Source organism: Perca fluviatilis, chromosome 9, assembly GCF_010015445.1.
Source record: "Perca fluviatilis chromosome 9, GENO_Pfluv_1.0, whole genome shotgun sequence".
In the NCBI taxonomy this organism is placed as follows: domain Eukaryota; kingdom Metazoa; phylum Chordata; class Actinopteri; order Perciformes; family Percidae; genus Perca; species Perca fluviatilis.
Window position 1 is genome coordinate 10,590,730 of NC_053120.1, and position 103,359 is coordinate 10,694,088.

The 103,359-nt window shown below is 39.4% G+C and overlaps 7 protein-coding genes and 1 long non-coding RNA gene across 11 annotated transcripts; 4 read left to right on the forward strand and 4 right to left on the reverse strand.

Moving 5' to 3' along the window:
* Positions 1 to 2,107: 2,107 nt before the first annotated feature.
* On the forward strand, positions 2,108 to 18,497 carry LOC120565623 (fibronectin). The gene is made up of 21 exons (XM_039811527.1): positions 2,108 to 2,309; positions 3,247 to 3,504; positions 3,585 to 3,845; positions 4,468 to 4,517; positions 4,688 to 4,898; positions 5,534 to 5,794; positions 6,134 to 6,394; positions 6,484 to 6,744; positions 7,329 to 7,589; positions 7,779 to 8,039; positions 8,130 to 8,384; positions 9,010 to 9,273; positions 9,536 to 9,796; positions 10,735 to 10,995; positions 11,629 to 11,889; positions 14,306 to 14,563; positions 15,070 to 15,330; positions 15,754 to 16,041; positions 16,466 to 16,702; positions 17,415 to 17,480; positions 17,606 to 18,497. The coding sequence occupies exons 1-21, from the start codon at positions 2,108 to 2,110 to the stop codon at positions 17,890 to 17,892; spliced, it is 4,986 nt and encodes a 1,661-aa protein (XP_039667461.1). The 3' UTR covers positions 17,893 to 18,497.
* A 3,416-nt stretch (positions 18,498 to 21,913) lies between these two features.
* On the reverse strand, positions 21,914 to 28,048 carry LOC120565328. The gene is made up of 3 exons (XR_005640222.1): positions 27,090 to 28,048; positions 26,602 to 26,771; positions 21,914 to 22,829 (listed from the first exon to the last, which is right to left on the reverse strand). It is a non-coding gene; the product is annotated as an uncharacterized LOC120565328 (long non-coding RNA).
* Positions 26,646 to 36,310, forward strand: henmt1 (HEN methyltransferase 1). 3 transcript variants are annotated; one of them, XM_039811026.1, is made up of 9 exons: positions 26,646 to 26,831; positions 28,059 to 28,171; positions 29,261 to 29,395; positions 34,034 to 34,216; positions 34,406 to 34,592; positions 34,978 to 35,197; positions 35,494 to 35,593; positions 35,688 to 35,845; positions 36,023 to 36,310. In XM_039811026.1, exons 1-9 carry the CDS (start codon positions 26,748 to 26,750, stop codon positions 36,124 to 36,126), a joined length of 1,284 nt encoding a protein of 427 aa, XP_039666960.1. In that variant the 5' UTR covers positions 26,646 to 26,747; the 3' UTR covers positions 36,127 to 36,310. The 3 variants fall into 3 exon arrangements, with proteins under 3 accessions (XP_039666960.1, XP_039666961.1, XP_039666962.1); XM_039811027.1 differs by having other exon boundaries at positions 35,497 to 35,593; XM_039811028.1 differs by lacking the exon at positions 26,646 to 26,831 and adding an exon at positions 26,852 to 26,976.
* Positions 36,311 to 36,362: 52 nt separating this feature from the next.
* Positions 36,363 to 60,933, reverse strand: fam102bb (family with sequence similarity 102 member Bb). The gene is made up of 11 exons (XM_039811029.1): positions 60,657 to 60,933; positions 55,194 to 55,314; positions 54,189 to 54,218; positions 53,634 to 53,750; positions 51,670 to 51,716; positions 49,908 to 50,002; positions 46,111 to 46,209; positions 44,555 to 44,789; positions 42,930 to 43,066; positions 42,004 to 42,073; positions 36,363 to 39,457 (listed from the first exon to the last, which is right to left on the reverse strand). Exons 1-11 carry the CDS (start codon positions 60,800 to 60,802, stop codon positions 39,415 to 39,417), a joined length of 1,140 nt encoding a protein of 379 aa, XP_039666963.1. The 5' UTR covers positions 60,803 to 60,933; the 3' UTR covers positions 36,363 to 39,414.
* Positions 60,934 to 62,909: 1,976 nt separating this feature from the next.
* Positions 62,910 to 78,157, forward strand: slc25a24 (solute carrier family 25 member 24). Its single transcript, XM_039811765.1, has 10 exons — positions 62,910 to 63,434; positions 65,433 to 65,559; positions 65,671 to 65,758; positions 70,725 to 70,836; positions 73,252 to 73,410; positions 73,845 to 73,997; positions 74,685 to 74,792; positions 75,230 to 75,397; positions 75,549 to 75,699; positions 77,011 to 78,157. Exons 1-10 carry the CDS (start codon positions 63,255 to 63,257, stop codon positions 77,190 to 77,192), a joined length of 1,428 nt encoding a protein of 475 aa, XP_039667699.1. The 5' UTR covers positions 62,910 to 63,254; the 3' UTR covers positions 77,193 to 78,157.
* Positions 78,158 to 78,700: 543 nt separating this feature from the next.
* LOC120565758 (transmembrane protein 69-like) lies at positions 78,701 to 81,655 on the reverse strand. 2 transcript variants are annotated; one of them, XM_039811767.1, is made up of 3 exons: positions 81,487 to 81,655; positions 79,933 to 79,974; positions 78,701 to 79,823 (listed from the first exon to the last, which is right to left on the reverse strand). In XM_039811767.1, the coding sequence occupies exons 2-3, from the start codon at positions 79,972 to 79,974 to the stop codon at positions 79,080 to 79,082; spliced, it is 786 nt and encodes a 261-aa protein (XP_039667701.1). In that variant the 5' UTR covers positions 81,487 to 81,655; the 3' UTR covers positions 78,701 to 79,079. The 2 variants fall into 2 exon arrangements, with proteins under 2 accessions (XP_039667701.1, XP_039667700.1); XM_039811766.1 differs by having other exon boundaries at positions 81,460 to 81,652.
* A 1,762-nt stretch (positions 81,656 to 83,417) lies between these two features.
* tm4sf4 (transmembrane 4 L six family member 4) lies at positions 83,418 to 89,063 on the reverse strand. The gene is made up of 5 exons (XM_039810264.1): positions 88,459 to 89,063; positions 87,582 to 87,671; positions 85,494 to 85,642; positions 84,520 to 84,700; positions 83,418 to 83,995 (listed from the first exon to the last, which is right to left on the reverse strand). Exons 1-5 carry the CDS (start codon positions 88,627 to 88,629, stop codon positions 83,981 to 83,983), a joined length of 606 nt encoding a protein of 201 aa, XP_039666198.1. The 5' UTR covers positions 88,630 to 89,063; the 3' UTR covers positions 83,418 to 83,980.
* Positions 89,064 to 90,809: 1,746 nt separating this feature from the next.
* LOC120565966 (glutathione hydrolase-like YwrD proenzyme) lies at positions 90,810 to 100,357 on the forward strand. Its single transcript, XM_039812123.1, has 12 exons — positions 90,810 to 91,151; positions 91,404 to 91,557; positions 91,636 to 91,789; positions 92,725 to 92,931; positions 94,383 to 94,535; positions 94,611 to 94,698; positions 95,516 to 95,687; positions 97,007 to 97,163; positions 97,256 to 97,438; positions 98,255 to 98,339; positions 98,483 to 98,578; positions 99,519 to 100,357. Exons 1-12 carry the CDS (start codon positions 91,052 to 91,054, stop codon positions 99,662 to 99,664), a joined length of 1,695 nt encoding a protein of 564 aa, XP_039668057.1. The 5' UTR covers positions 90,810 to 91,051; the 3' UTR covers positions 99,665 to 100,357.
* The last annotated feature ends 3,002 nt before the right edge of the window (positions 100,358 to 103,359 follow it).

Genomic DNA, 103,359 nt, shown 5'->3' on the forward strand with positions numbered 1-103,359 from the left:
ACCACTGAGTACAGCATGACGATCGGCCAGGTGCTGTGGGACGTGGCTGCTGGTGCGGATTCCTACACAGTTGAAGGGCTAACAGAGCAGGGCCTGATGGTCTCCTGCACCACCCAAGGCACCAACTGTGCCCTGTACAACATGGTCTGTGGCCAGATGTACGTCATCAACGTGACAGCAAACAATGACGTGTGCCAGGGCGTGTCCACCTCGAACGAATCAGTCACAATTACGACAGGTGAGAAAACGCGTTGATAGAACATGAAAACAACAACAAATCTGCAACTATTCTTGTTTGAGTCAATTATCAAGCAAAACATAGTCAATATCTATCTCTATCGTTTTGGAGCATTTGAGAGCATCATCTTCAGTTTAAGAAATTGAAATGGACATTTATCACTGAAACGATCAATCAATTTGTCTTAGAAATAATCAGCACATTAACCGAAAAGGAAAAATAAGTTAGTTGCAGCCATAGGTCAGAAAACATGTATGTAATTTAGGCTTAATGTGTCATTTTTGGCATTTGAAGTATCTATTGATGTAAATATTATGTTTCAAAGTATTAAAAATATGGAGATTCATAGATAATGAAGTGTATTTGTTTTGTTTTTTTATCATGCAATATAGATGAAAGATACTATCAGCATCCTTCAACCTGTTCTGCCTCTTTTTCCACCCTAAGAGCCTTGCCCTCCCAGCATGGTGCGGACCAGTGTGCAGTGTCAGAGCAACGTGGGAATCGTGTCGTGGGAGGCCAGCTTTGGTGCGGTGGGCTACGAGGCTCGTCTTGCCGGGCGCGATGGCCACTCTCTGTCCTGCAACACCAATGGCACTTTCTGTAATGTAAAAGGCCTTCACTGTGGAGTCGTCTACTACACCAAAGTCATGGCCATCGGAGAGACACTCAACAGTAGCTTCTCCACTACTGCCCTGCTGGTCTCAGGTATATGGTACTCAAACACTGTCTTTATTTTAGTAAAATATTATGCTGAATACTCTTCGCCACACCTCGTACCTGTAGTTTTCCACTACAATGAATCTATTTGATAGGTATTTCAAGTGAAAATATTAGATATGAGAATACATATAGGTGAAACATTCCAACCTGTCTCCTACATTTCTCCTGTGTACTAAAGCTATAACTTTATGTGGTTTAGAAACACTTTTTTTGGTTTTAAATAACACCCCTCTATTTAGCTTCAATTACCAACCGGGCCTCAGTATAGAAGAGAGCCCCATCCTCATTAACTGAGCACAATACAGGTATCAAATAATAACAAATCGGCTTTGCAAATATTTCGAGAGAGGAAATGCACTTAACACAACAGTTTGGCCTTAACACTTTTTGGTGAGAAATAGTAAATGTAAACATAATTGTTTAGAGGAAAACCTCCACATGGTACTTTTTTTAAATTTCGATATTGGGTATGGACAGATGGATGTAGGAACTACCCCATAAGAGCAAAACACAATTTGTTAAACAGCAGTGAGCATGCTCTGTCCAAAGAAAGCTGAAGCCAGAATACATAGGGTTAGTGCATTATGTGCAGTCTACTGACATCATCTGACATGCAGTGTTGCCAACATAGCTTTCTTACAAGATTTGGAAATTTTAAAACCTAAGATCAGTGCAGCTTTAAAATGTGATCAATAATAATTGCATCAATTTCCTATATGTCCTTCCGTCCCTTCTATCTCTAGCTCCATGTGCAGCTGGGAATGTGACAGCTAATTTGGATTGCTACAACAACACAGCCAACGTCTCCTGGAGCTCAGCTAACGGAGGAAACTCCTACAAGGTGACTGCCGTAGGAGCGTCTGGCCACCAGGCTTCATGCGAGACCACCGAGCTGCAGTGTGATTTGACTGTGTTGCAGTGTGGTCAGACGTATAACGTCAGCCTCACAACCATCAGCGAACAATGCCAGACCGAGACACTCACGAATGTCACGCTCAGCACACGTGAGTTAAGCAACATCTCATTCCAGAGTAGTTGAGAGTGGAGAGAAGGAGATCACTGATACTTAACAAAACATGTCATCCAGGGCCCTGTAAACCTATGCGTGTTGGAGTGGACCTGCAGTGTGGGATGAATACGGCCACCATGTACTGGGAGGAAAGTGGGGGAGTGGAGCTCTACATGGCCACTGCCAACAGCAGCATGGGGATGACGCTGAAGTGCAACTCCACCAACTCCACCTGCCAGTTCCCAAACTTGTACTGCGGGAAAACCTACACATTCTCTGTAACTGCATACAGTAAGATGTGCTACAGTGAAATCAGCAGAACGGTGGAGATTCAGACAGGTAGGGCTCATCGTCAACTAATTAACTATTTGGGTAATCGATTGATTGATTAACTGATTGAGAGATTGGGTTTTTTTGTTACATAAAGATAGAGATGGAATTATCCTTCTGATCGTGCAAGTACACCCTCATTACAGTTTAACTAAATATTGTCAGTGCTAGTCTACATCTGTATTACTTTTTTAATTTTATTAATATAATGTCTATCTTTGTGGTTCCTTTAATTAGCTTTTTAATGTTTCTCTCCACTAGATTCATTTTCTTTTATTTTGCATGCAACAGAGCAAGAAGGAGCAACAGGTTTAAATGTTTTACAAAGGTTTCCACAGTACTCAAGATCAACTTTATTTCATTAAAACTGTGGAACCAAAATATCCAAAATGTTATACTAGTCTAGTTTTTTATTGATATTTATTTATCATTTAAAAATATTTCTCATTTTGTCTATTAAGTTGCTGTCTGTCACCCAACTATGCAGTTACTGTATTATGCATTTATCTGGCATTATTATTATTTTTTTTTTTAAACAATCTGTTTTTGAGTGAATAATCACTGCACACGATTAATCGATTCATTAATAGGTCGATTGCCAGACAATTCATCTGCAACAATTTTAATAATTGTTTCTAATAGGTTTTGAGAGAAAAGTACAACAATTCATTTGTTCCAGAAATTTAAATATGAATACTTTTTGTGGTTTTACTCTTCTATGATAGTAAACTGAAATTTTTTTTTGAAGTTAACAAGCAGTTTGAATATGACTTAATATGACTTCTTTCATGACATTTTATAGAACACAATATAGAACGGAATGATTATTTGATAACAGAAAATAATTGTTAGTTTGAGCCCAACATTGCAGCAACATTAACAAGCATGTCAGATACAAAGGTCACATCAGAACTAAAATAAAAGTGTCCAACTCCTCCTCCTCCAGACCCCTGCCGGCCGACTGGCCTGACAGTCACTGGGTCCTGTAACAACGAGACGGTGGTGTTGGATTGGTTGGCGGCTCAAGGGGCATTAGCCTACGTGGTGACAGTCACAGGAGACCTGGGGTACGCCACAGCTTTCCAAACCAATATGACAACAGTAAGGGCTCAGCTGCCCTGTGGACAACTATTCATCTTCACTGTAACAGCTCAAGATGATCGATGTGACAGCGCTGTGAGCCTGCCTAAAAAATTCAAGACAGGTATGAGGATATAATTTCTGTCTAATGTGGTGTACAGTATAGTAAGTTTATGATGATGCAACAATACGCCTTCTCCTCAGGTCCCTGCGTGCCTGAGCATGTAAAGAGCTTTACACAGTGTGAGAACAGTCTGGGCTCGGTCAGCTGGGGCAAAAGCGATGGAGCCGAGTCCTACATGGCCATCGCAATAGGACGTGACCTCCAAACCCACATGTGCACCACAAACACCACCAACTGCACCTGGGACGACCTGCGCTGTGGAGAGCAGTACACAGTTCACGTCATTGCCAACGACTACCTGTGCAGCAGCATGCCGAGCAACAGCACTTCAATACGAATGGGTAAACTTTTTTTTACTGTTCACCATGAGACATCAGACTATTTTTTTTAGGCCACACCTACACCATTGTAAAAGAATAAACAAACTACAGACTGGAAAAGGAAATTTTGCATAATCATAGCAAATTAAAGGTTAAAGAGAAGTCCGACAAGAATTGGGCAAATCAATCAGGCTTGAGTGCTCTTTAATAATACAATGTGAGAAGCACCAATATCATAAATAGAGCTAAAACGAATAGCTGATTAAGTGATTAGTTGACAGAAAATAAATCTGTGACAATTTTAATAATCCATTATTGTTTAAGTAATTATTTAAGTAAAAATGCCAAACATTCCCCTGTTCTAGCTTCTACAAAATAATGATTTGCTATTGCTTTTATTCTGTTTCACATCATTGTAAATGGGTTATCTGTAGGGTTCAAACTGTTGGTAAGACAAAACAAGACTTCTGAAGTCATCACCTTGGGCTCTGGGAAATTGTGACGGGCATTTTAAACTTTAACATTTTCTGACATGATTAATAAACTGAATGAGGAAATAATCAGCAGATTAATCGAGAATAAAAAATAATCATAATTTACCGCCCAAATCACAACTAAACTTTTTTTTGTCTTCCGTTTTTAGCACCATGTATTCCTCAGAACTTGACATCATCTCTGAACTGCACAATGAAGGTAAATATTTTACTTTTACAAAATGTTTCTCTCAAAGCTCCTTCTCAGGAAATAAACTATTCCATCTACATTTCTGCCATGTGAAGCACTTTTGTTTTGAAAGAGGCTAAATAAATGAATTAATTATTACATAAACTGCAAATAAAAATATATTGTCACCTGTTTCGTAGGTGGGATCGCTGACCTGGAATGCCAGTCAAACTGCTGAGTTTTACGTTGTGACGGCAACGACCAACAATGGCCACCAAGTGCAGCTTAGCACCAACGACACCTGGACCTTCATTTCTGAGTTCATGTGCGGCCAGGAGTACTTCCTGTCTGTTCAGGCAGTAGACTCTGTGTGCACAAGCCTCCCCAGTCAGCCATCAAAGCTCGAGTCAGGTAGATTCCTATTCCATTAAGCCAAAACACTGGTTTTCAAAGTATTTAACAAGTCAACTGTATTTCCGAAAGCTCGACTCTGATGACCCAAAGTTAAAGTAAAAGGGCAACACATATTACTATGTGCATATTCTGTTATTTTCAAAGTGCATATACAGGTTTACAATTCTTAATTTTAAAGTTACTCTATATTTTGTAACTGTAGGATTATTTAATTCAAAATTTGAATGACTACTAAGTTCTTATTCCTTAAATTCAATTATCGATTTTAATTATTTATTTAACTTCTTCTTTTAGAGTTTCAAACCACACACATTTGAAAGATATTTTACTGAGAAACTGCAGTTGACAACAATTGGTTAACATTTTTGTATTGGTGTTCAATTTAGCATCTGTCGTGACCCATTATCAAGTTTACTCATATAGACGACCCCAAATCACAAATTGGTCTCAGAAGGATTTAAGATCTGTACAATCTACAACACCCTCTGTCCTATAGGGAGAAACAGACACAAACTGGTGGATTGCTCACCAACTAAATACACTGATATTAACCTTAGATCCGCAAACAAGGGCACTTCTGCTTATTCCAAAGTCAGCCTGCACTAACAGTCTATTCTCCTTCCTTACCTCAGAGCCCTGTCCTCCTACCGGCGTCTCCAGCTTCATGAACTGCCTCTCTAACATCGCTGTGGTCTCGTGGTACAGCTCGGCTGGGGCGGACTTCTACACCGCCACGGTGACACAGGGAGACGGCCAATCACAGAGCTGCTGGTCTGACAGCGAGAAGTGTGGCATGCCCAACGTCAACTGTGGACAGAACTACACAGTGACGGTCGTCGCCTCGAATGAGAATTGCAACTCTGACACGAGCCAGGCTGACACACTGCAGTCAGGTGAGACATTCAGGACAATTTTAAACTGTAAACTTCTTTGATCCATATTCTCTATACTTCTTTCATGCCTTTTTAATTCTGCAAACTGTAAATACTGTTTGAGTTTAGGTGGCTTTGAGGTAAGAAAATGTATATATATATATATAATTGTCTGCAAAATGGTCCTAGTGTTGTCTTATTATTGCCTGAACTGTGATTTAGATCTTTGTTTTCTATGTTCAGTTCATTCGATATCAGACATCTTTGAAATGAAGGCTTGTTTAGACGATCTCAAACTTCTTGCCACTCCACAATTAGATATTTAAACTTACTACAATCTCCTCCACCTGCTTTCTCCAGTGCCCTGTGTTCCTACTGGCGTGGATGTGAAGATGGACTGCTCTACTAATAAGGCTCTCGTGTCCTGGATTTCCAGCAAGGGCGCCCTATCCTACAAAGTGACGGCTCAGAGCACACAGGGAGCCATGTCCTTCTGCCATAGTACAAACCTAATGTGCACCTTGGCCAACCTGACCTGTGGGCAGGACTACTCTGTCCAGGTGGTGGCGCAGGATGATATTTGCTCAAGTTTACCGAGCCCAGCTACAAAGTTCGCATCAGGTAAAACAACTGGATGGACGTAAATCACCTTTGGATGTTTAAATGAATTGAGTTACTACAGTCCTCCGTTTCTTCCCTCCCTCTCTTAGTTCCCTGCACACCTAGCATCGGCTCAGTGGTTCTGGACTGCTTCACCAACTCGGCCCTCTTGGACTGGGCCCACGCCGAGGGTGCCCTGAACTACACCGCTACAGCCCAGACCTCTAGCGGCCATGTTTCCACCTGCACCTCCAACATCACCAACTGCGAGCTGATGGACCTGCAGTGTGGTCAGACCTATAATGTTTTCACTGTGGCCTCAAATGAAAATTGCAGCAGCCCTCCAAGCACCATGTTGCAGGTGGAGTCAGGTGAGCTCTCAAAAAAAGCAGCTTTACTCAGTTTAATCAAATTAGAGTTGAGGGGCAAGGATTTTAAATACACCAACTGAAATGTTGTTTTCCTGACCTGTAGTGGCTGAAATTCTCATCTTGCTGCAATAGCTGCATATGGGTGTGTTCAGTATATACTGGACATCAGGTGCAAAGCAGCTACGGGGTCATTATTTTCACTTTGTATTTCCCCCAAAGAAATCTTTGAATTTGTGAGGTGTTTATTTTCGAATTTTGACAAATGTGAAAACACAGTTAAAAAAGAATCAATAAACAAAACTGTTGGTGGAAATTGGATTGTAATAAAATACAATTTAAATGCACACATTATTTTAATCATCTATTTTAAAATGTTTTTTTTGCAACAGGAAAAAATAATGGATGTGTGGTGTGTGATTTTAGCCAGAAGAGGTCAGCTAAATGCATTTTTTAGCTTGGTGTTACTATATAAAGTTAGGCAAATCTATGTTCAATAAAAGACATCTTATAAATGGCCCATAAGTCATCCTCAACCTGGCAAATTACAAAACTAGGAATCGATCCCTCTCACTTTCCTCCTCCAGTGCCTTGTCTCCCTGGAGATGTTGTGACCGTACTGAACTGCTCTACCAACACAGCCCTTGTGAAGTGGCAGGCCAGCATAGGGGCCGATTACTATATTGTCCAAGCCTTCGGTGTGGAAGAACATGAATCTGGCTGCGAGACAGACACGCAGTCCTGCGTCCTCCCAGACCTTATGTGTGGCTTCACCTACAACATCAGTGTGATTGCTGTCAATAGCGTGTGCAATGTATCGCAGAGTGACATGACACAGCTGCAAGCAGGTGAGGACCATCGAAGAATAGCAGCATGGTAGACGTCTCTGTTACAGATTGGGCTAATTTAATTGTGCTAACCGTGTTGTGTTGTCTTTAGTAGCGCTGATATAACTAATAATAGATAATTATTGGACCTACAGTATATTGATCCTGAATCATTATGCAATGATCACATTTCTCTCTGTGCCCGTGCAGTGCCCTGTGTACCACAGCAGGTGAAGGCCCAGGTGGTTTGTAATTCTGGCGCTGTGGCGGTCTCCTGGGAGCCCAGCAATGGGGCATCATTATACACCACAGTTGCCCAGGGCAATGGCGGCTACGCGTCAACGTGCAAGAGCAACGGGACAGCATGCCTCTTCAATGATTTGCTGTGCGGCCTAAACTACTCCATCACTGTTAGTGCTTCAGATGAGAAGTGTAGCAGCGCTAGAAGCTCTGCTGTGCAGCTCAACACAGGTAGAATCAGGTGTCAGGCATGTTGCACGTCATATTAAAGCTCTATTTATACCTGTCGTCATTCATACCCGTCTGTCTTTCTGTCTGTAGTGGCGTGCGTACCAAGGAATGTAACAGCAAAGATGGTGTGCAGTAATAACACAGGCGTTGTGTCATGGGAAGGAGAGGGTGTGTCCTCCTACATGGTGAAAGCTTTTGGGCTCGATGGCCACAAGATACAGTGTAACACCACCACAACCAGTTGCCAGCTACCCAACATGCATTGTGGCCAGCTCTACAACCTGACAGTAACAGCTCAGGATGGACTGTGTGACAACAGCCGTGCCTACCTCAACCTGCAGTCAGGTACGTTTTTTCAGTAGGACAAGTTTCCTTTTCCATTATGTCATGTTATGGTTTAAGTTGTATTGGTTGTCAGACATAAAATCAATTAAAAGAGGTTTATTTCTATTTCTATCATTAACCATTAACAGGGGGGTCCTATCGCCAGGTCTATTTTGGATGTGGTTACAAGTTGGTAGAATTTATTTCATCGTCTAACTTAACAGCAAAACATAAAAAAGGGCTAAACCACAATGTGTGGTCACCCTTGTTAGCTCAGAAATAGAGGTTTTGCTAGTATACATATTACCAAATAAAAAAGAGAGATGAAATAAAACTCAGAATTTAAGAAATCTAAATGAATTAATAAAGCATTTAAGAAGTTTGTTGGACTTGTTGGGTTTGTTAAACCCACTTTGGAGAATCAGGAAGGTACTCCAAAGTCATCAAGTAGGATTATAATCGTCTTTGTCTGTAGTTTTCTTTTCAGGCTCCCCTCAGAAAGAACAATTAAGTGTTTAATATTTGCTTGAGTTGAACTGTTAACGCTGCACTTCGTCACATGCGAATTGTCTCATCTCTCATATGGATATTAAGCAAAAGGAACTCTATCGTCTCACTGCTCGTCTGTCCTCTTTTTCTGTCCCAGTGCCTTGCAGGCCAACCTACGTCAAGGCTTCCCTATTGTGCTACTCAAACTCTGCTGCAGTGACATGGGAGCAAGCCAGTGGAGCGCTCTCCTATCTTGCCGTGGGTGTTACAGCAAACGGAAGCCACCAGACTGAATGTAACAACACCATGACCTACTGTACTCTGAGAAACCTGCAGTGTGGACAGACCTACAATGTGAGCGTGTTCAGCCAGGATGAGTCCTGCTCCAGTGTGGCGAGCGACAAGGCTTACATGCGGACAGGTATTGTAAACATGGGGGGGGGGCAAATACGAATTGCAAAGGCTTGTTGTGACTTTCTATATATAGTGATGACAGTGTTATTTGTTGTTATAGGTAAGAGTTGGTGGTTTCAAAAGGGCTTTTCTCCTGTGTAAATTTCTCTTGATCCCTTTAACCTCAATGTTTCTCAATATAGCAACATAGAAATTGCCTAGTTTGACAATGCTACATTAACCTGCCTCTTTGCTTTTCTCTGCCTCTCCCCTCTCTTTCTTCCTCTCAGCCCCCTGCGCACCCCAGGATGTGGCTATTAATACACAGTGTGATGATGGTGCCATGAACGTGTCATGGTCCCCCAACCCCGACGCCCAGTACTTCCATGTAGCAGCAGTGAGCAACAACTGGGCAATACTCTACTGTAACTCCAGTAACACTTATTGCAACATAAGGGGTTTACCATGTGGACAGAAATACAACGCGACTGTGCTGTCCGTGAGAGATGACTGTGAGAGTAAGCCCAGCGCTGTGGTAAAGACTTCCTCAGGTAAACTTCAATTTGTTCAATTGCAAAATTGCATGCTTAGCAGGCTCCAGATTCTCCACAAGGGGACGCTGAGCAGTTATTCTCAGACCAGTTCTAAACATGCCAACCTGCGCCACCTATAGGAAAGAAAAGAAGTAGGTGGTTTTGAGAAGATTGATATCGCGCTCATGTATGGAGCTGGTGGCAGGAGGCAATTATCCTACTGTAGGTGACTACCAACACCTTTAAAGCTCACTACTTAACATGCTGTCCATCTCATTTGTTTAATCCTTACACAAAATAAATACATTGGGGGGAGTTACATGCTGTAACTATTTCTTCCTATTCTCAAAAAGATGGTGAATAAGTGTTTTTCTTACCACCTGATTAAAAACTCAAATAATTTATATAAATGTTGTAGATGGCGCACCTTGGCATGTATTAATAAACTGCTGCTGCTGCGTTTCCATATGACACAGGTTATCTGCTGCTGACACAAAAAAGTTCCATGTGTGATGACATAATATAGTTCCTACCAACCCTATGCTTCTGGAGAATGTCTTTAACCCTCTGAGGACAAAAGACGCACCGGCGAGTCCAAGCGTTGTTTGACAACACTCTTTTATTCATACATTATGCTACTTTTGTGAACCCAAGACTTTTGTAAACTCATGTAAGGCACCAAAACAATTGAGTGTAGGTATGTTTTATACAAGAGCTTTGAGAAATATTTCCACTTTAGGGCCAAATTATCTCTTTATACATTGCTCTGGAACAATTTTGGGTGTCACTTTACAGAAAGCTGAGTTTGTTCTGAACATTTTGATATGAAACACATAGGGATCAGGTTATATGGAAATAGCATTAAAAGGTGAATTCAAGAAGATCTCAGAGGGTTACACAGAAAAGGAAATAATAAGTAAAGGGTGGAGGTATAAAATTCAGAATTCTCCCCACAGCTCCGTGTGTGCCCAAGAACGTGGAGGGCCATCTGGACTGCGTAACAAACTCTGTTTGGGTGACGTGGGACGCCTCAGAAGGAGCTCTCAGCTACTTTGTGCGGGCCAAAGGGGTCGGAGGTCACAACTCCAGCTGCACTACCACCTCCTCTCCCTGTAATGTCCCAGATCTGAAATGTGGAACGCGTTACACCTTCCACGTCACTGCTGTCAACAAATACTGCAACAGCAATCACAGCACCCCCTTTGAGCTTGAGACAGGTATTCAAAAATAATCTTTACTCGCAAAATACCAATTTTAAAGTGAAGTGCTGAAGTGTTGTCTTTGAAAGGTTACTAGGAAAATGATCTAGTAAGCATCATACCATATTAATGCATTACCAAACACTAAATAAAACGCTAAATCTCTTCTGGCACAAAAATACTGTAACAATGTCAGTCAGTGGTTTCCAACCTTTTTGGCTTGTGACCCCTTAAAATGAACGTATTCACCAAACACTGACTTTTCTTTTGATTTGACTCACTGTTACCGGTAAAACTATTCAGTGTTTCCCAAAAAAGCAATGACTTTCAATTTGTGTTGCAAAATAATGTTTTTACTTCTTTTCCATCCAAATAATCTTATTGGGACCCATTGAAGGGGTCCTGACCCAAAAAGTTGGGAACTTGAGTTACAACTAATCATCTGCAATATAGGATTTACTCAATAAAGCACCTATGAAGGCTTTTGACAAGACGGCCACTCTGATAGACTACGATAAGCAAGAAATGACAAGGATACAATGCTTAAGTTTTTCTTAAATTTACTGCCACAGAGAGCAATTTCATTTCATACTGCTAGTGTTTTCTGATGCTAATCTTTTTTTATTCCCGTCCTATTTTCCTGTCCCATAGGTCCCTGTGCTCTAACATCCGTTAGTGTAGTGACAGAATGCGACAACGACACAATCCTGGTTAACTGGGAGATGACGAAGGACGCACCGCTCTACCTTGTGACCGCTGAGGGCAATGACCAAAGCCTCATATCCTGTAACAGCTCCTCCAACTCATGTGTACTCCCAGATATCCGCTGTGACATGCATTATAGCATCATAGTATCAGCTTCTTCTGATAAGTGCAGCAGCCTCAGAAGCCCACCAAAGAAGATCATAACAGGTATTTTTCAACTTACCAGTACAGTCTGATTCAGCTTATCGCTCACTGCCAAAACAACTCTTGATCTCTACATAAATGAAGCGCTAATTAATCATGTAGAAGAAGCAAAGCTACTTAGAATCATCTTATACAACAAATTATCATGGGAAAAAACATAGATAACATGGTATTGCTGTAATCAAGACATTTTTGACACAAGATACAGCGAAGCGAGTTATTCAGACCTTGGTTTTATCCCATCTTGATTATTGCTGCAGCAATAATTATCAAGTACTTCTGCAGGTTATATGAGAAAACAACAAATTGTACAACATAGAGGATCTTTTATGGATCTGTCACGGTTGGGGACAGAACTCAGGCGCAGAGACTGGAACTGGTACAAAAATTATTTGTTTATTGAATAATGAAAGTCATTGGTTAGTGTGAGGCTCTGGGTCTGAAGCAGGCTGGGGCTGGCAGTAGTGGTGGTGGGTCCGGTGAAGGTAGAGCCAGATAGTGGAGGTACTGGAGAAAGCTGGGTAGGCAGCGGAGGTGCTGGGTCCAAGCGAAGGCTGAACTGGCAGAAGATTCAGATGGTGAGTATTTCTAGGAACACGAAACAAAAACAGGACGTAGGCTAACAATCCGGCAGGGAGAGGAAAGTCAGACTGGTCTTTGTAGGTGGATGATGAGCAGATGAGTTGCAGGTGCGCTGATGAGTAACCGGTGTCAGGTGCGGCGAGAGAACAGCAGGAGGGGCGTGTCCACACACTGTGGAGACTGATGCTACGTTTACACGTGGTCGGCTATTTTCATAAATGGACATTTCAACCTCTCCGTTTTCAAAAATAACATGGTGCACAGCTGTCAGTTTTCAGAAAAGTGTTTGTTTACACGTACCCGTGTATATATGCTGTCAATGCCGTCAAGAGCACGCCAAACCTGTAGGTGGCAGTGTAACGAGAAGCTCAAGCCCACGTTAGCCAATCAGAATCCCAAAAATAGCAACAACAGCAACGAATCACTTCCTCTTTCTCTCTCTCGGCTGCCTAAACCTCCGTTTGTATCAGTTTCCATGCAAACGTGCAAACGAAGATTTCAAAAATCTCCACTCTGGCCGGAGTTTTTAGAAAGACTCGTTTTCAGAGGCAAATTCTCTGTTTGCGTGTAAACGAAGGGTACAAACGAAGGGAAAGGTCTCCGTTTGTAAAAATAACCATGTACGTGTAAACAGGGTCTGAGGATGAACAGACAGAAACCAAAAACACACCAACCACCCTGCAAGCATACAAACTGAAGAAATAAAACAAAACAATAACACACACACACACACACACACACACACACACACACACACACACACACACACACACACACACACACACACACACACACACACACACACACACACACACACACACACACACACACACACACACACACACACACACACACACACACACACACACCAGACTGTCACTGGGCGTGACAGGATCTTCACTGTGGATTACAATCTAATGTTGTTGCCATGCATGTAAATCTTTCCTGGCTGAACGTTAAAAGCAGATTACTGTATTTTTATTTAGTATATATATATATATATATATATATATATATAAAAATAAAATAAACACTCCATACATTTAGTATACAAATTGAACTCAGTATTGATATGCATAACTATTATACAAGACAGGCATTTTATATTATACAAACTAGAAAGAACACACTCAAGGATACAGTCATATGTCAAGCAATGGATGAATTATATTGTATGTTTTATGTGAGGTTATACAGTGAGTCGTGTTTTTCTGCTTAGGAGTGATTGTGAGGTCACTGTGAAAGGTATTCTTATGCCGACCCCAAAACAATTATGGGAATCTTAAAGTGCTCATATTATGCTCATTTACAGGTTCATAATTGTATTTAGAGGTTATATCAGAATACGTTTACATGGATTAATTTTCAAAAATCACCATATTGTTGTTGTACTGCACATTGCTGCAGATCCTCTCTTCACCCTGTGTGTTGAGCTCTCAGTTTTAGCTACAGAGTGAGGCATTGTTGGGAGTCGCACATGCGCGGTGCCTATGTCAGCACTGCTAGCCAGTCAGAAGCAGAGTATGAGGGCGTGCCACGCTAGCAGCTAGGCGAGCATTATAACGTGTGTTACAAAGTGACCCATGTTTGTCTCTGAAGTAAAGGCTGGACTACAATAGAGCTGTTTGGAGCAGTTTGTGAACAGTGTTTTCTGTTGGAGATGGTAAGTCCCTTTGGGGTGGACTTTGGGCTTTTTCACTTTGGAAGCCTATTACATGCACAAACAAATATATAGAACACAATAAAGGAAAGGGAAAACGCCAAAAAGCATAATATGAGCACTTTGATAAACACAACAAACTAATATTTAAGGCTTATATTTGGTCTGTCTCTTTAGCGCCCTGTGTCCCACACAACGTGACAGTGTTAGCATCATGTGAGAAGAATGGTGCCACAGTGACGTGGGGACAATCCCCTGTGGCTACATCCTACCTTCTGACAGCCACAGGAAGGGATGGACATGTTGCAAGCTGCAACACCTCAGTAAACAACTGCAATCTGACTGATCTGCACTGCGGACAGACGTACAGCTTAAACATCACTGCCAGTGGAGACAACTGCACCAGCAAGCCCCGCACTTCATCCTTCAGAACAGGTAGAGATAGACATTTTAGTTTATTCCATCAGGGTAATCCACTCAGCATTAATACTGCTTTCAATGGGCACATATATCAAACAATATGACAATAAGAGTCCTCAGGGAAATCATGCCGACATCTTATATTTGGATACTGCAGTTTTTTTCTTTTCATGCCATAATGAAATAGTAATCAGTTCCTGGTGTTTGAAAAGTAACTTTTATTGTTGTTCTGTTATTGTACTAATCAATAATAATCAAATGATGCACCATCTAGCTGCTACACTGGTTTCTACATTACCACCAAGTTAAACTGACTGAAGGAACAGTACAGCGTACTGGGTTTTACTCTTACTAGTTACCAGTCTTGATTAGATTAATGCATCAAGCTCATTTCCTTCCTTAGAATTTTTTTAACTCATAACCAACAAGGATGGTGTAACATTATACCTAAAATGTCGAAACTGCAGGCCAGCTTTCTGTTTGATTTTCTAATAGGAGTTGTTTTCTCTCTGTGGTCGCAGTGCCCTGTAATTCCTCTGGCCTCGCTGTGGATATTAATTGTGAGACCCACTCTGCCATGCTGTCTTGGGGTGCCAGTGAGGGCGCTGTGGAGTATTTTGGCTTTGCCCAAGCTTTGGATGGAAAGATGCTCTACTGCCACAGCACTGTCCCCTTCTGCACCATGGAAGACCTGGAATGTGGTCACGTTTACAATTTCTCTGTTAAAGCCTCAAATGGTGTCTGCAACAGCTCGCTCAGTGCACCTCTGCAGGCGGGAGCAGGTAAATATTAGAGATCAAAAATATAACTATAGTTCAACATAATTAATGTTCCACTTAGTAAATTGAGCACAAATTCATTTTCACATAAACAAAATATGTGGATAAACAAGTGTACGTCGATATTACAGTGTTAAGTCTTGCTCAGGTATAATACAAAAATAACTACACAATAAATTGGTTGTTAATTCCCTGTCATTTGGTTTAATACCAACAATACAGCTAGTCTAGTGGTAAACATATTGTAAAAATCAGTATATCCTACCAAGAAGTCCCGAGAGGAAGTTATTCTTTAAAATGGGTTTTCAAAGGACTACATTTAACAAGTGGTATGCTGGTAGACTACACATGAAGAACAAGAGCTAAAAGTATTTTACTGGTCTAATTCCAATGTTAAAATACTGACTTAACCTCTCACCTCTTCAGCTCCATGCGCTCCGACTGCTCTGAAAGTCCAAATGCAGAAGATAGGCCAAGCTCACTGGGCCATGACGTCATGGGACAGCGTCAATTGTTCTGACGTAGAGTACCTTGCGGAGATAACCGGTCGAATCCAGAACAACCCACAAGCCCTGATGGAGGTCTTTTCCTACTGGCTGCCCAGGAGATACTTTGAGTTCCCAATGCCTTGCAGCACAGCATATAACCTGACTGTACGCGCCAGAAACTCAGGCGGGGTCAGCAAGCCATCCACTGCCTTTACTGGAGTCACAGGTGACTTTACACTGCACTCATCCTTAACTTGATACAGATAGTGGAGAATGTTTTAGTGACCTTTACATAGATAACAGGTGTTTATTAAAGCATTTGTCAATAATGTATTTTTCAACAATTGTACCTTAAGTGGAAGCTGGTGTATAAATAGACAATATAGTAAAATACAGTTGTAATAATATAAAATCTTCATAGAAGTTATAATTGTTGACAAATACTGTACATTTATAAACACTTAAGTGTCTTAATATCTGCTAACAACTGCATTATAGTGTTATAAACCATTTATTAAATGCTTGTGTACTGCTTATAAATGCTAAATGGGGAGGGAACTAAAGTAAAGCGTTACCTAAAAATGATGATGCATGTTTTAAATACAACATCCCGCAGTCCCTGTTAACAGCATTTTCACTCTCTTTCCCAGTCCCCTGTTCTCCACAGAATGTGAGATACAGTGGGAACAGAGACTCTGCTGTGCTTTCCTGGGATGCATCAGTGTTTGCCACAAGGTACACTGTCTACAGTGTGTCGGGGTCAGGCCGTGTCCAGCTTTGCAACACCACTGGGCTCTACTGCCAGCTGACCAACTTCTATCCTAACGCCACTGAAGTGACAGCAAGCAACGCAGCGGGAGAGAGCATCCCTAACCAAAATATTACAGGTCAGACGCAGGGTGACCTGTAATATTTCACCCACTATTCAAGGAATAATCTTTCCATGATTTCATACAATTTTAGCGGTTTCTACAAGCCTCCATTACTGAATGCTTTTGCCTTTATCTAATTATTTCTCATTCTAAATTTGTAGTTTTGCCAAGCATAATTCTTCGATGTTCAATGCTGTACGAGTACATGAGGGTGCTTTCACACCTAATCTGTTTGTCTGTCCGGGATCTCCCCTGACACAGCAACAGCTCCTCAAACAATGTCACAAAGCTAATGGAATATAGCAACAACACAGCAACAATGTCCTCGTAATTTTGCGCCTCTTATTTTGTCCCATTTCTGTTCATCAATCAATAGGATATACGAGGGCTTGGTTATTATATTAATGCATGAAGAGTTATTTCTTTAGTTCATCTTACGTGTCTGACATAAGAGAGTATAAACACACAAGGCTCAGTAAGGTCCTGCATAACTTGCGGTCAGTCACCTGAATTTTAAACAAATGGGAGATGAAATGGATCACAGAAATCCATCATCTAAGTATTTGTCTGTCCCTCACAGAAAACAATGCTGTTAACTAGTAAACAGCTGCAATTATCACTGCTGCCAAAACCAACCAATGTTCAATGTCATTTAATTACACCCCTCCACCCCTTCTATATTTAAAATATATAAATGTTCTGACGATTATGTTCTCACCTTTCTAAGGTCCAGTACAAGCTCGCAGAAGAAGAGATTTGCGGACCAGTGAAATCTTTGCCCATTTTGACAAAGGTAATTGTAGTTTTATAACATAACTTAGAGATAGTGTGAAGCATATTCATGAATCATGAATCTGAAGTCATAGGCCTTTACTGTGACACAAGTGTTTATTTCTCACACACATCTCTCTCTCTCAGATCTTGAAACCCCAGCAGTGACTGTGACAGTAAGTGGAGTTTCCTTGTATGTGAATTGGACGACCGTGAAGGATGCGACAGAGTACACGGTTGTGATTGAGGAGGAACAGAAAGACCAGGAGGCCATTCAGCCACCTATAGTGAGAACCACGGAAGGTAATTTTTACAAAGTGACTGACCTCAAGCCTTGGACCACCTACTGCATCAGGCTGGCCGCCAAAAACACCATCAAGCAAAGCAACTACTCCATTAGGCCAATATGCAGAAGCACTGGTGCCTCCAAATGAACCACAGATCCACTTAATAAACAGACACTGGACTCGGCAGAAATAAGGGTTATAGGTTTGTTTTCTTCACTCTGTAGCATCCATAACATAACTGTCAACAGTTCAATCTCTAAAAACTTTAGAAGGAAAATTGTAAAAAGAAAGTAATTACAACTACAAAGCTACGGCATCATTCTTCTGTTTGGGGTATATCTTACATACCACGAATAAATTGTGATCAAACCTGAGGAGAACCTTTAGATTTGAATGCTTATGAATCTTTGTTAGCAATAGCATATATACATTTTCATTATTTTGGCTGGTATCATAGCATAACAATGTATTGCTGAAATTCTATTTATCAAAAAATGGTTTTATTTTCGAGATAGGTTATTAAGATTCTCTGGATGATTGTTAAACTAAAAAAGTAGTGTAAACAAATAAACTCATAATTTATCAAGCAATATTTTTTGAAACCATGCAGTATATTTCCTTTTTGATGTACTGTACTATGTGACTTCTCATTTTGTGAACACGTTGACAGATCTTTTTTTTTTAACAGATGAAGGAATAAAAAAAAAAAAAACATCTGTGAAACAATAAAACTCCCCTCTGTTTAAACATTAGTGTTCAATGTTGCTTCTTTTTTTTTTAATCAACTGTGTGTGTTTCTGTCTAAAGCTTTGACTAATTATTGCAACCCTAGATAGACACACAAATACCTGTGGAACACATCAGTAACGTACATTGTTAACATAGACCTCAATGACTAATATCGGCATCCATTATTGGAGACTGTTTAGTTTTAAAGTACACTTATATTAAACACTGACAGATCTTTAGGAAATAATGTAATAGCTTTTCTGAACCCAAGGTGTGTGAATTCAATTATCTCCACTGGCAAAGGCCGTTTCAAAAGTATAGAGGTTTACATCCTGAATGTGTTTCTTTTTGCTGTCCTACCAAAGAAATTACATTTATATGTCACAGCATTGAACTTTCACTGTGTGTTCAAATGTACTTCACCATCAATTAGACTGGCTTCAACTTCATGATATAAGTCGGTTTATATAACCGTATATTGCGCATCGCTACATGATCTTGGCCTCACAGGAACCTGACCGCAGTATCTGAAGGGTGACAATGACTTGAACTGCTTTTCTAAACCAGGGGTAGAAAAAGGCATGGATCAGAGGATTAAAAGTGCAGTTACAAAGGAACAGCCAAAGTTGAGGTAATGAATTTACACCAGATGAGGTGTCCTGTCCTGCTAGAGAAGGAATGTAGTATGGACAGAGACAAAGTATAAACACAAGAAGGGTTATACCACCAGAGTTCTAGCAGCCCTGAGCTCAGATTTCTTAACAGTTGCAGTTGATTTGACAGCTGAAATTTGAAACTGCATGGAACGTGGGCTAGTAACAGCCACCCATAGACTGTATAATATTAATGGCAAATAAATCTGGTTCGGCGAAGTGCCTTAAACATGAATTCTATCTGAATTCCAGCAGGGGGCGACACGTGCGGTTTCAAAAGGAAGTCTGATTCTGTAGAAGTCTATGAGAAAGTGACCCACTTCTCACTTGATTTATTACCTCAGTAAATATTTTCATAATGGGTTTATGGTCTCAATCGCTAGTTTTAAGTCTTCTGCAACACAGAATGATTTTTTATCATTTTTAGAATTATGTTCTTGTTGACTTTAAAATCGGCGATAAAGCAGGGGGTGGCTATGATGTGATTGCCAGTGAAAGTGTGTGATGTAGAGTGTAAAGGCTCCTCCCTCACGTCTAAAATCGTCACATCCGCAACCAGGATAGCTGCGCCCGTAATGGCAAACTTGGCGACTCATAGCAGATCTCCACAAACCAATGGGTGACATCACACATGCTCTGTCCATTAATATTATACAGTCTATGCAGCCACCACAAAAAACTCTCATACTCTCGCCAAAAAAGGTCAGAAGCAAGTCTACTGCACCTGAAATATAATTCATGACAACTAAACATTCTTGATAGCAGGAACCAGACAAATCTATTTGTGACAAGTGATCTTTCAGTAATATAAAGCTGTAAATAACAAAGCAGAACCACTTTTAGGCCGAATCGCTGATATAAATGGGCTTTTTTCTTTTTTTTTTGGCTGCGCCGGCCCATAAAGGACTCACAGCGGCCCATTGGTTAATTTTCTTTATTGGCACTGGCCTGATCCAATCAAATCCAGGAACCCCTTTCCTCACTCCGGGCCGCAAATTTACGAATCCCACTATGGCCATGCCTCCCGGCCTTGAGACACGAGCTGTAATAGTTATGCTGGAAGTTTAGCATCCACGTTAAAATGGAGGAGCAGAGAAATGACAGGAGAAAAAAAAAAAAATAGAACTCCTCAAAATGTGCCTAAATTTCTGACATGTTTGGGGCTGTAGTAGCTGCTTCAACACCAGCATTACCTGAAGTAGAGGAGGAGGAGGAGGAGGAGAGGTGGCTGGCTATACAGAGAAGCAGAAACAACATGATCATGACAGCGAAGAAGCCGAGGAGGAGGAGGAGAGTGACCATGACAGGGCCATGGGAGCGAGTGAGGAAAAGATGGAAGAGAGAGTAGTTGACAACGTGGTAAGGAGTAGGCAAATTAACTGTCAGGGAGGGAGGGAGGCTGTGTGTGTGTGTGTGTGTGTGTGTGTGTGTGTGTGTGTGTGTGTGTGTGTGTGTGTGTGTGTGTGTGTACGCGCGCGCACGCTTATGCGCACCTCAAGTTATAATGACAACAAGCTGTTTGGCTGTAACATTAAAGTTAGTGGCTGTCAGGTAACCAAAAAGCTTATGCTTACATTGAAAATGCTAGCGGTTGGCCTGTTGGGTAGCTGAAAGGTCTGTGTGATCTATAACATCAGTGTTGATACAAGCATCAGTGTTCCTTGAATGGCTTAATTAGCTTCTCTTTTATTGTTGCTCTTTTCCAGGGCATATACTACTCTCATCTTTATTGTAGCTTTTGGGAAGGGTTATAGTTATGGTTATTGTATTTAGCAGACACTTTTGTCCAAAGCGACGAAATATGAATCTTACAATAGTTAAAATTAACAGTAAACAGTTTTTAAAGTTGCCAAGCCAATATTAAGCAAAACAGTAATAATAACAATAATGGCAATACAATAGGGATGCACCGAATATTCGGCCACCGAAAATTTTCGGCCGAAAATGGCCCAAAAGGGCATTTTCGGTTTTCGGCCGAAATACTTTTATCACCGAAACAATACGGCCGAAATGTTGTGATGATGTAAACAGAAAACGCGACCTGCACGTGTGTCAGTATCCGATCCGTTCCACCTGCAAAGCGTCTCCTAAGCAAAGAGGTTGAGACGGACCACGGAGTGAAAACAATGAAAAGTACGCTCTTAGAGTCTGTCAGCACACGTTTCAGTGAGATCTGTTCGGATCCTCTGCACTTCATCGCGACTGTACTTGATCCGCGTTATTATGACCATTACTTGGATGCGGAAATAAAGCAGGGCGCACGAGAAATGATCCAGGCCGCGATGGATGCGGAGAACCCGCGTGGAGACGGAGACGAACCCGCGCTAGCGCGAGATCGGAGCGCAGAAAAAAGACTTGTCTCGCTGCACCAGATGAGGGGCATGCACCCTCGTTGTCTGATATGTTCAGTGAAATCCTGCAAGAAAGTGCCTCAATTAATAATAATAATAATAATAATAATAATAATAATAATAATAACAATAGGTAAGCTATTCTGTTCTTAGGCTACTGTATACTGTGACTATCAGATTGTAGCCATATTTCTGCTAGATATTTTTTTAATTAAACTTTAATATTAATTTATACAATTGCAATGCCTTGATTTTAGTAGTTAGTACACAGTCATAGCCATAAATGCAATGGTACTAATAATTGGCTTAATTTCTTTCGGTGTTTCGGTTTCGGTTTTCGGTCTTGGTTTCCTCTTTTTCGGTTTTCGGTTTCGGCCAAGAATTTTCATTTCGGTGCATCACTACAATACAATATCAAATATCAATAATAAAAAAACCAAATCATAACTCTAAGAATGAATTAATTATTTATGTGTAAGCTCAACAGATAATTCTTGAAGGATCTAAAACTAGGCAACTCATATCATAGAATGCACGCATATTTTAAGAGGACTATCTGCAGGGAATGGGTTTGACCAATCACGGTGGGTGTGGGCCGCCTGGGCCAAAAATGCCAGGGCCGATTTTTTGTCCCAGTCCAGTCCAGCCCTGAACAGAACCAACACAGAGACATGGATACAACCCATCCACTTTCAGCGGAGTTCAAGCCGCTCCCTTCAGGTCGTAGATATAGATATCCCAATGTCAAAACCAACCGAGCAAAAAACTCATTCATTCTTATGGCAATAACCCAATTAAATAAGGTGTAGGGAGGGGTATAACTGAAGGAATAGATGTGATGTAGGATAATGTGCAGTAGTTTTTATTTTATTTATTTATGATATTGTGCAATATACTCCTTTTACTGTATTCTATTTATTGATGTGTTGGATAGGTAGCGCTGTGGATATCTGGTTCAATGTTTGTGTTGTGGATTATGTGTCAATGTGCCTGTACTGTACAACAAATTGCCTCTCGGGGACATTTTTCAAGGGACAAGTTTTCTAACTCTAAGTCTAAGTCTAAGGCATACAGCTTTGAACTCTGCTTGGTGTTACTGTGGAATAATAGCGAAGAGGATTACAAATAGCCACATACGTAGCTGTCGACTGATGTGAGCGCCATGCTCCCAACAGAGGAAGAGGTGAGGGTGAAGCTCAACAGGTAGAGAAGAGCACAAGGGATTTTACCCAGAAATATGCAGGACTGCAGCATGGTGATTGCAGCTGGCATCACTGAAAAGGCCCACGAGCAAGTCGGACACAGCAATCTCATGCTCCTCTGCATGAGATTGGTGGAGGTGTGAAGCTGCCTGGAGGGGGAGATTGTGATTAGAGCCTCATATTCAGTGCAAAAGAGTTTAGAGCGCAGCAATTATTTAGAATAGAGACAATATATGGAAATTTTACTTTGAGAGACCCAGTATTACGAAAAACAAACTACATAGCCTACATGCCAAAAAAAAGCTCTAGAATATCAATCAGATTCACATTATTGGAAATAATTACTACAGCACTTGGTATTGAGTAGCCTACAAGTTTATCATGATTTACTATTATAGTGACACATTTATACATAAAAAGATACTAAAAATGACATTAACATTGACAAGTGAATGTTCTGAAATCTCGGCCTGTCTTAGCTTTTTAAAAACAGTCCAACAACTTGTATAGAGGGTGGACTAACAGCTAAAGTCTGACTTTTTTGCATAGAACAAACAAAGCTTCCAGCCACTAATTAAACGGATACACACTATTAGCTGTCACATTTCAAGAAAAGTGTCTGTGCCTGAAGTGGGAGATGGAGACAATGACCAACAAGTTGAGCGTTACAGTGAGCAGAGCGATGCAGCACAGCAGTGTTTTGATAAACACGGCCTGGGGAGTAACAGACGGTGTTCAGGGGAGGGACACAGTGGTCAGCTGCTTCCAATGTCTCCACCATCAAGATATCTGAACAAAGAGCTGAAGAGGTCTAGCAGCCGCTTGATTAACTTTTTCCTTTTTGAGATTAGATATTTATCTCTCTAAATTTTCATCATCTTTGCTGTTGCCCTCCCTCTATATCTCTCCTCCTCTTGTGGACACTTCCTCCCATCAGCTTGTATTCCCCATAATTCCTGATCATCAACTCTTCCATTACATCATTCACTCCCCCACATTTCCCTCCCTCTTTTAAACTACCACTGTCCACTTTGCATTGGTACACTTTGCATGTGACAAATAGTATCTGCTATAAATATATGGCTGAATACACTTAAATTAAAGCTGCTCTAATTGATATTTTTATATAAAGAATGGCTCAAATGTGTAATTTGAAAGGAGGAGTTGCTCTGGGTGTCTTTTAATGCATTGTTTTCATTTTTTCAACCATAACTTTACAGTTCTGGTTCACTCTCATCGGCGTTGTTTTTAAATCACAGCAGGCAGCTTTTTTAAGCAAAAAAGCTTTGATAAACCCACTTCACACTACCTACTGAGCACCAAACAGTTGATTGAAAAAGTGCTAGTGCACATAATGGAGGATTAAGGAGCTTAGGAGCTTCCCTTAGGAGTTGGTGGACACCTAGGAAGGAGAGGGAAAGGAAATATTGGACCTGTATTCACCAGGGGCATGTCGCACCAAACCAAGATAAGGGATTAAGCCGGGATATTCAGGTTATCCTGGATGAATTTAGCTTTGATTTGGTTGCACAAAAGCAGGATGAATTAAACCCAGCCAAGTAACCATGGTGATTTATTCTTTGCAGCTAGCCTGGTCCAGAGCAGCCTAACAGGCAGGCTAAGATTAATCCTGGAGTCTGATGTGTTAAATCAGCTGCCGCTCTGATCCGAAATAAACGTGTTTAACAGTTATTGCGCTGTCTTCAGAATGTATTCTGCTTCATTTTATTAACATGAATTACTTGTCACTATTGCTGTCACAGGTTTGATTTAAATCCTACTATTGCAGTTGTTTAGATGGTAAGAAATGGTTGCACTGGCACCGGAGATAAAGGAAATGGGCTTTTCCTCCGCTGCTGTCCCCGTGAAATGTGCCCCGTGCAACGTGGGGAGGCGGGGGGAGGAAGGGGGATCCTCCCACACCGCGCAGCGGACTCTAAAAGGGGACTTTTAGCGTCAATAATGACGACAATTGCACCTGATCAAACGTCCTTTTTTACCAAATGGGAGTGAGAATGTGTTGGAATGCCACAAAGCTTCTTAATCATTTTATTTTGGTGCTGTCACTTGTCATCTTCGAGCTTGGGAGTGAGAAAAAAAACATGAATAATAACAGGCTACATTGTTTTACAGATATGCTTACAGTGTGAATTAAAGTCACTTCTTTTCTAGTTTTTGCCCAGTCATGCTTGTTCTGTATGAACATTAATTGTAGAAAGATATTTAGAATTAGATAGCTTATGGAGATTTATATGGTTGTAAAACATATTCTCGCATTATGAATAAGGGTTTGAAATTAAGCCTAGTCCTTAAGAATTCCCTCTGATCACTTTTAAGGCAAAGTAGGCTAAATAATAATACATTTAATTTATATAGTGCTTTACAGGCTACTCAAAGACACTTTACACTAAAACCAGCACATTTAGCAAATAAAAAACAGATACAGCAATAAAACCAACACATAAAACAAGCATATTAAAGCAATTACTAACGTGGAGTGACTAAGTAGATTTTTTTAAATCCATACGTATTCAGTCGGTCCGCTATTGTCTGTCGGGCTTTTTTCCGTTTGATAACAGCCGTATTTCCCTTTTTAAATATTATATGTTTCACCTCCTCGTAAATTTCCATTAGAAGCCATAATGCTGCACGCGTCTTTTCCATTTCTGCATCGGTAAATCTGTGATCGATACCGTGGTCTATTTAAGAAAGCCGTGAACGTGCACTTATCCCAGCTATCTACACCTGAATTGACATAGCTTCACCTACTTATCCTGGCCCGGCAAACGTGCCACCGATTAAGCCGCGATGAGCGGATCACACTAAGTCAAGCTGCGCTTTTTCAGTTATCCTGGATTTCTTTATTCTACTTTTGTGCAACAGGCCCCAGATGTGACACGTCTGCTTGATGTGTAAATAAGCCACTGTCTGCTAACACATTTGCCATATCTGTTTTATATGGTGATCAGGGCCCAAAATTAGCACCCTGCCACTCGCCAAATGCAAGTTGTAATCTACTGTACATTGATAAATAAAATAGATGAGGTCAGCTAACATTGGTGGGTTGCTGAAATGGGCCTACTTCACTAAAAATTCTTATCAATACAACACAAAAGTTGATTGGCCACATTTTCACAGATAATGGAGTAAGGAGAGTACAGTATATAATATGAAAATATGGATTTTTTTAATTTGGGTGAACAAATTCCTAAACCCTACAACTATGAGCACAACAAAAATACATTATTCTATTTTCTTGTATTTTGTAATGTGCCCATTAGGTATTTGGATGCTCTTTGTACTTGAAGTAAACATGTGCATTGTTTTAACTGTCTTCACCATTTAGTATTTGAAGGTATTTTGACATGATTTAATTACATATTAGAACAGCAGTGTTTCATAATATAAAAGGCATTTTTGTATTTAATGACTAAAGATTTACCCTTGGAACCTATCAGTAACTTCTATTTTTAACACAGGCCTCAATTACTTAAATTTTGACAATCATTTTGATTGATCACTCAACAGATGTATGAGACTGTTCAGCTTTGAATTACACTAATAATAAACATACTGACAAGATACCTTTAGAAAATAAATTAAACGTTTACATTTTTTGTAGGCCAAACAAATAATCGATTGATTGAAATAAATAATACATTTTGACATCCTGCTGGCCATAGAGGAAAAGACTGTAGGATTCATCCTCTGTAGAACATGCATGTCTGTACATTCAATTCATTCAGTCTGTAAATTCCATTGTAAACCTCTAGCTAGCATCAACAGATGTTGAGATATTTTCAGTCTGTATTAAAGTTTATACAGTCTTTCTGCGGGACAGCTCAGAGAGTAACGTTACAGACAGACTACCATCCCTAAGAACTAAAATACTTTAAAAGTAGTAAGGAAATTCGCCTTTACCTGGACAAATCTATCTTGAGTTTGCATTAAATGGTTTGCAGGCATCTTCGTTGTCCAAAAAAACGAATAAAATAAAAATACTGCGTCAACACTAAATAATAACAGCGCCCTCTGGGGTCCGACGAGGACGGTAGCTGGACGCGAAAATGGATCCAATCTTCAGTCCTCCACTTCACAGACAGAGACATCAGTTTGTCATAGATTTTGTCAAGAGGAACAAACCCAAAAAGGTGGCTACCGTCTTAATGAGAAACACACTTTAGCTTCCAAACCAATGTTTGTTTGAGCATGTATGCTAACGATAATTCACAAGCTAACGGAATCGTCGCAGCTAAAGGTTTTACCGAACCAATAAGGTCGTAGAGCTAACGTTAGGTATATTCACACAACCTAGCTAGCAAGTTGAGAATTACATGTTTTTCATAACGTTAATGGTTTGGTCATTTGCCGTGATAACTTTAATATTGTAAAGAATAACAAACCCGAACCTTTGGGAAACTTGTATTTCTTCAACTTCAAAACCAACGTTTGTTTGCTAACATGTTAGCTAGCTAGCTAACCTTTTCACCATGCTTTTCACCGATCCAATTAACGACGGTGCTGCGGTCAAGCTAGCCGTCACTCCGCGGTACTATTTTTTTATTTTATTTTTTATTACAGTGTATGGATTGCGCAAGGATACGCCCGGTTTTACATATATGGAAATAAATATTAATTGGATTAACCGGAAGTATAAAAATACTGTGTCCATTTTATCAAAAAAATAACTGCTAAATTGTGATTAAAAAATTACTCTATTTTTTATATTTTAAGGACAACTAGTTATAGTCTCACAATCAAGCATATGATATAATGTTAGATATGGATGGATAACATTAGAATTCCCGCATGTACTTTGAAATGCCTGCCTTTCTGAAACTTGAGTTGCTGTAAAAACAAACCGCTCCATAATTTCTGACAGTGAATGATACATTTGAGTTCAGGACATCTCTGGCTACATTTCATTCAAAATCACTCAACTAAAATATATAAGTCAGTCAAATCAGATATATGATTTGGCAATGTGTTTACAACATCTCAAGTGTCAGAAAGGAAGTCATTTCAAGTTACAAATGTGGTACTTTTACTTTGAAAAATCTCTAAATTGATACTATAAAATGCTTGATTTTGAGTCTGTATAGTCCGAGATGTCCTGGATACACATTTATCAGTCATTGTCAGAAATTATAATTTTTTCCTCACAATTTGGTGGAGTTTTAGAGCTAACGGTAGCTATATACACTGACCTAGATTTAAATATACTTCTTTGTGTTAATTGTTCTTCATAATGGTTTGTGTTTTTTTACAATGATAACCCATTCAATATTTATCTCCCTCTAGCCAAGAGTTTACTGAAGTTACTTTAGCTTACCCAGTTTTCCCAGTTAGCCTACGTCATCTTATTTCTTTCTCCTCAGGTGGTGGACTTGGGCTGCAGTGAGTGCAGCCTTCTTCAAAAACTGAAGTTTCACCGTGAAATTGAACTACTGGTTGGAGTGGACATCGATGGTGCCAATATAAAAAAAAAGATGTATGTATGTTTAAAAAAAGCCATCATCCAGGACTGAGCTCTTTCTCTGATAACAATACATGATACGATATGGCAGATACAGGGTGCAAAATTAACATTTTTGTCCACCAACCAAATGGCTAGTGAATGTTCAAATGTTACCATCCACACAATAGATTACTGTTGTTGTTTTTTTTAGCTGGTGAGTAAAGGAAATCTGCCAGCCACTTGCATGTGTCACTAGCATTTGGCTGCATTCGGCTAATTTTATACCCTGGGCACAACTGAAACAATCTGTTGATTAATCAATTGAGTTTTCAACAGAAAAATAATCAGCAACAATGTTTATAATGAGTTTATTTCACTTGTTAAATCAGAAAAAAATGGTGAATATATTTGCTGGTTTAACTTTTCAGATGTGAATATTTCAAAACCATCTTGGGCTTTTGGACTGCCAACCAATAGAACATGTGATTGGCAACTGTCATTGTCCTCTTGATATTGCAAATACTAAGTGATTAATGGCTTAATCAGAAAAAAGATTAATGAATAATAAAAGTATTGCAGTCCTAGATGTATGCAAAGTCACCTAAAATAGTCAAATAGATGGCCATTGCAATTAACTTTTCCACCAACATGCATTTCACCATTTCCATACCAGACAACCCTATATGATAACTAAATACCATTTTGTTTATTAAATGCTGTTTGTTTGCTGGCAATCATTCATTTGGACAATATCATTTTATAAAACAATAACACAGTATGATTATATCACTGTTGATACATTATTTTACTGAATCATCACCCAGCCCTTTAAGCATTAATCAGTTAACTGACCAGACTGAGAGCCTAGGTTAGTCTTGCCTAGTGCACCACATGTGAAACCTCCTTTAAAAAAAACAACTCTTGATCAAGAGTTGGTTTCGTAAACGTTTTGGGTCTCCGGTCCAAATTAAATATTAGTAGTTTCTCAAGCAGGGCCCTCCCCCTGCTTGTTGGATAAGAGCTTGATCTTTGACTCCTCGATCACCTCGTGCTTTTTGTTGTTGCAATAAGTAATACTGTGTGGATTGATAATGTGTACACTGTGCTTATGTGTTCCTTCAGGCATGGATTAGCGCCTATGTCGACTGACTATCTGCAGCCAAGTTATGATCAGCTGCGCATTGAGCTGTACCAGGGCTCAGTCACACAAGAAGACGCCCGTCTCAGAGGATTTGATCTGGTGACCAGTATAGAGCTGTATTTATTTATTTATTTATTTGAAAGAAAAGGGGGACAATACATATTAATGAACATTTTCACAAATGTAAATATGCCAGATTATAGCCTTAGGCTAATTTCCATCTGCAGACCCCCTGGCAGGTTGGTGTTACACACAAATTAATGAATACATACAAAGACACTATATGCAGACTATATACAAAGGGACAATGACAAGAACAGTGATCACATCATCCTAAAACAAACAACAACAACAACAAGAGTGGACAACAAGGGACATATAGAAAACAAGAAAGCATCGACTATAGTGAACAGCCCACAAACTGTCCTGATATTACACTGATCCATATTAGACCATTCTATGTTGCACTGACCCACATTACACTGACCCATGTTATACTGACATTTATTGCACTACCCATATTACACTAATAATTGCGTCCCTTTTTATAACACTAACTCTGTGTTAAGTCTGATATATAATGATTAACTAAACATGATCACAAGTCTGTATGTCCCTCAACCACACTTTTAAATGACTCCTAAAGATAGAAAGACTTGTGCTTTCCCTCACTGACAGTGGAATGCTATTCCAGAAACGCACTCCCTGATATGACAGGACGTTCTGTGAAAAGGCGGTCCGCCTAAATGCCAATTCACAATCACCTCTCATAGTGGCCCTAGTCACTCGAGACCCAACAACACTGCTAGACTTTTGTTTTATAAAATCGCTCAATGGTGGAGGCGCCAGACCATGTATAACCTTATAGATTAGGCAGGCTGATTTAAATAATTTGAAATTAACAAAATTTTAAAACTTATATTTATCTAAAATTTGACAATGGTGATATGACGAAGGTTTCTTGTCTAATATTTTCAATGCTCTTTTATAGCATATTTCAATTGGCCCAATAGCTGCATGACTCGTATAAGACCAACTTGTGATACAGTACTCAATATGAGCTAGTATCATAGAATGCAGGAATGTAATCGCTGCTATATCCGTTAATGATTTACGAATATGTCTAAAATTCCGTATATTAACATTTACCGTTTTCACTACTTTTTTAACATGTTTTTTAAAGGATAGTTTTGAGTCTATTAACACTCCCAAATATTTAAATTCCTCAACATTAACCAATTCATGTCCACCCAAGCGACCTTTTACCGCGGCCACGGGTGTTTTAGGTTTACTAAAAAACATTGATACGGTCTTTTTAACATTAAGGCACAGGCATGAATCATTCAGCCATGTTTGTAAGTCATTTAAGGCTAATGAAAGTTGATGGGCTGCATCACCAGCACTTTTTGCCTGAGTAAAAATGACCGTATCATCTGCATACATAATCATGTCCACATTTTTGCACACATTGGGCAAGTTATTCACATAGAGTGAGAACAGCAATGGACCCAAAATTGATCCCTGAGGGACACCTTGTGTATAGTGAAGATAGGGTGACCTACTATTCTTTATTTGCACGCATTGTTTTCTATCTGATAGATAAGACTGTATCCATTTAACAGTTTGATTACTAAAGTTAAATGTTAATAGTCTAGACAAGAGCTTAAGGTGATTCACAGTATCAAGCACGCTTAAAGTCAACAAAACAGCCGCAACATAACTGCTTTTGTCTAAATAAGACTTCACCTTCTCAACAAAAACACAGACAGCCGTTTCAGTTGAGTGAAGACAACGAAATCCGGAATTGCATTGGGTGCAAACCCTGAATGGAATCATTAAGATGGGCAATAATAGAGTTAGCGACCCACTTTTCTACTATCTTTGAGAAGATAGGGAGTATGCTAATAGGTCGATAATTAGCAGGATCTAATTTTTCACCCGATTTATATATTGGTATGACATTTGCCACCTTCCAGCTCAAAGGGACGACTGCCTGCGTGATTGATAAATTAATAAGATGGGTCACAGGCACCAAGATACAAGATTTATATTGCTTCAGAAAATTGGTATCAAATCCAAACACATCCCTTGCTTTAGAACTTTTCAATTTTGAGATTATGTTTTCTACATCATTTTCTGTAATTATTTGAATGTTAAACTTTGAATTTTGAGTTAAGGCATCCATATGGGGGTCTATGTTGCCACTATTTTGGTGGGAATCACACGAATTAGAAAACAGTTGTGCAATTTCATCAATGGTACTTTGAAAATACTCACTCAATTTAGTTGCTAGGCTGAGAGGCTCTGATACCAATTCATTGGCAAATTTGAGTTCAAGGTCTTTATCAGCATTGTGCTTACTTTTACCAAGAAGTTTGTTTATATTTTCCCAAATTAGCTTACAATTTCCTTTGGCACCATTAATTACAGTCATGAAAAGTTAGCTTTTGCCATTCTCAAATTTTGTGTGACTTTATTCCTTGGCGGGATACAAAATTTAACCGTCAGTAATTAATCCAGATTGTAATGATTTTTTAAGTAATTTGTCTCTAAGTGTCATAAGCTGTTTACACTCACTATTGATCCAAGGCAAGGAATAAACTGGTTTCTTTAAATGACCCACTTTCTGAAACTGAGACAGAACCCCTTTAATAGAGGAGTATAGTAGATCACAACATTTATTAGTGTCATCACAAGATAGTATGCTAGACCAATCAAGACCATTTAGAACCTCCGTTAAACATTGTTCTTGGCTCTTTGGAATAAATGTTTGTTTTATATTAGTGCTTTTACTAACACTTCTCAATCGTTTTTTAGTCAGCTTTCTATAAAAGAATATGGCATTGTGGTCAGACAAGCCAGTCAAAAAATTGTATGTTTTTATCATTCTATCTACTTTGTTAGAGAATACCAGGTCTATTAAAGTTTTAGAGCGATTGGTTATTCTAGTGGGATCACTGATCATTTGTGTTAATCCAGAATTATCTGTAATTTCTTTCAGTTTCTTTCTGTCACTTTTGTTGTCCCAATTTACATTTAAGTCTCCCATTAGAATAACCTCATTATTAAAGTCACAACAACCCAGAAGTGTCTTAAATTGATCATAAAAATCTACTTTTGCTGAAGGCGGTCGATAAAGACATAAAACAGTAAATGACATTTCTGCTGAGAGTGACACTTTAACTCCAACACATTCAATTGTGATTTCATTAGGCCAAATTATTTGTGTACATTTTAGAGAGTCCTTCATATACAGTAACACCCCTCCCCCCTTTCCTTGATGCCTATCTTTTCTAAAGACATTGTAGCCTTGTAATGATACCACTGCTTGTGGGGAAGTGGGTTTAAGCCAAGTTTCTGAAAGTCCCATGAAATCTACATTTGAGTTAATGAGAAGATGCTCCAATTGTTCCCTCTTAGGGGCCATACTGCGTATATTCAGATGGCCACCTAGGAGCCCTTTGTTTTTACACTGTGGATCCCATATAGTCCTGGCTTGATTAAGAGTCTGAAATAACTTACATGATCGATGTTTTTTAAATACAGGGTTCCTTTGTGTACACATGGGTGTGATTGGTTGTGGTGATATACTGGGCTTAGTTGTAAGAGGGTCCTTTAATGGTGCTGTTAGCCCAGGGAGCTGCTGTAGCCCAGGGAGCTGCTGTAGCCCAGGTAGCAGACGTGGAATTATCTCAGGAAGTTGCTGTAACCCAGATAGAGGAGATGGTATTAGCCCAGGGAGCTGCTGTAGCCCAGGTAGCAGAGGTGGTATTAGCCCAGAGAGATGCTGTAGCCCAGGTAGCAGAGGTGGTATTAGCCCAGGGAACTGCTGTAGCCCAGGTAGCAGTGGTGGAATTAGCCCAGGAAGCTGCTGTAGCCCAGATAGCAGAGATGGTAGTAGCCCAGGGAGCTGTTGTATCCCAGGTAGCTGTGATGGTATTAGCCCAGGGAGCTGCTGTAATCCAGGTAGCAGTGGTGGTATTAGCCCAGAGAGATGCTGTAGCCCAGGTAGCAGAGGTAGAGTTAGCCCAAGAGGCTGCTGTAGCCTAGGTAGCAGTGGTGGTATTAGCCCAGGGAGCTGCTGTAGCCCAGGTAGCAAAGGTGGTGTTAGCCCAGAGAACAGCTGTAGCTGTAGCACAGGACTTAAAACAGGTCCAGGGTTTTGCTCCACATCACCAGCCAGAAGTAGTATCATCAAAAGATTCACAACCCCAAGGAATGATCTAGATGCTGTTTGATCAAGTTTACCTGGTGGCGGCCTAGCATATCCACAATCCAGGATTCTTGCATACAAAAGATGTTGGCTCCTCTTTGCTGGATAGAGAGTTGAGTTATCCATTTTCCTTGGACACGTTAAAATCAAGAGGAGGTAGAAAGACAGGAAAAGACCAGACAAGCATGGCAAAATCCAAGGGTTTTTGATAAACTTTTGTGGCAAACACACAGGACCTGCCAAACACTGTGGCTGCACCCTGGCGGCCATCTTATGTTTTCAGATGGCCGTTCAGAACCTGTAAGGGGCTGTTTGGCTGTTGAGGTTCAATGTCTTCAAGTGTTGATGCTTTGGCAGCTATCGGTAGAAATATTTGTCTTTTTGTTTCACATTTTGTCACTTGTCTTGTTCTCTTGTTTTAACACCTTTTCCCCATGTTTATGTGGTCTTTCTCTCTATCAGTGTGGTTTCCATCTTTCGGTTTCTCTGTGTCCCTCTTGGCCATTATTTATCACCGTGTTTCCTCCCTGGCTGTCTGCAGCATAGAGCACCTCACTCTGGCTGACGTGGAGCGCTTCTCTGAGGTGGTGTTTGGTTACATGACCCCAGTGGCTGTTATCGTCAGTACTCCAAACTCTGAGTTCAACCCCCTTTTCCCTCGACCGGCAGGTTTCAGGCACAGTGATCACAAGTTTGAGTGGACCAGAGCAGAGTTCAAGTCCTGGTATGCTGTTTTGTTTTTTGTTTTTTCGAGTGTAGTGGAAAGCACAAAGTTGATGGTGTTGATGAACATGGTAGAGACAGGGAATGCTAATGGATAAATGCACCATAAAACACATCAGCACTGTTATATAGTCCTCAATAAAAAATAGAGATTTAAACTGAATTGTGTTAACATTACATCCTTCCTCAGGGCTCTGAAGGTGTGTTTGGAGTACGGTTATGAGGTGGAGTTCACTGGTGTTGGACAGGCGCCACGCGGCCAGCAGGAGAGAGTCGGCTTCTGCTCTCAGATTGGTGTGTTCCGCTGGCTCGGGGGGAGACAGCACTGCAACATGTTGTTTGGTGATGATGCTGAGGATGTGTTTTCATACACACTGGTGAGTAAACTTCTTTATAAATTAGATCAGTCATTTCGGAGTCATGTTGGCCCAGTCTTAAAAGACACAACCTGTCGCTATGTGACTGATTCATGGGGATTTTTGTTCCCCTCTCTCCCTCTCCATATTTTCTAGTTTCACTACCAAATAAAGGCAACACTAGTATACAAATATGTCATATATTGTTGCTGAAACAACTTTTAAATTGGTTGTTAGAATAATGTATTAAATTCCAAACGTTTTTTGGGTCAGCTTCTATATTTACTCTTAGAAGATACAAAAATATGAGGGGGCACTCAGGATGCTCTCACAATCGGTAAAGGTTTCTATGATAATCTGATATTGTGATCTATGTCTCTCTTTTTTTAACCTGTTTCTATATCAGCTCTATAGTATAAACTACCCCAGCCTGCATGACAATAACATCTTGCAGAGGGTCCTGGTGAGTGAGGTGTTGTACTGGGCAGAAAAGCTGAAGAGAAACTGGATAGAGGAGAAGACTGGTGAGAGGGATGACACTTCCACATTGTGTCCGGCTGAGGGTGAAGGGGAGGAATGCCTCAGAACGTCGGAGCGACACATGGAGATGGAAGACAGACAGACAGGTGAACGTCCCGGCAGTTGTTCAGTTTCCCAGAAATTGTGTGTATATCTTTGGTTTGATAATATGGAAACAAATATTGGAAGCAATAGGGCCAGCAAAAAGCGTCCAGGAAATTATTTTGAACGGTCTGAATCTCAGTTCCATTGGTGCGTTTTCTCGAAATCAAAGGTTTCTCCAGAATATCATTGTGTTTTGTACTGCCAGGTTGTTTGTGATAAAATGTTCTTGGCAAGTTTAACCCATAAGAAGATTAAATGATGTTTCTTTACAAAACAAACAACGTATTATACCTCACAGCAGAATGTGGAGCAGAGACGAAAAATCCGGGGGAGCGTCAGGAATCAGAGCTGTTTTGGACAAATGGCAAAGGACAACAGGAGTCCTGCAAATTGCGCAGGTGTGTTTCCTCAAAGAAGTTGAGGAGGAACAGTATGGTACTCATCACAGGCATCACAGCTAGCATAAATGTCACCTTTTGTGCGTGCTGGCAGGTGTGTGTCTGTACCTCTGGCTGTGCTTTGGTCCTGCTGCCCAAAACTCAGTGTCCTGAGTGGAAGTCTCAGTAATCTCAGACATGTCCTGATGGATAACCCCGAAGTTAAACTGAGCCAGGACGGCTCTGCTGTGCTCCTAAATGACCAGGAACGAGGTACTGTTAACATGTACACAGTATTGGTTTTTCAAAGCAGAGGCATCACTGCAAGATGTATTGACAGTCACCGCAATTTTGACTGTACCCGATGCTTCTTCCTCCAGTGTGTATTCTATGAACTGAGAAGTTTTTGTGGTTGTGACACTAGTTCATTTGTGTTTTGTTTTTTTTAAGACCTTGAAGAGGAAGAAGAGGATCGTGATGATTTGGAGGACAGCGGGTATGCAGTATGCTCCCACAGTGCTGAGCCAGAGGAAGACTGGGAGAGAAATGTTTGATCTGGAAGGTGCAGCTTTGTTGTTGAGCGAGCAAACGGTTTTCCTTGGTTACTACTGGGCAGTGCAGTTGTAGCAACAGTTCCCAACTGCACTGTAGAAACTGGCTTTTGGATTTATTAGATGGTTTATTTTGACTGCATCTTTGTGTTGTAGGCGACAATAAAGCTCTAAATGTGAGAAAAGGTTCACATTGTGTTGTGCAATATACCCAAATTGAAGCGCAATCTAAAACATGCTCAAGGTTTTTAACTGTTTATTTAACAGTGCAAGGTACACATTTGAAGCATCCAGGACACTTGTTAAGGAAGCAAATGTTGGTCGAAAGGACAAGTGTGGACAGTGTCAGAACAGCGCAGAACATCACTTTACAGGAGAATACATTTTACAGTTTTAGACAGACAACAGCTTCACAGAAGAGAAGAAGAAACCATGTTTGTAACAACATGATAGGTACCATGAAAATTATACCTGTGTCACACAGGTAAAACAAAAAAATCTCCCAAGTTATTTGGTAGCCATAAATCATGCACTTAACACGGTCTTAACTATGTAGTGATAACCCTTTTTTTCTTCACAATAAAAATATTTAGCAAAAATATGGCACAATATCAGCAATGAAAGATTTAAAAACAAAGACGATATCTTCATAGATGTGATTTTTCAACATTGGACATTTAAACTTTGCCAAAAATAGAAACACAAAATGAGAACACTGATTTACAGTTACATCATACACTGCACAGATATCGGTTTTTAACATGAAGTAATGAGAACAAAATGTTTTCCTACATGCACAATAGGCAAGTGAAATTGTTCCTTCAGTGTGGTAATATTCAGATTAAAAGATGGCACAATTAAAATTAGAAAAAAAAAAACATGGTTTAAGTTCTGCAAGCTAATAAAAGGACATCTTAATCATGCAGGACATACATAAAAACAGAACACTGACGTATAGTTAAAACACCATACACTGATAATGCATGTGCAGATATTGATTTAACATGTATATAGTTTATCTTGGAGGAGTTATCCTACCTCTAATATGGCTTATGATAGGAGACAGAACATTACAGACACTGTACAGTCCGTTTTCACTAGTTCTAATGCGTCTAGTATTCTCATTATGCATAGGCCTAACAGGCTTCCAGGTAATAACAGTGTGTTGTGTACTTTGGCTAATTTGCTAATAAAATGAATAAATTGTGCACTTAATCATCTTATAGGCTGGAAATGCAAATAGTGAACGCTCATGACGACATCAGGAGCTCAAACCTCAGCAGATATATATTGTTGTTAGATTAGATTTTTGTCTGTAGCACTAATGGTTCATATATTGATTGCATTACTCTGGTTTACCAGATGTCTGACATCAATGTCAGTCTTTGTTCCTCCCCTTGCTCCGATTGTGATTGGTGTTAAGAACCCCCCCCCCATTCCAGAAAATTAAGCAGTGTAGCCTGACCATACTCCAGCACTAACACAGCGCTGTGGAGCTAGGTCTGACAATGTGAGACTATGATTGCATTGGTTAATTATACTATGTTAATAATGTTTATTAATTATATAGGTTTTAAGACTGTTCTCAAATCTTACAGTTAAGATGTTAGGAGGTATAGATACACGCACAAAACTAGTACTCTAGGCCTTTTTAAAAACAGGTGCTGTTGAGTATTTTCCTTATGGCAGTGGATTACTTAACTAGTCCTCTGTACAATCCTTAAGTGAAACAAATGACAGTATGCTTCAGTTACACATTAAAAATTGTTAGTACGTCACAGGATCTTCCATTTGTTCACTGATGTAAGCTTCCTGGTCAACAGGCCAGCTCAGAAATATGTAGTTAAGTTGCAAAGCATAGGTATACAATAGATACATAGCTGAAATGCTTGGCATTAGATATATGCCCTTCTACAGTAATATCCATCACAGAAGCCCCTTTTTTTATTTTCGGTATCAACTGCCCTACAAAGGCAGACAGCAGTAACTTAGGGGGAAAACACAGTATGTACCAACAGAGTGTGTTTTTTCAGCTTTCCTGTCCTTTTCAACTATTTTTATTTACGAAAATAAACTTTTCTCATTATTCAGGTCTTTAAATTATGATAATTAAATGTATCCGTTTTGCTGTATACCACAGACTGAAGGTATCTTAATCACACCAAAGCACATGAATGTCACTAGAGTCAAAAGCAAAGATGGAGTTTACTAAAATCTGCTAAAATATGAATTCAAGAAACTGGATTACCAATATCAGTATAGTCAGAAAGTTGGATTAAAAAACTCTTTGAACAAAAAGTGTTGAACATATATGTTGCTGTGTTTTACCTTTGTAGGGCAGATTACTAGTGCAGGATTTTCTAAAACATTGCTCCGCGAACAAATGAGAACAAGGACCTGTTATGATTACTAGAAAGCAAATTGTCATGTTCTCCCATTTTCTTTTTGCAAGTACCAATATAGCATTCCTTACAAGAGATCATGTCACATCCCTTCACTCATCCAAGATAACAGGATAACGGTTACTACTGATAAAAGTGGTCTTGTCACATAGCGGACACGTACACATTCACACAGTCCACGTTCACTCATCAAATAGCTCAAGTCTGATGCCTTGTCTTTGTAGTAAAATACTCTCAACGGTTGTCAGAGTGCCAACAACTACAACTTTTTAGCAGCTTATAGGCTAATATTAAATACAACCTCCTATTTGAAAAGGAAGTCCAAAACAAACACTGAGAGACTAAAGGAATGTATTGAAAGCGCATGGCATACTCCTCTTCAGTGTAGATTTCAGTTTGTTCTGATGATGCACACACATAGCCTGTCCCGGTGTCCTCCATTAGAGAGAAAGATTAATCGTTTTCTTCCAGTTTCTAACAGTTAAAATTGGGTTGGGTTACGATGCTGGGTGATAAAGTTGACCTCAAAAGATGAGGCTAATCTACACCCAGAAAATAAGGAGTACACCGTTTCAGTTATATACATGTTAATGTTTTGAAAATACTGGCCAATGTTTCATTTCACTTCATTCATATCTGTATGTTTACACTGAGATAATAACGGTTTACCTCTCACTCTTAAAAATCGATCAGGGAGCTACAGTGTCACACAGGAGATATGGACACAGGAGGGCACTGTTGTAATGTCACAGAATGATCAGGTCAGAGACGGTGCTGCTGATCAGGTAACGGTTGTGCTGTAGGAATGCAGAGTGAAATTGACACAGCCTTGCCTCCAGTTTTTGTTTTTATGGAAGCAGTGTCAGTCCACCTCTGAGAGGCTGCAGGTCTAACGCTTTATGACCACCTGCTCGTACGCTCCAGCACCAACCCTGGGATGACAAAAAATAAAAAATAAAAAGGACAAAATTAGCAACCCAACAGAATATCTGGCTCACACATCACAAAGAATGGGCTGACAACTTACAATGCATCATCACTGAATCAATCATTCCCGCTTTTTAGAGTGTTCAAATTATTCTGCACCAAACCCGGTCATTATTTAAATACAGAAAAGTTATCAATACTTAGTAAATGTGCTAAAAGTTGAGTAAGCATTCCTATGGAAGTCCACTATTTATGTTAAGTTTCAACTTATCACTAGGCACTGTAGTAGGTATCAGGCTGTGCCGTTTAATATACCGGGCGAAATGATAGGCGACACCATTTTCTAACCGTGACCTAGTCTATATCCACGACGATCCACTTCTGGGATTGTTATTGTTCTGCCGGAAATTCTGCCGGATGTCACTCTTGTCCGTTTTCGGATGTCCATTACCTTATGCCTTCTTTGTGTTGTAATTTTAAACTCCGGTGGATTTCTGACTGTGGTTAACTGCTCCTCAGATCTCTGCAGGGTAAATCCAGACAGCTAGCTAGACTATCTGTCCAATCTGAGTTTTCTGTTGCACGACTAAAACAACCTTTGAACGTACACGTTCCACCAAAACAAGTTCCTTCCCAAAGCTGTTTTGCAGCGGCACTTTGGCTCCGCTCGGCGCTTAGCACCGGCGAAGACGATTGTGATTGGTTTAAAGAAATGCCAATAAACCAGAGCACGTTTTTCTGCTATCTGGAAATGCTGTGTGGACGAGCCAGACCCTCCTCCGCAGAACTGTGGAGGAAGGTCTGGCAATGCGAGACTAACCCTGATCTAATTTACTTTTAAGCTGCCTTTAAGTCCCACTCCCATCCAAAAAAAAGAGCAGATACTTGACCCGGCCCTATATCTACATTGTGTCTGCTTAGTGCTGCTAAACTGCTGTGGCTGGCCACGCTGGCTTGATAGGCAGTATCATCTTAATGCCAATGCCTGCGTCTAGCCGTTATCTCTACTTATCTAGCTCCACTTGTCTTACAAATAGTTACTAGTTATATCATACAATTCTCTGACCTAGTGCCCTTTTAAAGCGTCCTTGAATCCTATCCTCACCCAAGCAAACACTAGATACTCTGCAGCATGACCCGGCCTTATATCTACATTAATCTGATTATGTAATGTTATTAGTTTTGCAGGTATCTAGTCCATATGAACCAAAGTACTGGACAAATTGAAACTTTGAGCCGATGTTGGCACTAGATGAGAAGTTAAGGGATCACTGAAATGATTCACCCATGAATGTCCCCACCAAACTCTCAGGACAATCTATCCAATAGCTGCTAAGATGTTTCACTCACACCAAAGATGTCAACCTCATCGTGGCGCTAGAGCAAAGGTTTATAATAAAAATAGCATGGCAATCCATCTACTAGTCATTGACGTGTCAGTCTGAACCAAAGTGGTGGACCAACTGTCAGATTGATGTTGCCATCCCTAGAGCCATGTGGCAATAAAAGCTGAAACAGTAAAATAACACAATCTCCTAGACAACAGTTATTGTATCCAGAGAAAGTTGGAAGCGCCAATAATGGTTGAACCTTTGACAAAAGACTTAGTCGACTACCTGCACCCTCTCCATCTACATCTATGAATGGTATAAAAAATTTAATGTGAGCAGTTACGGTTATAGCCATTGGCAACCATTTTAAGAAATTGGCAACTGATCCTTGTCAACCACTTTATAACATGAAAATGGGGACAGCAAACATGCACCCTAATATATATATAATTTTTTTTTTTTTAAATATCTGTTGCATTAGTGATATTTAAATATTGCCGTTACAGTCACCAGAACCAGACATCACCGCACGTGCGTTTTAGAGACAATGGCGAAGCAAATTAAGATATTTGACTGTAGGACGAAAGGTTCGACTAACCTGTCAACATCACAAAAGAATGTGCAAATTGAAATGGTGAAAAGTGTCTAACTCCACAATTCAGTACTACACAGTTTATAGTCTAGTTTTCAAGTATTCAAAATATAAGATGACTAAAAATGGTAAACATATTTTCAGTTCCGGCAACCAAAAGCTAACACCTTATTGCCAGCCTGGCAACAACTTTTAAAAGTTAGTGTTGAGCCCTAATGAGTTAAAGCTATAGTGTGTAGTTTCCGTCGGCCCCATGAGGAATTTTAAGTAATGACAACAATTCTGTCGGTGCATCCACATGACACAAACCTTCCGTGATCGCGTTTCACCCCCACCCCTCCTCCACACAGTTGCTAGTAGCCAAGGAGGACACGGAGGATTAAAAAAAACATGATGGACTAGATGTAATTATCTTTACTTGAGTTTCTGCACGCGAAGGTCGCCGGACGAGACCAATTTCTAAACACAGCCATGCTGAGAAATACAGAGAGGGTTTTGTGGAGCCGATAGTCTTAATTAGCTTTGTACCAACTCATTTGGCCTTGGCTTGAATGTAACGGACGTTCATTATTTAAAAACAGTTACGCACTAGAGCTTTAAGTTCATTCAGTGAATATCCCATGCTCACCTGGTGGGAAGGTGATGGCTTCCGAGGGCTGTGCTTCCCCCAGGGCCAACAAACAGACGCAAGCCTTCCTCTGAAACAGAGAGTTGTGGTCAGTAGTCATACGGTCAGTACAGAGAGCACCCACATCCTCCTGTAGAATTCTTGTCATGAGGAGCAGCCAGTTGCTAGGCAATCTAAAAATAATCATGTATTGACAGCAGCTTTCTTTTCCTAGCTTTGAGCTGGATGAGACCTTGAAAAGAAAAACAATGCCATTCTCCTCAAAGTACACAGACTGACTCATGGGGTAGCACAGTACTGTCAGTTAATTATTGTGTTAGGCAAAGTAGCTGTGCATTTACTGTAACACACACAGTCAGACATTCTCCAGACTAGGGCGGCAACAAATGATTGATTGATACAAATTGAATGATATTTGTGGTTTGAGATTTTTTGATGGTCAGAAATATTTCTCGGCAACTATTTTGATGATTGATTTAGCTTTTGAGTCAATTTTCAAGCCCAAAATTTGCCGATACCAGCTTCTTAATTAGAAATATGTTCAGCTTCTTTTTATTTTCCATCACTGTAACTGTTAGTCTGACATACAAGAACATTTTAATGACAAAATAATGAATAGATTAATGAAGACAATTGGTAGATAAAAACATAATGAAAATGATTGTTAGATGCAGCCCTAGTTTAATTAACGATAATATTATATGAATCATTATCTGATTAATTTCCTGTCAATCGAGTAATTGATTAACATTTCTGCTACAGAGTTTGAGAATAAGGTTGTGTTTGGTAACTTTAACCTTTCCTTGATACAAGATGGGGGAAATCTGCCTGGGAACATACACAACATTGACACCCCAAACAAAGAAATGCAGAAATGGCGATTCCTATATGAGACACCTTACTGTTTCTCTGGATGAGTAGCCTACCTTCAGCACTGGAGTCCAGTAGGCTGGGTGTAAAGTCTTGACTCTGGAGGATCTTTTCTACAACATCGTCAGCATCCACCCGCGTGTCGTCCATTCTTTTTAGCTGAGACTCCATGGAGTCCTGCTTCACAGGGTGTCTGAGGAGAGGATAAACTTTCATGTCACTTTCATTTGACCACTAATGGCTTTCACCACAAACAGAAAATGGTGTTTGTTTCTCATAGTGAATCTACATTTCACTAAGTGCTAAGCAAGGGTGTGGCCAATCTGTGAGCCAAGGGATTCCATCTAAGCAGCTGGAAATGATTTTGTCGACTCATTGTCACCAAACTAGTGGTAGCTTCACACTGACATGTACAGATATGAGAGTGGTACAGATTTTTTCATCTAACTCTCGGCAAGAAAACAAAAAAGCAAATTTACCAAAACTAACTATTCCTTCAAAAAACTGGAACCCTGAACATTAATAACTGGATGAAGTAAAACACGCTAGTGTCTGAGGTAATAATGACATGAGAACTACATGACTAAATGCTGGTCTTCAAAGACTGAATATAAAGTGTAGCTTAAGCTATAAAAAGTACTTAAAGTGGCCATATTATGCTCATTTTCAGGTTCATAATTGTATTTTAAGGTTGTACCAGAATAGGTTTAAATCAAAAAACACCATATTTTTGTTGTACTGCACAGCTCTCTCTCTCTCACTGCTGCAGCTCCTCTTTTCACCTTGTGTTCATGTCTCTGTTTTAGCTACAGAGTGAGACATCTTTTCTTCTGTACTATCTTTGATTGCACTCGCACATGCGCAGTAGCTCAGATCGCAGATCATGTCAGCTAGCTAACTCTAGAGACAGTAAAAGAAAGGCTGTTTCTCCAACTTCAGTCAGTTACCAGGCAGGATTAGCTGGGAGACTTCTTCTTAACGTAAACATGTAAGTAGTTATTTTGTAGATTATGGTGAACTTGTGTGTGTTGTAGCAGTGCTTTGCCATTGAGAACGAGGTAGCATGCTAGCGCTAACGGTTGCGGTTAGCCAGCTCGTTTCGGCTAGTGACGTAGAAAGCCGTGCAGATTTTGAACTTATCACCCGGAGACTGAAGGCAGGACACATTCAGAAACCCACATCTCACTCAAAACAGCATGGATGGATTTTTTTCAAAGTTTGTATGTGTGTGGAAGCACCAAAGACACAAAATAACACCTCAAATCCCAGAAAAAGTGATGTTTTCATAATATGGGCACTCTAAAACCATACTTCCCAGTCTTGAGTTTGTGAAGTTACTCTGCTTGCTTCATGGTTGGACACTTCACAAACACAAAGACTAAGATTTTCATCATTACCAAGATCCGCTATTGACACCACATAATGAAACCACACACTCTTCCGCTGCTCTGCCTCGCTGCTTTTTACTGCATGACAGCTGCTTCCTGAAATGTGACACAGACTCAGGTGTGATTATGCCTAAAGTTTTGTTAACTTCCTTAAAACAATCGCTACTCTGTAATTACCTACGATAAAAGCGATCAACATGACCTGCTGACTGCTTTCTGTATGACAATGATTATTATCTGGATACTTTTAGTAAATTACCTTTCTTTATTTGACAAATCACCTAAAGATTCACCTGTTGAGTCGTTCACAGGACGAGGCGCTCCGTACTGGTGTGCCCGCTGGGTTGTTAGTGGTGGTGGTGGGGACCGGGTGTTCAGGCAGAGCAGGACAGGGTCTGGACTCTCTGTCTCGGTCCTCGCTGGGCTCTGGGAGGCTGCCGATGCCCGTTGAGGCGCTGCCCACTGAATGGTTTCTCCGGTGGCTGAACTCTGACATGCTGGAGGAGCGCGAGTGACCTGTGCTGTATCCTGAGAAAGATTTTATAATATAATAATACAGTAGCAGGTCGAAATTCTGCTATTGCTGAATGTAAGTCCTATAGTCACTCTCTTTAGCTCGGTTTTCTGCAAAAACAGAGATTGGCTGCTATATTCTTCACTAGGTTTCACCATCACTATGATCAGTAATGTTAAGTTGCTGTACGCCCTGAGAAATCATGCAAAGGTGCATTGGAGCATTCAAGAGATTGCAACCACCAGCTACTGAGATACATCCATAATATTATATGCATGCAGTAATACTGTAGCACCAGTGGTCTAATCTGCATTTAAACATTAATGAAAGTGGATCAATTTGATGTATGCACATAAAAGTCCAATAATTGCTGTACAAATGAACGACAAGTGCAGAAGAAGATACAGATGTACTGCCTAATATCTGAATGAAAACATGAATTCTTAAATCAATGATCTGCTATTCATATAAGGCATTATACAGTTTTAGTTTTCTTTCTTTCTGGCAAAACCCATTTTGCTGTGCTGTCAAGCGGATTTGCAACTTGCAGTGTGTTAAAAGATTTAGCAGTGCAGTAAAGTTACACGTACACGCTGTTCATGTCTGCAGGAAGCCATTTCGGGCAAGAGACATCGGAGGCTTTCAGAATCAGTGACATCCTTAAAATCACTTCTCAAAACATTTAACAAAAAATGCATTATATTACTGCTAGCACACTGTTTTGGTATGATTATTGTTTGTATCTTATGTTATTGTTTGGTATTTTATTTTTGTAATCTTTTATTTTGTCTGTTTTTTTTATTTTTTTATTTATGATTATCTCAGGGTGTCAGATCACTACAGCAAGGGAAGAGCAACTTCCCACACACGTTATTATGAGGCAGGAAATACATTGTCAAATTTAAAATTAGAGAGGCATCCGAGCCGTTCTTAGCGCATCTCTCCACTTCCTCTGATCTTTTATTACAGTCATCTGATCTGCCTGTAATGGAAACTCGGGCCTCAGGTTTGAACTGCTCTGGTGTAGGGTCACTGGAAAACAGTTTTATCACTTCCCTCCTCTTTAGTCAAAAGCTTTTCTCAGTTTGACCTTGATCAGTTTGACAAAATCATTTCTCCAGAAAAAAAAGAAGGATTTATGTGTTGTGTAGTTTATGCTGGTAACAACTAGTTTTAATTCTGTCACTCACAAAGCCAGCTTGGACAGCTACATATACATTATATACCATCTGCAAACATGGTCTGTATGATTGCTTGCCATCCATGTCAGGTCGACAACAGTAAATCAGGAAAAACACTTTTTTTTTTTTTTTTTTAAATGTGGGGTGCCCTTACCTGAAAGTTTGGACTGTTGGCTGGCGTAGCTGGACGTTCGGGAGTGGCCGCAGCCCCCGAGCTCATCAGAAACAACAGGACACTTCCCTTCTCGACTCTCTGGGAGATTAGAAAGAACAGAAGAAAAGACAAACGGAATGATGAAGGTAGAGATGTTCCAATACCGATAACCGTATCGGTATCGGCTCCGATACTTCCTAAAACGCTGGTATCGGGAAGTACTGGAGTTTATGCACTGATCCGATACCACGTAATAAAGCCCTAAAGAAAATCTATGTTAAAGTAGTTTATTTTTGGTCTTTTTCCGTTATAACTGACTGGCAGACTGCATAATAAAAGAAAGTTCTACGGCATTCATTGTTTGTATTTGTTCACAAAGAGTTTAACCTGAGCCAGACTGAAAACAAAGATAGAAATAATATCACATCCATACAGGGATAGTAGTATACAGTTGTTAAAACATAATAAAATATATGACACACTGGTATCGGATCGGTACTCTGTATCGGCCGATACGCAAGTTCAGGTATCGGAATCGGTATTGGGAAGCAAAAAATGGTATCGGGCCATTTCTAGACGAAGGCCTAAAAGTTTAGAAAGAGTCTGTTCTATTGCAACAAACTGCCATAATTAAGTAAAAAAGCTACATGTTCAGCTTTTCTCATGCCTCCACATATAGTTAGAGAGGCACGGGACAAACAAGAACAAAGCATGCAAGGCTCATTCTGTGTACTTATTTAATACCATGGCTCATTCTCAGCTCAATACACCAGATTGGTGTATGGCATAGATAGTTTTTGTGAATGAAAGCAGGAATAGCCGAACAAAGTAATACCACGGGTTTCTGACGTGAACATTTGTGGTCGATTGTACTAATTGAAGGAGAAGGACCGCACACGGACTTGTTCGTTTCACCAACCTCTATTTCAGCAACATAGTGCGGAATCAAAAGCCCAACATTTTCGACAGAGATCAGGGGCCGAACAAGAATGCTGGGTTGCAAACCACTTTTTATACATTTCCAAAGACATTTTAAACATAACATTGGTTGACTGTACTGAACCAAAATTAAAGCAGCAACACAGTAAAAATCTGAGCTGCAGCAAGTTTCTTTTGTAAATGATCAAGTATACAACATACCGTTATTTGCAGAAATGCCCAACCCCAGAAACTGTATAAAGCGCCTGAGATTGTCGACTAGACAAGTTTCCATTAAGACCACAGAGATAAACCCAGTTTGTTACTAGCATTTTTTTTTTTTTTTTACTTTATTTTCGACAACAACAGAGAAACCTCTCCTCTGCCTCCCACACACTGTCCCTTACTTCAGCATCCCTGAATGAATGAGCGACTGATCACAGTTGGCCAGGATCTGAACACAGCAGTAGCTCTGCTTGGGGTTTGGCAAAAAACAAACACATTTAGAGGAATAGTTGTTTAATTCTATTACAATATTATATCCACGATAACAACCGTGCCACAGCTCAAGTGGTTCTGCAATGTAAAGGAAATCATCTGCAATCCACAATATCTGTGAGGCTGAAGAGATGGAACTGTATGTACAATAGTGTCTGGAGTTTGAGCCTTTTTAAAAACACGTGCAGCAACATGAACATGTGTCAAGGCAAACGGGCAAAAAGCTGAGCTGTGACAAAGCAGAAGAGTTCAGAGTTCAACTGCCCGCCGGAAAGGAAGGAAAGGTCTCTGCCTCAGCCACACAACAGAAAATAGACACGATTTCAAAAGAGATTAAGCATAGGTGTGTCAAACATGACCTGGCTACTGTTTTCCCCCCAATATAATGCACATTTTTCCTAACCTTTTCAAAAACACGGTAACTGTCTTTTTTAAATAGTTAAAAAAAAATCTAGTGTAGAATTTAAATAATTAATTTTGTTCAAAATTGAAGATAGCATATATTTGTTATGAAGAATTGTGATTCTAATACTGATACAGGTCATCTTTGACTCACTTATGGAACCTTGTAGGTTCCAGTGACCCGGTGCATCCAAGGGTTAACAGAAAATCTCAAATCAGAGAAATATAATTTTATTTCTATGATCTCAATCAATTATTTGTAACACTAACATTCAGGAAGATATTATGACAGAAATCCATCTAAGAAATAAAAGGGTACACCATATTTCCTCCTAATTTACCAAACCTCCCATTTGAATTGATACTGCTCACACACATGAAACACACCTGCAGCGCACATACGCTGCAAACTTGCATGGCCAAGACATGATGATGCTGACAGGAAAGTGTTTTGTCTTTAGCAGACAAATACACATGTTGTGTGCACATACAAACACACAAACCCCCCTAGACAAACTTGCACACACTCCTATTTTTAACCATGCAAGAGCCTACAGGGTTCGAGCAGATTGTAGCTAATCTAAAAGAGAACTAGTTTGAATTATACATGAAAGAGCTGCGCTACACTTAAGCTTCCATGAGAAACAACACTGCAATATGTTCACACATGGAGAAACACACAAAAAACAAGACAGAGGGGGGGTGAAACAGAAATTTAGCAGGAAGGGGCAGCTGGAAGAGAAATATTTGAATTTGAATATTTGAATTGGAGATAAATAGCCATTATATGAAGTATGCACACACACACACACACACACACACACACACACACACACACACACACACACACACACACACACACACACACACACACACACACACACACACACACACACACACACACACACACACACACACACACACACACACACACAGGCTTGCAGCTTAATTAACCTGTCAATAGTAATGCATAAAAGTAAGAAACTAGAGGTTAACTTCCATAAAATTTGAATAACTGCGCTTTTCCATGCGGTGAAATTGATGCTTGTCTTGATGTGTTTGAGGTTTGACTTCAACAACCAACCTGCAATAAGAGCATGTCACCTGCAGCAGTTCTAACTAATGCTGTATGCCAACAAAAAGGTGCGGACAATGTGCAAAACAAAATTGGCCTGCACTTTACTGTAGATATATGGAAGTCGCTAAACTCTGTGACAAATAACCTGTGTGAAACGTTTAATAATGTGGAGGAGCAGCAGGCAATGGTTGGTTTGCATTAGCCGCAGGGGCTAAGCGCGGTTTCAAATTTGGAATTGAATATGTCGAGGAGGCAGGTAAATCAAAAGGTTATGCTATAGTTGAATTTGAATTTCTAACTTTACATTTTTACTCCCAAAGGTGTTATAAAGCAATACATTATTTAATATAACAGAGCACTCTATCAGAAGGTACTACTTTCAATTGATTATGGCTTCCTCTAATCTGAATTTGGCCAGTAAACTTGGATTCTAATCACTCTAAGATTATAAATGTAACCTAATTACTTACTCTGAATCTTTTTATATCAACGGTTAAATCTGCTAGCCACATATACTAGAAATTGATGCTACAACAACGACAAGCGATGAGGTGCGCAGTAAGCTTACACAGCTATCCAGATGGGGATCTAACCAAACTGAAAATGTGTTTCAGCCTTGGGATTACAAGTCAAAATGTTGGGAGGAAAATTTTAGCTTTCCTGAAAGTTATCAGGGATGTGTCCATGTCATTCCAATGTAAATCTACACCAATTATTAGCAAAGGCTTAACATTGCAAATAAAGGCAGACCAGAAAACAGTGAGGTTGTTACTCTAAACCTAAGACTCCGCACGCAATAGGATGGCTAACAAGTGTGCTCTATTAGGTGCCTGTGAATGTTTGGAAAACATGGGATGACTAAGCAGGGCAGATGAGTGTAATGTGGCGTGATTTGTCTCACCAGAACAGCCTTTCTGTGAGTCCCCTCCCTTCCTCTCCTCCAGCAGGCTCTCTCCATCACCCTGGATCCCGATCACTGTGGCTGTGGAGGGAGGCCTGGTGACACAGGAAAGACAATAAGGCTTTTTCTCCTGTCTTGTATTTCAATGTGTCAATTGTCTAATATTACAAAGCAAGGTGAGAAAGACTAAAAAAACGGGTGAAATGGAGGTCGTGAGCATTAAATCATTAAGATTAATCAAGGGAAAGAGCATAAAATATTAGCATTCAGAATAGCATTCAGCTAAAGCCAAAAGTGAACATACTGTAGATGCTTAGTATTTGAATACATGCTGGAGCTTTTGGCATTAACATACAGGCTACTGAATAATTTTTAGGTCAAATTTTGCCCTTGGGTGAAACAGCATTTCTCTGACACATACTTTCACTGAAAGTCACATTTCTACTAGAATAACTAGTGCGACAACTTGCAGGATACTTGCAGGATGAAATCAAGCAATGCTTTTGGATTGTGAAATTCTGATTAGCCAACAGTTCTTTCGGCTTGCTTAAAGCAACACCAAAGCACTTTTCCTCTTCGGTCCCCCTACAGGTTGGAAGCGGAATTGTCCATTACCGTTCTCATTCGAACTACAGATCCACTACCCGATCTGGCAAACTTGCATAGTGCGGTTTTAGCCGCAGATAGAGGGCCGCAAAGCGAATGCAGAAGTGCCGTTCACCCTGTTACGAGTTGATGAACAACTAAAACAATTTTGGAAACATTATTTTAAGGTAGAAAAGAATCTTTGGTGTTTGCTTTAATTCTGTATGGTTTGATTCTCATGAAACTTTCTCAAGTCAGACGTGCAGCGCTGAGAGCTGTCAGTACCACACCTACAGCAGCAGTCTTGGATCCACTCCCAAACAAGTGCAATGAGCAGCAGATTATAGCAGCAGACTGAATGTCAGAATTTTGGCACATAATACAGAATCATTTTTTTTCTGTTTAGGGTTTTTACCTTTATGTGACAGTGGCAGTAGAGATACAGACATGAAATGTATGGAGAGAGAGAGAGAGAGAGAGAGAGAGAGAGAGAGAGAGAGAGAGAGAGAGAGAGAGAGAGAGAGAGAGAGAGAGAGGACACTGCTTTAAATTACAGTCCAGTCCAGGTCAGGTCATTGGGTTGGTTTTGGTTTCTCAGGGAGACGGTAAATATCTAAATCTGGGCAAGCTCATAGTCGAACACAGGCAGAAGAATAGTTTAATTCATTTATGCAATAAATGGTTTTACAATGGAAGTACAGGTTAAATGACTATGGCTGGGCAATATATCAATATTATATCGACACGATATGAGGCCAGATATCATTTTAAATTTTGGATATTGTAATATTGTGATATGACACAAGTGTTGTCTTTTCCTGGTTTTAAAAGCTGCATTACAGTAAAGTGATGTCATTTTCTGAACTTACCAGACTGTTCTAGCTGTTCTATTATTTGCCTTTACCCACTTAGTCATTGTATCCACATTATTGGTGATTATTTATCAAAACTCATTGTGTAAATATTTAGTGAAAGCACCAATTGTCAATCCAACAATATCGCCCTTGGTGTATTTGGTCAAAAATATTATGATATTTGATTGGGCTCCACATCGCCCAGCCCTAGACTGAACTACAAGTGAGCTGCCACTAACCCTGACTGACTTAATACAACATGAACTGCAGACCAAAGCAGATTTGGCGCCATACAAAAGGTGAAAAATATCAGTTTGACTTACGTTTTAAAACAGGGATCCCCTGACATGAGCTGTGTACTGATGATGACCTATGAAAAGAAAGAAAAAAAAAAGACTTTTGATTCAAGCATAGTTGTAGCCTGACAAGCCAGACCCACATCAAGATGTTGGGTCTGGGAACTCACCATTGGCAGGGCTCAATCCGAGGGGCGGGAGAAACGGTTTTCTTTCAAATTCCCTCTGCACGCAATAAGAAGGTAGCGAAGCTAGTTGATAGATTAAACTTTTGCCGTATCCAGTCAGCAAAACTCCGAACAAATCTTCCTTTTTTAAGAATGATTTCAGTGCCGTTCTTTGTTCTTTTCTCAAAGAAAAGCTTAACTCCAAGTCTTCCAGAAGACCGCTGTTCCCAGCAGCAGCAGCAGCCATAAGCCCCGCGCCCACCGACTCTATACACGATGTGATTGGCCTGACCAGAGTTTGGTTTTTCCAGCTCGCAAGCCAACGGAGAGTGCCTAGACCCCCCTGGCTGCAAAATAAATCTGCTGCCACTAGGGTGAGTCTAGATTTCTAGGCTAGCATAGTTGTACTTTATTCCAACTTGATGAGAATCGAGAAAGAAAACGAAAAAAAGTAACTGGAGATTAACCAACTGATCTTAAAGAGCCATGGGGAATCAGCATACTAGGGCTGGGCGATAAATCGATTTTATCGATTAACTCGAATTTGTAGTTAACGCAGATTTGTTTAAATGAAAAATCGATTTTCTCCTTAACATTCACCGACGCTCCCCTCTGGGCTCCCGTAGCTCCTAACGGTCTCATCCCTCCCCCACACGTTTGCCGTAGAGATACACAAACAACATGGCAGCGACAGGGACTAACATTAATTATTTTCTTAACCAGTCGTTTTATTACTTACTTATCTGTAATCTCCGTCGAAATGACCGGCCGCTCGCGGAGCTCTGTCCCCGGCTGAGAGTCACCTATTCTGGGCTAACTGAACCACCAGCTACCGCTAACCTGAAGGAGCACCATGCGGGGCACCAGAGGCGGTGTTGAGGAATTCTTTTGCGGCTCAACACATCTACTAAATGCTGCTGATACAACCGAGCTGTGACGGAGGTCTGTAGCGGCTTAAACAACTTGCAATCGCCGCTCTGTAGCACGGAGCTCCGCTTCGACGTTTGTTTTATCGCTACGAAGGAGCTTGCTACAGGTATGCTACATTCAAGAGACCACGGGATGTTAACGTACGTTACTCAGCAACAGGTGAAAATAGGGGCAAGGTTGCGCAATAACGTTAAATTGATTTGAACTTTTAGCGAGGAACGAGAAGTGAATTACCACCTGTATGTGTGAAAACAGCTTTATCTCACGCATCCGTTTTGTTGTTGTTGAATATATAGCCCCCCCCCCAAAAAAACCTGAAACCAATTTATATTTCCACAAAATTGGCATGAATAATCATAATGGTATACATGTCCCATGTGTGTGCGTGTGTGTATGAGTCAAAACAAAATAAAACTTGTTTTGAACATTTTCTTTGTCATCTGCAGATTGATTTTAAGTAGAGGGAGAAAAAAATCGATTTAAATCTTAAATCGGATTTATTTTTATTTTTTTAAATCGGGGATTTTATTTTTAGGCCATATTGCCCAGCCCTACAGCATACCCTGACTAATTCCAAATGTTAGGTGATAATTTCTTTTCTTTTTGTTCATTAGACTTAGTCACAAATTAGGAATGAAAGTTGTACATAAAATAAAGCAGATAATGGCCTAATTTGCCTCTTATCTTCCACAGGTGACACCTCTTTTACAATTTAACGGACTACCTGGTAACCTAGCAATTGTTGTTCAATCCTAGATGTTTATGCGAAAACCTTTTTCCGCTCCTGCTTCCTAGTTGTGAAAAACACCAGGGTTGTATTCAAAACACCAAGGTTTCCTCCTGAAGACGTCAAATTAGACTGGTGTGGATGCGTTACCGTAGCTTCAACGTTACCTTGAGAATGGAGTTATCCTGGCGAGTATTTTTGGTATCGTAGCCTTCCAGCAGACATCTGCGGGTTGTATTCCCTGAGCCGGCAAACTCTGCTAAATTCAGATCTGCAAAACCAAGCTGAAGGAGAAAGAATGACACTGGGTGAACTTCGTTTTCTTTTAGGAGATTGATGTTTGGCACAGTCAGCACTCTCACAATCTCTGGATGTAAAATGCCAGCAGTCACGAATGGGAGAAACTACAGGGAAAAACAATATTAATTCTTCAATGACAAGCTGGTAATTTTCTCCAATTTTAATATTTACAGGGAAAAAATCTTTCATCTAGTCTAGAAAGTCCACAAGAGCTTTTAGCCTGCTCAGTAAATAATTAATTGCAAACAGTAAAAGCGATAACATATGACATAATGAGCCAACCCGCAGGCAGCGATGGCCATCTGTTTGCTACGGGCTCACATGGCGTTCTACATAAATATGGTTGATTACTGCTAATCTAGGCGACCTGGAGGTTGGGTTAGGGGATGGGGGTTGGATGACATAACTATGTGAGGAAATACCTTTGCATATGCCTTCCCACCTTTCAGCTCCTGGAAAAGAGAAGATACATATCTAAATTAAACTGAACTCTAAACTTATGCTCCATTTAAAAATGATTCAATTAAAAAAACAACAACATTGCATTAGTGATCACCATCTGCCCGTCAAATGTGTTTGAAACTGATTTGAGTTTCAAAATTCTAAAACAGGAAAAGAAAGTTTAATTAAATGTTTTGGCTCCATATAAATCAAAGTGGAGAGATTGAGTCATGCTCTCCAGTCCTGGTACTGTTAATGGTAACTTAACAACTTCATTCTGGTCTGGTAAATTAATATTATTACAAATATGCTACTTGCCACGAGCAGAGAAATACACAGTACATCAAAACTACTCTTTTGCTGTTGGGTCCAAATGGTAGCAGGGGCAACTGTTTGACATTTTAAAGTTCAAAACCTAAAAGAACAAAAGTACAGTTCAGTCCTTGACATGCTCCGTGTCCTAAAACAAAGAGGGCAGGGCACACCAGAAATAGCTTGCAGCTACAATGTGGAAACACAAGATGCATTTCACCGGGAAGGCTTATTCAGGCTTATCCATTTCCTTGATTTTACTGCCGTTTTTGGCAGTTATAGCCTATAAACTATGATTAAACTACCACAGCACAGAGCACGCTCGTGTTTAAGGTTAAATGTTAAAGGACAGACAAAGGATGGTCGGCCAAAGATTTCACTGTGTGATGAGTCTGTTTTCTTAAGAATGCTGTGCTTGCTAAATGTGTTTTACAGTTCATATTTCACTCTCAAGTTTCAATTTGGCACATAAATGTGAACGTACAGTAACTAATACCAGAATTTAAGCCAGGTAAAGCAATTTTACACTGACAAGAACAACAGCCTTTATTTTTGGCCTGATGCATCTTTAACCTGAACCCTGTACATTCACATGCAAAGCATCAGATTATGAATCAACACTATGTAGGTATTACTATATGTGACATCTGGAGCTCGGTAACCACATACTGTACCTTTCTGACAGACACACGGCACATGCAAGGGTCCAGTACACCTGTCCCTGCATTGGCACTCATCTTGCAGGGGAAAGAGAACCGTTTCCTCCATCGAACACAGTTAGCCTGCACCGGCTCCCTGCAAAGGGAAATCACAAACACTTAGACCATCTTTCAGCACTCTGTAAGGTCAGAAATGCATTTGTTATGCATGGGCTGCATTTTGTAGTCACTAAAGCCAATTTACAACTGGATGTTAGCCAGCTTCAGAATGATACTCCTATAGTAAAGGTGATTGGTGCAAACACTGGCAGGGATTTGGGATTTCAGTCCTTATGTAGCTTTGAACACATCTCTGTACAACTGAAAAGCTGGTTCATTTCCTTTTGCGGTTTGGAAAACTCACATTATAACCTCTGATTGTAGTTGGCTCCTTACCAGAATCATAATGCATCATATCTATACATGGGAAAGAAGGTTTCTTACAAATATGCACAAAAATTAGGGATCGACCAATAATGTTTTTTCAAGGCCGATACGATTATTAGTAGTTAGTAAAACCGATAACCGATATTTGGAACCGATGCGCATTTACAGTGAGTAAGTCAAGATTACGATTTTGGAATGTTACAAACTCCAACACAAAACTTTGTTTAAAGGCTTTAAGCAATTATTTAATAAATTAGAAATAAACATAATACACAGTAAAAGATAGGGACATTAAGTCAGACTCAGTGAAACCGAAGCAGAGGGACAGACACAGAGCTGTAGCCAAGCCAAAGAAGCGCACTTGGTTTTTGTTTGTTTTTTAAGATAATTTTTTTGTGCATTTTTAAGCATTTATTTGGATAGGACAGCTTAGACATGAAGGGGAGAGAGAGGGGGAATTACATGCAGCAAAGGGCCGCGGGTCGGAGTCGAACCTGTGGCCGCTGCGTCGAGGAATAAGCCTCTATATATGGGCGCCCACTCGCCCAGGTGAACAAACCAGGGGCCCCACAAAGTAGCGCACTTTTTAATTAATTAACTTTATCTGTTTTCAGGCAAATAAAACGCAGATTCAGATAAAATGCAAATGGCCAAAAAACGACCCTATCCCTAACAAAAATGAGAAAAAAACTGCCATTGAATATCGCAACTGTTCTGTAGTCTTGTTTACTTGTTTTTTTTTTTTGATAAAAAAAAGTTACAGATTTAAAATTTTAAACAATTGCCAATTTTTGACTGTATTGCATTTAGAAGAGGTTTTTGTAACGCTGCTTCAGCCGCGTATTTAACATTTGAGAATGTTGGCTTCTTTTGTAAAATGCAAAACAGTTATGGAAATAAATGTTTATATTCTTAAAAGCAAATGATTGAAAAATGATGTTTTGCATCAGTAACAAAAAGGTATTGCATTGGCAATAGTATCAGGAAATTTCAAGCATCACCCCAACCCTACTCACCCAGCATTATTCACAACCATTCACACAGTATTGAGAAAAAAGATTAGTATTGACTTCCTGCCTTGTCACTTGTTTTTCTTTTTTTTTGCAAGAGCAAAACTTAATTTCATTAAGTTTTAATATCATTATTACATAACAATGAAAGTCACTAAGGCTGAATGACTACTGGTTTAACAACCCTCGCATCTCTTCCCCCTGCTTAAGGCTACTGATTCAAGTTGCCAATACAAGCTTATGTGCTTAGCCTCAATTGGTTCAGGCCACTTATTAAACAAGCTAATTATTAAGAATGCTGTTTTAACCAATTGATCTAAAGGTTACGGCAGCAGGTGTAGCTCGCTTTGGCATGAGAGTGAAAGAAACACATGTGCACACATCCCCGGTCAATAACTAGAGAGTAAATGAGAGTGAGGTAGGGGTGCATGACATATCAACTGGATATCGTTATCGCGATATCACGTTGCGCAATATTATATTGAAAGTGTCGCAATATGTATGACATTTTTTTTATATTTACTTTTATTGTTTCCAATATGTCCTGTTCTGTAGACATGCTCTTTATTTATTGTTTTTATGCTGTACAACCAGTAAAACATGTCCTGTTCTGTAGACATGGTTGTTATTTATTCATTCATGTTTTACCAGTCCAATATGACTGTCAGTTGAAATAAACCTTGTGTTGTAAGAAAACTTGTTTTATTTGTTATGAATCTATTTTGATGCATTTTCCCATAACTTTTGCAATTTTACATATGTTAAAGAAATATCGAAATTAATATTGATATCACAATATTCATCATGAATATCGTAATATCCCATTTTGTCAATATTGTGCAACCCTAGAATGAGGTGTAGTCTACTGAGTGACAGAATGAGATGAAGTGAAAGAGAAAAGAGCATGTATGCGTGGGCAGCATTACGATACCCCAGATGGCCTCCCTTTCACTGGCATCCTCTCTTCTCCCACTCACCTAACCAACTCCCTTCTGTCAAGATAGTCCACATGCCATTCATTTGGACCAATTTTGCTGGATTTAAATACAAGCAGAGCCGGTGCTTTTCCCTCTCAAATACAGTACAAATAACAATGATGCAGTTTACCTCCGAAATATTGACAAAAAGAGACAAAGACGAGGGATACAAACAGAACGTGTTGCAATGCAAGACATTTACGATATAAGACTTAAATGATCACCACGGCGTGCAGATCCCTGTTAAGACTGAACTGGACTGAATATACAGGCCCGAGTCGTGCACTGCATCCCTGCCTCGCTAGAAGAAGAACAAATTGCGTGACTAATGTTTTACAAACGATGACTTCATCCTGGGGTTGATACATTTCCGAGAGTGAACTTCCAGAGTCAGAGAGGGAACTCCCAGCCAGCTGGACACTGCGTGCTTTACTGCATGTACTGTAACTCACAGCACTTCTCAGTGCAGCAAAAATCCTATTATACGTATGTGAGAGTGAGTAAGCCTGGTTTTAAGCACATGCTGAGGTTGTCTCTTTCATCTAAATACATGGGTCAGATGTCTTGTTAAACTACAGCTGCTCTCCTTTTAACAAAGCAGCTGCCGTCAGGCTTCAGGCATTAAACTCTCTCATTAACGCATTGTTACATAGAAAACTAAAAATGTTGACATGAATTTGGTGCAGGGTTTTCTAACGTCCAGGCCTAACTGTAATTCTGAATTTGTCCATAAAATGTTACACTTTCAAAAACGTAAACTTATATAACAAGGAAAACTTTTTTTTTTTTGGGCAGTAACAATGGTGCAGTCCTCCTGATGACAAGCCACACCAAAGGAAAAGAAAGGCTCAGAAAACAACAATCCTAACTTCCCTTACACTCACAGTTGGGATGACTCAAAATAGTGTCAGGGGAAACAGTGACGTTTGAGGGTCTAACAAATCAAACTGCTGCAAAAATTTTATTTAATGACGCTCGAGACTCGTGACTATGAATTATGTTACCTTAAACATTTCAGAGCCAGAACAGGATGTTTTAATTAGAATCTGGACCGTATGAGCTTCACAGTCTGGGTAATGGGATTAAAAGCCTTTTAGTGTTTCTTCGCTTTGATTCAGCTGCAGTGGCTGCTCATATATAACAAAATGTACAAAGAAAATTGTAGCTATATTAAAATGACCTTAATGTCATGAACTTAGAAGCATCCTGATTCGCAAAGTCTGACACGCTGGGCCTTTCTAGCAAGCCGTTTTATAAGAGCTACTTACTGTAGAGCAAACAGAGGGCTTGTTATATAATCCGGGTGAAGCCATCTAATCCCTACAGCCTCACTCTAAAACAATGCTATTCTCTTAGTCCAGTGTTGGAAGACAGTCTAATTTATGAGCAAAAACCCCAAAACAGGTTAAAGAGGAGATGACTGTCCGTGCTTGTCTCAACTTGACAGCAGTGTATTGGTAGTGTGTAGTCTGTATAATTGGCATAGGATCATGTAATTTCTTTTCTTGAATATGTTATTGGATGTCTTATCGTCTAGTTCCTTTTCACAACCATTTCAGTGCAATTATCATATCATACCCATTCAGCTACATAGGACAATATTTCTAATTATAGCTGAAACAATTAGGCATTTAATCAATCCATCTATTGACAGAAAGTAATCGCTACATAAATTCATTCTTTTTTTTTCAAGCAAAAACACAAAATAATCATAATAATGCATTGGCTACAGCTTCTAAATGTGAATATTTACGGGGTTTCTTCTTTTTCTTTCTTCTATGATAATATTTGGAATATCTTTGGGTTTTGGATGAAAACTGCAACGATGTAGATGGTTAATGGATTGAAAGAAAATAACTCTGCAACTATATTTGATGAATTGTTTAAGTTATTTTTCAAGCAAAAGGAACATTACCTTGTTCCAGTTTCTCAGTTGCAAAAATATGCTGCTTTTCTTCGTCTTTATGTGACAGTAAATTAAGACATTTATTTGGGTTTAGACTGTTGTTTGGACAAAAAAAGCTACATGCTTTCCCCTTTGTAGTCTATATGGGGCAGAATGATAAAAAGCCACTTTAACTGTTACTTATAAATACGTAAAGGCCCAAAACTGAGTGAGTCAAGTAGGGCTGGGCAATACATGGATATTATATGGATATGATAAGAGACTAGATATCGTCTTACATTATGGATATCGTAATATCGTTAGAAGTGTTGTCTTTTCCTGGTTTTAAAGGCTGCATTACAGTACAGCGATGTAACTTTCTAAACAGGCTAATAGAACAGATGGAAACAGAGTTCTAGCTCTTCTATTATTTTCCTTTACCCACTTATGTCCACATTACTGATTATTATTTATCTAAAATCTCACTGTGAAACATTAAGTTAAAGTCAACCCTACAATATCGTCGCAATATCGACATCGATGTATTTGGTCAATAATATTGTGATATTTGACTTTCTTCATATCGCCCAGCCCTAGAGTCAAGAGATCTGGGCACTTGTAAGATGGAGGGAAGTTTAACATAGTTCCTTTACACATATTACCAACATTATTATAATATAAAGTTGGTTGCATATTGGCAAAGTAACGTTATCCCTTTAAGCATCAATAGACAGAGGAGTCATATTTAGCTGTGTGGCAGTTAGCTATGTGACAAGTCAGCTGGCTACTCATAGCACAGTTAATCAATACCACGACCAGCGAGGAAGTCAGCCTGTGAAATGTAAATGCCAACTAATTTCAGAGCAGTAGCTAATTGTCACACATGCTAAAGTTTGTTTTCTCCACTCGATGCTAACATGGCGTTTACAATTCTGCCTCGGTTAAAATAGCTTTGACTGGAAGGTAACGTTAACGTTACATTTGAACAACCACAATCAAACACCGTTACAGTGGCAGACAACTGACTGACGTTAGCTAGTTTCTAACGTTAGTCATGTAGCATGTTAGCTGGTGAGCTGGTAGCTAATGTATCATAGTAGGCTAAAGCTCCTCAGCTATTTTAACCTGCAAGCTTAAAAAAAAAAAGCCAGTCAGTGTTTGAATGAGTGCACATCCTCACCGAGAAGACTCCTCGGAGAACCCGCCGTCCAGCAGCCTGACTTTACAAAAAATGACACCGTTGACGAAGGGGACCGACGAGAGATCGTCCAGCTCGAAGTCCACCTTGAACTTAAATTTCTTTTTTTTCATCATCATTAAATCCATACACAGAATCAGTACTCTTGAGAAGATGCTCCAATATCGCCTCTCGCTGACATTACAGCCCCATTGTGTTTAGTGCCGACACTGTTGTGGTGTGGGAGGATGGTAGAGCTGCTGTTGACACACAACAGTTACAGTCAGTAAAGCTAACGATGAAGAAGAGCTACTTTCTGTTGTGAATTTTCAAAATAAATTAATATGCTTTGAACCCATTAACAATCATTGATACCAGTGGTGGAAGAAGTATTCAGATAACCTCTTTGGTTAGGGTAGCAATACTGCAGTGTAAGAATAAATGCTTTAAGTAAAAAAGGGCTCATTTTAATTACTTTGGATATTGATAGATAGATAGATAGATAGATAGATAGATAGATACTTTATTCATCCCGAGGGAAATTTTAGGCATCCAGTAGCTTAGACAACCATAACACAACTAACACACATACACACATACATCTCACATACATAGAAATCACTCACAGAAATTTAAAGATTTAACAATTTGTGAAGTGATTACAAAGGTCTGGTATGGACTGACCATGTGATGCAATGACCATGATAAGGTGCTATGGTAGAGTGTGTGCAATGGTGGTAGTGCTAAAGTGAACAGTGCATGGATTGAACAGTGCAATAGCTAATTATTAAATATTAACTATGACTATGAAAAGACAAAAATGTAAACATAATAGAACAGCTTGACAAACAAGACAATAAATAACATACTTTAAGAACAAACAATTGCTTCTCCCCAGGGATCAACAAAGTCTTATTGTAACCGATAATCACACATTACTTTGGATTATATTTTGTATAATTTAGTATAAAGTTGCATACAATTGATAATACGGAGGTAAAGTACTTCTCTGCTTTTATTTTGTAATAAATAAGGACTAAACGGATGTACAGTAATAACAGATATTAGCTTGAACGGAGTTCCTTAAAGCCCGCCTCACCACTCCGTCGCCCCCTGGCGGTCAGTCGGAGCAACAGCAGCACCGATTGGTCAGATTACAGCAACAAAGTTAAACCAGCTGCGGTTATGTAACATTTGTCGCCACCTCATGGTACATTAAAGGCATTGCCTTGAAATTCATATTAAACTTCACTTTCCAAGCCATTTTCTTTTAATCTTTTAATAATATTTGATTTGTTACAACTTTTTTGAAAATTGAACCCATAATTCTTACTGACTTCTGAGTGAAATATTATGTTACGCTGGTTTTTTCTTACATTACCATACCCAATATAATAAAAGTTTTCAATTTGCACTTTAACATAATATTACTCATATGGCACAGGTATTGCACACACATTCTACCCCCCCCCCCCCATCTTGTTCTATTTCATTGACTACTTTATTATTTTATTATAACTTGAATATGTGGATATTTGTTTATACATTGTTGTGTGTGTATCGAGGAGGGGGCTACAATATCTATAATTTGATGACGTTTTCCTAAACCTTGACATATTTTGGAAGTTCTTTGGTGCACAACATGATTTTGTAAAAATGGAAAAACAGAATTTAAGAGATTAATCCGATTTCCAATTTCCCTGCCTCCCCGTCTCCATATTCATATCTGCCTTTGTCGCCTTCAAAGCAATGGCGCCTCAATGAAAGGGTTCTGGGGATATGTTTTGCCTTGGCCAGCTGCCAGATTCCTGTCGGTATGACTCACTGAACTGAATCAGACTGTATATATCGACTGGAGCACACTATATGGGGACTAGGACCATATGAATATGCATATTTGTGTGTGTGTGTGTGTGTGTGTGTGTGTGTGTGTGTGTGTGTGTGTGTGTGTGTGTGTGTGTGTGTGTGTGTGTGTGTGTGTGTGTGGAACACCGCAAAACCACAACAAAAGACAAACTAACTTTCAAAAAGCAGAAACTAAAAGCTTGGGAAAATAAATAAGAAAGGGAACTATATGAAGGAAAAGCACGATCACAGCAGCTATGTCTAGGCTATATCACCTGTGTAATCAGGCTCTTATGGCAACACTTATGGCACTCATGGCAACACTTATGGCACTCATGGCAACACGCCATAAATGTGTCAGTTGTGTTACTGCTGAGGGTGTGTCTGTCTCTGAATGTGCGGGCAGAAAAGAGGAGGTCTTCTAAGGCAAACTAAACCGAGTAGTATCCCCACCCTTCTGCTCAGCGCTGTCAACCTACCTCATCCATAAACTGCCTTTAGTAGACTAAATCTACACTACGTAGTCCTAGTCCTACATACCGGATTATTTACCACACCGATGTAAAAGGATTTTTTTCTACAACTTGAACGGAACTGCGGAAATCTCGTTGAAACCACACGGGACGATCCTGCTGCTTCAAACCAGAAGTGCCATCAGCCACAGGAATCGGTTTGTGAGTGTGTGTGTGCTTCCAGTGCAGTTTAATTGCCCAAGTTGATGTCTGCGTAGAGCTTGTTTTCATTCTCAGTTCAACAATGTATCAAGTCGTAAGGAAGCTGTTTTTTACGGACTGCCGGTGCGCTGAAGATGCGTCGAAAACGTACGACGATCTGTTCGCCAAGCTGGACACCAACAAGGATGGAAAAGTGGATGTGTCCGAGCTGAAGGCAGGCCTGGCTGCTATGGGCATCAATTCCGGGAAAGATGCAGCTCAGGTAACAGCCATGGATACATAAACAGGACATATACACCTCATAGGGAGGGACAGTTGGCACAGAGAGGCTGCTTTATGTAGTACTGCATTCCTGAAGGAACAGACTGCAATTACTCATACATTAACAACCCTAACAATAAAGTGGAGGCCTCAGGGGAAGTAACTAAGTACATTTACTCAAATACTGTCACATAATACAGTTTTTAGATGCGTGGAACTTTATTGTAAGTTTTACTTTACTATCAATTATTTTCATTATCAGTTCATAATCTGTTGATTATGTTTTTTAAACAAATTTGAGTGAAATAGGCTCATCACGATTTGTCCAACCAGCGGTCCAGATCCTTCAGATATTCACTTTGTTTTGATATAAAACAGAGAAATGCAGCTTTTTGACCCTTGAGGAGTTGCTTGATAATTGAATTAAATGAAAATGTGTCATTAATTCATCAACTAATCGCTTCAGCGCTGCTTTACATTCATTATTTCACAACAATATTTCCAAATACTGCAGATTCTGATTTTCAGTCAAACCTAAGATACTGTAAATTATGGCCCCTGTCCAGTAATAATCTTGTGATGTCACTTCTTCATAGACCACACAATGAAAACTCACCACCAGCTCCATTTGGAAGCTCTTCTGAAACTTTTGATTATATCACACTGTCCAGTTGTCATAGATGTTCCTTTTTTTTTACTGATACTACAGTAACATTTTGAATGCAGGACTTTTACTGAGCAGGGAAGATGAAAGAGTAGTAAATCTGGAGTATTTCAACCATCTGTGATAAACCAATCCTAAACCCAAACTCTAGTCACGAATCTAATCTAACAGAATTTTCTAACACGTCTATACCCTGATAGTAACAAATCACCTGGAGCATATTTACCTAAACAATCTGGCTTCTCTAGAAATCTGGATTCTCTAAAAAAATAACAGCAGTCTTAGGCCTGCAAGGAGCAGGGTGGGTCGAGAAAAGGTAGGCCAGCATGTTTGAAACGGTCTCATAGTTTAAATTGTAGGTGCAGTTGAGCTTTTATTGTGGGCTGTGACTTGAAGCGGAAGGTCCCACCTTCGCTAATCAAATAATATTAACATTCCTCACGCTCATCAGTCTGATAACTGTTGAAGTATAGAGTCAGGAAAAAAAGGTTCAGCGGTCACTGCTGTGTGTGGCCAGGTGTTGTAAAACAGGAGCTTTAACTATCTGTGATACTAATATCATAAAGAGGTAATCAATATGAGCACTGGCTGCTTTTTAAACTGCCTCATTCAGTCAGTAGCGTCCACAAGTCATCTCTTAAAACTTGACTTTTCCCAATACTTTTTTCCTTTCCGTTAATTATTTCCATGTAGATTGCACCCATCCACATGGCTTGGATGGCCTCTTGACTATCTGGGAATGTTCAATAGTAACACTAAGGTCCAGGTTTCAGTTTATCTTCTGATCCCGAATCGGCACACTGTTGTGCAACATTGTGCACCTACAGCGGTGGGGTGGTGATGGCGCAGTGGATATTACACATGCCTTACCTGAGTTCGATTCCAACTGCGATACATCAACCAATGTGTCCCTGAGCAAGACACTTTAACCCCTAGCTGCTCCAGAGGCGTGTGGCCTCTGACATATGTAGCAATTGTAAGTCGCTTTGGATAAAATGACATGTAATGTAATACAGCAAGACTGAATGAAATCCCCTCTTGATTATAGACAATCTCTCTACAAACAAGGATAGTGTTTATTTACATAGCACTTTGCAAATTAATAAAAAGTGATCCAATTCAGATTTAAATGAATAAAAGCAAAGCAGGAAATATAGACTCAAAGGAGGATTTTGCTGTGTTATTCTGCCACCATCTGGCAGATTCAAGCAGCTGCTGTACAAAAAGGAGATGACAGGCTTCACCAAGAAAGCTCTCCCACCACCCAGTGAGGGGGTCAGACAGCCATCAGACTCTAAACTAAACTGAATTTCTAATATTCTGTGTTTTATTTAGGAAATAATGTCCTCTGGAGACGAAGACAAAGACGACGGGCTCGACTTCATCGAGTTCTCCAATTATCTAAAGGAACATGAGAAGAAGTTACGACTCACCTTCAAGAGCTTGGACAAAAACGATGATGGTATGGTGTAATTATCTTACCTAGCAAACTTTTAAGTTCATGAATGATGAAAATGTACCTATAAAGTCAAACCAAATGCCAGGAATTCTACTGGGTTTTTATTTTCAACAGGTCAAATAGACTTAATGGAGATACAGCAGTCACTTGCAGATCTGGGAATGGACATCAGCAAAGAGGAGGCGCAGAAGATCCTTCAAAGGTATTTCTGCTTATTTTAGCTTTAATTGAACAAGGTCACGTTGCAGTATTCGTTCTACTCTAAAGAGTTAGTTGAGAGTTAAATCAGAATCAGAATCAGATTTATTGGCCAAGTATACTTACATACACAAGGAATTTGACTTCGGTATGTGTTAACTCTCTAATGCATTCAACAAATAGACATGTAGTAGTAACATAGACATATAGTAATATAAACACATACTGTACAATAGAGACAACAATATACATATGGCACATATCAACATGTAAAAATATATGTATCAAAAATACAAATAAGACATAATATCAAGACAAGTACACATGTAAAGTGTGGATGTAAATTGCAAAAAGTAATAGTGCAAAGTAGTATGCAAGATGCATATTGGAATGATAAGTAAGTAATGTGTAGAGAAGTGGGTGAGTGGCCAAAGTGGGGATGCCCCCTCTTATCCACAGTTGAGGAGAGTGATGGCAGTGGGAAAGAAGCTGTTCTTATGTCTGGTTGTTTTTGTGCGCAGGGATCTGTAGCGCCTGCCAGAGGGGTAGAGGTTCTTATCCCAGATAAATATGAAAATATTCTGTTACTTACTTATTTGTGGATCCAAGCCAAAACCCTCATCAACCTTTAAGATGTCAAAGGTGGGGACCAGTGTGAGGGACTGATAACCAGTTCAGTCTGTAACTTGGCTGAAAGCTGACAGCACATGATAAAGAGCTGGCAAGATGTCTGACTGTGTCGGAGAACGCATCCATGTACATGTAGATCAATAATAGGAGAATTTTATCTTAAAATAAACTCTGATAAAAAAAACTGTAATTTGGAATTTTCTGGGACAAATGGGTCCATGTCATTTTGTTTCTCAAGCACTGCTGATTTGGTTACATTGCCTTTTAAAAAGTATGTTTCCGATGCAATCACAGTTTTAGCACACATAATATATTTGTACTAGGGCTGTCAAACGATTATTTTTTTGTAATCGCGATTAATCGCTGAATTTCTATAGTTAATCGCGATTAATCGCATATTTTTATCACATTTTTAAAATTCTATTATTTTGCATTTCAGAACTGGTTTAAACTACATATTAACAATGGAAAGCAATTCTTGTCAGTGTATCTTGATTGGGAATCAAATGAATGCAAAGAAAGTTACTTTATGAACTTGACTTTAAGATTTGTATTTTTTTATTATTTATTTACTATAAACAAAAGAAAAATGCGTGAATCTGTCATTATTGCACAATTCCTCCAAGTACCTAACTAAAAAACTAAAAATCCCTATCCTTACCAGAGTCACTATAGTGTTTAGTAACTCCTAAATAATTTTGATTACTCACTGACGTCCAGCGATCACCGGTTCATGAGACAGCGTTTGCAGCACCGCAGCAGTTCCAGGTGGGCTGCTTTCTCCGTGTCGTACAGGCTGTGAAACTATACTGTCCCCCTCGACGACAATGAGACGGGTCAGAACATGCCAACCGTAGTACGTCTTTAAGACTCAAGTCTTCTACGATGCTGACAGGTCTGCAGTTAGTTGCCACCCATTTCGCAAGAGCTGTAGTAATTTTTTGGGATTTGGTTTTATCCACAGGTCAGCAAGTAGCACTCGTTGCACTCTCCAAAATACTGCTTTGCCTGAGTGGATAGCATGCTAGTGGGTAGCATCAACCTGAGTCACATTAATTAGCTCGTAGGTGGTAGCTCCAGCTTGACGTGCTTTGGTGATATTTTAATTCGGCTTTACACAATGTGCGTATGGCTTTCGACTTGTCTACGAGCCGTCCGGGAGTTTTGGAAAATGAAAAGCGCCATTCAGAATCGTGTTGCTGCTGCATTTCTCCATCATGCCTGCAGCCTGCAGCAGGAGGATGTGTTAAGAGGAAGTATGGCAGCTTCATGATAAGTAAAGGTGCTGCAAAGGGTCAAAATAGTAGCCTGTTAGGCACGACGTGAAGCCAAGTGAAGTTTATAATAAATTAATAAATGCCGGCATGCGATCAATGCGATTCAAAAAAATTAACGCGTTATGCTCGCCCCTTAATCGCATCGCGATTAACGCGTTAATGCTGACAGCCCTAATTTATACACTTATACTATTCACTTCTTTGTTATTGTAGTTAAATAACAAGTCTGTGCTGATAAACAGCCCACATGCTTCCTCCATGAGTTAAACGATTCGTTTATTAGCTCTGTAGTTGTGTGAAATAATAACTAATATTTTCTTTACTTATGCACATAAATAAATCTTCAAGAACATTTAAAAGTTGATTTCATTTGAATTGGCTTATATGTTACACATATTGAACTTTTAATTACCAAATAATAATAATAATAATAATAATAATATAAAGACAAATAAAATAAAAAATTTCTTTCTTTCTTGGTATGCAGGGCTGTACATATCTATTTTTTTGTTATAACATTTTTCTTGGTCATTTGTACATAATGTTCTGATCTACTTGTGTAAGTTACATACAGTATGTGCGTTACTTTTCCTGTGATGTCATCAAAACTTGCACCCTCGTAATAAAAACATGTCTGTTATTACATTTAGACATTAATAATAATCGTTTTAACCACCTCAATTAAAATGTCCTACTAGTTTAAGTTTATATTCCCACAAAGAATATCCAGTATTAGTATTGCAAGTAGCATTAGATAAAATATTACTAGCCTATCCATAATAATTGCACCCATCCAATCGTAATGCTTGTTGACTGCCGTGACTCCTGATTGGCTCATCGGTTAATGTCGCCACAGGATTAATTTCCTGTGTTGTTTTTTTCTCGCAGACAGTGATTTATAGCCTACAAGTAGAAGAAGAAACGGTTCAGGATTTCGTCTCTTTAATTAAAATGTTCGGTGGCTGCTTTTTTCTGGAGCTATGAAATAAACATTTAAGCTAATACTGTCTTCGACATCCTTTGTTAAGAATGACAAGAATACGTAGGCTATCGCGTTTAAAGTTTACTCGAAAGTTCTTGCGTCGCTTTAATTCCGTGCAAATCAACATCAACATATGTCAACATGTTGTTTTGGTGTTGTTGCAGCAAAAGTAAAATGATGATGAACGGTCATAAAGATAGAGTAGGCTATACATTACCTAAAGGAAGTTAATATAATAGAAAAAGACGCAAGTTTTGTAAATAACTATGGTAAAGAAGCTCAGTTTTATGCCCGTAAATACGGTAATGAGAAAGATAACAGCTAGACGTGGAAGTGGAGAGATAGTGGCTAGACTTTTTAATACACATTTCTCAATATAGCTATGATGGTACGGTAGCCTATTTAAATTGTTGTAGAATATTTCTCAGATTGCATGGAACCCTCGCAATGGCGGCATCAGGGACTCCTGAAACTTCATCAACACACAAAGGCCTATAAAGGTTATAAGATATTAAAATATATAGGACAGATATAGGAGCAGCTCCAGACTATAGCTACTGTCGGTATACCACACGTCTTTGGTTCCCTGCTTTTGCTTTGGGTTCATAAATGCTGATTGAGCTACCTGATGCTAAAATAATATGTATTTAATGATTTTGTTATCATTATTCTTCAAAACAATTTAATAAATAATAATAAGTCAAAGCTCTGGGACCTACATGTCCGAATACCCTGTTTATTATGTGTCTTTCAGTCAGTCATACTTGGAAGCACAAAAAACAAAAAAAACAGATTATTTTTTAAGTAAGCAAATTGTGAAGAAATGTCCAGCAGTAGAGAAAAATCATGTTTAACACTTATGAAGAAACAAGTTTGAAATGTTAAAATTGAATTGTTGAATTGGATCCTGTTTAGCACTTGTTATTGTTTGCTCTGCAAGTCAGGCCAGGTTTATGCAGTGAGCTCTACAGTATATGTTCTGACTTTGCATAAACAAAGTTAGAAGCAGCAGATGTACAAGAGCAGGCTTGACAGTGAGACCTAGAAAGAGAAGTAAAGCAGGTTGTGCATGACTATGAATCAGACCGAAAGATTTGTTTGAAATCCACAGAGACTAATTCATGAGTGTGTATGTGTGTGTCATCCTGTCAAACTAAATTGGAGGAAGGAAATGAAGGACAGATGAACATTTAGAGCAGATGAGGACATAGATTGATTATAGAAGAGACCAAAGGAGAGGTGGAGGAGACACACAATGTGTTTCTAGGTATACAAAGATAAACTAAGCCATTTTTGTTTGCTAATTTAATCAGAAATTAGACTTGTAAAAATGAATGTAAAAAGAAATACTGTTATAGTTAATGGTGGTTTTGATGACCTCAATCTTCATAATGTGACTTATTTCTAGTTTGCATGCTCCCTTACCACTATCTGTTACCATTAGGCAAATCTCTCTCTATATATCTCTCTCTCTCTCTCTCTCTCTCTCTATCTATCTATCTATCTATCTCTCTCTCTTTCTCTCTCTCTCTCTCATTCTCTCTCTCTTTCTCTCTCTATCTATCTCTCTCTCTCTCTCTCTCTCTCTGTCTCTCTCTTTCTGACTGAACAGAAGTAAGGAGGAGCCTAATTAGTCTAGAAAGTGAATGGGATTTGGAATAGAGTATCAGCTTTGTTCCTAATACAGTAGCCCATTTTCTTTAGTGGAGGGGCTTGGATCACATGACGTGAAGTTTACAAGATAAATTGTGACCTTTATCTTAAAAAATGTGATGGTAATGATTTTTTTAGGAATATAAATGAGTGCCTGATATTTCATTCCATTTATGTTTCGTGTAATTGAATACATTAGATTTACTGTCTAGCCTGTGTGGTGGTGTTTGCTTGTGTGCTTCCAAAAATGTCCACAGTTGTCTCCCTTCAACAGGGACTTTGAGTTCGTGAAAAGCACTATATAAATTCAATTTATTATTATTAACACTAAAATACAAAACCTTTTCTCCCGACATTAGGTTCAAATTTGAGATAAAAACAACACACAAAATGTGAAAACAATTCTTCTTCTTTTCCTTGTTTTACAGTATCGATGTGGACGGCACCATGACTTTGGACTGGAATGAATGGAGGGAGCATTTCCTGTTTAACCCAGCCACCGACCTGCAGGAGATTATCCGCTTCTGGAAGCACTCTACGGTAAGGGGAGGGCATGACTCAGTGACTGTACTGTCTTTGTCCATATGGTGTGGACCAAACTTCAAAGCTTTAAAGTATTTTAAACTTATTATTAATGGTTTTTTTTGGGTTTAAATGGATGGTGCTGGTAAATATGTATTTGTTTTGTTCTCCTGTGTAATGACGGAAAAACATTTTTTACACAATCTTCATTTTGCTCCGACGCCAAGGCCAGTCTGAGCAGGTTGAGAATGCTCTCACATTGAAAAATAAATCACTAGTTAGAAACTCTACTTTAATAAAAATAGAAGAGACATGGAGACCAAACAGTTAACCATCTTTATGTCCTTTGTCCTTTGTCACAAGAGCCACATTAAGAACCATTGCACTCAAAGGGAAAGTTGTGAAAGAGAGGATTTGGCAACAGATAAGTAGTTCAGTGTCAATAGATTAGACTCATTCATTTACAGAGAAGAGGTGAGAAAAGGAGGGAGAGAGGTGGAGATAGAAGCTTGGCCTAACTTTTGAATGATGGCCTTTTCTTGGAAAACTATATTTAACAAATAGATTTATTTACCATCAACCTTTTGCAGCTTGTTAGACAAACGAAGAATATTCAAATTGCAATGTTTTAACTGAAATTTCACATGTAGATTGTTGGCTTTATAGAAATATACTGTGACTTGTACTATGGTTGCATGACAGAGACACAGCCAGGTCCAGTCAATGGCTAATCTCTGACGTTTGCTGCATCCGTTCACTGGCACAGCCTTGGAGGTTAAATATAATGTACCCGTGGCTGCTAAATTGAGGCAGAGATAAACTAATTTCACAAGGATTATCTTGTCAGTGGGATTGGGACACGTCACTGAGAGAGGACGGGGAGTCTAGAACAGGACAGGATTGGAGTCAAGTCACTGAGCTGAGGCATCAGTGAGACTAAAGCTAGTGGTTGGTAACTTCTAGGGCAGTGATAGGTTCCCACTCCCGTATTCACGTCGATGGTTACCGGCCACTCGGGATTCAGCGTTTCTCCACTCGGGCTGGATTGGATCTGCAGACCCTCAACATCTGACGCGGGGGAACTTTATGTAAATGATCCTGATCAGTCTGAGAAATAGAGTTTAGGAGGGGAGCTTGTACAACACTGGGACTATATTGTACTGGATGGCCATGGCTCTGCTGCACCCTCAGCAGCAGCAACAGGGAAAGTGGGTTTTCAATGACTTTGAAGATGATGGGGGGATCTATTTGGTGGAGGTGGACATGGTGGGTTTGTGTATTTAGCCTCACAGTCCAGGTTGTCGACTGGTCATGAATGAAAACTTGGTTTCGATACATTTTAGCTTCTCACAAATACTAAAATATTCAGTATGTCAGCCCATAAATTACAATAAATTGCAGTCATGATATGTTTGCGGTATTTTAGAAATAGTGTTGCCATTATGTGCTTCGTCCACTAGAGAGCGTTTGTTTTCTCAACTGCAAAATATCCCGCTCAGTACATACCTTTGTCACAATTCTTTATTAACCAAATGCAAGGGTTCCTTGTGCTTATTGTATCTTTCCTTAGTTCCTTAACTTATGTATTGTATTAGCATTTTTAAAACTCTCGAATAGTGAAAGGCCATAATGCTGGGCGTGGAAACAATAACGTAAACACCTGACCTATTCTGATGCACTGACTCCAATAGCTTATAATGTTCCGTTTTTTTCCGGACTGTGAGACAAAGGTCTTCAATCAACTCCGGTTTTGAGGATGTAGTTGGAGGTGGAGCAGTTGCATTGAATTCAACTATATTGTAAGCTCTTCCGTAATATTTTGTCCTTCCATTAAATCACCACATTTCTAAGTCTCAATTAAACAGAACATTATATTATATATATTATACTGTAGATATATATGATAGAGTCACAAAAGCGAGTGTTCATTGCTGGAATATTACTCACTATTTTATTACATCATGCAGATGTTCAAGTTGTTTTGGCCTATGTCTATATGGAAACTTTTTGTGTTTCATTCATCTAGTAAAAAAAGACAATATGTCACTATTAATAAATACTTAATATCAATGCAAGCCTTTATATCACAGATTGATTGGTCCACATTGTTTTTTCACTTAACTGTCTGTTTAAATTAGATTGCAGTTGCAGAGTGTTGTAAGTGAGAATTTTTATATTTTTTATGTTTATAAAAATTACACAAAGCTTAAGTGAAATTCACACAGGTCTATTTTGGCAGCCAACTCATGTTTTGGTTATACAGTAAGTCGACATATATCAGTTTGAGAGTCTACGGGGCCCTGAACAGGTTTTGAAGAATTTGAAGAATTTCTTTTACCTCCTTGTTGATGTTTAGAAACTAAACCCAGTTCACACAGTATTGAAAAGGTGTCTCCGACTGACTGTGATTTAATTGTATTGTATTGAGTGTAGGTGCTGGATATTGGTGACAGCCTCTCTATCCCAGATGAGTTCACAGAGAAGGAGAAGACGACTGGTATGTGGTGGAAGCAGCTATCTGCGGGGGCCATGGCCGGCGCCGTGTCCCGTACAGGAACCGCGCCACTGGACAGGATGAAGGTGTTCATGCAGGTGTGTCAAAACGCATTTTTTTTTTTTTTCATTATCGGTTGTCTGTCATGTCCACTCTTTCAGATGGTCTTCTATATTTTGGTAGGGAATGTACTCCTTAAAGGCCAACGTAACTTTCAGACCAAACAAAAACATGGTTCAATCAAAACAGGGTTCAGAGTCACTGAACAGTGGTAGCTGTAGTATGTACACAGTAATATGATGTGTGCCATCAGAATAGGATAATCTCATACTACAACATACTACAGAATTACAATTACAGTAATACAGTATAATACAGTATATACAGTACAGTAATAAAAATAATTCCCTCATTTAGGTGCTTAACCTGTTGGAAATTGTATTTTATGCATCTTAAATGCTGCCTTTAATACTAAATACATGTGTTAACTTTTTAAAGTAATGGCTCATAATGCAAGATTTTCTATGTACAGGTGCATTCCTCCAAGAGCAACCAAATCAGCCTGGTTGGTGGTTTTAAGCAAATGTTAAAAGAAGGAGGCTTGATGTCTCTGTGGAGAGGAAACGGTATCAACGTACTGAAGATTGCCCCTGAGACTGCCATTAAATTTATGGCCTATGAACAGGTAAATCCAAACTGATTACACTATACACCTCAGGTTATGTGCTAGAAATATTATCATTCTGCAACATGTCACTGTTGATGTAATGTTTTAATACCAAAGATCATAATATTGATGTGGAGTAAAATGATGCAATTTTCAGCTGAAGTTGATTACTACTGATGCTACCGGTCTTCAATAGTCATTGAGTTTTAATGCACTACTCCCTTATCAAGCTTTCCATAATATCGCTCCTCCATACCTCTCTGAACTCCGTCAGCCTTACACTCCATCCCGAACTTTCGGATCCTCCTCTTCCTCACTGCTTTCCACTCCTTCTGCACGCCTGTCCACAATGGGGTTCAGAGCCATTCTGCCCCTCGCCTTTGGAACTCCCTCCCTTCATCCAGCCGTACCATAGAGTCTCTACCCAACTTTAAAACCTCCCTCAAAACCCACCTATTCCGAAAGGCCTACCCCAATAACTCCACTCTCCATCAAATTCATGGATAGATTGCTTTCTTTTAATTTTCTATCTCAGTCTTTTAAATGTGTTTGTTTTAATTATATTTGCCTTTTTAACTGTATTTTTGCTTGTTTTAACTGTAAGGTGTCCTTGAGTGCTATGAAAGGCCCCCCAAAGTAAAATGTATTATTATTATTATTATTATTATTATTATTATTATTATTATTATTACTGTGTTTCATTAGTTTAAGAAGTTGCTGTCCAGTGAACCAGGGAAGGTCAAGACCCATGAGAGGTTCATGGCTGGATCACTGGCTGGAGCCACAGCACAAACTGTCATCTATCCCATGGAGGTGAGCAGAGTTGGAGGCATTTACAGGTGTACCTGTGGTAATGGCTAATAATTTAGAATGCCATCAGGTTAGAGAAAAAACTTTGATGATGGTAGTTGTCTCTGTTAGGTCTACATTAATTGTCCTCTGAACATATACTTTTCATCCTAAATAAGCCTGTACCCTGCCTCTTTCAATCTAACCTGAAAACAAAGAGCAAAGTAAAAAAAAAGATGCGAGTGACATTACAGAAGATAATGCAGATGTCCTTCCTTGCTTGTTAAGGTTAAATAATAACATAATGTATCAGTAATGACAAATAAATCATTCACATATTGCTTAGCTTTAATCAGACTGAAGGCTACCTTCCTATTGTTAAGCCTCAGCTGCTGACTGCTCCAAAGTAGAAGTGCTGTCAGGAAAAGAACAGTCCCTAGTTAACCCTTATGTCCGTGCAGGTGATGAAAACCCGTCTGACCCTGAGGAAGACCGGACAGTACTCAGGAATGTTTGACTGTGCCAAAAAAATCCTGAAGAGGGAGGGAGTGAAGGCGTTTTACAAGGGCTACATTCCCAATCTTATAGGCATCATCCCTTACGCTGGCATCGATCTGGCAGTGTACGAGGTATGTGGAAAATGTAGAAACAAAGCTCTGTTTCCATATGCAACATTAAAACAGTGAAGGGTTTTCACTTGGTATGTTCAATAGATGCCACTTAAATATGATAGAACTAATAGTCCTTTCTCACACACAAACACTTCCTTGTCCTCACCAGAGCTTGAAGAACCTCTGGTTGTCCCGCTACGCCAAAGACTCAGCCAATCCCGGGGTTGTGGTGCTGCTGGGCTGTGGTACCCTGTCCAGCACGTGTGGCCAGCTGGCCAGCTACCCCCTGGCTCTGATCCGCACCAGGATGCAGGCACAAGGTACAGAGAACCAAATCTCATTCAAGATTCTGTCAACTTTTAATTTAGCCCTGTTAGCATTTACCCAGTGTTCCCATGATCTTATCCAGAGGGATTAACATGGTGTAGTAAATAATTTCAAAAATTGTTCAACATTTTAGAAAAAATATAGAAAGTAGTTAACCAATTAAACTGTGAATGTTGTATTATTGGTAGAGAAATATACCTTAATAGGCACTATTAAATAGCACTACTGTAGCCAAAGTAAAGATTGTGTAAATATTACGTTAAAGCAGCTATAATTAATATTTTTAAATGAACAATGGATCGCATGACTATTTGTATGTGAAAGATGTTCTTTGTTGTGATGAACTTACAGAGAATTATTACCTGCCTAACTCAATAGTTCCCGTTAGCTCTACTGAGCTTTATAGCGTCATTAAGCTCATTTTGTTAGTTTTCTGGCAACTTTACTGTTTTGGTTCACTCTCACCGCATTTAGTGTTGTGTTTTCCATCCCTGCAAGCAAAGCTCTAAAAAACTAAAAGTTAAGTTGATGAAAAGCATTTTGCAGCTAAAGAACCAGATATTTCCCTCAGGAGTTAGTGGAGACTAAAATCAGGGCTATAAAGAGAGTGATTATTGGACTTACATTCATCAGGTTGACACTAGTCTTGCATTTCCATCTCCACAGTGCTGTTTTCTGCACTGAGGTGTGGTCTGGCTACACTGCTTATCTATTCTAGGATAGAGGAAAAGGCTCTGGCTTGTTTGTATTTCTTTAAACCAATCACGAAAGTCTGGGTGGCACTAAGCCCCGGATGCAGCAACGATGCCCTTGGAAAATAGATAGCAGAGATAGCGGAAGGGGAGGGAAATCCGGTAGACTTTATCCCAACAATGTACATCTGTTGAGCCAGACTACGTAGACACAAAAACAACCCCAAATAATTGGTAATGTTGCACTGTATCTGCTGGATTTGTAAATAGGTAACTGTTGGCTAACAATTACACAATTTCAACTTTATTAGGTGATAATATATCAATGTTGTTTACAGCTTGTTTCTGCTGCCCCCAAGTGGCAAAAAAACAAACTGTTACTGCAGGTTTTATTATCGCACACATGATGGGTTCAAAGATTGCTCATAAACTTTGAGAGAAATGATTGATTATGTGACAAAAAAATGTACAGTATATAAGGTGAAAAACTTTTGCCATTACCTGGTTGGTTACTTAATGACAAATGAAAGCACTGACATCATTATCTGACACTAGTATGTCTGCTTTAATCAAGAATCCAGAAGTTTTAGACCTATTTTCCCTTTTTCTCAGCGTCTCTCGAGGGATCAGAGCAGCTGCCCATGAACGTTATGGTGAAGAAGATTCTGAAAAATGAAGGCTTCTTCGGACTTTACCGTGGCATCCTGCCAAATTTCATGAAGGTCATACCGGCTGTCAGCATCAGCTACGTGGTGTATGAGCACATGAGGTCTGAATTGGGTATTCAAAAGTAGGCAGCAGAGTCATTTGTGACTATGTGTGTTCGCGAGAGTGTAAGAGGATGTTATATCAACTTTTTTTTATATCAAAACACATCCCTTTTAACATATTAGGGAAACTGTTATGTAAATAATTTGTTTACCTGTAGGTCTCCAAAGTCTCAAGCTGCCGCATATGGAGCCATTGTAGAAGTTTTTAAAGTGATTGCAAGACTTTGGCTGAACTGTTGAGCAATTATAATGATTGTAAAAGAGTTGACTAATGACTAATACAACTTCTACAATGTTTTCAACTGTATGTTGTTTGTCCACAGATTTAAGTGCACTGTCAGTTTCACTTTCAGTTGAATCAACCAAAGAGATGGATATTAAGAATGAATGAAAACCAAAAACACTTGGAGAGATTCACTTTCTTATAATTGTTGATGTGGGTAGAAATGGCAATATTTTTTGTGTCAGTCATTTTAAGTATGGGTCCAGTTATGTTGCAGGTTCTTCTAACATTTTACCAGAAGGCACCAGCAAGTTCCAAAAAGTGGAACACTTGCTGAAGTGGGATAACAATAGACTATAAAATAAGGGGATGACACTTTTTTTGTCTTCTTTTGCTATCTTTATAGACAAACTGTTGTAAGAAAATTTACATTTTACATTCATTTAAAGACACTCGTCCAGCTTTATATTCAGTTTCCCAAAATATTGTTTGAGTGGGGAGCTGTTTCACCTAGAAATCTGAGGGAAGTTTTGAAGTGCAATACTGTATTTACACTTTGGTGATTCACATTCTGGTATGTTTGAGACAGGTATGTCCCTTTGGGAATGGATATGTGCAAGTTTGGTGAACAGGGGAGTAATGTGCCTTATATGATTTTTCTCAGATATCTGTTGACTTTTACACCCCTAATTTTTTTGCCTTTCTTTTCAGTATTTGGTTCATTAGATGCTGGTGTTTACATTAATAAAAACATTGGAATACAAAAGTGAGACATTTATTTTCAGTTTACTGTGGTTGAAATGTATTTTAAAGAAAACATTTGATGTTTGTCATAAAGGTGTGTCACAACATAACGAGGCAAGTAATGAATCAGGTGTGATCTGAAAACTTGGCTCTGCGAAACCAGATGTATTCTGAGTGCAAGCTTTCACTCGAGCCTTGTGTGTTGCGCCATTTGATCCCTGAAGCTTTAAGTACAGATTACTCCACTTTAGATCTTATGTAATACTCTTTTGCCCAGTGATGTCAATACTTCTGACTTTAGCTGTCTGATCTTGGCCAGAGTAAGAGGGGTTCTGCTCATTTGTATTGCACTAAAGAAGTGACTAAAGGAGATTGCTTTCCAACTTATCCAGTTCCTGCTTAATAGCTCAAAACATGATTTTGATTTCTGAATAATCAAGCTAAAATGTTTAATGTGAAAATGTTTTGGTCACAGCTTCTAAAATTTTTACTCTTTCATATCACAAATCGAAGATCTCTGGGCCAAAAATAGAAAACAGTTAACTCAAGACTAAAGAACATAGTATGCTGAATGGTAAAAGTGCATTTATTTGACATTCATTGAGCAACAACTTCCACATTTCTGTCTTTTTGTTCAGTTCTTTTAATGTGCTGCATTTGAAAAATAATGATTTTTGTGACTCCTGGTGCTAGCTTGAAAAAAAAAAATCACTGACAAGCTTTTTTCTTCAGATTAATTTGAAAGATGGTACACGTACATACAAAACTTCTATACATTAGATATTGGCCAGTTTTGTTCAAGAAAAAGCACAGATCATGACCAGACAGACAGACAGACCTGTGATTAATACAGAAAACAAAACAAAAAAACTTTATTTTCAAGAAATAAGATCTCCAAAATAAAAGCATTTTGGCTTTATAGTTTATATATATTTGTATACTATTTAATCTGAGAATAGCTTCTTTTCTAGGTATATTGCATTTATTATGAGTGTACCAATAAGAGAAAAAAATGCCACAGTGGTCAGGATGGCGCGCAGGGCTTTGAACCAGCTGGGGTAAGTGGGCAGCAGAGACAGATCATAATGCAGCGATATTCCTAGTCCCATGATAACCATGGTGGCTGCAGGAACAATGCTGTCGCTCATCAGCATGGACACCCAGGCTAACAGGGAGGGAACCACACTGTTGGCCAGGTTCATCCAGTCAGGTTTTGCTGGGCTGCTCTCAGGAAGAGCGAATCCCCAGCGAGCTCCACCCAGGAAGGAAACAATGGAGGCGCCGTAAGCTAACTGAGCATAGGCCAACTCTGGAGAGTAGCTCTCAGTCACAGCCATGAGCAGAGGAGGGGCGACGAAGGGGATCAGCCCTGCAAACCCCAGGTACAGGGCAGGTTTGGGACCTTTCCACAAGTCCTTCATGTCATAGCGCAGCAGATCCAGCTCTCTGGGAGGAGGTTCAAGCTTTGGTCGCTTCTTCAGCCTCACAGCAGAAGAGTGGAAATGCTGGCTCCTCACTAAAAATGGAGCTGCATGACCTTGGGTCCTCTTGAAACCGAGGACAGCAGGAGGTTTTACTCGTCCGGCATCCCTTTCTGAAAACAGCAGCCTTGCTGTTGAGGCACAGCAGGTCTGCAGGGAGCTGCATCCACCTTCAGAAGCTCTTGTCAGGACTGCCCAATGCCATACCTAAAGACAAGACATTTACATAAAAAAAAAGCATTCTAGTTTTAAAATGATAAATTATTAAAATATGAGCAAAAGAGCTTTTGGAGCAAGTAAATCACTGGTCTGTTACCTTCTGAGCTGCAAAGGTGGTTCTAAACATATAAGACAGCATCTGATGAAAAAAGTAAACAGAGATCAGGTTAGACAGAGCAAAGACACAATAAAAGCTGATTCACTCAAAATAATAATAATAAAAAAGCTAATTAAAATATGATTAAAATGTAAACTGGATTAGGGCTACAAATGTTTATTTTAATTACTAATAAATCCTGATTATTTTTCCTGATCAATCATACAAAAAAATATCCATGAGAATAAAATAGATAACACTTTAACAGACAAGTTGTATAAATATATACAAACAGTGTTCTACCAACCTCCCAAACAAACTAAATTTAACACACATGAAGATGCATGGAAAATAAAACAGAACCCAAAACATCTAAAAAGATGGCGCACTTTATTGAACCCAACAGAGGAAACTTTATGAGCGGATGTTGAACCCGATACAGAAACCAGTCAAACCAGTCTGTCTTTAAGTCCCTTTCCGACTTAAGGAGGGATTTATGCAGTTCCTAGAACATAACGTTCCTAGAACCCTTTTCTTCTTGTGTTCCGACTGGACCAATTTGGGGAATATTAAGTTCCTCTGGCCGCAGTTCCTGTAACTCTTTCAGCTCCTACGTCAGGGCAGGGTCTTTCCCTTTTCTTCATCTTTTTAATATTGTATTAACTTCACTGTTTAGCATGCCTTCTACTTTTTTTAAACAGGTCTTAAGTTTATCTTTGCACTCTAAAGTTTGCTGTGTGCTTGTGTTTTACTTTGATATAAATACAATATTTAATAGAAAAGTGGGTTACTACAGTTATTTGTACATGCACACATGAAGGTAGGCCTACCTGCTTGATTAAAAAAAGAGCAGCAGCAGGTTAAATGGCTGTGGTATCATAACTAAATATTGTGGTATTGTGGCTGTGTTATAATAACAAAAGGTATGTTGTGTTCACACAGCCATCTAATCACACCTGTTGACATTTTTTGTGGCATTTTTGTGTTATCATCACAAAAGGTCTACACTGGCTTTCAGACAACTTTGTCTGAACTCCCTTACCCCTCCTACCAGTTCTTATGGCCACTTGGCCAATGAGAATGGAAATGGAAAAAACGGTTTTGGGGGAGAGTAGTTAGTAGAACTGTTTAGAAGTGGACTGTTCCTATAACGACGTTCCTGTAACTACTTGGTCGGAAAGAGGCTTTTCCCCGCTCCTATTATTCATATATGGGTTCACCTTCACCGGTTTAGACTCCTCTCTCAGCTAACGTTATACCAACATGTAAAAGTGTCTGCGGCCGCTAACTACAATATAGCTCAGACAGATAAACATCATAAATACTGTGAAAAATCTAAACGTATCTTCATAACGTTACTGCAGACTTAGAGACCGACTAACCGCGCCACAACAACGACTTTACCGAGTTAACGGCTAACGTTACACAGCTGAAGCAGGCCTATGTCTTAGCCATTGACATATATAAAAGGTCTTAGCACTTAATATATAACTGCATTCCCGAAACACGGACGAGCGCGATAATTACCTCTGTTTTAGGATAAAAACATCATACTTTAAACACGTATTCCCGGGGTCACGGTAGGCACGGATGTGGGAAACACGTTGGTACGCGGTTTATTTCCTTCCGAAGAGGCGTCCTAAACTAATGGTTCCACTTGAATACAGTGAGTCTAGAGAAGCAAGCTAGCCTGTATAGATTTATTCATAATTTGACAAAAATAAACTTACTACAAACACATATGTGTTTTTCATTTCTCTCAGACGGTTATAAATGATCTTTGACACTCGGTCATCGATTAGCAGGGCTGATGAACGAGCATCATTCAGTTCGTCCGTCCCAAAACAGATTAATCTCATTTTTAGCAACGAGGAGTCAGTTGAAAAGTTGGTCGTCTAGAAAAATAAAATACTTATCCAGTAAGGCATTTACTCAAGTACTCTAGTCTTACTTAAGTACAATTTTGAGGTACTACAACACTGCACTACAATACTGCACTACAGTTCACCAGGAAATGTTTTAAGCCTATTTAGGCTACATTTATTTGACACATAGAAGTTACAGATTAACATTTTACATAAAAAGCTTTTGAGCAGTTGTTATATATTACTATGTACACGATTGAGGTATTTATTATATAGCATTAGCATATAGTTTTTTAGCAGGTTCAAGTAGAGCTAATTGTTTAATCGGTAGCAATTTAAATTTATTTATAGTATCAAATTATAACAAGTTATCTCAATAACATAACTGAGAGTTATTGATATAGTTGTAGCAATGCACCATATTTTATGTATAAGGTGAACAGATGCTTTGTGTGCAAAATATTGATCTGCAAAGTAACCAGAAGCTACAGTTGTTAAATACATGTAGTGAAGCATGTATTACATTATCCTCTGAAATTGTCTCTAATTTTAAGTCTTTTCTAGGCATAAAAAAACAGCAACATAACAGGCATCAGACACTAACTAGCCTAATTGAATGTAGTGTTCAGGCCTTCTCCTTCATCTCATCACACTCATGTTACAACAAAGAAACAAACAACACATTTACAATTTACAACAAATTTAGGCTACAGTAGATTTCACCATAGTTTCTTTGCATTATACAGACTATTCCACATACTTTTATCATACAGGTTCATATCATATTACTGTCAATTTTCTCTTTGAATAAGCAATAAGGACCAAAAAAGTCTGTGTGTTTTCTGGCAGTTGATGTGCATAGGGGTGCGGAAGCACCATTGATGGGCTGTTCATCACAGAGACGGTCTGGATAACTGGGAGCTCCAGTAAGAAAGTTACACATTTCACTTTGTTATACAATATGTCAAAAGATGTAGAGGAGGTGAAAGTGGCTCCATGTTACACCCAGTCTTTATTTGTTTGTGCTGTATCATAATTCTGGCAGAGGTTAGTTAAAAATAACAGATTATTTTGTAAACCCATACACAGCATGAAATCAGATCAGTCACTCACAAACGTACAGAAAGATGTACTTTAATAACACATCACACAAGTTAGTGCCTCGTCATAAAAAGGCCGACATATGTAAGTCTGTACAAAAGAGAAGTGAAAAAAAGCCTAATAACAGTTACATCCATGCCTAGAGTGAGTAATTGGTGTGAAATATTTTCCCGTGGCACACACTGATACAAGAAAACACCTCCAAAACACATTTGTAATGATCATAGATGATTAGATAGATAGATAGATAGATACTTTATTCATCTCCCAAGGGAAATTTTAGATGACAACAACCGTACTAAAGTCTGGTGGAACAACATTTTGAAATAAAAGCATTCTGTTGGAGTACTTCTGATTCTAAGAGCAACATTCACATTCACCATGTAAACACACTCATTGAGAGGTACATTATGTTAGATTTTATTGATGGTGTCGATACCATAGACTGTAAACAATTTATATATATATATATATATATATATATATATATATATATATATATATATATAGTTTCACAGTCTATGGTATATATCTGTAGGTCCACCTCTATGACCTTTTAACCCCCATCAAACTCATGCTTACTACACCAAATGCCCAGCAGGGGGCAGTCATACAAAAGAAATATCTTATCTCAAGAGAGAAACTCTTAAGAATTATTTTTCTAACAGGTTGCTGCCGTGTTTAAACTAGATAAGAAAAAAAAAGTATTTGAAGCAATAGTATGACCCTATCATGTATCATGGTCCCACTGCTTTTCATACATATAAAAAATAGGATCTTTATTCACTGATTGTGTATAGCAGGAGGAAAATTGTTAACTACAGTGCAGTGATTAGTGTTCACAATAATGAGAAGATGCAGTCATTAGTGTTTGCTAGAGAGTAAATGGGAAACCCTTTAAATTAGAGCTCTGTCATTTCAACAGTGTTGTCCGATAGTACACACAATGTAATCAATGAGCTCTTATGCAAAAATGTACAACTATGGCATAAAGCAAGAAACTACTGTCATCCTCTAAAAACAGACAACATACAGGAAACAGCCGCCTGCAGACTCTCACAGCTGTAGGACGTGTTCAAACTTCAGGCTCCATCACTCTGAAAGACAAACATGATCAACATTTTCATGGTTTACTCTAAAAATGTAATTCATCTCTGTCAAGCTGTAACCAGTTAAATAATTCACTGGATCCCAGTTATTGAGTTATTGTCAGCTAACTTTCATTCACCAGCCAAGTATCAAATCAGTATTATATGGGCAATATACAGTTTATCAATTATATTATTAGAAAGTATCTGGGTAAGAATGTTGTTGTTTTTTATCTTCCTGTGAGATCCTCACTAGTCTTCTTCTTCTTTTCCTTCATTTAACCAAGTGAATGTTTCATTGAGATCAAAATCTTTAATTCTGACAAACTGAAAAAGTGTTACAACAATGAAAATTCCATTATAACCTATAAACTGTCTATTATCCCTTCAAATGTATCCAATTCGTCTCAGAAATAGTCTTAATCCTTGTGTTGTCTTCCCGTCAACATTGAAAAAAAAACATGAAAAAAACGGGTCATTGTGACCCAAAGTCAACACAAGGGTTGACTGAACTCATCTCATCTCATACTGACCCCTCCACAGCAGTCCCCACACAGACATCCCAGCAGGCCGTTCACCACCTGCACAGCACACAGTGCCATCTGGATTAAACCCATGACCAGCAGCACAGAGAACAGAGAGAGATGCCAGGACACCACGCCAGCTGGCTCTAAGCATATCTTTGACCAGGCAGTTGTGTTGGACAGGTAGTCACTGGAGAGGGAGGGTGAAGAAGAAGAGACCGCAGGTTTAAAAAAAAAGAAAAATCTGTAGACACTTTAAACCGGTGAAAAGCAGGTTAATTAGTGAGTGATCTCAGTGGATTACAGTCACTTTAATAGTCTGGTGGTACAAGCTACCGTGCAGTGAACTGCAACAGAGGTAGCACCAATAAAAACAGACTAGAATGTCGTTTTAAGGTTTGGTTTACATAAATTACAAATAAAATCAATCTATCAGATGATTGCCTGAAGTGAATGTGAATGAAACTTAGTGTGATTATTTTTTAAATACTCTTGACTAGACTCAAGGTCTATTTACAAATGGATTTTTATGAGCGTTTTTGTGTTTGTTCTACTGTGTTGTAAGACATCACATGCATCACATGGTGAAATGGTGAGCACCTTGGACGAAAGGCTGGAAGCAGTCTGACACCAGACCAAAACTGGAACTGACCCTTTAAATTAGTTCATCATTGGATGGTTACATGCTATTCTCATTCTTTTTCTTTTATATCCACAACCAATATGTTAAACGAATAGTTTGAGACCTTATGTGTTCACTTTTTTTTTTTTTTTGGTGAGACATTCACATTAACAAAAATGATTCCAAATTATGAAAAGTAAAAATCACATTTTTAACATAAACTGATCAATTTCCAAGCAACTAAAACTGTGGTTTACATTTCTTGTAAACCACAGGAAACCACATCTTTACACTGGTAGTTGTGCATGTAATTTAGAATAAGAAGTAAGTGTTTTATACTTAATAGGGTTGTTTGTCTCACCCATTTGAGAAGGGGTAGCTCCACTGCTCGTATGTGTCATTAAACCTAACCAAACACTGAGGTCCGTGGTTTATGGCTACAGCAGAAACAATAACTGAGTAACCAGCCCCCACAACACCCACAGCTGCAAACAGTATGGAACTCAGCATCTAGAGAGAAAGAGAGAAAGAGAGAGAGAGAGAGATAGAGAGAGAGAGAGAGAGAGAGAGAAAGAGAGAGAGAGAGAGGGGGGGGGAGGAAGAGAGAGAGGGATAAGTTAACGTATTGGGAATCAATACCTTTAACTATCTCACTTTTAACTTCTGTGACTACTGTACAATGAAGTTATTCTCTCAGTGTGCAGAGAATAGACTAAGTATGAGTGTGTGTGTGTGTGTGTATATGTGTGTGTGTGTGTGTGGTAATCTTACAGACTTGTGTTTGCTGATTCTTTCATCTCACACACATACACATTCCTAAAGTATCGACCACTATGTGTGTCTGTTCCAGAACAATACCAGCTCTGTGTGATAAAGTCATGCGAAACTCCAATCTGAAGAAAATTCTTGTTACTGTATAGGGATCAAAATATCATCAATTTTGTGTGTGAATGAGTGTGTGGTGTTTTATTTGGTTGTGTAAATCATGAAGAGTGTGTACATAGTGTCATTGTGTTTGTTTTACAACTGATAAGGCAGTTAACAACATACTGTAGTAGATCCACTGGTAGAAGTAGAAGTGACTCTCTTATTTGTTTATTTATACATTTTTGGCCACTCATGAGGCTTATAACTTTTTGTACCTATTTCTTACCAAAAAAGTAATAAAAGGGACTATAATAGAATATAAAAGTTGTGTCACGGTGAAAAATGTCTTCTTTCTGAAGAAGTTACTACCGGTAATTTAGGTCCTCTTGTGGCGAACACTGCTCAAGATATTATTATGTTATAGAAAGACATTCATGTGGAGCAAATGCAAACACAGCTACAGATCATACACAAAAACAATAACAAAAAAGCTAAATAAGCCATAACAACCTAATGTTGTGCTTACCTTTTTGTGCTGTAAATGGTATTTCATAATACGATCCATCACATTTTCAGTAGTTGTTTTTTTAGAATTAAAAATTAACACCAATTATTTTCAAGTTTTTGCAATTGCGTGGAGCAGTAGTGGTAGTGTGCACATCCCAACTGGTGAGGTGCAGGGCAAAAAGGGTCTGGATACAACTGAAAAGTGCAACGTTTCAACCCAGCAGGGTCAAAACGTTGCACAATAAACGTATGGGAGTATTAGCATAGTGCGGGCATTTCATTCTTTTCAAGTTTTTGCAATTCACATTATATTCTAGGTTGCAAATATCCAATTCAACTCTGACAGAAGGAGTAGGACAAACATGGCAGTCTTTTCACTCCAATTCACGCTGTTTAAGCAACACATATGGGAAAAAATGCTTGTTTATGTTCCTGCTGCGTGGGTTGTTCTCTTGCTGACTGCCTGTATGCATGAATGGCTGTTTTAATGGATCACTTTTGTAGGATACAGAAAAATGACTTTCTAGGTCCTTGGGTGTAGCGTGATTTGCACTTTCAATTGTGGACACCACCAAAAATTGGCACAGAGCCTGATCTGCATGAGCAACAGGCCAGTTTAATATACCTCCTTCACAGAGAACATTTTGATATTTCACAGTGGGAAAAGCACAGGTGTAAATAATAAAATGAACGATGGCTGAATTCCATTGAGCTGCTTCAGTTTTAGTGTCCTGGTATTGTGCATGCAACAATCCCAGCTGAAGGCAACCTGGTTTAAATTTATGATGTTGGTTTACTTTCTAATCCTAAATGTTTTATTGAGCCTATACCCTAAGATAATTGGGCATGTAAATACTTGTGTACGTGTGTGTGTGTCTGTGCGTGTCTGTGTGTTTAACATTAGATTTTTTGTTCCCCGACAAAAATTAAAACTCTTTGCAAAACTATTATGGGATCCATTCTAATCTTTCTGCTCTGTGGGCCTAATTTGAATCTGCCCCCAATTTTTGGAAACCACAGCTGTGAATCATTATTTCCTTATGGTGAAAATTTAAACAGTGGAACATCTCCTCACTGCAAATCTCCGCCCACAGCTTTCGTTGCCACAGCAACCGCAGCAGTCATTGTTCTTCAGACCCAGGAAGACCAGAGCCGGGAAGATCATCTGTCGCCCAAACACACCCCAAGTTCACGCACACACACACACACACACACACACACACACACACACACACACACACACACACACACACACACACACACACACACAAAACAGTCATGCATCACTGAAAGATGCTAAAATCACATACATCATTCTACACATGGCTTTAAACTGATTCATAGATTTGTAAATCTTTCCAGGTGAAGAAAAAATGGATGTTTTACAACTGAAACAATTAGTTGATTGATGGATCTGTTAATTCATTTCTTTGTTTAAGACAACATTTTAAACATTCTTCAATTCCAGCTTCTTAAATGTGAGGATTATTTTTTTTTCTTTATCAATAGCCCTATATGTAGCAAAGTGAATATCTAGGTTCTGCTGATCAGATAGAACAAGCAATCTGAAGACATGCACCTTTGGATCTGGAATAACAGGCATTTTAAATTTCCCTGTTTTTCTTACTGATTTTATAGAATAAACAATGAACTAATATATTGAGGAAATAATTGGCAGATTAATCTACAATGAAAATAACGGCTGAATTAATGAATTTTTGGTTTGTTATTCATGAACTACTGTGTTCATGAGTCCACACAGACACACGGATATCGTCATGATGACAAAATGCCTCATTGTGCTTAAGTAGCAACATATTAAATTTAAAAAAACATCTGAAGAATCCATAAATTTGTCTTCAATGATGATAAAAGCAGCTGATATCACGCGGTGAGCATCCTTCATTTTACCAGCTATTACTGTGAGTGTTGAAATTTGAACATATAGTCACCAGCACTCCAGATCCCAGAATGCCTCCAAAGTACCAGACTTGCTGTGTGATGTGTCCACTTTCGACAGATTTTCCACCGGGGAAGAAGAGCAGGATGTTACACAGCACGCACACAATCGCCAGAGGCATCAGACTGATCCCCAGACACTTGGCAAAGCCACCTGAACACATTTTGACACTGGTGCTTCAACCTCCTCTACTAGTAACTCCTAAAAGTATCTCGAAACTCTACTTAGGTTGATCTTTCGACTGAATTATATTAAAACTGTCAACCCAAGGATGTCCTGGTTTTAAAAATAGAGTGGAGACTTAAATCTGGTCCAGTTTTTGTCCAATCCAAGTCAGGAGAATAATAGCACTCCACCTGTTGGCTTTTCTGGCTGAAAATTAGGCCTATATTTATCTCCAATTGCAGCCAACACCTCCTAACAGTCTCTTCAAAAAGCTCTGTTCACCTTTACTGAATCTTCTGAATGAGACAGTCTGCCTCACCTGTCTGTTTCTTATTGGGTTGATGCTATATTTATGCTTTTATAGCCCAACCCACACATGCTGCTACACTTTTATAGCAGCCAGCTATAATATGGCAGGCACAGAACATGGGAATACCCGTGTGCACGCACACACACACACCATGACACACGGGTTAATGTTCTACCATGTGTTTTGTGTACATGGAAGGGGAAGTGACAGACAGTTGGTCGATACGGCAGAGCCCTCATGGCTGATCTGCACCTACCACTGGTTTAGTGAGTAACTAACAAGACAGACTTCTTCATCAGTTAGATTAGTTCTAATCCGTAGTTCAACTCTGGATCATTTCTCTAAATAATGTTTAAGAGAATGAAAACATGATTTTGAACGATGCCTTTACCACAGTTGTTATATTTGGCTAATCAAGGGGTTTTCAACTGTATATCCTCTAAACTTGAGTTAACGATTAAAAATAAAGACATCCATCATGAAATAATTGATTTTGAAAGGTTTATTATCCTATTTGCTCTTTGTACTGTGAAAAAGATAAACACCTGCACCCAAATGAGTCATTAATCTGTGGACATTTTAGAAAGGTGCTTCGGATTGGATCTTGGCCATCTTGTTTCACCCTCTCGCAAAAAGAGGTCTCTATAATAAAAACTCTTCCCACCCCTCTCCCAGACAGCTCGATGTAGCCTACTGCTGTCTGGCAGGATACCTTATTGTAGAACAGCTTCTAATGCTTTGTTGTGCCCTTGTTCTGTAGAAATCATCAGAAATCTCCACCGACTGCAAGAGCATAGACATTAGGCTCGTTCAAGATGAGCCAGATCTGCGCAGATCTGCGCAGAATCGATCACCGGCGATCGGCGCCCAATGCATGCCGGTTAGATTTGTGTCCGACTTGATCCCGACTTGCTCTGACGTCATGCACACGTGGGCAACGATAATCTCACGAGACCAAGGCGGCCGCAGTTCTGAGACGCAGGTAGCGCAGTTGCTTTTCACCAACTGCAAGAGCCAGGCGGACGCAGGTGGACCCAGGGCATGCTGGGAAACGCCGGCCTCTCAGCTGATCAAACAGCTGATTGGTTCAGAATCAACTCAACATGATGACGTTTTATATAAACGTTTTATTGATTTTCAATCGGAGGGATTTTAACTGTGATTTGTCTGATTTAAAAGCTTATTCTGTACAGAACACATGTTGTGTGGCTGATAGTTGTGTTTAAAAGTCAGAGAGACTAAATCTGTTCAGATTACGGATCATCTACAGTCTGTTGTTTATTAAAATCAGCAACAGATCACATGTAGAGAATTTTGACAGCTACTTTGTCATAATAAAAACAACTGGAGACTGTGTAGGAGCTGATATAGGGGTCTGATAACATTTTATTAAATCGGAATCGGACCACCGTGTTTCTGTCACTTCCTGTTCAGCCTGAAGGCTGCTGGAGTCAGCTGGAAAACTGTCCGACTTGAGAGCGGACTTTTGTCACCGCCCCCGCTGCTGCCGCCTGCTCTCGTCTACTTTACAGGCGAGGCGCACTTCATCTTGAACGAGCCTAGTATATAAGTGCAAGAGCCAGGCGGACCCAGGGCATGCTGGGAAACGCCAGCCTCTCAGCTGATCTAACAGCTGATTGGTTCAGAATCGTCTCAACATGATGACGTTTTATATAAACTTTTTATTGATTTTGAATTGGAGGGATTTTAACTGCGATTTGTCTAATTTAAAAGCTTATTCTGTACATAACACATGTTGTGAGGCTGATAGTGATAAATCAGAGAGACTAAATCCGTTCAGATTACGGATCATCTGTGTGTTGTTAATTAAAATCAGCAACAGATCGCATGTCAGCATTTTGACAGCTACTCTGTGATAATAAAAACAACTGGAGACTGTGCAGCAGATTTATGGGTCTGATAACATTTTATTAAATCAGAATCGGACCATAGGCTAGTGTTTCTGTCACTCCCTGTTCAGCCTGAAGGCTGCTGGAATCGGCTGGAAAACTGTCCGACTTGACAGCGGATTTTTTTCTTCAGTTCATCTCGAACGAGCCTATTTTGCCTTGTTGTTGTTATTGTTGCCAACTACAGTCGCTAAAGCGTAATGGAGACCGACTTGCCTTTCTCATCTCGTCGGTCACCTGTGGTGTGTTTACACGGCTGCGTGGCGTCCAGTCAGCGGCTAGCTTCTAGTATAGGAGTCGGTGAGTGGGAAAAAGTGGCCACGGAGATCTAAAACGTAGGCAGACATTTGGACACTTGAGTGGAGCGTCTAAGAGTTGGATAACGTTACCTTGAAAACCTTAAAAATATAACTACAAGTGCAAATATAACTAGTGAGAATTATGTTTAGTTATTAATATGCTGTGGATGACCAAATATGTAGCAAATTCACCAATAACATACTCAGGGTCAAGGGTTACATCAATCCCATTTGGATATGTGTTTGTGTCCAGACATCCTGAAGCGTGGGGGTAATGCAGCAGATGCAGCGGTTGCCATTGCAGCAGCGCTCGCGGTAACCGAGCCGTTCAGCACCGGTCCGGGCGGAGACGCCTTCTGCTTGTTCTACAACGGAAACACTGGAGAGATCAGAGGGATTAACGGCAGGTGGAGATCCTTCTTTCGCTACTGACTGCTGTTGTGTTCATAGAACGATTAACTCTGTGCCTCTCTCTGTGTCCTCAGTGGTCGTTCGCCCAGAGCTCAGACCCTGGACTTCCTGGAAGGACTTGGTTACACTGCGGAGACCCCCCCTTCACCTTCCGATGCCTTGAATGTCACAGTACCAGGGGCCCCTGCATGCTGGTGCGACACCGTACAGCTGTTTGGTAGTCACAAGGTTTGTTTTTGTGTGTGTGTGTGTGTGTGTGTGTGTGTGTGTGTGTGTGTGTGTGTGTGTGTGTGTCAAACCATTTTAGTGTTGGGGGTGGGTGGGGTTCTTGACCACTATTTCAAGGACAATTAGGAAGAAAACAAATAAAAAGTTTTTCTGTAAAATTATTTAATTATTTATTATTCCATAATTTAATGAGGGCCCAGTTCTGCCCCCCCCCCCTTTTTTTACAGTGATGTACTTTTCTGAACTTACCAGACTTTTCTAGCTGTTCTATTATTTGCGTTTTCCCCACTTAGACATTATGTCCATATTACTGATGATTATCTAAAATCTAAGTGTGAAAATATTTTGTTAGAGCACCAATTGTTAACCCTAGAATATCGCCGCAATATCGATATTGAGGTATTTGGTCAAGAAAATCGTGATATCTGATTTTCTCCTTATCGCCCAGCCCTAACTATGTGTGTTTTAAACAGTGGTGGTGAAGTTAAATCAATGAGATATAAGCAAGGAGTTGACAACCTATCACCGGGGTCTGTGGACTTTTTTTGGGGGGGTGAAAACAGGAGTAATTTAGTCATCTTTGGTAGGGTTTCTACAGGTCCATTAAAATGTAAGGGGTTGGATTAGAGGTACTATGTTTCACAAATCAATGTAATCTTTAATCATTAAATTTAAAATACTTTCACTACACTACTATCACAACAACTGAGCCTACATAACATGTAAATAAAGGAATAAGATACATGCAACAAGTTCACTACTGTTAGTTTTGTGTTGTCAGAATGTGTCTTGGAAAATGTACTACATTATTAACTAAAGCGGAAATGATATAGTCTCCACATATTTCATCTAAAAAAAAATGAGTCACACATGTCCTGCTCAGCGAGTTTTCCTGTGAAGTAATAACCGTGTGTTTCCTCTTCCTGTTTCCTTAGCTGTCCTTGCAGGAGGTGCTGAGCGGGGCGGCAGAGCTTGCAGAGGTGGGGTTTCCTGTTGCCGAGGTAACAGCTCACCACTGGGAAAAATTGGTGGCTGCTCTGAGAGATGCTGGGAAGGAACTAAATAGAGACCTGCTGATTGATGGTCATGCGCCAAAATGTGGACAAGTATTCAGAAACCCTTCCCTGGCCAAGACTCTGAAGGTAAATCCTTGAAACTAAAACACACACCGAAACACAGGCGTCGCGTGAGGAGCACTGGGACATTTTTCTAAAATCGAGTTATTTAGAACAGAAGGAAACAGAACAATGTGGAACCCGCAGGAGGAAACCGCTGTGCTGGTTCCTCGTCCTCTCAGAGGTTGTTTTCTTTTTTAAATATTGACTCAGTCTTCTACATGGGAAGACCTTGCATCAACCATGGGGCATCGTGGGTAATTCACCCTGAACCCATTAGCGTGATGTACTCAATATGAGAGGAAAACAAGGAAGATGGAGGGAGTGAGGGAGGGAGTGAGGGAGGGAGGAATACAGGGGTGGGTGTAGTAGGATTCCAATGATTCAAATAGAGAGGGAAGGGTGGAGGGGAGGGAGTGAAAGCAGGACAAGGAAAGGCAGGCACGGAGATTGATCAAAAGAGAGGAGGGATGGATGGGAAAAGAAGAAATGTGTGGATTAGGACAAAAGTATAAATGAAGGTGGAGGTGGTAAAAAGAAAGACATTTATTATAAAAAATATGAGCATAGACATGAAAAGTAAATGTATATCCATAATACAATTAAAGAAATAATTCAAATGTGTTGGTTTCCACAGTACTAAGTGCATCACAAGTCAAACTGAGGTCAGTCCGACTGTTTACCTGGCCATCAACAAGTTCTTCGTATTTTAATGCACTTTCCTGATCTTAATTACAGCTTTTTCAATGTCGACAAAATGTTGACAACATGTCAACATTGTTCACGGTTGGTCCCCCACTTGATGCAGACTGAAATATCTCAACAACCACTGTGACTGGATGCATTGGCACGAAAACCTTCATGTGAATGTGCGACCATGATTGTGTGTGGACAATGTAACATTTATAAAACCAAGCTCATTCTGTAGTTTCCTGTCAGTGAGACTTTACTAGAATGATGGCAGCCCCCATTTGTGTGTGTGTGTGTGTCACCATTAAAGCATGCACTGATGCTCTTCTGTATTACTAGATCAAACACTCAGTCTTTAGTAATTCAGTAACGCAGGAACACTGCCGAGTACGCCCATGATAACCCCCTACACACACACACACACACACACACACACACACACCCTGAGACAGTAGAAACAATAGCAGTGACCTCAGCCTCATTGATGGATGGTTTCCATGGCATCATGGCGGTCATTCCTCAACGATGACGGTGTGTGTTACGTTCTTGTGGAACAAAAAAAATCACACACAACATCCTGTTCGTGGGCTAACATTGATTGGACTTGTAGATACACACAATAGTGGACATTTCACCCGCATATTTTCAAACTCTACACTCATGTGTGGCATTACATCATGCAAAACATATTTTGTATGTTTTTGTGTTTTGTACAGTGATTTGAAAAAAGAAATAAGCCCTCATATATGATGACTGATTGAACAGTTGATTGATTGATGTATTCACAGGAACTGGGTGAGCGGGGGAAACCAGCTTTCTACCAGGGCAGAGTGGCCGAAGCCATCGTCGATATCATTAACCAAAATGGAGGAGTCATGACTCTGGATGACCTCAGCAGCCATGAAAGTGAGGTCGTCACCCCCATAAGCACAGAATACAAGGTAAGGTCAGCGCCTATTCTTGTCTGTATTTTGATTATGTGATCAGCAGAAGGAATGACTCCATTGTGTGTTCAGGGTGTGTGTCTATGGGAGCCTCCTCCGAACAGCCAGGGATTGGTTGCCCTGCTACTGCTCAACATTCTGGAGAACTTTCCTCTCAGAGGTATTTACTGGCCTTATAGTATGATCAAATGTAGATATTGGTCTGGTGATGTGGATGAGTCAAAATTCACTTCATGAAAAAATAAAACAATAGCATACTAACATTATTACTGATATTAGTCTTGGTTTTATTTGCCTGGAATTCGATATTCTCCTCTTAAATCTCAGCTCCCATAACATTAGAACGGAGGTTAATGGAATTGTGTTGACACTTTAAAAAATGCAGCAGTTCCTCTGCATAACCCATACAATTTACTTTAGTTTTCATAGGGACTATTTTTTTTTGTAGAAAGTGGTTTCAGTGAAAACTGTTCACAGTCTGTGGATTATATAAAGCTGTTTAGATGCAGCTTCTTCTCTACACGAGAATACGTTTTCAGTTTACTGATCGCTGGGAAGTGCAGTCCTAACCAATACAACACAGCAATTAGAGCTTAGGATACAAGACCTGGCGACCTGTCCATGGTGTACCTGGCCTCTTACTCAATGTCAGCTGGGAAAAGTTCCAGCCTCTGTGACCCTTTCTTGGATAAGCTATAGATGGTGGATGGTTGGATGCTTCTTGTAGCTTGCCACTTGATGGGATAAGTCCCACAATGTCACATATCTTTAGTGACAGCAAGTCAAAAAAAGAAGAAAAAATGGGGATGACATGTTGATTTTGGAAATTACACTCGATTATATCCGCTATGTATTTGTCTGAAGTTGCTGTCATCCTTCCATCTACTTTTTTAAGAGGACAAAACCAAAAGTCACGCAAAAAAAATGAAATGTTTGTGGATCATAGAATTTGATTTACACTAATCTGTTGCGTGTAGCTGCAGGCCACAACAGCTCTGACTACATCCATGTACTGGTGGAGGCCGTGCGCTTGGCACAAATAGACGCCCTGTGTTACCTGGGCGATCCAGACCATGTTACCATCCCTCTGGAAACCTTACTGGACAAGAGCTACAGTCACCAGCGAGCGCAGCACATCAGCATGGACAGGTGTGTGTGTGTGTGTGTGTTTGTGTGTCTGTGTGTCTGTGTCTGTTAGTATCACTGTGTACCAGTCATGTTCTGTTGACTTTAGATAGGACTGTTCCTCCCCGACCTTAACACCCCTTCATGCCTCCGTCCCTCCTCCACTGCTCCATCTGCTGTGTGGCAGTGTGTGTATGTTTTGGCAACAGTATGTATTTAATGGTCAGAACGGTGAACTTTGAACTGTAGGCCTTAATCAGTTCTAAGACAAATAGACAAACAGACTGAAGTATAAAACAACATAATAATACTGTATCTCAACACGCACACGCACACACACACACACACACACACACACACACACACACACACACACACACACACACACACACTCTTTTGTACTAAATCCTTCTGTTTCATATTTTCTACTAACTTTAAATTACTGAGGGTGTTACTGCATCAGGCAACATGCACAAATACAGTATATACACAAATCCTACACCTTCCATTCGTTTTTAATTTCACCTCAACCCGACTGATTCAACCAACCTTAAATTTAATGTGAATCAAAACCTAATGTCTCTCATTAATGCAAACGGTAAGAAAAGTGTTGTCTTCACAGTCATTATGTCTACATGCACACAATAAACCTGAGAGAAATCAAGCGAAAGCAGGAAATTACAGATCATATTTACAATATATGCACTGCAATAACCTGGTTACTGTAAAACCTGTGTTTACATGCAGCTGGCAATCAGATTTCCCAGCCAACACCTTACCATATTTTTGAAACAAGGCTGGCATATGGCTTATTAGTGGTATATGACGCTAGAGGCTGAAGAGCTTTTTTGTTTTGCTCACAACATTAGGACCGACAGCTTTAGTGAGAAAGCACACAATTATAATGATGACCTAGCCAGTGCTTCTAAATGTGTGAGGCAGTCTGGGCCTTGTAATACTACTTAGGACCTTTTATTTTCCAATTAAATATATTTGATAAAAATATCATATTTATGTTCCTTTAGAAAATAAATCAGCATTCAGTAGTTGCAACATTTGCCTCATTATGTATCTTTCAGTGCATTTTAACATTAGGAATTTTAAAAAGTTAGTTTTTGCTGCACAAACATGCTTAGCAAAGAAAAACACTTAAAAGGTACAGTATATATCAATGGTTTGGGAAATACACTTATTTGCTTTTTGTTGCTGAGAAATGGATGGCAAGATTGATACCCCCCTAATGTGTGTATGCCAAAATATGTAGCTGGAGCCAGCAGATGAAAACCATAACGACTATAATGGCTTTATGTGTGTTTTTAATTGATGTGTGTTTATAACTTTAGGACCATGGAAGGAGTGCAGCCTGGCTTGACCGGAGGATGTGACACAGTCTATTTCTGTGTGATTGACAGTCAGGGCAATGCCTGTTCTTTCATCAACAGCATATATGCTGGCTTTGGAACTGGGCTGGTCCCTAAGGATTGTGGATTCTCACTCCAGGTCTGAGGGCTCAGAAAAAGGATATGAGTTTGTGTGCATGTGAGGTAGCGATGGATAGGTGTTTTCATGAAATCCCTTTTTCCCGGTCACAGAATCGTGGTGCCAACTTTTCTCTGCATCGTAACCATGTTAATTGTGTTGCTGGGGGGAAGCGGCCATATCACACCATAATACCTGCACTTCTCACTGACTCTGCAACCACATCACAAAAACCACGACTCCTCGCTGCACTGGGGGTGATGGGGGCTTTTATGCAACCTCAAGGACACGTCCAGGTATGATCAAAAACAGACTGAGTTGGAGCATAAAGTGCAGAAAATTAGCTTTAAAGTGTTCATATTATGCTTTTTGGCTTTTTCCCTTTCCCTTATATCTTTTTTTGTGCATGTAATAGGTTTACAAAGTGCAAAACCCCAAAGTCCACCCCAAAGGGACTTACCATCTCCAACAGAAAACACTGGTCAAAAACTGCTCCAAACTGCTCTCTTGTACGATACAGCGAGATTAAACGAACGTCACTTTATAACACATGTTATAATGCTCGCCTAGCTGCTAGCATGGCACTCCCTCCTGCTCTGCTTCTGACTGGCTAGCAGTGCTGACCTAGGCACTGCGCATGGGCGACTCCCAACAAAGATGGAACAGAAGTGCGATGCCTCACTCTGTAGCTAAAACAAAGAGCTCAACACACAGGGTGAAAAGATGAGCTGCAGCAATGTGCAGTACAACAAAAATATGGTGTTTTTTTTTTTATTAAACCATGTAACCCTATTCTGATATAACCTCTTAATACAATTATGAACCTGAAAATGAGCACAATATGAGCACTTTAAGATAAAGCATAAAAATGTCCCTATCACTGTTTTTAATTCATTTTTCTATCTATCTTGTTTTTGAACATTAACTTTTGATTTGTCCGTTCGTAAATAAGTTGTTATTGGTTATTTTATAGTCAGAATTTGTGTGCACCAGGCTAGGCGGACTAAATTACATCGTCAACATGACTTGAATATGCCTTGCTTTAATTATGATTCAGACTTGTAAGTTGAATGTGTTAATGAGTTAATAACTGATGTTGCTCTTGTGTTTAGGTGTTGTTAAACATGTTGGAGTTTGGGATGAATCCTCAACAAGCTCTGGATGCACCAAGAGTCTATGTACAGTATGACCGCACAAGTATGCCCTGCCCCTTCCCCAAAACACACACACACACGATCATAAACTGTATTTTAATTTATATACAATTTTGTGAAAGTATACTGTCTACGTGTCCTATGCTTATGAAAGTGATATTCTGATAAAACATTCTGTATGTCCAGCTGATGAGTGGTCTGTTAATCTGGAGGAGGGGGTCCGCCAGGAGGTAGCCGAGGAGCTGAGAAGACGGGGCCACAAAGTCAGCTGGCCAATCACAGGTACCTTTTTTATTTACACAACTACTATTGGCATTGAGTGGCTGCATGGTATTTTATACATGATAAGTATGCAACCGTTCCAGAAAGTAGACCATTCTCCCATTCTCAGTTTTTTATTTGTCTCATTGATGAAGTATTTTATGATAAATAGGTGTTACATGTAGCCTACTTAAACGTTAATATGTTACATTAATTGTTATATTGGTGTATAGTAAAGGCCATAAACAAGACCATGGCTGAAACAACTGGTAGTCTTAAATCAGTGGTATTAGACCATGCTTCCCATAAACCCTGTTGCTTCCTGTTGCAAACAGGATCTTTTTATTTGTTCCTCTTCCCTACCCTGGCAACATTATGGGTTTGTTAGCTGTTGCTCTCTGGCTTTTCTGAAGAGTGTGATCATGTTTTGTGTGATACTGCCATCAGCCTTTGTTTCATTCTGGAAGAACCAGCAGACACTTCATGATTGGATCAGAGAGCAATCTCCATTGTTGTGAAGAAGCTTTTATCTGCCAATCATCTTGGCCATTTTTTCAAAATGAATGCTGCAATGATGTATAGATTTTCCAGGGCAACATTTAGAACATAGAAATAGGAAAATACAACGTAAAATAAAGCTGTTCTTCCTAACTGTCTTAAGCTATTTGTATTGGCCTGTGTGTGGACTATAGACTATGACACTCCAATCATTCATTCAACAACAAAAGAAATCACATTTAAGAAACTAAACGTCTAACTGTTCATCTCTGTGCTGCTCATCACTTGAGAAAATAATCAGTTCTGTGTATCTTCTTTACAACCTATCTGCCGCCTTCATCTCATGATCTTATTATGCTAATGAGACATGGGATATTTTGGTTTACAGTGCATAACAGTAAACGATGGGAGAGTTTGGGCTCACTGCATTTCTTTTCATTTATCTTTTCATTCAAACACACAGGTCACAAGAGGTCTCAGTTTGGGCGGGGACAGATCATCACAGTAGGGGATTGGTGGAACCCATCTGTCAATCAAGCCGATGGTCCATGCAGGGTGCTGTGGGCGGGATCAGACCCCAGAGCGGATGGATGTGCTCAGGGATATTAAACATACCTGACCTCCTCTCCTCTTCCCTGCAGATGTAATATTCTGATAAACTGATTACAAAACTTTCTGAAGGCAAAATCCTTTATGTGTAGAGCAAAAGTACTATACATATTTGGTGGTAATTTACAGTAACCTTTTTCCTTTGGTTTCTTTAATTAGAGGATTGGTTTTATGACAACAACTTAGGTTTATAACACAGTCATAGCACCGCATCATAGCATAGCACATAAGTGTCTTTATTCATCATATGTCCCTCCACATCCTCTTAAGTCCAAATTGAAAAACAAATCTTTGTGTGACATTACATGACATACCAAAGATGCCCTTCTTCAACCCTGGTTGAGATAATGATCTGTTTCAATGTCTTTAATTAGTTGCTGCCGGTCTAGAAACGACAACAATATCATATACATATAACCCTCTTTCCTCAATGAAATGATGATCAAATCATAGGCTATATATATAATCTTTTCTCTGGATGACTTTTTACAAAACAAATTGAATTTAGATAATGTAATGTGATTCAATTCAATCAGTGTTATATCTTCATTCAAGTTCCCTTTGCATCATTTTCTTGCACTTTAAACTAAAATATATTTACAGATTTAACAGTCTGCATTTCAAGTGATGCTGAATCTATTCATGATTTTGTAAATCTTTTAACATTGACAAATAAATGTAATTTATTTTCAAGTGATGCTTAGTTCTCTAGTTTGTTCCTGGGGTTTATAATCCTCCATAATCCCAACATATCTTCATTACAAATGTTCTAACAGGAGTAGTTAATACTGTTGGGAGTCCTTGGGGAATTATAATTCAGTAACAGTTTTTCGGATTCTGCACCTGCACAAGTTGGTCTGTCTAACACTTTGGTCCAGAGAAAGATAGCTCAAAAGGACTTGTATGTATGGATATTAAGGGTCATCAAACGATGATTCCTAATAATTTTGTGCTGCACTATACTGTAAAACTGTATACTTCGTACAAAACATATATACTACTAGTCAGATTTTATTACAGTTTTCCCTGTACATTCACAGTCCCCAAAGGGTTATTTGCTTACTCTCTGACCTTTTCTCTTTAGACTGTTTAAGGAAAAACAGCCCAACTCATTCATGTATTGTATGTGAAGAAGGTTCGGGAGACTGATGACTTACACAGAAGCATTTAATGAACACTCAGTTGAGGAGACAATTAGGCAGGCAGTACAGTTTAACCATGATGTGTTATTGTGCAGTGCCGTCTCAACTCTCTCAAGTTCTGTCTTCCTGAAGGTGTATTGAAACTCATGCTGGAGGCGTTACGTTTAGCTGTACCTTTAAGGTAAACAAAGATATTGCAGGCACCATAAACAATGATGCTGAAGCCTAATTCAGCCTATCTCTCTCTATCTGGAAAGTATGCTAAAGTGTGGCTGGCCCTCCGACCTCCAAAAGGAGAGAGTCCTGAGACAAAACATTCCCTTATCATACAGCTGCCTAGATTCCCTTAATCTGTAGAGACAAACATGCGTGAACGGTTTTGGTTATTAGAGACTGGCCAAATATTCTCGTCCCCTGACCTGTGACCTATGAATGACCTGATGTTGTCTAAGTTTTCCCTTTACTCTAATCATACCACAATGTGGTGTTACCGGAAATTCCACCACATAGACCACCATCAAAAATCTATTTAAGAGTTTAATGGGCCCATTGCCGTTACATCTACAGAGCACACTTAAGTAGACAAACCATTTTTCATTCTTATTCTGTTTTTGACCCTCCATGTGTCAAAATGTGCACAGAAAATGTATTATATATAATAACAGTTTATAATGCAAGCATCCATGAAATTACCTAAGTCTGTTTCAACTCCCCAAGTGTGTCTGATGACTTAAACACTGCGTATGATGCATCTTTTGCATTGCATGTTTCCGTGCAGGCTTGATGAAGTGGGTGTTTTGCCTTGTGTATGTGTATGAGCTTTATCTTTAAGTGAATTTTTTAGCTGCCGGGAAATGCCCTGCTGCCCCTCAACATACCACAGAAATGATAAACAGTGACCGACAGTGAGGAGGATAAATCATATTACTGTATGCAGATGCTTAGGTTGTGTGAAAAAAAAGGATGTTGAAAACATGAGAGAATTGGTAAACAGCTTGTAAAGCATGTGTACCCTGCACCATACAGCTCAATCATGATTCCGCTTCAACGCAAATCTCTTGATGTAGAAACATGATGTTGGACTTTGTTTCATTGTTGATCTCCTTACAGCTCCAACCCCCACCTGGTACCAACCGTTTAGTCCTATAAAGAGCCATGTGTTCTGTCACCCAAACACACTCTGTTTTACATAATCTGTCTTAATTAACACTTGCTGAAACATCTTGTTAGAGCAGGTCGTTAGTGGTCAGTTCCATTTTACTTATCTTAATCCAGCTGGATTATAAAGCAGCTCACAACATGCCGGGCCCCTTAAACACACATATGTACACGTAACACAGTCTGTGTTAGAAATCACGTTGTGCCTTATTGCCCCACATTGACCTGCTGAGTTTTTCTATCATTCTGACCTAGAAAGAGGCGGCCTTGCCTATGGGCACTATGATGAATTTGGGAACACCTGTGAGACATTTGGATTGAATCGGTTCTTGTAAAACTGATCTACAATGTTGATGTCTGGTATATCCTTTAATCCAGATTTAATACACAATGTTGTCATCAAGGGTTGTCTTTATTTATTTTCCTTAAAAGTTCACATTTTGGATAAGGCAGTTTCACTTATTTAAAATGTTATCACCATCTAATTAATACGTCAGCAATGTTCTTGCAAGTATTTGAAAGTAACGGATTACATTTTCTCAAGTACTGAGATAGTTGTACTTTACTTTAGTATTTTAATTTTCTACTACTTTATATCATCCACTTCAGTTCAGAGGGATATTTTGTACATTTTACTCTACATTTATTTGACAGCTGTCTGGTTTATAGTTACTGTACAGATTTTAGATCCAAAACATATGATCGGTTTATACAATATGATGTATTCTCACAGATTTAATACTACTAAAATTAGCTCCACTTCAACTGCATAAGTAAGTAAGTCAAAAACAAAAACACTGACTGACAGGTGCCATTTTGAGTACTTTTACTTTTGATACAGTGCCTTGCGAAAGTATTCGGCCCCCTTGAACTTTTTGACCTTTTGCCACATTTCAGGCCTCAAACATAAAGATATAAAACTGTAATTTTTTGTGAAGAATCAACAACAAGTGGGACACAATTATGAAGTGGAACGAAATTCATTGGATATTTCAAACTTTTTTAACAAATAAAAAACTGAAAAATTGGGCGTGCAAAATTATTCAGCCCCTTTACTTTCAGTTCAGCAAACTCTCTTCAGAAGTTCAGTGAGGATTTCTGAATGATCCAATGTTGACCTAAATGACTAATGATGATAAATAGAATCCACCTGTGTGTAATCAAGTCTCCGTATAAATGCACCTGCTCTGTGATAGTCTCAGAGGTCCGTTTAAAGCGCAGAGAGCAGCATGAAGAACAAGAAACACACCAGGCAGGTCCGAGATACTGTTGTGGAGAAGTTTAAAGCCGGATTTGGATACAAAAAGATTTCCCAAGCTTTAAACATCCCAAGGAGCACTGTAGCGCCCGTTAGATAGTAATGAAAAAAGTATCAGACCACTGCAAATCTACGAA

Bases quoted from the DNA above. Each gene is read 5' to 3' on its own strand.
- LOC120565623 (XM_039811527.1), top strand. From the start codon at position 2,108: ATGTACTGGGAGGAAAGTGGGGGAGTGGAGCTCTACATGGCCACTGCC. The intron at 4,899-5,533 runs GTAGATTCCTAT...TCCTTACCTCAG, and splicing joins GCCATCAAAGCTCGAGTCAG to AGCCCTGTCCTCCTACCGGC. The intron at 17,481-17,605 runs GTAATTGTAGTT...TCTCTCTCTCAG, and splicing joins CTTTGCCCATTTTGACAAAG to ATCTTGAAACCCCAGCAGTG.
- henmt1 (XM_039811026.1), top strand. From the start codon at position 26,748: ATGGATCCAATCTTCAGTCCTCCACTTCACAGACAGAGACATCAGTTT. The intron at 34,217-34,405 runs GTATGCTGTTTT...ATCCTTCCTCAG, and splicing joins AGAGCAGAGTTCAAGTCCTG to GGCTCTGAAGGTGTGTTTGG. The intron at 35,846-36,022 runs GTACTGTTAACA...GTTTTTTTTAAG, and splicing joins CCTAAATGACCAGGAACGAG to ACCTTGAAGAGGAAGAAGAG.
- fam102bb (XM_039811029.1), bottom strand. From the start codon at position 60,802: ATGGATTTAATGATGATGAAAAAAAAGAAATTTAAGTTCAAGGTGGAC. The intron at 51,717-53,633 runs GTAACGTTGAAG...TTCTTTTCATAG, and splicing joins AGGATAACTCCATTCTCAAG to GTCATCATCAGTACACAGCT. The intron at 44,790-46,110 runs GTAAGGGCACCC...AATCTTTCTCAG, and splicing joins CCAACAGTCCAAACTTTCAG to GATACAGCACAGGTCACTCG.
- slc25a24 (XM_039811765.1), top strand. From the start codon at position 63,255: ATGTATCAAGTCGTAAGGAAGCTGTTTTTTACGGACTGCCGGTGCGCT. The intron at 65,759-70,724 runs GTATTTCTGCTT...CTTGTTTTACAG, and splicing joins GCGCAGAAGATCCTTCAAAG to TATCGATGTGGACGGCACCA. The intron at 73,411-73,844 runs GTGTGTCAAAAC...TTCTATGTACAG, and splicing joins GGATGAAGGTGTTCATGCAG to GTGCATTCCTCCAAGAGCAA.
- LOC120565758 (XM_039811767.1), bottom strand. From the start codon at position 79,974: ATGCTGTCTTATATGTTTAGAACCACCTTTGCAGCTCAGAAG. The intron at 79,824-79,932 runs GTAACAGACCAG...TCTTGTCTTTAG, and splicing joins CCACCTTTGCAGCTCAGAAG to GTATGGCATTGGGCAGTCCT.
- tm4sf4 (XM_039810264.1), bottom strand. From the start codon at position 88,629: ATGTGTTCAGGTGGCTTTGCCAAGTGTCTGGGGATCAGTCTGATGCCT. The intron at 87,672-88,458 runs GTGACTATATGT...TTTGGGCGACAG, and splicing joins TTCTGGGATCTGGAGTGCTG to ATGATCTTCCCGGCTCTGGT. The intron at 85,643-87,581 runs GTGAGGAGATGT...CTTTCTCTCTAG, and splicing joins GCTGTGGGCGGAGATTTGCA to ATGCTGAGTTCCATACTGTT.
- LOC120565966 (XM_039812123.1), top strand. From the start codon at position 91,052: ATGGAGACCGACTTGCCTTTCTCATCTCGTCGGTCACCTGTGGTGTGT. The intron at 92,932-94,382 runs GTAAATCCTTGA...ATGTATTCACAG, and splicing joins CCCTGGCCAAGACTCTGAAG to GAACTGGGTGAGCGGGGGAA. The intron at 94,699-95,515 runs GTATTTACTGGC...TGTTGCGTGTAG, and splicing joins GGAGAACTTTCCTCTCAGAG to CTGCAGGCCACAACAGCTCT.